Source organism: Notothenia rossii (assembly GCF_949606895.1).
Source record: "Notothenia rossii genome assembly, chromosome: 2".
In the NCBI taxonomy this organism is placed as follows: Eukaryota; Metazoa; Chordata; class Actinopteri; order Perciformes; family Nototheniidae; genus Notothenia; species Notothenia rossii.
In genome coordinates this window covers 14,154,866-14,298,164 of record NC_136904.1, presented here as the reverse complement: position 1 = coordinate 14,298,164, position 143,299 = coordinate 14,154,866, and the positions used below count along the sequence as shown (strand labels likewise).

The 143,299-nt window shown below is 38.9% G+C and overlaps 8 protein-coding genes across 12 annotated transcripts in view; 7 read left to right on the top strand and 1 right to left on the bottom strand.

Annotated features, from left to right (window-relative positions):
* The window catches only part of vps26a (VPS26, retromer complex component A), a 7,627-nt gene extending 1,544 nt beyond the window's left edge, over positions 1-6,083 (top strand). Inside the window, exons 2-9 of the mRNA XM_079664627.1 lie at positions 1-123; positions 1,137-1,212; positions 1,479-1,635; positions 2,032-2,196; positions 2,313-2,419; positions 2,881-2,982; positions 3,589-3,698; positions 3,896-6,083. The exon at positions 1-123 is cut by the window's left edge and continues 27 nt beyond it. Of these exons, the coding sequence (XP_079520753.1) occupies positions 1-123; positions 1,137-1,212; positions 1,479-1,635; positions 2,032-2,196; positions 2,313-2,419; positions 2,881-2,982; positions 3,589-3,698; positions 3,896-4,009 (954 nt within the window). The 3' untranslated portion in view covers positions 4,010-6,083. The remainder of the gene's footprint in view (positions 124-1,136; positions 1,213-1,478; positions 1,636-2,031; positions 2,197-2,312; positions 2,420-2,880; positions 2,983-3,588; positions 3,699-3,895) is intronic.
* A 2,057-nt stretch (positions 6,084-8,140) lies between these two features.
* supv3l1 (SUV3-like helicase) lies at positions 8,141-16,431 on the top strand. Its single transcript, XM_079663243.1, has 16 exons — positions 8,141-8,610; positions 9,306-9,383; positions 9,892-9,999; positions 10,099-10,213; positions 10,877-11,045; positions 11,288-11,399; positions 11,614-11,691; positions 12,031-12,122; positions 12,237-12,417; positions 12,744-12,837; positions 12,968-13,087; positions 13,216-13,315; positions 13,425-13,505; positions 13,665-13,841; positions 14,843-14,991; positions 15,235-16,431. Exons 1-16 carry the CDS (start codon positions 8,346-8,348, stop codon positions 15,638-15,640), a joined length of 2,325 nt encoding a protein of 774 aa, XP_079519369.1. The 5' UTR covers positions 8,141-8,345; the 3' UTR covers positions 15,641-16,431.
* Positions 16,432-17,165: 734 nt separating this feature from the next.
* LOC307028989 (hexokinase HKDC1-like) lies at positions 17,166-29,762 on the top strand. The gene is made up of 21 exons (XM_079664457.1): positions 17,166-17,413; positions 18,615-18,777; positions 18,894-19,051; positions 19,260-19,382; positions 19,460-19,555; positions 19,689-19,788; positions 19,960-20,143; positions 20,235-20,390; positions 20,474-20,707; positions 20,850-20,991; positions 21,471-21,627; positions 21,802-21,950; positions 22,166-22,285; positions 22,811-22,906; positions 23,365-23,464; positions 24,058-24,152; positions 25,403-25,569; positions 25,988-26,143; positions 26,551-26,638; positions 28,584-28,729; positions 29,052-29,762. Exons 1-21 carry the CDS (start codon positions 17,351-17,353, stop codon positions 29,185-29,187), a joined length of 2,829 nt encoding a protein of 942 aa, XP_079520583.1. The 5' UTR covers positions 17,166-17,350; the 3' UTR covers positions 29,188-29,762.
* Positions 29,763-34,385: 4,623 nt separating this feature from the next.
* On the top strand, positions 34,386-62,134 carry hk1 (hexokinase 1). 2 transcript variants are annotated; one of them, XM_079664458.1, is made up of 21 exons: positions 34,386-34,642; positions 47,153-47,315; positions 50,098-50,246; positions 50,330-50,449; positions 50,666-50,761; positions 51,154-51,253; positions 52,002-52,185; positions 53,029-53,184; positions 53,293-53,380; positions 53,875-54,020; positions 54,179-54,371; positions 54,465-54,576; positions 55,130-55,278; positions 56,833-56,952; positions 57,187-57,282; positions 57,377-57,476; positions 57,875-58,058; positions 58,176-58,331; positions 58,552-58,639; positions 59,027-59,172; positions 60,721-62,134. In XM_079664458.1, the coding sequence occupies exons 1-21, from the start codon at positions 34,553-34,555 to the stop codon at positions 60,866-60,868; spliced, it is 2,784 nt and encodes a 927-aa protein (XP_079520584.1). In that variant the 5' UTR covers positions 34,386-34,552; the 3' UTR covers positions 60,869-62,134. The 2 variants fall into 2 exon arrangements, with proteins under 2 accessions (XP_079520584.1, XP_079520585.1); XM_079664459.1 differs by lacking the exon at positions 34,386-34,642 and adding an exon at positions 37,085-37,480.
* An 867-nt stretch (positions 62,135-63,001) lies between these two features.
* Positions 63,002-71,785, bottom strand: tacr2 (tachykinin receptor 2). Of its 4 annotated transcripts, none has more exons than XM_079664461.1 (8): positions 71,485-71,785; positions 70,695-70,856; positions 69,620-69,915; positions 66,877-67,071; positions 65,885-66,035; positions 65,559-65,678; positions 64,920-64,996; positions 63,002-64,844 (listed from the first exon to the last, which is right to left on the bottom strand). In XM_079664461.1, exons 2-8 carry the CDS (start codon positions 70,824-70,826, stop codon positions 64,523-64,525), a joined length of 1,293 nt encoding a protein of 430 aa, XP_079520587.1. In that variant the 5' UTR covers positions 70,827-70,856; positions 71,485-71,785; the 3' UTR covers positions 63,002-64,522. The 4 variants fall into 4 exon arrangements, with proteins under 4 accessions (XP_079520587.1, XP_079520586.1, XP_079520588.1 ...); XM_079664460.1 differs by having other exon boundaries at positions 70,695-70,836; XM_079664462.1 differs by having other exon boundaries at positions 70,695-70,844; positions 71,486-71,785.
* Positions 71,786-75,440: 3,655 nt separating this feature from the next.
* Positions 75,441-112,847, top strand: tspan15 (tetraspanin 15). Its single transcript, XM_079663995.1, has 8 exons — positions 75,441-75,809; positions 89,385-89,570; positions 91,014-91,088; positions 94,200-94,295; positions 104,639-104,755; positions 107,378-107,428; positions 108,402-108,518; positions 110,379-112,847. Exons 1-8 carry the CDS (start codon positions 75,720-75,722, stop codon positions 110,541-110,543), a joined length of 897 nt encoding a protein of 298 aa, XP_079520121.1. The 5' UTR covers positions 75,441-75,719; the 3' UTR covers positions 110,544-112,847.
* A 12,160-nt stretch (positions 112,848-125,007) lies between these two features.
* On the top strand, positions 125,008-128,745 carry LOC307027976 (uncharacterized protein). The gene is made up of 3 exons (XM_079662669.1): positions 125,008-125,207; positions 127,528-127,867; positions 127,912-128,745. The coding sequence occupies exons 1-3, from the start codon at positions 125,042-125,044 to the stop codon at positions 128,471-128,473; spliced, it is 1,068 nt and encodes a 355-aa protein (XP_079518795.1). The 5' UTR covers positions 125,008-125,041; the 3' UTR covers positions 128,474-128,745.
* Positions 128,746-130,019: 1,274 nt separating this feature from the next.
* The window catches only part of dna2 (DNA replication helicase/nuclease 2), a 14,273-nt gene continuing 993 nt past the window's right edge, over positions 130,020-143,299 (top strand). The window contains exons 1-25 of the mRNA XM_079664102.1: positions 130,020-130,380; positions 131,076-131,129; positions 131,552-132,365; positions 132,476-132,596; positions 132,872-133,021; positions 133,556-133,739; positions 133,844-133,992; positions 134,186-134,308; positions 134,995-135,241; positions 135,918-136,032; positions 136,412-136,568; positions 136,715-136,906; positions 137,010-137,252; positions 138,407-138,520; positions 138,630-138,739; positions 138,984-139,093; positions 139,197-139,325; positions 139,768-139,860; positions 140,026-140,219; positions 140,785-140,874; positions 141,087-141,300; positions 141,711-141,800; positions 141,883-142,068; positions 142,211-142,357; positions 142,750-143,299. The exon at positions 142,750-143,299 is cut by the window's right edge and continues 993 nt beyond it. Of these exons, the coding sequence (XP_079520228.1) occupies positions 130,351-130,380; positions 131,076-131,129; positions 131,552-132,365; positions 132,476-132,596; positions 132,872-133,021; positions 133,556-133,739; positions 133,844-133,992; positions 134,186-134,308; positions 134,995-135,241; positions 135,918-136,032; positions 136,412-136,568; positions 136,715-136,906; positions 137,010-137,252; positions 138,407-138,520; positions 138,630-138,739; positions 138,984-139,093; positions 139,197-139,325; positions 139,768-139,860; positions 140,026-140,219; positions 140,785-140,874; positions 141,087-141,300; positions 141,711-141,800; positions 141,883-142,068; positions 142,211-142,357; positions 142,750-142,803 (4,110 nt within the window). The 5' untranslated portion in view covers positions 130,020-130,350 and the 3' untranslated portion in view covers positions 142,804-143,299. The remainder of the gene's footprint in view (positions 130,381-131,075; positions 131,130-131,551; positions 132,366-132,475; positions 132,597-132,871; positions 133,022-133,555; positions 133,740-133,843; positions 133,993-134,185; positions 134,309-134,994; positions 135,242-135,917; positions 136,033-136,411; positions 136,569-136,714; positions 136,907-137,009; positions 137,253-138,406; positions 138,521-138,629; positions 138,740-138,983; positions 139,094-139,196; positions 139,326-139,767; positions 139,861-140,025; positions 140,220-140,784; positions 140,875-141,086; positions 141,301-141,710; positions 141,801-141,882; positions 142,069-142,210; positions 142,358-142,749) is intronic.

The window sequence follows — 143,299 nt, the reverse complement described above, 5'->3', positions numbered from 1 at the left end:
GTATGTGAGATCGACGTCCTGCTGAACGATGCAGAGAACAGAAAAACAGCCGAGTTGAAGACAGAAGAAGGGAAAGTGGAGAAACACTACCTGTTCTACGACGGAGAGTCTGTGTCTGGCAAGGTAAACTCAGTTTATATTTGTTATACACAGAGATACCAGCTTTCACAAGGTTCATTAGGCATTAATACACATGGGGAAGTATGATTTAACTCTGCTGTCAATGTATTTATTAGTTTACAGTGCTCAGTCACCACCAAATGGACTTCTGGGCTAACGCAGTTTATTCTGAGATCCTCTCTTTAAATGAGCCAAGTGGGAAATTAAAGATCATTTTATGTTTGTGCAAGATTTGATCAGACTTGGGAGACAATGAAACATGTATGTCTAAGATACACAAATGTATCAGCTGATATAACAACTGAATTGAGTAAAGGTGAATTCAGTATATAGTAGGGCTGCACGATATTGGAAAAAAACTGACATTGCGATTTTCTTTTCCCCCCTGCGATATATATTGCGATATGAAAACATACAGAAATTGAAGAAAAATACAGTTTTTTCCTCTGCAAACCATCGTCTCTTGATCTTTAATGCTAGTATTTTTTTTTTTACTATATTTAACCGGATGAAGGATTTTAGTCAAGGACGTCTGGATCTTAAGTTATCAGAGCAACAAGCTGAGCTAGCTCGGTTAGCAGCGCCGAACTGCCCTGGAGAAACACATGAAACGACTTTATTCAGTGTTTTTACCTTTAATCACCGTCCGTTTGCTTTGGAGATGTGATGGTGATTGTGGTTTGCTGTGCATGCAGAGCCTGCATGATGTAACTCACTCAAGTACCCCTGACATGAGAGCTGCGCAAGTTTTCCTTTTGTAGCAAGCAGCAAAATAAATTTAACATGACGTGTTTGAGTTAATTTTACTACTTAATATCGCAAGCACTAAAAAAAATAAAACATTGAAAAAAATCGCACGTCCTGTGATGTGCATATCGCGATTATCGTCACGACACGATATATCGTGCACCCCTATATAGTAAGTAATAACATTGGTTGGCTCCTGTCAGAGAGATGTTGCCCTTACTGGATATTCTTAAGATGACTCTCTTTCAACTCATATGATACCTCTCCAGGTGAATCTAAATGTGAAGCAGGGAGGAAAACGTCTGGAGCACCAAGGCATCCGCATCGAGTTTGTTGGACAGATAGGTGAGTGTGTCTGAAGTGCTGCATGATGTGTTCATTGAATGGAGATTTGTAATGTTTAATGTCTAAAGTTAGTGATGACATATAACCTCGAACTTATCTTATGCAATTAGTTCTAAGAAGTATTTGAAATGCGAAATGAGTAATGAAAGCAGTGTTTTTAAAGAGCATGGGTTTTAAACTAAACTACTGTATTAAACGTTATGCAGTGTGTTTGAACTGTCTTGAATTACACACCATCCCTACACATCCTCTGTGCTGTATTACAGAGCTGTTCTCTGATAAGAGCAACACCCATGAGTTTGTGGACTTGGTGAAAGAGTTGGCTCTACCTGGAGAGCTCGCCCAGAACAGGAGCTACGACTTTGAGTTCATGCAGGTGGAGAAGCCGTATGAGACCTATACTGGAGCCAATGTCAGGCTAAGGTATATTTATTACACAGTTTGAGTTAACACATGGTTTTATCATCATATGTTCGTCCCAAATTGTTTAAGGCTTCATTCCTAAAGCTGACATTTCAATAAAGAAAAATCAACATAGGCGGCTGCACAGCTTTTTTTTCAATCCAAACCTTTTCTAAACCTACAGAGCCTATATTATTGATAATGTACAGAAACAGCCGCATTCTGACCCATTTGTAATCATCAGTACATGTCAAAATAATATACAAACACATTGTGGCTTGTTTGAGTCCACACATTAAGGAGAAGGAAAAGACTCACACATCGGCTTTTTCCCCCCTCCAAAATATAAATGATTGATATCTTTGGATGTTCATTCTAACTCTTAATGCTCGCTTTGTCTTTGTCCTCTTCTCACAGGTATTTCCTCAGGGTGACAATAGTCCGTCGTCTGTCTGACTTAGTGAAGGAGTACGAGCTGATTGTCCACCAGTTGGCTACATACCCAGACGTCAACAACTCGATCAAGATGGAGGTCGGCATAGAAGACTGTCTGCACATTGAGTTCGAATACAATAAATCCAAGTAAGACTAATTTCGCTTTAACTCTCCTGGAGAAGTCTTTATTGTTTCCGCAGTCAATCCAAATAAGGCCGAGTCAGTCAGTTAAAGCAGCTTCTCTTGCTGTGTACCTTTGTCAGATACCACCTTAAGGACGTGATTGTTGGGAAGATCTACTTCCTGCTGGTCAGGATCAAGATCCAACACATGGAGCTACAGCTCATCAAGAAGGAGATAACAGGCATAGGTAAGAAGCAGGGCTGCTCGATTATGGCAAAAATCATAATCTCGATTATTTGGGTCAATAATTCATATCACGATTATTAAAAACGATTATCCATTTACTTTGAAAACATCCATTTATTGGAGAGAAAAAATGTGAACAGTGTGTTTTTAAGAGTTGATTACCCTGAACTTTAAGTATAACTCAACTGAAAAACCAATTAAATTTTTTTTTTCTTTTTATTTCGATTACGTTGTTTTCATAATCGTTGCAAGCCATAATCGTAATTGCGAATTTAAAATACGATTAATTGAGCAGCCCTAGTAAGAAGCCAGTGACGCCACGTGTCAAATGAAACTAACTCAGGTCAGACATATGGCTGGTATGCACTAATATATAATATTATTAATAGTAGCATAAATCTGAACAATGTAGTCCATCTTCTCTGCTCTACTGTCTATAAACTCTTATTTTCTGCCCCAAAGGTCCCAGTACTACCACAGAGACAGAGACGGTCGCAAAGTATGAAATCATGGATGGGGCTCCAGTTAAAGGAGAATCAATTCCCATTAGACTGTTTCTGGCAGGTGAGATCTCTTGTCTTGTCTTCCCCTATGTCCTGCCTTTTAATCTCCTCTTCTCTTTAGTGAAACCGAATTTCAGGCATATCGTACTTAGGCTTATCGTAGTGTTCATTTCGATCTTATTAAACATTGAACACCAGCGTATCACATTCACGTTCCTTAAGTATCCTTAACTAGTCATGAAACATATTAAAACTGTTCGAAGGGAGGCACTTAATTCGGGTCAGAGTAGGGCCGTTATTTATTTATTTTTTGTGCATGTTTGTCCTGAAGGAGCGCTAGCAGCCATTGTTGCTCGGGCTTCTAACCGCCTGTCCGTGTTCCTCCTTGGAGAGCGGCCTCCAGGCATGTTGGCATCGAACAGTTGTTGCTGCGGGGACAACGCTTCAACCAACCAACCAATAGCTTGAGCCTGCTCTTGACCCCCTTTTTGCGCTCTGAACTGATGTCCCATAACAGCACTCTTGTATCAGTAACATTAAATACACTCTAGGCTTGGATTTTCACCTATATCCTCATGTTTAAATCATCTCCAGATTTAGAAGCCGATATTTAATGAATTCATTTGTTCAGAGTAATCATTGATTACGTCTTCTGTTTCCTCCAAAGGATACGACTTGACACCTACCATGAGGGATGTCAATAAGAAGTTCTCTGTACGCTACTTCCTCAATCTGGTGCTAGTGGATGAAGAGGACAGAAGATACTTCAAACAACAGGTAACACACTTGCACTTGACCGATAGCTTTATTCATATTCTTTACAAACTTCATATAGATCAAACGGTTATATGTTTGTCAATAATAATTGTTGTCACAATATTGTGATATCGTGACAGGCAGCCCTTCGTTCATTTAAACTCTCTGTAGTCTCTGATTTTTCATTCCTCCATTTGTTCTTCTGCTTCTGTGCTTAGGAGATTGTTTTGTGGAGAAAAGCTCCAGAGAAGATTAGGAAAAAGAACTTCCAGCGCTACGAGTCTCCTGAGCCCCGCACCCAGCCAGTGAGCGCTGAGCAGCCGGAGATGTGAGGTGGCGCTATGAACTGAAAACCCACACAGACACACACCAACTCTTCACTGCTGAACAGCCAGAGGTGTGAGAGCTACCACACTATCTCCCTGGACTGAGAATGGTATACATGAATACACACAACATACCTTGAGACATCCACATCACCACTCTAAAGCTTCAGATGTGGGCTGTCTGCCCGCCCCCCCCCCACCCCACTCTCCCCCGGACTGTAACACTTGCATACCGACGCACAAGCATAGAATCCAAGAAGGCTGAAAGCTAAATGTCAAGGCGAGAGTGCAGACGAGGAAGGAATAGTGAGACAGCCGATTTGATCCTGGTGTCTCAGACGAGCGAAGCCATAAAGCCTCCGTTTGTTGATTGCGAAATAAAACATGAGCAAAGATGGGATGGCTACAGATGACTACAACATCGTTTATCCCTTTCTACTGCAACGGGAGCTTTTTTGTTTGCATATTTGGACCGCACATGTCATGTCTGAACGAAGGACATGAGGCTAAGCTACAAGTTGAAAACAAGATTTCCCCAGTTGTTGTTAAATGTGTTGCAACAGTCAACAGGCGGTTTCTTCCATGCAAATGTCTGTGTATTGCAACAAATGTCCACGTAGACATATATTTAATCTTCCAGCTATTTAGTGAAAATTAAAATATCTGTATCATTTCAATGTCCTTTACTTCCAAAAATCATAAAGTTAAATGGAAATCATTCAGAGCTGCAACTAATGATTTGGTTCCGCACATTCTTGATAAATCTCATTAACATGTCATTAAAAGTGAAAAACAGAGGTGACATCGACAAATATTGTTTTTGTTTGACCAGGAGTCCAAAAACATTCATTTTACAGTCACATACTGGAGAGGAACACGTTGAAGGCTCAGTTTTTAATAGATAACACAAGAGATCTGCCATCGAAACAGTCGATTTACAAATCAATTCACTAACAGCTGCATAGATTTAAATCCACTGCTTGACAAAGACTCTTAACTTCAATACATTTTAGTCTCATGTTATTATCAATATTTAATGCTGTTTTCACTGATAATCGTTCTCTGGCACAAGCCTTAGTTTGATATTACACGTGCTGTTTAGTTTGTCTTTCCTAAGTTATTTTGAGTTGGTTCACTCACTTACAAAAAGAAGATTCATTTTTTTCCCAAGATGTCAGAGCTATCTATAAGTACAAATGAAATGCCAGTACCTCCAAATGATTGGGGTGGAAGAAGAAATATAAAGGGATATATCAACTTAGACACACCTAAAAGCTGTATTGCAAAATATTAAAAAAATGTAATGAAATATGGTTATAGGTCATCTGAAAGTGTACGCCTTTTTTACAAGTTCCTGTGTCAGGGCTGGTGACAGCTGACTCACATCAGTCAATGCAGGACTTCTCTTTTCTTTAGCATCTTAAATTCAAAGCTTAAAATGCTGGAGGAAGTGGTCTGGCTACTTGTATCTGAAAAAAATGTTCATGTTATCACCGCATGGGCTTAAATTATTCAAAAATGAAATGATGCTAGATTTACTGTCAATTTGTGATTGCTGGTTTGGTATAAGTAGAATACTAATGTTACAAAAATGTCGTCTGATAAGCACTGGAAGGGATGCTGCATCGCTTTACTGTAAAATTCAACATTATTCCACTGTGACGCTCAGACTGGGAGTTTAGGTCTTGCTTTAAAGACACACAAACTGTGGTGTTACCGGTTTGTGTGTAGGTTAAATTGGCTCTTAAGCTCTGAACTGTGGCCAGGTTTGCACTTTCCCCTTTGATACTTCACTTTGTTAAAAAGGGGCATGGAAGCTGAAGCTAAACATTACTCAAGGGCAACTCCACCTCAGAGGTCCCCTGTGTCTATAATGGACATTATGCTGTCATTTATATATCACTACTTGATTGAATAAGTACAATATGTTGTTGCTTTTTGTGTCTTACATGTGCAAGTCATGCTGTCACATTATGTTGCATTTCATAAAACTCTGAACACTAACATCTTCTGTTCAGATGTATTTGTTATTTTCTTTTGTGTGGAAACAGTGTGATTTATTTGCAGGTTACACTTTTATTCAGCCTTTCAGACATATTTGTAGTCTTTCTAAAAACACTGTACAGGCAGGGTTTGTTTAAATGCCTTCAAAGGTAATGAAGAAACACTTCAATGCCAAAACTATCTGCCCGTGTCTTCTACTGCATGTTAATCTTTACACAATGTCTAATCATGTCATTGATGTGTGTGTGTGTGTGTGTGTGTGTGTGTGTGTGTGTGTGTGTGTGTGTGTGTGTGTGTGTGTGTGTGTGTGTGTGTGTGTGTGTGTGTGTGTGTGTGTGTGTGTGTGTGTGTGTGTGTGTGTGTGTGTGTGTGTGTGTGTGTGTGTGTGTGTGTGTGTGTGTGTGTGTGTGTGTGTGTTGTTTATATACACCAAACCCAAATATATAGCCAAAATAAATCGTGAATAAAGCAAATTTATACAGAATAGCTTTAGAACAACACTCTTTCTTTATTAAAAAACATGGACAAGAGTTCAGTTCTTTGTTTACAGAAACGTCTCAATATGTTTCGTACAAATAATTCCTACAGATTGGCAACTGTGTGTAAAATACTCGCAGCCTACTTATCCTGCTGTCACACATTCAGTTAGATTATTATTATTATTATTGTTCCAAATCTACCTTTTTTATTTATTTCGGATGACCACCCTGGGAAAGTGCAATACGAGGTTTCAGAGAGACTGTAATTGTTTGCTGATTTGCAATAACTACCTTATTGTGAATATTGTTTTTTATAGACAGCTGATGGAAATGTGCACCAAGTAGTCACACAACTGAAACTTTGACAGGAAGAGTTCAGTGGTGGGTGGTGTGGTCAATCATTAAAGTCAGCATTTCTATAGATTTGGCTTTATGGCTGCGGAAATATAAATAAGTGCATTCACTCCAGTTCTCTACTGAAAGGTAGGTAAGAATGGAGAAACCAGCTCGAGTGCGCTAGAATTTGAAAGTACGCAGCCGAAAAAAATCTGCTCCTTTCTTTCGTTCTGTACTACCTACACATTTCAAATACTTAGTATTCTTCTTGAGTATTTCCGTTCTTGGTAGGCTACTTTATACTCCACTACAACCAAGAGGCTAATATTGTTCTGTTAACTCCATTACAATTACCTGACGTTCTATCAGTTTTATGTGTTTTCTGTTCAGTTCGAAAAAAAACATTTACATTTTTTTGATTAACAACATAAACAACATTTACCTAAATAGACATAATAAACCATTCTAAACCCTCATGAGTCTGTGTACCTTCGTATCAATTTGTTGTCTTTCGTAAACCAGTAAACAGCAAAGCGACTGCAATACTTCTTGTTTTAATGTAGGGATGGTTTATTTGATTTGAATTATTTGTTCTAATGTATGGATTGTTTATTTTGATTTGTTATACTTTTTTTAATGTATGGGTTGTTTATTTTATTTGTAATGCATGGATTGTTTATTATTTTTACATTTGTATAAAAGCAAAGAATCCATACGTTAAAAATAAAATAAACAATTAACCTGGCCATTTAATAAGCTAAAAAACTAAGACAAAAAAATATTGCTGTTACTTGTGAAAAAAAAAAAGGAACAATGATTTTGTCACTTTTCCGTTTACAAGGACACTCAAGGTCACATTAATACAGCAGCAATACTTATCCAAATCATCACCATTATGTTCTTTATTACAACACTGACAGTCAACATTTTACTGCTTTTTCCTCTTTTACTTTCATACTTTAAATCCTTTTTCTGATACCTACTAAAATACTTTTACTAAGTATTTGAGTGGTGGATTTGAACGTGGGTTGAGTATTTGTACAGTTTGGTTTGGTATCAGCCTTTTACTCAAAGTAAAAAGAAAGCGGGTCATTTAGCGGAGGAATAATATCTGATGCATTTTAGGTCTTAGGTTTACACTATATATAAGTCATATAAATGGCCTGTTTAAAAATGCGTCATTTTCTTCACAATGTCAATCGGAAAAATCATGACAAGTTATTTCATCAATTTTAAACAGTATTGGCTCATTTAAGCAAGTAGTTTTTATTGTGTTTTGAACACAAATCATTGTATGGTCAAAACGCAAAACAGGCACATTTGTGGGCAGCTAAATCTCGACGGGGTCCATTCCCACGTGTAAGCAGGAAGAGTGTTGACCGTCCTCTGGTGCAGCTTGAAGTTTCTGGTGTGATATAATCCACATATTTAAACCTGATAAACACCATGAAGCGACAGTAGCACACATTTTGCACATAGCCCGCAGAAGGTGCTAACAACCGGGGTAAAAGCGGCTCGCAGCGATGTCAGCTAACCGGTGTTTGCACTTGTTTTCTCGGCTTCAGCGTCACATTATCCCCCGGGCTGCCCGTTGTCCTGTGTCTTCTGGCTCTGCTTTGTTGCACAGAAAACACCAGGATGGCTCTCAGGTTTCCAGCAGAACAGTTTCATCAGACAGCTTTTCTTCAAAACCCCCTGACACCTCTCTGTTTGTCCCGGTGTCTCTGAAGGCTGACGCCTCGGAAGATGGGGATGTGGGGGTGGAGCTGACACAGCCCCTCGATAGAAGTGAGTACATTTACCAGAGCTGTTACAAAACGTGCACAACTACTAACACAGTGAAGCGATCGTAGGCTGTGAAGATCTTGTATCTCAGGCTGACTCCAACAATGCCCATTAAATATGTTTGAGAAAATGAAAAGTAAAATGAGACATACATCCAATATCAGGCCTAAAATATGTTAATACACAGTATTGCAAATGCCAACTGCATGAATATAGTTTAGGGAAGTGCCAAATGAGCATACGTTTCAAGTGAAATTATAGAGAACAATAACTAAAATGCTCATTAAAAATGTTCAAGAAAGTGGAAAGTAAAATGAGAAATACATAAAAGAATAGGCCTAAAATATATATAATGAACACAAAGCCCAATGTAAGGTTGTGGTACACAGTATTGCACACCTTAATCCCAGCTAATGTAATACAAATTGTATTAGGAGACGTTAAATTAGAGAATATTGCCAATTATATTATTAAAGTGATGTAAACATGAATGTTGTAAATATATGCATAATGAATAATATAATAACTACATCAGTGAGCACTAAGTAAAGTATGTCAAAGTTAAGTGGTTGTTTTTGTGTGCTTTTGCTATCTTTAGATGCCTCAGATGTGTATTTTGAACACTGTATTTTTTTTATTAGCTTTCTTGTAATAATAGACATCAAACTAATTGTCTTAATTGTGTTTCTCTAATTCAGCTGAACTGCTGAAAGTTCTGAACCGGTTTTATAAGAAGAAGGAGATGCAGAAGCTGGCAGCAGACCATGGCCTTGATGGTAAGAAATTATAAGTTGTTCATACTTTGTTTTCAAAAAACGTCTGATGTAACACATTGCTTGAAAGGGCAATGCTGTACATATGAATGATGGCTTGTTGTCTTATGTGTGCATGGTTTGAAGGCAAATTGCTGGTCACACATTTGAGTCAATCATCATCTCTGAGATCCAGCTGTTGCTGAACAGCAGCTGTAGCAGCTGCCCTCGTTAACTGCAGCTGCCTTGGTCCTACCATACAATACGCTATACTGTATAGTCCCTGTTAGGAAAGTAACTCCTCCACAGATACAGATCTTACATACAGTAGTGAAGGAAAATAAATGTACCCATGGCTTTAGTACACATGCAGATAGTACATATAAACATACACAATACACACCTACGGACAATGGCGACCACACAAAAGATTTTGTGAAGTTTTAAAATGCTATAGTCGGAGTGATATGGACAGAAATCTAACAGCATGCTATGTGTGGTGATCATTTTGTGTGTGTGTTTGTCTCTACAGCTCGTCTGTTCCACCAGGCCTTCATTAGCTTCAGGAAGAATATTCTGGAATCGCCGTTCCTTCCTGCCGATCTGCACATCACCCTCAGTGACATCTGCTACGGATCAGGTGTGTTCACGTTTAATAAAACCTCAAAATAGAGTTTGTCAATAGATCATTTTGATAAATGACATTGAAACTTTAAATAACTTAATTTCTGTTCTCCAGGTCATGTTGATGACATCTATCCGTACTTTATGCGTCATGCCAAGCAAATCTTTCCTATGCTGGACTGTATGGACGACCTGAGGAAGATCTCAGACCTCAGAGTTCCTGCCAACTGGTGCGTAGTACAGAGACGACTGTTCTTTATACATCTGATATCTGCAGGTATACATCTTCACTGGCCTCACAATCGGACTTGATTAAAGTTCACCTGTCAATGATTCTCAGTGCGTCTCAATGAAGGGCATCCCAAATGTTCTCATTTACTCAGTCAGACAAATCTGAAATCCCTTTTCAATGCCAGACAAAACTATGGTTGTCACATAGCAGCTCTAACATAGGACACTTCCTGAAGGCTTAAGGCATTCGACGAGCTTTCATTACACTGCATATATTAGCATCACGGCTAGTGGACATTTAGCTCTTCTACAATGTCTTACACCTTCTTTATATTTCTATTTTTTCCGCCTAACATTGTGAAAACAGATTAGCTTATTTTGAGAGTAAGAGCAAATAGTTGACAGACTGCCGAGAGTTGAGAGTCTTCCCCTTTGATCAGTTGAGATATACAAGCGCAACACTAAATTCTATTTATGTCCTCATTTTTTTAATTGTCCTCTGCCTCGAAATGCATCTTGGAGTTAAGACATACGTCTACTTAACGTCTAAGCTCCTCCACTCTTCTGGCTGTAGGTTTTATTTACCATCTGAATGTGTGTGTCTTAACTTGCACTGTGTGACTTTGTGATTACAGTCCTTTTGTGTACGTCTGTTTAATCAGGTACCCTGATGCTCGTGCTATCCAGAGGAAAGTGATTTTCCATGCTGGTCCCACTAACAGCGGTAAAACCTACCAGGCCATCCAGCGCTACCTGGCCGCCAAGTCTGGAGTTTACTGCGGCCCCCTGAAACTACTGGCCCACGAGATCTTTGAAAAGAGCAACAATGCAGTATGTATTTGTCTTCTTCTGTCATCTCTTTGGTTTAAAGCAAAACACCATTGTTTTTACACATCAATCTTTTTAGGTCTTAGTTGTACTTATTCGTATTAAAGCAAGTTTGTATCTAACGGTCGATCCTGTCTTTTCCATTTTCCATCTCTGTGAAGAAGTCATCTTTAATCTCTTTCTCACCACACCATATTGTTGACTATTGCCCCATGTGTTTATTTTTTGTGTGTGTGTATTTGCAGGGTGTGCCTTGTGACCTGGTCACTGGAGAGGAGAGGAGCTTCATGGACCCCGATGGTCGAGCATCTGCTCACGTGGCCTGTACCATTGAGATGTGCAGTGTCATCACACCTTGTAAGTGAACACTATACATACAAACCTTTTAGTTTAATAGCATACAAGAAAACTCTACATTTCTCTATTGGACATTGAATTGTAACTTATCAGATTGTATCAGCTATTTAAAAATGAATGGTGAAGAGCTGTCTCTTTTCAAATTCATCCCCATCCTTTGTATTTAAAAATGTAGTTCACATTTAATTCATGTTTTGTGTATCTCTATTTATAGATGAAGTTGCTGTAATTGATGAAATTCAAATGATCAGAGATCCTTCCAGAGGCTGGGCCTGGACCAGAGCACTACTGGGTTTGTAACACACACACACACACACACACACACACACACACACACACACACACACACACACACACACACACACACACACACACACACACACACACACACACACACACACACACTCTTACACTTTCTTGTACCATTCAGTTTATTTACAAATGTAACATCATAATGAATCAATGAAAGAATAAATATCTTGTTTTGTCACCTGAGGACACACGCCTACAAATGCAAGATTCTAGGCAAAATAGATACATCTCTAACGTCTTGTAAACTCAATTTGCAGGATTTGCTTTGAATTGGATGTTTCAGAGTTTGGCAGCTGACATGTTCTTTGTATTTGTGCAGGTCTCTGTGCAGAGGAGATCCATGTGTGTGGGGAACCTGCAGCCATTAACTTTATCAGAGAGCTGATGTTCACCACTGGAGAGGAGGTGGAGGTACGGCTGTAACATTTAGAACGACAGGAAGTGAGGAGGTCACTGATGTTATTCACTGTTTTCTTTTTTTAATCATTTTCTTTTTGTAACCTCTTTCTTCCTCTTGCTCTTCAGGTCAACACCTACAAGCGTTTAACTCCATTTGAAATCTTGGATCATGCGGTGGAGTCATTAAACAACTTGAGACCAGGAGACTGCATTGTCTGCTTCAGTAAAAATGACATCTACTCCATAAGCAGACAGATTGAGGCCAGAGGACTGGAATGTGCTGTCATTTATGGGAGCTTACCTCCAGGTGGGTTCTGCTTCTCGTCCGGTGTGAATAAGGGTGTATTTTAGAAGGACTTATAGGTAGATGTATGTTTGTGTGTAAGGACAAAACACCTTTTGATGGCAAAGGGTTAGCTGTAAACGTAACGAAAAACCTTTTTATGAATGTGCTCTTCCATCCATGGAGCATCTGCCTGAAAGCGGTGTACCGTTTCTGTTATTTGGCTGCAGCTTGAACCCAAAATGGGTCCAGAAACAACCTGAAAATCAAAGAAATGCAACATTTATGTCATGCATGCACTCTACCAACCAGTATTTTAGCTTTTTGTGTGACTTTTCTGTGATTTACAGGCACCAAGCTGTCACAAGCCAAGAAGTTCAATGACCCTGATGACCCCTGCAAGATACTGGTTGCTACAGATGCTATTGGCATGGGCCTTAACCTGTAAGTACTATTATTTTATTCATCTTTATTTAACCAGAAAAGAACAACAACAATGAATTTGACTATCAAGTAAATGACAATAGCTATACTGATTATCCTTTGTTCCACCTTTCTTCTCTTCTTTCTCCAGGAGCATAAGACGTATCATCTTCAACAGTCTAATAAAGCCTAATGTAAACGAGAAAGGGGAGAAACAGATGGACACCATCAGCCCGTCACAAGCTCTGCAGATAGCTGGACGTGCAGGGAGGTCAGTCTCAATTCCACTTGTAGTGTTCAAATGTAGGACAGGGAAAGGGGTTGGAAACGTTTCAAGATTATTAAACAAGTTTCTATCAAGGGCTTTTTTAAACTCATGTCCTCTGTCACATTTCTTAGATTCGCCTCCATATATCAAGAGGGACAAGTTACCACCATGCACAGAGACGACCTGCCTGTTCTGAAAGAGATCCTCAGCCGCACTGTAGAGCCCATACAGGTGATGAGTCACACACAAACACACACTTGTTTTCTTTCAGTAAACCCATCAAATAAAAAATGTAAAAGTATGGATTTTGATGGATGAAATCATTTCTCCTCTGTCTCAGACTGCAGGTCTGCATCCTACAGCAGAGCAGATAGAAATGTTTGCGTATCATCTGCCTGATGCTACCCTGTCCAACCTTGTCGTAAGAATTTCCATCTTTTCATATATTTATTCTCTGACATTTTGTGACAAATAAAAATTGCTATCTAGAATTGGTTGGGTTTTGTTTTTGTTGTTTTGTTTATTACTTGCACACCGTAGCATTTTTCTCACAAACTGATACTTCTGCTTTGCCTTGCAGGACATTTTTGTCAGCCTGTCTCAGGTGGACGGCATGTATTTTGTCTGCAACATTGACGACTTCAAGTTCCTGGCTGATATGATTCAGCACATCCCACTCAACCTGAGGTCACGCTACGTCTTCTGCACTGCTCCCATCAACAAGAAACAACCTTTTGTATGCACCTCCTTCCTAAAGGTAAGAGTAGAGTGAGTAGACGGAAACATGGGAAAGAGACAGGAGATTAAAGGAGGTCAATTGAGGGGGACAAGCCATTTTACGATTAGGGCTGGGCGATAAATCTATATGGTAATATATCCTCTTAGAATAACATCTTATCACAATTACCGTATTTTTCGGACTATAAGGCGCACCTGAATAGAAGCCGCAGCAGCTAAATTGAATGATGTGTACATATATAAGCCGCACTGGACTATAAGCCGCAGGTGTTTTAATGTTTAATTACCATATGTAAGGGTTCGTGCACAGAGGGGATTGTCGGGAAAGAGAGGGCTGTTTGAGGAAGCTCCCATTTATTAACATTTCAACAAACAAGTTCCATATTTGCATAACGTATTCAAGTGTTACTATTTAGTGCAATAGTAGCTACAGAACATGTACTGTGCTGTGTAAACTGTACTGTATCACATAGCGTTTCAGACACACAAACTTTTCAACTTTCAAACTTAAACGGTCCGCTCCCAGCGCACGTACAAACTGTCTCGCTCTCGTAATGTCTGTCTGTCTTGCTCTCGTTCTGTCTCTCGTACCACTCTCGGTTCCACTTTTACTTTTGCGCGCTGCCTGTCTCACTCTTTTCCGGCCTCCAGCTTTTCCTGCTGGAGCCCGCCGCTTAAAGGTGGGGGGCGCGGACCGGCCATAGAGCCCATAGAGTTAAAGGTGGTGGACTGTAACCTCCTAAATCCATAGATTTAGGAGTTCCCCTAGTGGCCGTTAGCTGTAAAACTCCATAGATTAGCCGCAGCGTCGAAAAATGGGAAAAAAGGCGCGGCTTATAGTCCGAAAACTACGGTAGTTCATATATCGAGATATCGTGATACACAATTAAATCACCTAAATTGATAGACATTAAAACTAGTGTCTTAGTTTCAACATATTTCCTTCCATTTGCTTGTCTTAAGCTTTTCATAGAATCCTACACCGTCGTCCCTCTGACCTGGTTCTTGTTTCTCTTTCAGTTTGCCCGTCAGTTCAGTCGGGACGAGCCGCTGACGTATAACTGGGTCTCTCGCCACGTCAAATGGCCTCTTTCTGCACCCAAAAACATAAAAGACCTCATTCACCTGGAAGCTGTTCACGATGTGTTCGATCTGTACCTCTGGTTAAGGTAACGCAGTGTTTTAAAGTATTTCCACCTCTTGTGAACCATGAAACACATTTGATTATATTTAAAGTCTCTGCTGTGATAACTTGTTATAGTTGTGTATGTAATGTTTTTAGTGTTTGTTTTTGTGTAACTGCCCAGAGGCTGCAGATGGATATTAGCTAATAGCTAAATCTGGCATAAAGCCTCTTTGATTTTTTTCATGCCTGGTCCTTCCTTAATAAAGATTTCTGTCTGTCTCTGTAGCTACCGTTTCATGGACATGTTCCCAGACACGGCAATGGTTCGGGAATCCCAGCAGGAGCTTGATGATATCATAAAACAGGGCGTCCGAAACATCACCCTTCTCATCCGAGCCACCACCTCCATCACCGCCCCCCCGGGCAGCAAGCGGGGACAAAAGGGTGCTATTAGTGGAAGTGCCAGCACTGCTAATGTGAACAATAACAGAGCTGAAAGAAGCCCTGTGGAAGAACTGATCAACAGCTCTCTGGCTGGTCGTCTGGTGAGAGACGGGCTGTTGACTCCTGATTTAATCCGGCAGCTGCAGAGGGAGTGGTCAAAAAATCAAAAGCAGGAAGTCCTCGATCAGAGCGCTCTCGATAAAGATCACAGAGATAAAAACAGGGTGAAAAATAAAAGGAAGAAGTAGTGAAGAAAACAGACGGGATCCTTGCTGCTCCTATGGAAAGGGATAATTGATACGAGCCTTTAATAATATCTGGAGGTTTGATTCAAATAAATCATGTTTTTCTGCCCTGGAGGTATCTTTCAAGCTATTAAACATAAACATGTAGCTTGACAAGACCAGTGTTCATTCATAGTAATTTGGTCTGGACACCAGATTAATGGGTAATTACATGTTTTGCTTACATTTACCCATATAAAAGCTGTCATTGTATTCTCCCTTTTCACTGGGAGATTAAAATACATCACAGTGGAAGATCATTCAAAAGTGTCAAATTACCCAACAACAAATTTTACTGACATTTTACATTTCAATATTTGGATTTAGCGAAGAAACGTACTTGTTGTCACGCATTAATGTGGGAGATGTGATGTCCTGCCTGAGCTATCGGCCCACAACTAGAAGCTGACAACATTGTTTTACCACAATGTTTTAATGGAGAGTCACTTGGTGTCGTAATGCTCTTTGAGAAGCATTGGGACCAAGAAACATTTTAACATGCACTGTGTGTATGAGTGTGTGTTGTGCAGGTCTGCAAAACGTTACTTTTGATTTCGATCTGTAAACTCAAATGTGAACCCTCGGAACGGCGTGATTATGTATGCAACCTAATTGAGCGGTGAAACTAATCTGAAATAAATGTATATTGAGTGCAGCCCTGTAAGTGTCCATATACAGATAAAATGCAATATTTTTTTCTTGTTTGTATTTAAAATGAAAATATTAGTCAATTAAAAATGTGCTGTTTTAACGGTCTTGATTTCATGTGTATGTTTTATTGAGCAGCTCAAACCTTGAGTAAATAATGCTAATGCATGATAAAAGAAAAGCAATTGGCATAATTCAATCAAGACTTTCACATGAGAACTTTCTAAAGGTCATGATGAGGACACAAGGGCTCTAAAGAGATTCAATCAAATGTACCAATCAATTTGCAAAAGACAAAAGATGAGTTTATCAACAATGGGGACCATCTGAATTCATGACCTTATACCAAATAAGTTGGAATAACAAAACATGGATGTTCCTCTACAGAACATAGGTACAAATCCCTTTAGATACTGCTTTACCCTTCTTTACCAATTTAAGTGGTCTTTTTAAAGCTTGTTCTAAATGTTTATTCTAGTTATGTTCAAGTGTCTAAACAATGTCTTGTGCACCCTTTCCCACAGTTACACAAAATGCAGCCTTGATATAATTCAAATGTATTGTTTTTGGTGTAAGATAGAGGTATAACGTTATTTTTCAAATTATTATATTTTTTTATGTCAAAGTTATGGAGCCAAGCTTAGATTACACTTCCTCATTTTCATGACCTTTGCTGAGTTAAGTCATTGCTTATTTTTTGGTGTTGCAAGATTCCTTAGAACTTGGGTAGAGGTCTAATGTTGGACTGAAGATACAAGGAGACAGGGTTGGGCGGACAGACGGAGAGATAGAAGGGGTTTGGCCCGCTGTTAATGATTAAGTTAGAGTGGAGGCTCTGCTCAGTGGACTCAGTCAGTCACATCAAAACAAGTCTGCCAGGAGAGAAAAACAACAGACTGTAGTTCAACTTGTGCACAAACCGAACTGTGTTTTACTGTTTTTATTCAAGTGTGTGCAGTTGTTTTGCCCACTGACAGAGGAACAAAGACTCATTAACAAACCAAGTGGTGTGTGTTGCACGTCAAGATGTTTGCAGTTCACCTTGTTTTGTCCTTCTTCTCCAAACTCCAGGAGGACCCGACCAAGAAGGTAAGAGCTAGCTCACAACTAAACTTGTTTTTTTAGTTGCAGCACTAAAAAGACTACTTTCCAAATATAATCCCCTACAAAGAAAAATGTATGAAATTGAGAAAGATTGCTGATGTGTATTTAAAAAGAATCCTCTCTTAAAAACAATCCCTCAATTTATAATATACACAGTTCTCTAAATTCATATCCAAATGTATTTTTGCTATATCTGACATCTGACATGCATGTGCAACTCGGAGCAAGTCCACAAATACATTTCTTCTAAAATGTTAAATACTTCTCATGTATGGCTCTAATGTAGTGCTGCGTTATTCAAAGTGGAGCCTTCTGGCAGTATCATTATTATAAAGGGATCAAACTACTCCTGATATTGTATTAGATACTTGACCTATTGAGTGTTTGCAGACGTTCCTACATCTATCTTTATCAAATCCAAAAGATAAAAAGCTAGCTGTTGTTAAAGATGATCAAGTTCCATAATCATTATTAGTTACTGTGTCACCATGTGTCCCTCCTGAGCAATGATTAACATCGTTCCCTGGCGGGCAGTGTCACTGCTCCTCTTAGTGCAGATGTGAACAAACAAACTCTCATGGACAAAGTGTTGAAAAAAACTCTGCACACATTCACACTTGTGATTACCAGAGTAACCTTGTGTTTTAAACATGGCACCACAGTGAGTCTAGCTGCTGACTGTACACATATGTCTATGAGTATACAGGGTGGGACTTCTTGACTCATGCCCTTTTTTTGTAATTTCTTGAGCAATTTAATTTGAACACCCTTTGTTTCCTAGTCCCTAGTGGTAAATAGTCTCCTGCTTCTCCTTTAACATGTTCTTTCAAGCAGCAGGTCCCGGTATACGTTACTGTAAACAACAAAATGACCTTTGAACTTTTGATACAAGAATAAAACCTGAGTCTAGCACATGCTGCAACAGACCTTGTGACCTTCGCCACATGCAAACCTTGAAGATAAAAGAAACATTTTGCTGATGATGGATCAATCCAGACCAAATCCTCACAATTATGAAGAAGATAAACCTTAAGTTTGAGGGTTGAAGAAAGAAGACTAAGTGAATGTCCAAAGTGTTTGTTTTTCTATCTTGTCAACAAAATAAAGTAAGAAGACATTAGTATGCCTCATTGCCTTTTGCTTTTGTTTGCTAACCACTCTGTTTCTGTCCTTACATGTTTTCTAGGTGGACAGGTTTATGTACGCCATGCATCTCCATGACGACCAGCTAAGCGACATCTCCGCTCGTTTCCAGGCTGAAATGAAGAGGGGCCTTTCAGCGGAAAGCAACGCTGCAGCAGCGGTGAAGATGCTGCCAACACACGTGCACTCCACTCCTGATGGATCAGGTAGCTCGAATTAAGAGTTTTCACACTTGTTTAGGTCAATTTGTTGTGAAGAAACATATTAACACACATACGGTACACTGATCATATATTTGTGCCTCTCTTCTCCACTCCTGCAGAGAAAGGACAGTTTCTGGCGTTGGATCTTGGAGGCTCCAAGTTTAAGGTGCTCCAAGTTAAAGTGAGAGAGGGCACGGGGGTCAGGGGAGGAGGAGTGGAGATGGAGGAGAAGACCTACCCCATACCTGAGGAGCTACTCACTGGGAGTGGAAAAGAGGTACGGAGGAGAGGAAACATGGAGGGTGAAGTGTCGAGAAATAAAAGAAAGGTTTCAATTGAGGGAACAGAACATGCTGAATAGGGGCTCCATGAATGTGAGGAGTGTTGGACCAGAATTACAAAAGGGTTTAAGAAGGGGGAAACAACAGAGGGGTCGTCTAAAATGTTACACATGCAAACCTTCTTCTGTGTGACTCTGTCTGCAGCTTTTTGACCACGTGTCAGAGTCTCTGAAGGACTTCCTGCATGAGAAGAAGATCAGTGTGGAGAAGAAACATCCTCTGGCCCTCACCTTCTCTTTCCCCTGTGAACAATCCGCCTTAAATCAGGTACTTGCATCGGTTTGTCATGACCTGTACCTGTTCCCTTATCGCTATTTTCTTATAATGTTTGTTCTTCTCTGTAGGGATTATTGTTGAACTGGAGTAAAAACTTCCGGGCTCGAGGTGTTCAGGGTAAAGATGTGGTCCAGGCCCTCAGAGGGGCTGTAAACAGGACTGGGGTAAGATGGCTGTTTGAACTTTTTACCAAATGAATTGAGTCACATGTCTGCTTAGTGCTGACTGCTCATCCTTCAGCATACAAGATACTGCAGCTCATAGACGTTCATTCATACTCTGAAACTCCCTCTGCAGGGTATGGATGTAGAGGTGTTAGCCATGGTTAACGACACTGTAGCGACCATGATGACATGCGGCTTTGATGACCGGTACTGTGAAGTAGGACTCATCGTTGGTGAGTTGATTCATTTTTAGAGTAAAGGTTGAGGCTTGCAACTCCTCTGGGTGCTGCTTCAGAGCTCATTTGTGTTTTTCAAATGTGCAAAGGTATTCCTATTTCCAAGTACTGCTCCACAAAGTCACATGTTTAGTTAAAGTAATGAATATGAGTATCCTGTGTGTTTAGGTAGTGGCACCAATGCATGCTATATGGAGGAACTGCATCACATTGACCTGGTGGAGGGGGACGAGGGCAGGATGTGTGTGAACACGGAGTGGGGGGCCTTCGGAGACGATGGCGCTCTGAATGATTACATCACAGAGTTTGACAGGGAAGTGGACGCAGCCTCCAACAACCCTGGGAAACAAATGTGAGGACATAAGCTGACTTTTTGTTTTTCATCATATGAAATGTGATGGGAGAACCTTATAATCATTATGTTCCTTTTTTCCTAACTGCAGTCTGGAGAAGATGGTCAGTGGGATGTATCTGGGGGAGTTAGTGAGGCTGGTTGTGTTAAAGATGGCAAAACTTGGACTGCTGTTTGAAGGACAAGTGTCTGATGCTCTGAGGACCAAAGGAAAGATAACCACTGCACATGTAGCAGCCATGGAGGAGTAAGTTATCTGCATTTGTGTATTTGTGTGTGTTTTACGATTGTGTAAAAGCAGTTGACACCAAATATTTCTGTATATTTCAGATACAAAAACGGTTTGAAGAACACCAGAAATATTCTTGTGGATCTTGATTTGAGTCCAACACCTGACGACTGCATTGCTATCCAACATGTCAGCACCATAGTGACCTTCAGGTCCTCAAACCTGGTGGCTGCAGGACTGGCAGCTATCCTGACTCAAATTAGGCAAAACCGGCATTTGAGGACATTAAGAATCACTGTTGGCGTGGATGGGACTGTCTACAAGACGCATCCACGGTAAGTGTTATTGGATTTATTCACCAAAATCCTCATCATATGTTGCCTTATTTCATCGGAGAAACATAACCTGGAATTGTTTTTACTTGCAGCTGCTACAGATTATCCATAGATCTTAAACATTAGACTCCTTTACTTTCAGGTATGCTAATCGTCTCCATAAAGTGGTGCAGCGGCTGATTCCTGAGTGCCATGTCAGGTTCGTGCTCTCAGACGGCGGCAGCAGCAAAGGAGCTGCTCTGGTCACAGCCGTCGCACAAAGACTGGCATCACAAAGGCGACAGGTTAGGAGAATATGTGTGTATATAAATGGAGTCTTTTCAAGTGTAGACATTTATATCATCATTAATGCTACCAACTCGATAAAATGCTTCGAACTATTTTGTAAAATATATAAAATTGATATTTTTATGGCAAAATAATAACATAAGAAAATCCCATGCCAGCCAAACTGGCACTGAACTGATTTTATGTCATAAAATGCCCACTTTTTCACCGATTATAAATAAACCAAGAAGAAGAAGAAGAAGAACATGCTATAAAATGTTTTAACTTGCACATATTTTTTACATTTCACTGAAAAAACAGCTTATCTTCTTACACGTCAGTTTTGTGACATGACATCAACAACTACAAACGTTTTTAGACAGTATGAACACACTGTATCACCTGATGATCATTGAGAATAACACATATTGAGCATGAGGACAAAGATCAGTAAATCACATTATAATATGGCATGAAAAAAATGTAAATATCCCAGGTGGATGAGACGCTGTCGCCCCTCAGACTGAGCGGAGAGCAGCTGCTGTTGGTGAAGAAGAGGATGAGGGGGGCTCTGGAGGCAGGGCTGAAGAGTAAAAGCCCCTCTGCTGTCAAAATGCTGCCTTCTTATGTGTACCAAACACCTGATGGCACAGGTTAGAAACTAACATTACACAATCAACACTTTAAGGTGGTTGTACAGTTGTTGTTGTTGTTGTTGTTGTTGTTGTTGTTGTTGTTGTTGTTGTTGTTGTTACATAATTGCCCATGAATACATATAGTGATATAAAACCAGGTAATCAGTAAGCTAATAGTTTGTGTTTTGGCAGAGCATGGAACGTACCTTGCCTTGGGTCTGGGAGGAACAAACTTCAGAGCGTTGCTGGTGGACCTTAAGAAAGGTCTGCTACAGAACTCAAGACTCAACCACAAGTTCTACCCCACACCAGTGGAGATAATGCAGGGAAGTGGAGAAGAGGTAGGACATTTTGCTGCAGTGTTTGAGCTAAATAATCCAGGCAGATAACATGAACATTTGGCTTGGTTTGTGAAATACTGTCAATACAGCAAATACACTTATTTCAAGGAAAGTCATTTGACCTTTTATTTCTGCTTCTTAACACAACATTGCATTAAAAGTACATAATTGTTATCTTGTTCTCATTAAAAAGCCTTCCTTCTCTTGGTCTTCAGTTGTTTGATCATATAGCGCAGTGTGTAGGTGACTTCCTGGACTACATGGGGATGAAGAGCGCTCGTCTTCCTGCAGGCTTCAGCTTCAGCTTCCCCTGCGAGCAGGCAGGGATTGACACAGTAAGTGTGGAGTGTAGTTTCCTGGGCCAAACCTCAAAAACAGTAAGAATCTAAAATACTTTATTAATCCGCAGATTGTATTTGGATTTCGTTAATGTTGCTCCATCTTTAAATGAAATAAAGAAATATGCTTATATAAAAATTGAGAAGGTAAAGTGAAAACGTGCAGCAATTAATATGTAAAGGTATTTAAAGAAAAATGTATACAGTAATAAAAGTAGTTCATTATTATTAGTAATGATCCTTATGCTGAATAACTGGTTATTGCTGGAAATGCACAGTGTAATACAACAACTATGCCAAAGTGATGTGAGTATTGCACAGTTAATAATGGCCTAGTTTATGTAGCACATATAATCAGTGATGTTAGTTTAATTTGTGACATCCAAAAAAAATAAAAAATAAATACATAGAATATAAAACACAAGTAAACAGATACATTATCTCATTGTTGAAATGTGCCTTGTCTCATCCAAAGGAGAAACATCAGCTTTTTAACCTTGTTCCACTTTGTATGTTCCTCAGGGCACACTGGTGAGCTGGACCAAAGGCTTCAAAGCCACAGACTGTGAAGGACACGATGTTGTTGGCATGCTGAGGGAAGCCATCAAGAGACGCAACGTGAGTCAAATCTTATCCAAAATATAAGAACAAGTAACCAGAAAGGAAATAGTAAAAAGCCTTTCTTGTAGGGACTGAATAATAAATTTAAAAAAAACAATGTTTTGAACACTGTAGCTCTTCAACAGGGCCAGTGTTTCATAATGATAATCTGAATCAGATGAGGTGTGCTTTAATATCTGGGCAGAAGCAAGATACGTTACATCTGCCACAAACTAATGTAAATAATGATGACAAATGAAGTCCACACTCACTATATTCTTATACACCTTAGAGTAAATAACACAACAGAACAAAAAAGAGAGCCCAGCCCATGAGTAGTGGCACAAACTGCCTTCCCCACCAAAGACCACCTTCATTACACTTCTTTGTGTTTTATTGGATGTTGAGTCATGTATAAATCCCTTTCTTTTATGTAATGAATGTGTGTGTTTGTGCACACACACAAATGTTTATAGCAGTTTGACTTGGACATAGTGTCAGTGGTCAACGACGCAGTGGGGACCATGATGAGCTGCGCCTATGAAGACCCTCAGTGTGAAATTGGACTGATTGCTGGTATGTGACATTCAGGGTGTTTACATGTTTTTGTGTGACAGCATTTTGGATAATTGTCAGTAGCTGTTAATAAAATAGCATTTTTGTAAATGTTGCTTAGCACAATGCAAATTAGGTTTCAAAGCTACTGAGTTTGACAAGCTGTACATATTTTAGTAAGTACTAATGTTTTCACCTAAAGTCAAAATAGTAATACTGCAGTGCAGAAATTCCCTAGTAAGTAAATGAACATTTAAAATGTACTCAAAGTACAAAAAGTAAAAGTACTCATTCTGCCCATTTCAGAATAATATTTGTCATAAAATGTAATTATGATTATTGATGCATCAATGTGTTCATTACTTCAATTTAGTTACATTTAACCAAGGTCCAAATCCTTTCATCTCAATCTATAACAATACCTGATATTTGTTGCTTATATATTTATTATTAATCTGAATGTTTAAAGTCACTATAGTTAACCAATAATTGTAGTGAAGTAGAACAGTATGCAATATTACTATTTACCTCTTAGTAAATAACTTGAGTAAATGTATTCAGTTGCTGTCCACCACTGTGTTTTACTAGACAGACTATGCGGTTTCGTTTCACAGGAACTGGCACTAATGTGTGCTACATGGAGGAGCTGAAGAACATTGAGAAGATTGAACAAGAGAAAGGACAATTGGAAAGAGAAGGAGAGGAAAAGGTAGAACAAGTCTTTTAGTTTTGTACAGTAAGCAGGGCCGTGGGAAGTAGGGGTGCTGAGGGTGCTGCAGCACCCCCTGGTGGAGGAAAGGGGATCTGCACTTATACAAGATATAATACAAATATAATACAAAAAAAAAGAATTTCCAGCCTTGATGTAACAACATTTATAATTAAGTAAAGATAACACCCTTTTCACCGCGGTTACATTTTCCATTTGCCCTGTACGATGGGCGCTGTAGTGATGAAAGTGGGGGATGTTGGCTTATCAGGCGCCCGCAGCTCACAGCAAAAGTGAGAGAGATAGATAGAGGGGGTGCACCGGTACCGGGGGGGATTGTTGTTAGCTTCTGCTGCGCAAACGTATATAAGAAACTGTTTCTACAATAATGTGGAGGGAGAGTTCTGTCCTGTCAGACTGTGACTGCTCAGTGAGGTAAAGGACTCTGAGGGTTTAGATAGTTCACTTTAGTCTAAATTATCTCAGTGAATCTCAAACGTATTGATCACAATTTATGTAAACAAATCTTTCCAAGGCACACCTTTATAATTATTAGGATAAATAAAAGCAGGTTTGAAATCATTCCAATGTATACTATAGGACAGTAAACCAAAAATATCGTTTAAAACTGGAGAGATTTAAAAATATGCATAAATAAATAAATGTTAACTGGTAAAATAAGATATGAATGACCAACAAAAATAAAATAAGTTACATTTATTTGTTATTGGCTATGGTAGGTTACTGGTTATGTTCACATACTTATTTGATTAATAAAATGCAAACCGATCTTTCTCATATGGGTGTTTAGAGTTGTACCCCCTAGATCAGTCTCTAGTAATTGGGCGCTCAAAGTGCACCAGATTGAAGCATTTTACTTTAAAATGTTAAAAACATCTTCCCGGAGGGGCACCCCCGGACCCCCCTAGAGTATGTGAAGTCCACCCCCCAATTAAAACATGTTATAATACTAAATACATTTGAAGCCTTTTTATATAAGCTGTCCACCATGTCAATATGTTTCTCTTTTTGTAGTGTATTGGTCTTTTGTAGAGGTTTTTCATTGCCAGCTAAAATATTGCCTATAGGGCAGCACATTGGTCAGAACCAGCCCTGGTGTCATCCCCACAGCACCCCCCATTTGAAACATGTTCCCACGGCTATGAAAGTAAGTGAGCTGTGGCGATGTTGAAATCATGTTTGGATGATAAACCAGACATCTAACCCCCTGATTTGTTTCTTGCTCCCAGCAGGATGATGGAGCGGAAAGAGAGAAGAAGGAAGAGCATGCTGGGATACCGAAGATGTGTATAAACACAGAGTGGGGGGGTCTGGGTGACGATGGCTCTCTGGATGACATTATCACACATTATGACAGTGAGGTCGACCAAAACTCACTGAACCCTGGAAAACAAAGGTGAGAAAACATCACTACAAAAGTATTACCATTAATACATACTAAAAGTACCAAAAGTAAAATGTTCTTTGATGCAGAATGGCCCATTTCAGAATCCTATTATAATAATGTATCTTTAATGTTGCAGCTGGTAACTTAATCTATACGAATACATTATAGTGTATTAGTTGTTTTATGATTTGTATTAATAATCAAAATATTCTAATATGTTTTGGAGAAGAGGTATAAAGTAGCAGAACTTATTCAAGTGAATAACAAGTACTGCTTACATGTAAAGTATGCTGTAGTACTTTGATTAACCACCGCTCCAGTGAGTCTTTGAGTATACAGACCTTTTCAACAGTTTGATAGCTTGATCCGGTGTTCATCATGGTCTCTGTGGATCTAACACATGATATTTGTCTTTGTGTGTGTGTAGGTTTGAAAAGCTGATCAGTGGGATGTATTTAGGTGAAGTTGTTCGTCAGGTGTTATTGAATTTAACCAGAGGAGGTTTGCTGTTCAGAGGACAAGTCACAGAAGCTTTAAAAACACCAGGAATATTCCACACCAAATACCTGTCACAAATAGAGAGGTAGGAGAAGCTGTGTGTGTGTGTGTGTGTGTGTGTGTGTGTGTGTGTGTGTGTGTGTGTGTGTGTGTGTGTGTGTGTGTGTGTGTGTGTGTGTGTGTGTGTGTGTGTGTGTGTGTGTGTGTGTGTGTGTGTGTGTGTGTGTGTGTGTGTGTAATGCAATGGTGTATGTTGGTGTGTATGTTTATGAAACTACAACTGCAAATGTATGCATATTTCTTTCAGACAATTTCTAATTTCACAAAATAAATGTCTCTCTTTTTCCCCTGAAGTAATTCATTTTAAATCTGCAAATTATATCACTATTCTTATTTCTATCAGATGCCCCAGTGGAGATTATGAGTGTGTGTGATTGTAAATGTGTGGCTGCATCATACTGTAATGGTGTAACTGTGTTGTTGTCCCCCTAGTGACCGCTTGGCTCTACTGCAGGTCAGATCTGTTCTCCGGCAGCTGGGGCTCGACAGCACCTGTGACGACAGCATCATTGTCAAAGAGGTAAGAGACAGAAAATAATCAGAAACCTTATAGCTATCCCTTTAGTAATTCTCCATGAAGTTTGGATATTAAAGCCTCCCTCACAGTATTTCTGGCTGATAGATCTCTGCCAATGGGGAAGCTGGGCTCAAGCTTGGATGGAAAGATATTAAGCCACACATTTTCATTTACCAATTAATAACAAAGGTGTTATTTGTCCCGCCCAATGGGTGCAAAACAATCTAGCAGGAGGGACAGGGAGATGTCAATCAATTAGTCTATACATGCCTGCACAGTCAAATCAACCAGAAATCGTTAAAATATTAGTGTAAAGGACCTTAAATAATAATCGATTTTACTCATTTAGTAACCTCCCACAGTCAGACTACATCTTGTTGGAGATCGGAGGATGTTTAAAACCAACCTCGTCTCCGCGTGTCGTTTCGTAAGCTGGGTAAATTCGTAAAAAAGGAAGGGATTAAGAAACACCAGAATGCAAGTTAAACAATAATCTTGTTTTAATGATAAAAAGTAACAATACAAATACAAAGGAAGTACTTCCTGCTTTTCCTCCAATCTTACGGATCTGGTCAGTTTGAAGAAAAGAAGAGACTGGTCTAAAGAAAACATAGGCTTATATCCAAAAAACCCAGGAGGAGCTATGCGGCTGCCCCCCCCCCCCCCCCCCCCTCCTTGCAAGTTTCACATACTTTTGGCATTTTATAAAGATAGGTTTAAGATATAGTTTTTTATAGTTGGATTATACAAATAACACATGTGAGTTATCTTAACCTCAAACAATAATAACAAGAGGAAAACATCAGCTCTGATCTCAAGCAGTTAAAAAGTACCGCACACTCATTTAGCCTGCAGCTCTTCCAGACACTTGAGCTATTGTTCTTTAAGAATATTCCCTGCAGAATCTTTATTTAAAATAAAAGGTTTCACATTGTATATTTCCAGCTTCCTTTACACATACTGTTATTATTAATACAAAGTAATCAACCACACACATCTATTTAAAACAAGTAGATTTCCCTGATCATTGACGTGCTGAAAATCTCAAGAAGAATGTCCCCTCCCCCAGCTCTCTCGTCCCTGTCATAAAAGCTGCTTCCATTTCATATAGAGTAATAAAACATGTTTAAGCTAATTTCTCCACAATGTTTGTAGCCATCTAGTACCCACACATGAAAGAATAAAAACAGAGGAATCAAATAAAACACCAATACAGGAATAGTTGATAAATGATTATACAGGACATCTGATCACAGTAAGGAATACACACACATATTCTCTATGAAGTGACCCTTGTTATAGGTCTGAATGTCCTGTCCCCTGACAGTCATGAGTTTTGGTTGATTAACAGAAGTTTAATTGTTCTTATCGCTTAATGGCTTCCCTGAAATTCCCTTCACCCCAAAGTCAGCTTACTAGGAATGAATACATTTTATTGATAAGCTCTTAACTGCTTTATATCTGAAAATGTATCCGGGAATTCCCCTGTTGATTGCAAGGACTATTGATAATTAACAGAGAGACCCTAGGGGCCTCTTCTTGGTATCTAGGCAGAAGTCACTCAATGCAGAAATCACAAGTTTAACACACATTCTATATATGAGGTGACATTAAAATGAATATACCAGATTGAACTTTCCTGCCATAACACGTTACTTTAATCCTTCAAATAATTCAAATAATACTTCAATCTCACAAGACTAAAGCCTCCATCACAGTAGATTCACATACAACTTCTGGCCTATTTCTTGTCTCGAAATTGTCTCAAATGCCAGACAAATTTTAAGAGATGTTGACACTTTTTCCAGAAAATCATGTTCTCTGTTGCAACCTCCCTTTGGGATGATCTGCTGCTTGAGAAGTGATATGGTATTGTTTGGCTGAGCAAACGGTGGCAGCAACAGTCAGTAAGTGTTGCAGGGATATCATGTTTTTCATTGCTGTACAGGTTTGTGGGGCAGTCTCCCATCGAGCAGCTCAGCTTTGTGGGGCAGGGCTGGCCGCCGTGGTCGACAAGATCAGAGAGAACCGAGGACTGGACCATCTGGACATCACTGTGGGGGTGGACGGGTCACTCTACAAACTACATCCACAGTGAGTTAGTTTCATGTGTTGTAGTCGTGGTATGCTTCAGGCACAAAACTATTTATATTTGACCCCTAACCCATCACAGTCCCCCTGCTTCCACTCCTACTGCTATTTATTTAACTGTTTTACTTTATTATTTGCCCCTTTTGTTAGTTAGTTTGTTTGTTCACCATGTAAAGCGGCCTTGGGTCCCTTGAAAGGCGCTATACTGATTAAATCTATTGTTATTATTATATTTAGTTTTTGATTTCTCTTTATATTGCTTTTCCAAATTACTTAAATTGATAAAGAATTAACAGTTTTTTCTTCTGCTGCTGCTGTTTTTTAGTTTTTCTGGAGTCCTCCAGCAGACTGTCAACATGTTGGCTCCTCAATGTACCGTGAGCTTCCTGCCATCAGAGGGAGGCAGCGGGACGGGGGCCGCCCTCACTGCAGCGGTGGCCAGGAAGAAACTGGAGAAGTAAAAAATATTTCTTAGTGTGTTTATTCTTTTCCCCAAAATGTGGAATTCCAAATTCCCTCAGTCCTGCGGTTTTTGTAGCTGAAATTGTTGTTGAGTGGTCAGTAAGCATCATGCGTGGTTTCTCCTCACCTGGCAGAAAGCAGTCTCACCTGAAGGGACTCACAACAATGAACACAGCCATTTGTGCTGCTCATTGTTTTATTTATTTAATGTCTTTGTTTGATTTATGCTGTCCACTTTTTTATTGTTTGTTTTTGGTCACTTTTGTTATTTGGATAAGTTTTGTATTTGTTTATAATGCTTGTTAAGGTGAGTTTCCTTTTTAAAGCCACCATGATTTGTTGTATTTGTATCTCAATTGCACTACTAATGGTATTGTGTTTGTTGTGTTATTGTACTGCTGCAATAAAGGAATTAATACCCTCTTCCGATAATATAAAAAAAACATCCAATTAATAGATTTTTGCTAAATGACAACAAAGAAACAGTAGAAGTTTCTAATTTGTCTGTAAGGAAAGCCATCCTTATTGTTGGCTTTGTATTAGTTTCAAATAAATGTGACTGGCTCAGCAAAAATATTTGGTTCTTGACCCATACTTGGATTATCACGGCTTTAGACCTATACTCTCCTTTCATATCATTACCAAGTAATCTGTGGGATAAGTGTTACACCACAGCTGAACGGTCACATACCAGCGTTAGCACTGCACTGATTAGCCTTTGATAGCAGAGCTGAGTGTACGCTCATATCAAAGTCACACGCTGCAAAGGTCAGCACCTCCTGTGACACCAAAACAAAAAGGATGTAGAGTTTACAGCTGTAATAACATTCAACAGTATCTTCACTTTTACACAAAAACACACACGTTGTTTAAATCATGGACTTAAATGATGTTTTCAAATATCTTGATTTATGATAACATCACAATAAGTCTCCACTGAGACTATATCATATTTAACTAGAGAATGCAATTCCTGAAGAAATTGCTAGTGGGAATGCTTTATGCTGAAATTGTGATGCTAAACTGCTATGCTGAAATGTAATGTGTAAGAAAAAGTGAAGAATTTAGATTAAAATGATACATGAACAGCTGGGGCTTGAATGTGTGATGAGAGAAGAAAAGAAAGTAAAAAGGCTTGGAAAAGCCGCAGAATATTTGAACTGCAAACTTGGGAACTAACTTGATGGCGAATGATCTGTCGCTATGGCAACGGCATTTGACGACACCCCTTAATACGCTTAGATGCATTGATGGCTGCATCGTTACCAAACCTGTGAAGTTTTGGGCTGTTTGGAGTATTTTCACTGAATTTTTTTGAAAACCGTTTTTCAAGGCGAGCATTGTGTTGCCATGGCAACGGCATTGGAAGAAATCTCAAAACTGTCCCGTAGATGTCTTCATGGCTGGACTGTTAGTACACATTTGAAGTTTGAGCGCTTTTTAAAGATTTTCATAGGAGTTATAGCGACATCATGTTTTATGGCGAGGGATGTGTTTCCATGGAAACTGATTATGGTGAGATCTCAGATTTGGCGTAGAGCTGTTGAGGCATGGACCGGTGATATAGAAGTGAAGATTGGGGGACGATTGGACCGTGTCGTTTGGATTTACAGCCACATCGTGTTTCATGGCGAGTGGTCCGTCGCCATGGCAACGGCATTTGATGACACCCCATACTACGCTTAGATGCGTTGATGGCTGCATCGTTACCAAACCTGTGTAGTTCTAGGCTGTTATGAGTATTTTCACTGAAGTTATGAGAAAACCGTGTTTCAAGGCGAGCATTGTGTTGCCATGGCAACGGCATTTGAAGAAATCTCAAAACTGTCCTGTAGATGTCTTCACGGCTGGACTGTTAGCACACTGCTATCTGAAGTCTGCTGCTCTGAGGATGTCAGTTGGAGTGATGACATCATCGTGTTTCATTACACAGGTGTTTATAGTTGAGCTAACGAGCTCTGTAGAGATCAAAGGCTTCATTGTTCTGAATGAGAGATAAACCTCTTACATGTGAACGTTTTGTGGAAGAACCATAACAGATATCTGTGAAATTTCAAAACATGAAGTATGTCAAGGAAGTTGAATATCTGAAGTGTGCTTTTTGTGTAGTTTCGGGTTAATAATGTGGCCCTTTTGGCAGTTTGACTGCTGCCGTGAGGAAATATCTGCCTGAAATTACAATGGGGTTTAATGGAGGAATGTTGTTTTGTCACTTCATGCCCTCAAAAAGCATTTTGTTTAATTATTTTTTGCTTAATTTTTTGTTATTTTTCAAGCTACGAGATGTGTTCCTACGTTTGTCATGATAAATTATGTCTCAGGAATGTAGGGTTTGGGAATTATGGCAGTTTTAAAAAATATATATGAATGCAAATTTCAAGCTGTCCTCCACTCTAGCTGTGACATCAAACACTCTTAAAATGTGAAGAAAACCTCTAAAACAAGGTCTGAACAATGTTTAATATCTCTAAAATTAAAGTTGGAATGAGGTTTCTGAGTGAAAGTTTGAATGAACAGTTAGCAGTTGAAGTCGCATGAAGATTTGTTGAAGTCTGACGATTTCCTCCATTGACTTCAATGTTAAAAATGTGATGTATTATGGGATGTATCTCTGGAATTATGAAAGTTATGAATGAGAAAAGTAATAGCAATCGATTCCCGACCGAGCTGAACGTTTTGATCGAAAGGAGTTTCTGCGATGTTCAATGCGGGAGGAGAAGAGGGCCAAAATAACCCGGCGGAATAATAATAAAAATGTTGTCCGTAGAAGAACAGTTCAGCCATATTTTGAAGTGTTTCGATTTCAGGTAAACACCAGTGTTTCCTTCGCGTGGAAAGGAGCCAGTTGAGGTGGTTCGGGTACCTAGTAAGGATGCCACCTGGGCGCCTCCCTAGGGAGGTGTTCCAGGCACGTCCAGCTGGGAGGAGGCCAAGGGGTAGACCTAGGATCAGGTGGAGGGATTATATCTCTTCGCTGGCCTGGAAGCGCCTTGGGATCCCCCAGTCAGAGCTGGTTGATGTGGCCAGGGAAAGGAATGTTTGGGGCTCTCTGCTGGAACTGCTACCCCGGAACCCGACCACGGATAAACGGGAGAAGATGGATGGATGGACTGCAGTATTCAAGTCAATTTTATCAGTCAATTTAATCATTATTATATCGTTTATAAAAATGTGGTGCCTGTTGCATAAAGAAAAGACAATGAGGTGTGTGTGTGTGTGTGTGTGTGTGTGTGTGTGTGTGTGTGTGTGTGTGTGTGTGTGTGTGTGTGTGTGTGTGTGTGTGTCAGCGGTATCTCAGTATTGATGAAGGGCAGAAGGAGGATTGGTATGCCGCTGACCACATTTTCCAACAATAACAACAACCAGCGCTCTGTTCACGGACTTTGGACTGACTCTCTGTCCTTGTGATCACCTGTCTGTCTGTCTGTCCGTCCGTCTGTCTGTCCATCTGTCTGTCTGTCTGCCCGTCTGTCTGTATGTCTGTCTGTCTGTCTGTCCGTCTGTCCGTCTGTCTGTCTGTCCGTCCGTCTGTCTGTCCGTCCGTCTGTCTGTCTGTCTGTCTGCCCGTCTGTCTGTCAGTCTGTCTGCCTGTCTGTCTGTCTTTCTGTCTGTCTGTCTGTCTGTCTGTCTGTCCATCTGTCTGTCTGTCTGTCTGTCTGTCCGTCTGTCTGTCTGTCCGTCTGTCTGTCCGTCTGTCTGTCTGTCTGCCCGTCTGTCTGTCTGTCTGTCCGTCTGTCTGTCCATCTGTCTATCTGTCCATCTGTCTGTCTGTCTGTCTTTCTGCCCGTCTGTCTGTCTGTCTGTCTGTCTGTCTGTCTGTCTGTCTGTCTGTCTGCCCGTCTGTCTGTCTGTCCGTCCGTCTGTCTGTCTGTCTGTTTGTCTGTCCGTCCGTTTGTCTGTCTGTCTGTCCGTCCGTCCGTCTGTCTGTCTGTCTGTCCGTCCGTCTGTCTGTCCGTCCGTCTGTCTGTCTGTCTGTCCGTCTGTCCGTCCGTCTGTCCGTCCGTCCGTCCGTCTGTCTGTCTGTCTGTCTGTCTTTATTTGGTCTGTCTGCATGGTACATCCTGTTTTAACAGTACAGACAGAAACAATAAATCCACGGAATGACCTCAACGTTTTGGAAATGTTATGTAATAAGTGAACTAAAGACATTTCAGTCCAATGACCTTTATTATCAAGTCATGTGTACAGAATGTTAAATACAAATACGAAAAGTGCATGTTTCCCTTCCATTTGAATCTCAAACTACTGATTTGAAAATACTTATCAATCCAATGAGCGGTGTAATGATTAGCGTATTATGCTAATCCATAATTACCAGATTAGATGATTTGTTGAAAACGAAGACAAGAACAAAGCCACAGAGTTCCTTGAATGCAGAAAGTAATGAAAAGCAAAACAGACATCAAGAATGAAAGTTACACAATTAGAAAGGATGAAAGAAAAGGAGGAAGAACCTATATTGAGAAACTCTTACAGGAGTGAAACTGTTGCTAATCTGTCAGGGATTAACATGTTACAACGCTACCAATTGAGGGCTGTGACACACACACACACACACACACACACACACACACACACACACACACACACACACACACACACACACACACACACACACACACACACACACACACACACACACACACACACACACACACACACACACACACACACACACACACACACACACACACACACACACACACACATACACACTGCACCGTAATCCCTCACTGTCCTAGTAGTGACCTAATAGCTTCACAGTTAAACTGCACATAGGCCTACTCTGACGCTACAGCTTTAATGCAGCAAACACAGCTGGATCTGCAGCTCTGCAGCACGCCACTGTAAGAGAGTGATACAGAAACGGGCATGTTCTTTTCTCCTTGTCCTCTATCCATCTATTTTCACCCTACCTCTTTGTTGTACAAAAACAAATAACTGTGCCTCCCTTTAAAATGTAAGTTTTTATTCTAGTTTGAAAATCCTCAGAAAGCCCTCACGTCTTTCAGACTCTTCCTGAAGGAGTGAAGTGTGTGAGTCTTATTATACACTCATCTCCTTTGTGTGAGTGTAAGGCTCTGTGTAGGGCTTTGTCTTGCCTGTAAACCAACAATAAGAGCATTGACACACACACTTGCACACACAAACACTGAAATGGTCAGGAGTGGACGAGTTGAGATGCTTGTCCTTCTGGAACTACAAAGGGACAGGCTGTGAACAGTTTTGGGAACAATATGTTTTACATTTGTTATTTTCTTAGGGACAAGAGGCTTTAATCTGTATTTCATGATTATTGATTTGTCTTCAAAAGATACAACAAATCATAAATTCTAATCTCTATGTGGAGTGGACTGGGGAGAAATGCGACACCACATTGCATCAAAACATCGCAGTGGTGAAGACTGTTTAATGCCGTCTTCGGTTGATTATGGGAAAACTTTGTCAATGAAGGTAATTTCCCTTTCCATATACTATAATAATAATCTGAAGTCGCTGTAGATCTGTAGAACATGGCTATAATATTCTAGGAATGGATTAGGAAGAGCAGAAGGAGGCAAAGCACAAATGTGTAACTATAGAGCCTGAAAGTACTTGTGTGCGTCATATAACATAAAGTCCTATACCATATAGCAGCAAGGTTCCTGTGTTTTACTCGAGGTTAATATATCTCATCAGCATGAATAACGACAGCTTGTGTATCGATCTAAATTATAAATTGGCTAGTCTTCTGTAATCTTTACAATGTGACACATGCTAACAGGTGGCTTATATAGCCCTATAATTAAGACAAAGTTTAAAACGAGAAAGAGCTGCAGATGGAACTCCTTCTTTGTTTTTCGCCATAACATGTCCCTGAGTTCAACGTGAGCCCATTAGAGTAAACAAACAAGATGTTTGTCAGTGGTTTGCCAATGGGGCATGTGGGAGCTTGATGTGGCATGTTGCTTAATTTAAAGTTCCTATCTTGATGTGTTTTTAAAGCAATATGCAAATACTTTATATGAAAACACAAGGACTTCTATCATTCATCCTTTAACTGAGAGAAATTATCAGACTGTCACTGGATAAAGAGCAGATTTCATGGACTAATAATTACTTTGAATTGTTAGAACAAAAGAAGATATTTGAAATGAAAAACAGCACTGGGGGATTTACCATAGAAGCTATGTTTTTGTAATTACTGATAAGTGCTTAAATGTAAACTTTATCATACGTCAATTTGTTTTCGTTTAAGTAAGATAAACCATGTTCCTGTTCTTTATCATTGGCTTCAATAGACCTACTTTCTGTGCAGCCAGGGCAATTTGTGGTTTGTGTAACCAGCACAACTCTCACTGCTGACACATGACTACAACAAGTCCAGGCAGGTTGGCAGATGATGTCAACTGGCACGCTCGGGATGGAAGAAATCACACGCAGAAGAGGCGGATTGGTACAATGAAAAAGATCACACCATAACGATATTTAAGCACAGTGAAATATCTGGGATGCATACAAAAATCGTCCTTAATGTCTTCAGAAGTCATTTGATTTCTTTAAAGACACTTTAGTAGGGTTTGAACTGTCCTGACTTATTTTGTAACCCACTGCTACCTTTAAGATATAACGTGGTAAGGCTAAATTAAATCCACTCCGACAAGTGTATAAAGGATTACAGTTCTCTAGAGAGGCCAGACAACAGACAGCTGTTGTTGTGATAATGACGTCATGTTTGACAGTGGTGAAAGTGACCGCTGATGGGTACACTCACATCGGTGGAGTGAGTGACTGAGTGAGTGAGTGCAGCATAGTTTTGATTTTCTGCCCTAACCTGAGGGCCAGGATTGGACTTAAATCGGGTCAGGTTTTTTCCAATTTCGCTGAGTGACATTGACATTCTGGACCTACTGTATTAGGCACTGTGATAACAACTTTAGAAAATTCCTCACATTTAATGTATGATGTTTAATTATTTATTTACAACATGTTTACATGGATATTTATCCCCAGACTACTTTTTTTTCTGCTCATGTTGCTGTTCATTTCTTGTTGTATATTTCCTTTTTTGATTTTGTCCTTTAGTTGAGGTGAGGTCCATTGAATAACTGTGGCCTTTTGACCTCTCCTGTCACATTTGGCATTTTTGTAATTATTCACGGATTACAGTATATACAGTTTTATGTGTGAGCAAATAAATACAATATACCCACATCCAACAAACATAGGAACTCAGAACAACAGAGAATCCGAAGACTATTTTCTAGCTTAGTAATTATTTCAATAAAATAGGAATAAATACACTTTATGATTATGAATATGTAGACAGTCTTAAACCCAGCACACTTTTGTTATCACAGTATGTACAAAGATGTAACCTTGATCTGGTCCTCATACAGAAAGCATCCCCTCCCCTGCAAAGGCATTAACAACTTCCTCCACTGAGGGTCCTCTGAACTCCTGCCACTCTTTACCATAGAGATACCACTGAAACTGCCTGACCATCCTACTGTAATGTTCCTGACATCTGCTTTAAAATCTTGAAGCTAAATGATAATAAAAAAAACTATAAAGTGCTTTGACTGTTATGATGACTGCATGAGTAATTTGTTCACAATTACAACCTGAAAGGAATGTGACTCAATAACTTCCTTTAAGCAGTAAAACCAAAATTCTCTCACTTCCCCCTTTCTATCTCAATCCCTCCTCCCTATTCCACTCCCTAATAAGGCATACCCTTTTTTTCTCTCTTTTCCTCCATCACAAAATGTGCCTCCAATGCGTCCCTCAGGTCAGCCAATCACAGAAGAGAGGATGTGGCACCGACGCCACTCTCTTGCTGGCTGACCAATGAGCGCAGAGTCAGTGGGCAGGGCTCATGTTTGGGCCCTCCCAACTTCTCCGTTTCTCTGCCTCCTGGAGGCTGCGGCTAAACTTGCTGTCTCACTCATGCTTCCTGGATTTACTCACATGCTCAGAGAGGAAGAGCTGTAGAGTCTTAGCAGCACATGAAGAAGCTCTGGCTATTTTAAACCACACAGGATTTGACTCAGGATATTTCAATATCTCTTTTGGCGCTTGACAGACTTCTATGTACTAGCCAGAGAGCAGACTTTAGAGTTTCTTTTTTTAAACTTTTTATATTCAAGGTTTTTTCCCCATCTTACTGTAGGTGTTCTCGTGTGTGGCAGAGAAAGAGAGTGTGTGTGTTAGTCTGCATGTGTGTGTGAGAGAGAAAAGAGGACCAGGATGATTGCAGCCCAGCTACTAGCCTATTACTTCACTGAACTCAAGGATGATCAGGTTAAAAAGGTGAGTGTTTTCTGTTAATTCTGTCACCGCTTTTGATATTGTGTTTGTACTAGTGAGAGCTGAGCATGTGTTTGTAGAGGTCATTGAGTTTCTCATATACTGCCATCACCATAACTTTGCTGTAAGACTCGAGTTTCCAGGAAGCTAGCTTACTCTATGTTATGCATATCTACAAGGAAGTGAATACAACACAAAGCATGTTGGGAGAGAAGTGGAGTCATTTTACAATGACCCAGATTTGTTTTTATTGTCAGACAAGTGAGACGTGACAACTGCTCAGACGTGTTTGTGTTAACATTTGAAAGGAGACGTGACAGATTGGTGTTTGTGTGTTTCCTGGATGTAAGTTTTGAGAGGTGTTGCAAGGGAGGAGAGAGGAAGTGAGAGGCAATGATGAAAGGACATACGAGCAGAGGGAAGAGAAGGTTGTAATTGAGAAGAGAAAGCAATGTTATGTTATGGGTCACAGAGTCTCTATTATCATCTTGTTAAAATGATACCTGCACTTTCATTCATCTCAGCTCAGAAGAGTAGAAAGAGTGAGGAAAGGTTTTTAAATAAGATTAAATATGCAGTTGTTTAGTACATTTACGGCAATTCATATTTTTGCTGCAGTCTGTTAACAACTGCCATGATCAGTAACACCATACAAATCAGAAGAATATTGTGTTTTCTTCCCATACCCAATGTCCACATGGTTTCTATCCTGTTAAAGTCGTCCTAATAATTGAAGTGTGTTTGACCTTAAAGAATGAGGAAAGCATTTAAATGGATGCACATATATATCAAAGAGTTCCTGAAGCTGATCATTCTAGCTTCTTTATGTATTGTAGATTGAAATGCCTGACTGAGTATGAAAAAGTTCAAGGCTGATGAGGAGAAGAGTGACTGAGCACCATGAATGTGTCTTTCATAACCTCTCAGCTGAGCAGCCCCCACTGTAACACTTTCACTGGCTGGACCAGTTTTAGTTATGAAAGACACAGAGTGCATTTAGTGGAGGAAATGAGCTTTTCCCAATAATTCTTCATTGAATGTGCCAAGCAATAATGTTGCAAACATACAAATACACACACAGCTCCATCCTGTAGACTATGGTTGACCCATAAAGTAAAATAGAGTCTGAATAACTGCCTTAGAATAAATAAAAATGCCTTAGAATAAAAAATGCCTTAGAATAAATAATGGGTATTTATTCTAAGGCAATGTCTCAACATGTACTTGAACATATGGTGCAGGGTTCCTTTAAGGTCGCTTCCTGATGATGTTAGGCTACCAACTGGATATTTAAATGCTGCTCTTTTCCTGTATACATTGAAATAAGTTCCTAGCTATTGCGTTGATTTCCTCCATTTCCCTCTCTGTCTGAAGGCACATTGGAAAAGTCAGCATTCAGGGCTTTCTGCCAGAAAGGGTCTATTTCAGGAAGACTCAACCCTTTTTTCATAGTAGCCCCTTTTGAAAAATGACAGGAGGCCAGGGTCAAGCTATCAAGCTCAAACCTCTGCTTTGGGAAAAGGATCTTGAACTTTCTTTTTATATAAAGAAAAAGCTAAATTAGTCAATTTTCAATGTGACTACCTATTGACTAGTCTATTGTCAAATAAATGTTGCCCTGCACCCTAAATTGAGTATTACTAGTCTATTTGAACACAAACCATGATCTTTACCTAAACCTAACTAAGTGGCTGTGTTGCCTAAACTTCAGGAGAATTATTGCAGAAAGAAAGCCATGAGGGGTAACTTCTTCAATGTGCTATCTGAAGCCACTTTAGTTACATTTAACAATCTTTCTTCACATAATGTGTCACAGAAATGGATGTACCTGCTGTGCCAATTTCAATCCGAGTTTGTAAAGGTAAAATAAATGTATTAACAGCCGCAATGTGATGTAATACAACACGTCTCCCTCCCTCTTTACTCCTGCTCTCATCCTATCCATGCCTCCCTAAAATAGGCCAGCTTTGAACCATGTGACCACAGGTGACAGGAGAAGAGGGCTTACACTGAATACACTGACACACACCCACACACTGTGCCAGGTGTGTAGCTATTGTGTAGCTGTTGAAAGAGCAGGGCTTTTCTCAACACCGACTTCAAATGTGGCTCAAACGTACAGCTCAGGATTTAAGCATTCACTAGGGAAAGTATACAGATAATCCCATCAGTCATGTTTTTTTGGACAAACTGTGTGTAGCTGCTGATGTCAAAGAACCGCAATCAGCTGAGTGCATCCTCTCTTCACTCAATCCACTGCAGTGTCCTTGACTGTACTCTTTGATACACTTTTAGAGAGCATCCAAAGTCGGGTTTGAGTGTGTGTGGCAAACAGGAAGCTGCAATAGAGGGCATTGTAGAGGACAGTATTTTTCCACATGGTGAGGCCTTGGGTGCACACACACATACTCAATGGAATCAGGTTTCAATGCTTTCTTGAACCACCTTGTGGCCACAAAGAGGACAAAGCATTGATGAGGAGAGGAATGCAAACAGAAAGGAGGAGAAGGAGAAAGGGCCAGAAAAGAGGAGGGAAGAAGAAACAGGGAGAGAGAGAGAGAGAGAGAGAGAGAGAGAGCGAGCGAGCGAGCGTGCGTGATCTTTTTCTGTAACTTAGCTTCAAGCTGTGTGTGTCAGAGGAGACTTGTGTGTTGAGGGGAAAACATGGCCTTTTAGAGATTCATGTGTACAGACTCAAACATCATAGAGGCCTCATGTCACCTTATCGGGAAATGTCCCTTTGCTCAACACTAGTGGAAAAACTGGAAACTCCTCTTTTGGTTAACAAAAAGCCTCATGATGATGGATCATGGATCATGCACAGTATTTTCTGTGCCTGTTAGTCGTGGGAATCCATTGCCGGAGATCCGAGCTGTGAGATCAGCTGACGCTCTGCTACAATAAAGTGCTTATGCATGGTTTCTCCTGCTGAGTGCTGAGTCATAGATATTAATTGATATCCTGCAGGAGGAGTTCAGTGGATTTCTCCTGGTTTGTAGTTGAGCATTGTTCACAATAGCTGCTTCCACCCCTTTGTTACATACCAGCTAGTATCATTGTCATTTAAATAGACTAGTAGCTACAGATGCATTTTTGTTCAAAAGGCTGATAGGAACACGTTGAGAATTCACACAGTTTTCATCTTATGTTCAAACTAGAACAGAAATTGGCAATGTGATGATTGGAGGACTAGTTATTAGGACCAATGAGTAGCAGCACAGGAAGGCAGCAGCAGCAGTGTACCTGTTGGCATGAGAAGATACAAATCTGAATGGATCTGTTTACATCAGCTGACCATGCAAGAGTTGCTAATGCACTATAGAAAACGAATGCGTATAATTTCTTCATTTACCAAGATACCAAACTTTGTGAAGATCTATAATTATATTTATCAACTTTTATGACCACAAAAAGCTGACTCAAACCTTGAAATACTAGATTAACTTATCAAACTTCACATTAACATGTTAGCAAACATTAGTCAACTTGACTTAAAACAGTATTGATTTTCACTTGCATACCATATTGTAATTTGACAAAATTATGATTTTGTTTTGTTTGTGTCTTTATTTGATCAAAATATGTCACCTAAAACACACACAACACAACTCCACTGCCAACTGCTTGGTTGCTAGTAGCGGCTAATGTAGCCTACGCCTTAAGCCTCAAGCATAGATGAGGAGCAGGCTATTGAAGAATGCTAAGCTGACTTCCTACTCCACACCTTTTTTTATTATTATCTGCAAATTAGGAGCTTTAAGCACTGAAATACTGACTGTAATTACACAGATGTCCTGAAGTAGCATTTGGTTAGCTGATGACTAGAGGCTTCAGTGTTTGTCTGTTTCTCAGAGACTTCCATCATTTAGACTTGATGAACTCAACCACATGGACTAGTGAATCAAAACAATGAGCTATAGACCAGTGTTTTTCAAAGTGGGGGCCCCGACCCCCCGGGGGGCCTGCAGGGGGGTCACGCAAAGTTTGAGGGAAAGGGGAACTTTTTTTAAAGTTACATTTTTTTCTTTTTTAGATGTTATTAATAACTGCATATCTATCAATCTATGTGTCCTTTGATGCCGATCTTTTAATATATTTTATTTATTAATATATATATATATATTTTTTAAATCACACGACCGCCCTTCAATCCAATCAGAATCGAGCTGCCGCTACTGAGAGTGAAACTGAGTATCTGCTCAGCTTTTGGAGCAAGTGAGAGCTAGTGAATATTTCGCTCTGCAGCTGGATGAGAGCACGGATGTAGCAAATATTGTTGTTTATATGAATATAAATGTGTTTATTGTTAATATTACTGTTGAATAGTATATATAATATTATTAAGGCATAAGTAGCTTTCAAAAACGCTAAAAAATATATGTTAATTGTTCATATTACTGTTCAAAATTATATAATATTATAAAGACAGAAATCACTTTAAAAATGCTTTAAAAATATGTTTACTGTTGATATCACTGTTTAATATTGTGTTAAGAATGTTTATAACAGAAGACACAATGAATGTAATGAATGACAAACAAAACATAAATACAAACATTTTTTAGAAGAATAACTGATTATTAATACAAATATATATTAAGAAAATGTATTAAGCTGTATGATTAATTTGTCATATTTTCCATCATAATGTACTCATCATTTAAAAACGCAAATTGCAACAGGGGGGTCCCCGCCAGAGGATAATGCTATGCCATGGCAAAGGTTAGGAACCCCTGCTATAGACTACAGAGCTGCAGACTAACATATTGATTTCAGTAATCACCATTGCTGGCAGCTGTTTTAACATTTGGCAAAAACCAAGGGCTTTCTCTGCCAGAAGTTATATTACATTTAAGTGTGTTTGTCAACAGGATTATGGAAAAACGTTCAGATTTTCATGAAACTTGGTGGAAAGGTGTAGCACATTTACTCCCTGCATGGGGTGTATCAGGAAGACACTGTAGATATTTGTGATGCAGTAGCTCTCATCCAACTCTGCTTTCATTTCATTATATTAGACAGCTGACCTGCTTCAAAAAGACCACATGCACAAATGCATAAACACATGCAAAAGCATTAAGCTACTTTTGCATTTGAACCTGTCAAACACACAATGAAAAAATAGTTTACCATTTTGACTTTCAAATACTCTGCTTTAAACAATGGTGTCACCTCTATAACGAGTTGTAAGAACACTAAAACAATTGTATATAAGCCTAATTATTACAAGCCCCTTTGTTTGGTGTATATACCTTTTTATATTATTTAGTCTTGTCAGAATACCTTTTCTAAAAGTGACCAGTAGAAAGGTATAGCATATGTGTGGTGAAGCTAATGTAAGTGAAGCTAATGCAGTAGCACTTAATCTGGTTTGGTTTACAGATGGGAAATGTACCTGCAGGATTTGTTTTGTTTGTTTCTTCATGGTTGAATGTACTTATTGTAAGTCACTTTGATTTAAAGGTGGGGTAGGTAAGTTTGAGAAACCGGCTCGAGATACAATTTTTGTTATATTCCATGGAATGCTCTTAACATCCCGATAGCAATGAATACATTAAGTGCTTTGACAAAAAACCCATAAAACAATTTAATCAGTGGAAACCGTGTAAGGAAGTGGGAGATTTTTTCCGGCTGTGTATTTTCAAATTCTAGCGCACTCAAGCTGGTTTCTCCAAAATTACCTACCCCACCTTTAAGCTAAACCAAATGTAATGTAAAATGTAATGAAAGAAAGAGAGAACAGAGACACGGCTGTTTGAATGTTTATGGTGTGATTGAAATAACAGATGCTGTGGGCAATCTCCTGTAGTGTCATGTTGAGAGGGCGTTGTCAAGCACCAACTTGTCGACTAAAACTCAGAGAAAATACTGCTCAGGTTGGGCTGAGGAACTGTTAGTGGTGCAGTGCAGCAGGTTAACAGTATGAATGTGTTTCACTGAGTTGATGAAGGTTAGAAATTGCATTCACTCAGCTTGTGGCTCAAGTGTGATGAGACATGAGACGTGATAATGAGAATTCATCCCAGAGGCAGACTCCACATTTAGGCAGACTATAGGGAATGTAACGCCTGCGAGTAGTTGTACAGGGCTGTTGTCATGTAACTATCCATGTTGACTCACAATGTTTTATACTATTCAAAGATGACTGCATGATTAAACAGCAGATTATTAATCTTTGTGTCAAATGTACGCCACAGGTCTTACTTAACCATGTGCCTTACGAGGGACATTATTGGCTTCATTCCTTTATAGTTTAATTCATTGTGGCTGTGTTTGTTAATGCATACATTCTGGCAAGGGTGTTTTTTAGTAGTTTGACCTTGGCTCCTCCAAAAACAAGTTTGTATTCAAAATAAATATCCCAAAACATTTTTAAACATACTGGCATATACATATTTGGTTGTATGGCTGTTTATGGCATCAGAGCAACCTTTCTAAAGTGATGTACAAGGGTATGATAAAGGCCAAATCGACCGCTTACTGCAGTGGTTCTCAAAGTGGGGGACGCGCCACCCCCCCCCCCCCCCCCCCCCCCCCCCCAGGGGGGCGCAGAGGCATGACAGGGGGGGCGGGAGAGAGAAAAAAAAAATCATATTTTGAAAAATAATTGATTCAAAATAATATGATACAGTACTATTACGTCTGGGTCTCTGTGTTTCATTAAAGCTCGGCTCTGTGTGTGTGTGTGTGTGGAACGAGCCATTTTGTGTGCGTGCGCGAGAGAGAGAGCGAGAGCGCCAGTACCAGAGATTGTTGTTGTTAGCTTCTGGTGCTAGCGAGCTACGCTAACGGATATAAGGAGTTTTTTCAACAACAAAGTGGAGGAGAGTCCTCTCCTGTCGGACTGAGAGGCTCAGTGAGCTAAAGGACTCTCTCAGTGGGTCTCAGTGGGTCTCAAACGTTTTGGTCACCATTAATGTTAACAATTATTTCCGAGGCACACGTTTATATGATCATTATAGTTATAAAAAAATAAGAGAATAAATTAAAAACAGATATGAAATACTATATGACAGTAAAATATGAATAAAGTTTAAAAGGGGAGTGATTTGTAAAATATCCATAAAGAAATAGTAAATCTGTTTACAGTTCTGTGTTGAGAGATGTATCCATAGATCTCTTCATTTTGCTCTCAAAGTGCACCAAATTAATGCTTTTAACTTCAATATTTAAAAATCTTCCCGGGGGAGCTTGCCCCCGGACCCCCCTATGTGAGGTCCATACACCACCTATAAAAATAGCACTTTAACCCTGCTTACACCTATATGCCGTGAGCTGATTATCGAGCCTTCATTGTAACAGTTGCGGGTATACTGTGTATTTGCGTGGGGATTGTTGCAGTAGAACATTCCACTGTAGCGCCCGGTACATTAATGGGAAACCCTAAATGTTTGAGCACCCTCTATGAAACGTCAAGCTACCCCACAGCACCCCCAAAATAGATCTCTGGCGCCGCCACTGAGCCTGACTATTTGTGTTGGGGGGGGCCCGACATTTTTTTTTCTCCAAAGGGGGGGCCTGACAGGAAAAGTTTGAGAACCACTGGCTTACTGTGACAGAAAAGTCACACACTCTAGCACATATGGTGAAATCAAAACCTGTTAATATTTTATTGATTGGCTTTTTCAATTTATTTTGCTGTCATCTTTTACTATTTCAAAGTGTGCTTAATACCTGAACAACCAAATTAAAATTATGAATCTATGTTGCAAGCAGCATGTCATATGGACCAGAGACCAGAGCTGTGAATGAAATACAGTTAATGTGTGACTGACTCCTAAAACAGGAAGTCAAAACATTCCTATCTGATGTCCGTTACAATGTACGTCAGGATACGTAAAAGTATTATTTCTTTGTAAATATTGAATCAAGGGAGCGTGATTGTATGAACTCCTATTTCTTATCAATTATCTCAAATGGTTATTTGTTATCAAACTGGCCATAGCTATGTGTTAAGCTAGCAAGTCATACTGAACTTGACATTTAAGCAGAGTAACGTGTCTGTCCCATTGTGCTCTGTTGTGTAACACTCCAGTATAAAGTAGGTGTTTGATTCATTATAGAGTGTGATGCAACAATGGATTTCAACAGTCTGTTAAACATCCTGTTACTCAAAGGCCCGACAGCTCAGGCTTGTGTGTGGAGTATCTGACACAGTTTACACAGTGGGCAGTTTCAGCATGCAATCTGTCTGGTAAAGAAATAAAGAGTTTACAAGAAGTGCTGATCATTTCATGAAGGCACACCTATATGTGGATGTGCTACAACTATTACACTTTTGGTGAATAATATAGACAGTCAGTTTAGACTATAGACTCTTCCCTTATCCTCACCACTGTCAAACCCAAATCCACTCACCATGCATGAGTGTGAATTATTGCCTTGATAACAGCATGAAGGGTGTGTACTGTACTTCCTGTCCTTGCAGTGTGTCACTCATGATACTGTGCTTTATATTAGATATTGTGCCCTATGACCACAGTATGATAGCCCTGTCCAAAGGGTCATTCAAGTTGCAATGAAGCAATAAAAAGTCTTGTTTGTTTTTATGACTCTTGATTTAGGTTAAAGGTTAAGCAAAGCTGGGATCAATTAGTTCAGGACGTGGATTCTCTGATGACTCAGACATTATGGGATAGGGAGTTATATATTTACTGAATCATCATGATTAAATACAGACTGCAATCATCAAATCGAGTACATCTCAGTTAACTCATGATGATCATCACTAATGAAGTGAAAGTGAAATAACTAGGGATGTAACGATATAGAAAACTCACAGTACGATAATATCGCGATAGCAAGTCCACGGTACGACATTTATCATGATATTGAAAACTAAAGGGAAAAAAACATTTCAAAATTAATTTTTTCAAAAAACTATTTTTAATTATTTATTTTGTTTACTTGAAAAACAAATTCTTTATTAAATAATACATCTGATTTGTACAGCATTTTAGTTGGATAGTAGTATTTTAAAGTGTCAAAAATATAATAATCAGATCCTGCAATAGAATAAATCAAGTTTCACTTTAGTTTTTCAAGTAACTCAACTCAAACTCACTCACTCAGCATCATCAAGGTTATTTTTTAGGAATATGAGCATGTCCACATTTCCAGGTAGAAGCTGGGATGTTTGGGCGTTTACAATATCCCCTGCTGTGGAAAAAACTCTCTTTCTTGGTACTGATGTTGCTGGGATAGAGAAATATGCTTAGGCCATGGGTAACAGCAGTGGGTAAAACTGTGCATTGTCTCTCCACCTCTTCAAAAACAATACCGTTTTTGCCAAGAAGGTGAGGCTTATTGACAGGGTGAGATATAAATATACTGTTGGTACTTGTCAATGTCTCTAGGTATGTACATGTAGCCCTGTAAATACGATGTCCTTTTGTGTTATCTGTTGTTTTATGTTTATGTTGTAACCTACTTGCTGCCATGTTGGACAGGTCTCCCTTGAAAAAGAGATCGATGATCTCAATGGGACCACCTGGTTAAATAAAGGTTTAAAAAATATATATATATATATCGTTACATCCCTTGAAATAACCAGTGTCAGAGGTTTGTGTGTTTCAATGTTGATATATGGCTTAATGGATACTCATAGTATTGTGGTTACAGATCGATGAGGAATTGTTAAGATTTATACAATTTATCGTTCTTTGTTCTTTTCAGATCGATAAGTACCTGTACTCCATGCGTTTCTCTGACGAGACGTTGAAGGAGATCACGCAGCGCTTCAAGAGGGAGCTGGTGAAAGGCCTGGGGCGGGACACCAACCCCACCGCCGTGCTGAAGATGCTGCCAACGTTCGTGCGGTCGATCCCTGATGGCTCAGGTCAGTAACTCAAACCCACATTTTAACCATTGATGGATTATCTGAATCCCATCATGTTGATTTCTTTCTCTCATGAAACCACTATCAAAGCCAGTTCATTGCAGAGGTAAGCCCGCACAGTCCATTACTAAAACAGTAATCATTTATGGAATAACTTGTAATTAAAATGTGGTCTCCTCTTTCTTGGCCTACAGGGCATTATAGTCTACTTTATATCCAAATAGAAACCAAATTAACAGAACAGTGTATTACTATTTTTAAAAAACAAAACAAAGTCAAACATTTTTTTCATAGTTTTTGTGACCCTTCCCAGTTTTCAGAAGTCAGTAACATTTATGAAAAGTGTCCAATTGACCTGATCTCTCATATCTTTCGCCATATATATGACATTTAGAAGGAAACTAGATTCAACTGCAAGACACAGGGCAAGCATGAAGCTTTAAGGATGACGAAGCTTACCTTAATGCACCTTTCACTTCACGAGATCTCATACATTCATCCAACCTAATCTCAAAAGCCAAAACAATTGCTCCCTATTGGTTTAGTGACGTAAAAACGCGCTTAAACCTTCTCCCTGTCATTATGTCATTGTCTGCAGCATGTGTCTAATCCTAATGTACTGCAGTGGTTCTGTCCTTGTAGCTCAATTTTCGTCCTCCATCCATCTCAACTGAGTGTTATTTTAGTACCTTCATCAGCTGAATATTAATGGAGGCAAAACTACAAACACAGGTTGGCACGAAATAAATCTTCAATCTATTTTAGTCTGCACTGTGAACGTTGTGCTGTCAGACAAACAGAGAGATTAGCAGTAATCCTGCTGCCTTTGTCAGAGAAGACAGGGACAATGAAAGTCCTTACAGATAGTTGAATGGAATACCTTTAGTCATAATAGTCTTAAAAAATACATTCAAATCGTGTTTTTGTATTATTCTTTTTCACAAAACACTAATTATAATGGGGAAAACTGAATAGCAAGTAACAGAAGGACATGTTATTCTTAAACTTCTTTATCTTTCTAATCAATGTTACCATGAATCATTTGCTGCTATTCACCGGCCTGAAGAACTAATTTATGCTTTGTCATTATTTTAAAAACCAGGATAGCAACAATCCTATTTTACTGCTTGTCTCTGATGCATTTACATGTCTTGCAGATAAAAAAAAAAAACAGTCAGTCTGCACGTCTAATCTGACCTTGTATTGTGATCTGAGAATAATGTGTGGCACGAGATTATAGTAGAGTGAAATTATACTTCTGGGTCAGTCAGTAAGAATGTTGCTAATTTTATCAGAAATATTACTAAGAAATTAAGCACTATATAAACTGATAAACAATTAAACATGAGCTCTCCAATCTGACCTGTATGCTTTCAGTTCTAATCAAAGGTCAATAATCTCTGATACACAATAAATTAGGAAAAAGCAGTGACATTTTTGCAGTTTATCTAATCAGAATACTTTATGGCAATTATGTCTTCCCAATTCAGACAGAAAGACTAAACTACAGTCCCTAAGTGAACATTCACTAATAATTAACCACTATGTCCTTTTACTAATCACAGGTCACATAAAGCAACACCTTCCTAGTTTAGGTTGATTTCTGCCACCATACCATTTCCTTACACTAGTATCCATTGATGCAAGTCAGAATGTTGAAGAAATATTATTATTATTTTGGAAATGTACATTGCTTAAGTTTGAATTAAAAGGAAATGTGTTACCAAGTTAAAAGAAGGGAGACATCTGATAATTAGGGTTGCAAAGGGGCGGAAAGTTTCCGGTACATTTCCGGAAAGTTTCCATGGGAAGTTAAGCTGAGGAATTTTGGAAATATTCGATGCAAAATTAAACAAAAAAAGTAAAACATGACATTTCAACAGATTATTTTTTTTAAACATTTTTTTTTAAAGTAGAACAGAACAAGTTTTAATTATTTTATTGAACAATTATTTATTTTATTGAAGAACGAAAACAGGAATGTTGAGTTTTTTTCATTTTTTTTTCATTTTACTCATCCCCCCCAACCCCACTCATTAAAAAATGAACAAAAATGCACCCCCCATCCAAAAGTCCCCACAAAGTCCCATTCAAAATGTTAAATGAAAAGAGCCCTTCTCCCTCCAAACAGTTCCATTAAACATGCAAATCTTCCTTCAAGCGATCCTCTGCATTTTTGCTAAAGCCTTTCAGTCAATGGGCTCTTCCTGGGCCTCATCAACATCACACTCTGAGTCTTCCTCTTCAGTGTCACTGTCCAGCCTTATTGAGGATGGCTCTGTGTCCGGCTCAAAGAGCCTTAGGTTTGTCCGAATGCCAACCAGTTTTTCCACTCTCACATTTGTGAGCCTGTTGCAAACCTTTGTGTGGTGTCAATAGCAGTAAGCAGTGTGCTATGGCATGGATATTCAAGTGTACTTGAATGGCATCTGTTTGTTTTAGTCAAAATTATGCTAAAATGTACTTTCCCCAACTATGTTTAAGTTCCCTATGAAGAGCAAACCTTCAATTTAGAAAATTCCCAGTTTATTCCCATAAATTCCCGTTTATTCCCATAAATTCCCGTTAATTCCCGTGGAAAATGTCCATCTTTGAAAATTCCCCGAATTTTGCAACCCTACTGATAATGCATGTTTTTCCTTTCCCTGTCATAACTGTGCTAATAGGAAGTGTACTCTTAGGTAATGTTAACAACACTCTCCTTAGACTTCACCCTCTCTTTCTTTCTTCTTCTTGTATCTTCCACTTCTCCCTCATCTTCTCACACTTCCCGTCTCCACAGAAAAGGGAGACTTTATTGCATTGGACTTGGGAGGCAGTAACTTCAGGATCCTCCGGGTCAGAGTGAGCCATGAGAAGAAACAGACGGTTCAGATGGAGAGTGAAATCTACGACACCCCGGAGGACATCATTCACGGCACTGGAACAAAAGTAGGTTTATACTGAGATGCACTCACTGACACACTCTGCAGCTCAGCCTGAAACATCCTCTCCCTCTCTCCACCTCTGCCCAGCTGTTCGACCATGTGGCAGAGTGTCTCTGTGACTTCATGGAAAAACACAGCATCAAAGACAAGAAACTCCCAGTTGGATTTACTTTCTCCTTCCCCTGCCAGCAGACCAAACTAGACGAGGTAAAACACAATTCATAATTGATTAGCAGATGCCGATGTTGTCTACTTCTATGTGACACACGACACTTTGCATCTGTTATCTTTCATTCAAATATCTGACGATTATACTGCAGTACATTTACATTATGAGTTAACCCAAGCCAAGTCTCCATTTAGCATCAAATCTATCTCTTTCCCAATCTCACTTTCCTGTGGCTCTCTCTCTGTTGTCTCCAGGGCTTTCTGGTAACGTGGACAAAGCGTTTCAAGGCCAGTGGAGTGGAGGGAATGGACGTTGTCCAGCTGCTCAACAAATCTATAAAGAAGCGAGGAGTGAGTCCTATCTTTGGTTTCATTTTCTGACCATATGACGCCTCACTTCCTCATTCTGTAGTTACGTATTTATCTTTATTTATTGAAAATGTTCTGGTAAAGGACATACATCTTGAACACCAGACTTTCTAAATACAACAAACAAACGATACAAAAATAACACCACAGTTTACAAGTTTAAAATGACAATAATTTCACAAGCTTTATAATTATACCAAATATCCTTTGTGCTTTTTCTGTCACTAGGTATAAATATGTTTTTTTCTCTTTTCATAGAAACAATTATGGGATTAATTTTGAAATCATTTATTCTGAATCAAACTGGGATGCAGAAGGGCATATAACCATAAACCATACTTACTTTTGTGTGTGTGCGTTTTCATTTCTCTCAGGACTATGAAGCTGACATCATGGCAGTAGTGAATGACACCGTGGGAACGATGATGACCTGTGGTTTTGATGACCGGCGCTGTGAAGTCGGCATCATCATAGGTACTTTGACAAAGATTCAAAAGTGTATTTGGCATTGTGGCACAACAGTTTGAAGAAACAGAATAGAGCTTGATTACACTTTAAAGGTCACCTATTATGCAAAATCCACTTGTTCCTGTCTTTTCTACATCAACATGTGTCCCCTCTTCTTCATGTCTCTTCTACATCAACATGTGTCCCCTCTTCTTCATGTCTCTTCTACATCAACATGTGTCCCCTCTTCTTCATGTCTCTTCTACATCAACATGTGTCCCCTCTTCTTCATGTCTCTTCTACATCAACATGTGTCCCCTCTGTGTAAAGAGTTTCTGAAAGTTTCAGGAAAAAAGATTTGCTCACTTTTTGTCCTGATCCATTTCTATAAAAACCTGTCTGAAAATGAGCTGATCAGATTTTGGCCACTTTATGATGTCATAACGATGTTTTGGCTTGTGTAACCATTAGCCAATATGCAACCAAGGTAACCCCCCCCCCACCTTATCACCTGAATCTCCTCCTAGAGCACCATTGAGTTCTTTTTAACCAGATATCTCTCAGAGGGGCGTGGGGAGGGGCTCCTTATTTTCATCTAAAGTAACAGACAGAGAATCAGCACTTTTGGAACAGGGCTGAAACAGAGGGGATTATGGGATGCTGCAATGGGTGATCTGTTTGGTATTTGGAGCTAAACACTTCAGAGACATGTTTTGTATATATCTGAGACCTACAATATATTGACCTTTTAAGGATATGTGTTTCTCTGTGTAAGGTACGGGCACCAATGCGTGCTACATGGAGGAGCTGCGCCACATCGACCAGGTGGAGGGGGACGAGGGCCGGATGTGTGTGAACACGGAGTGGGGGGCCTTCGGAGACGACGGCAGGCTGGAGGACATCAGGACAGAGTTCGACAGAGAGATAGACAGAGGCTCCATCAACCCCGGGAAACAGCTGTATGTCAAACCAAAACTGCTACACTCTTATTTTTGTTCTTCATCTATTGAATGAACTCCAGAATCAGCTGATGATCAGCTGTCAGTCTGTCAATTAGCTTTTGCTTATTGTTCTGGGTATGGAGAAAGTATAACAGGATTTTATTTATTTTTGTTGTTTTGTCTGTCTGACTGTTTGTCTGACTGTTTTATTTTGTTTTGGTTTTGTTTTTTTTACTCCTGTTTTTCCTGTAAAGCGACCTTGGGTCCCCTGAAAGGCGCTATATAAATCTAAGTTATTATTATTATTATTATTATTATTATTATGATTTTCCATATGGTTATTCATTTATATTTAAAAAAAAACAAAATAATAACAAATATTTTGTAACCAGGAACTTTAAGGACACCAGGGATGTAAGTCCAACTTTACCTTGTAGCTGATGTATGGTGTTATGGAAATCTTAGACCTAGTCAATACTGTGCGCTGTGCTTCAAGATTCCAGTTATACTGCATGTTTAAACAAGTGCTCACAGAATTCCAGCACTGTGTTAATATAACATGCAGAGATAACGGCATTGCTCGTTGTTGGCTGGATGCCTTAGTTGCTTTCCTACATGGGAGCCAAAACTTTTCCTTCTTTTTAAGTAAGATGCTTAAAGCTTCAACGCAAAAACAGCAGCATTCAAAATCGTGCCATCGACTACAGTATTGAAAACCGGTAGAAGATGCTGCTAAAAACTCAACTAGTGTCACAATTTTAAATTACTACCAATGTCTATCTGTTTGTCATTAAGTAATATTTAACAAAATATTTGTATATGTTTTACCAACCTTTCATTTTCCCTTTCCCTGTGTGTTAGATTTGAGAAGATGGTCAGCGGGATGTATTTGGGGGAGCTGGTCCGTCTGATCCTGGTGAAGATGGCCAGAGAAGGCCTGCTGTTCGAGGGGAGGATCACTCCTGAGCTGCTCACTAAGGAGAAGATCGAAACCAAACACATCTCAGCCATAGAGAAGTAAGTCACAATTAGTACAATTCTATGCAGTTAGATGTGAAACTAAATCATAAAACTGTAAATGATATATTTCTAGTCCATAATGGCTTCTCTGTCTTTCCTGTTTAGGAGTAAGGAGGGGTTGATGAGAACCAAAGAGATTTTACAAAGACTTGGCGTGGAGCCCTCGCATGACGACTGCATCGCTGTGCAGCATGTGAGTATTGTTGCTGAAAAGCTTGTGAATCCGTTATTTTTTTTTTTAGAAATGCCGCTTGAATAACCTTAAACTATAGTTATTTATATTGCCGCTTTTGCGAAAAGTTTCACTACAAGGTGCTAAACAATCATCTGAAAATGCAGCAAGGGTTAGCAATGATCATAGCACATTAAATACGGGTTGATAATGGATTAAAAAATATTGTAGTTCATTAAGATTAAAAGAAAGCTGAGGTTAATAACTAATGATCGAATTACTGTAGTTACTATTAAAAGCAAATAGGATGCACAATGTTACATCATATAAGCACTATGGTTGTATTTAGGTATGTCTATTTTATATTATGTTATCCTTTTAAGCGCAAACAGGATTATAATGTACATGGATACTGCCATAATATGTGCCATCTGACAAAGAGTTTAATACAATCAAAGGAGCTTAGTTTACCTTATTCTTCAGCTGCTTGATGATTTTCTCTCCTCGTCCTTCAGGTCTGTGCCATTGTGTCTTTCCGTTCGGCCAACCTGATCGCTGCGGCGCTGGCCGGCATCCTGCTCAGGCTGAAGGAGAACAAAGGCGTGGCCCGACTCCGAACCACTGTAGGCATCGATGGATCTCTGTACAAGATGCACCCACAGTGAGTGGATCCAGTATTTGTTTATACAACACGCTCTGTTGGCACATCTGTTGAAGTACATTCTTGATATGTCAATGACCTTATTCACGATGCGTGGTGTCTTATGACTAAAGAAGTCTACATTTCTCAGCGTTTAAAGTCTCTTATGTGTATTTCAGATATGCCCGTCGTCTCCATAAGACGGTCCGTCGTTTGGTGCCGGACACTGATATTCGGTTCCTCCTCTCAGAGAGCGGCAGTGGGAAAGGAGCTGCCATGGTAACGGCTGTGGCCTATCGCCTCGCCGAACACTCACGAGAGATCACCCAAACACTGTCTGAGTTCCTCCTGTCGACCGAACAACTGCTGGAGGTAAAGACAGATACATACTGTAGTGTGTGTAGTATGTGTGTGCGTGTCTTTCACTGTGTTACTACTGCTGAATATTCTCCTAAATGTTTCCAGGTTAAGAAGAGAATGAGGACAGAGATCCAAAATGGCCTTTCAAAGAGCACTCAGGACTCTGCTACTGTCAAAATGCTGCCAACCTTTGTGAACAGCACTCCTGATGGCTCAGGTGACACACACACACACACACACACACACACACACACACACACACACACACACACACACACACACACACACACACGTACACACACACACGTACACACACACACACACACACACACACACACACACACACACACACACAAAAATGACACACCATGTTGAACCTCGCTCTGAGTGAGAGTCCTTATCCAATAGTGATCTTTTATGACTGAAATGTCATACACATTTAGCTTATGTCACTTTTGCAAACGTCAGAAAGTCATCATCAAAAAAACTAATTTATTTGAATAAATACAAAAATTGCCAACATTAACAGCAAAAGTAACATTTAAGAGGGAGAACCTTCATGTTACAAAGCAGTAGAAAATGATTAATACCAAAGTGCCCACGAATAACATGGAAAATCTCCAAAAGCAGAAGAATTTATATTTTTACATTGACGTCTTCAGCAATTCCTTTTCCAGAATTTCACAAGGCATATCCCTCAGGTGTTAGTATGTTTGCCATGGTTACTGGTTTATTAATGTATTTGTTTGTCTGCTTGTCTTGTTGTCCAGAGCATGGAGACTTCCTGGCGTTGGATTTAGGAGGAACCAACTTCAGAGTTCTGTTGGTAAAGATTCGTTCAGGCAAGCGGAGAACCGTGGAGATGCACAACAAGATCTACGCTATTCCTCTGGAAGTGATGCAGGGCACAGGGGAGGAGGTGAGATCCAGCATGCCTCACTTGACCCTGTAATATGTGTTAAACTGGGGGGGAGGTAAACATTGAACTTGACCTCTGGAGATTAGGGCAGTTAGGGAGGACGTGGGGTATGAAGCTTGGTGACTTGGAGGTAAGTGGATAGGATGGAAACAGCAGGCTTAGAATTTCGTTGACCGTGTGTAAACCGTACATTTGAACTTAACTCTTGTGCACCGGCCGAGGCTAATCCCTTTTTGACCTTTTAATCCTCACTATTACCCCTCCATGTGTTTCCTTCCTCCTGAGATACTCCGGACAAGAAGCCAGAAGGGAAAAGGCACTATTTTTGTGAAATGTTTTCACTTATTTTGTTTAATAAGATTATTCTTCGGCTCACCCAAAACAAGCATTTAGTAAAACAAACGCTCGGACCATGTCATATTAAATATGAAAACAGTTCATATAAATGTAATGGCTTAAATCCTCTCAACGCCTCTCCTCTGAGTTAAGAATATGGATGGCACTCGGGAGGAAGGACTTATTGAAAACATTTGCAGTTGCATATGCCAGCATGCTCACTTTCTTTCATCAGTTTTGTAAAGGTTAAAGCTGTTCTATTGTATTTGTATAGTATATAATATAGCATTCTAGTATGTATTGTGTCCTTTAAGTGGTATTGTTGTTTATAGGGTCAACTATACTTTATGAAGCGGACAATTGTTTTCACAAAGCATCAAAGTCAAGCATATTTTTCTCTAGCCACACCTCAATGTGTCATCTTATAACGTGTTTTCTATAATCTATCCAAGATAAGATGTCCTGTATGGTGTTAAATAACTGATAAAGGGTTGATCAGAGTACAATATGCTTGTAACTACTCTTCAGACTATTGCTGTAAATAAGAAAGAACTTGCCTTGTTATGTTAGTGACACAAACAACATATTTAACAGAGGTCCACCAAATTCCACCTTTCCCTTTGACAGAGCGGCACAGCCTGCAGGCAAATTATATAACCGTTCTGTAAGTTCAAACCTCTGAAAAATGTAAATTACAAGGCTGCATCCACAGTCATATTACACTCATTAAAGGAATACACAAAGGGATGATTTTTATATCCACTACTCATCCCATGTCACCTTGAATTCTTTAAGAAGACTTTTTTGCATGTTGGTGAAGAATCTTAAATATAAACTTCTTGAAAACAATAAACACGTTTTGAGTATTAAGTTTGTATCACATAAAAAAGGATACTGTTTCTTTTGGAAAATGTTTGAATAGTAAAGTAAAGTCAAACTAATGTGTTGGGAGCTGTTTAAACATGCAAAACAAATCTATTAGGGTGATAAGCGGTATACAAATGGTCATTAAGTCTGTCATTGTATTGCTTTAATTTGTTCTATAAAGTCCTACTTATGGTTAATTATTGCCGCACATCAAATTAGTCCATCCAGTCATAAATATTTAAGTTTTATGTCGAAAACGAATGACTTGAGGCCAGGATTTGAGCAATTCTTGAAAATGTTTTTATTATAAATACTGTCGTTTCACATATTGTCATATCTTTCCTCCTCCAGTTGTTTGATCACATTGTGCAGTGTATCAGTGACTTCCTGGACTACATGGGGATGAAGAACACTCGTCTTCCTCTGGGCTTCACCTTCTCCTTCCCCTGCAGACAGACCAGCCTGGACGCTGTGAGTGATTAAAACATCCTTCACTTTTAAGTGGCACAACTGTCTCTTACTTTCTTTTCAAATCCGCTGGGTTACAGTCCAGTGATAGCACACTTATTACCAGCTGCATCAAGAGAAAGGTCCTACATCAGAATATCAGAGTATAATATATGAGTCCTGGGCAGACCATGAGATCCTTGGATCCTACGCAAAATATGACTTACCTGTTACTTGTTTGTGTGTGTGTGTGTTTAGGGAATCCTTGTGACATGGACGAAGGGCTTCAAGGCGACAGACTGTGAAGGAGAAAATGTGGTTGGTCTGTTGAGAGATGCCATTAAGAGGAGAGAGGTATGATATGAGGAGCAGCAACATGTAGTTATACATGCTCTGAAGGATTACAAGTGGACTGTATTGTTGCATCATTACATGTTTTCTTCTGTAGGAATTTGAGCTGGATGTGGTGGCCATAGTGAACGATACAGTGGGAACCTTGATGACCTGTGCCTACGAAGAACCCACCTGTGAGATTGGACTTATCGCTGGTTAGTCTTCCTTATATTTACGCATTCATTCGAAAGGTAAGCAGCCAAAACGATGAAGGAGCTAATAAAACAATGAACAATAGTTGGGGAGAAACACTGAATTTGTCGAAAAAAGAAACTTATAAAGTATGTGGCTTACAGTATGTTAAATAAAAACGTACTTACTTAACCGTACTAATAATAACAGGCAGATCCTAGCTGATTCAATATTCACTAGAGACAAATCTATTTTCTTCATTGTTATTGTCATGCAGTTAACATGCTATGAAATATCCATTACATATGTCACTACACATTAGTCGGGGTTGTCAGTTTACTCTATAATAGAAAAGGGGTCCCTTGAGGGAAATGGTTGGGACCCTTTGCAGTAAAAATCTAACATGTCCTTCTGTTTCTAGGCACTGGCAGTAATGCATGTTACATGGAGGAGATGAGGAACATTGAGATGATCGATGGAGACGAGGGCCGCATGTGTGTCAACATGGAGTGGGGGGCTTTCGGAGACAATGGATGCCTTGATGACATGAGGACAGAGTACGACCGCGCTGTGGATGACCTCTCCCTGAATCCAGGCAAACAAAGGTTCAAATCCACACACACACATCTTTATCTCCTGCACTCATATCCGTAGAGATTACTTCCAATATGTGTGGATGCATCTATATGTTTATTCATATGCACGCTATATGTGTTTTACAGATATGAGAAAATGTGCAGCGGCATGTATCTCGGGGAAATTGTGCGAAACATCCTGATAGATATGACCAAGAGAGGATTCTTGTTCAGAGGACAGATCTCTGAAACACTGAAGACCAGAGGCATCTTCGAGACAAAGTTCCTCTCACAGATAGAGAGGTAAGAAAAATAGCTCTTTCTCAGTGTTTACGGTTTGTGTCTTTGAACTGCCTGTGAAAAACACCAGATCATTTATAGTAGATTTCACTGTAACTAATTATTGCTTGTTTATTTACCTTTAAGCGGATATATTTGTACTTTAAATTGCTGTTTTGGTACTGAACTACTTAAGTTAATTTCCCCTTTGCTCATCATCTATGTCTCTGTTTTTTTCTTACAGTGATAGATTAGCTCTGCTGCAAGTGAGATCCATCCTGCAACACTTAGGGCTGGACAGCTCCTGTGATGACAGTATCATAGTCAAGAGGGTAAGCTATATCCAAATACAAATGTGGGCAAATAACAAACTAAAGCACACAATCATGTTTAACAGCCAATCCATTGTCATGCTCAACCATTGATACTCATCATTCAATCAGTGGAAGTTATCAACACAAATCAAGTGTCCTTACTGACGGAGATGGAGTTTGAAGAGAATATACACACTAGCTCTGAACCGGCCATGCAGTAGATTTAACGCCTCCCTATTAGACTGCATTAGATTTAGCGAGGTGTACTGTTAAAGAAAGCATGTGTATTGGACTATACATGGAATACACATGTTAAGTGACATATCTTTTCTAAACGAACACACTGTGACAGGTTTGATCCGTTCAGTGTTGCCATAATAATAATGTTTTCATTATAATTTCCAGGTTTGTGGGGCAGTGTCCCATCGTGCAGCTCAGCTTTGTGGGGCAGGGATGGCGGCTGTGGTCGATAAGATCAGAGAGAACCGAGGACTGGACCATCTGGACATCACTGTGGGCGTGGACGGGACCCTCTACAAACTACATCCACAGTGAGTTGAATTCATCAACAACAGACTAATTACTCAACTGCCAAAGAAACCATGATAGGAAAGGCCTTTCTATCATGTCCTAAATCGCCTTGTTTTATGTTCTAGTAGTAAGGAATAATTTTTATGAAAGATTTACTAGATGGCACAGGTAATTTAATTTCATATCAGTGTTTTTGCTGTATGTATGGTCAGATATGTGATTTCCCATTTTTAACCAGCTGCTTTCAGCTATTCCAACTAACTGGAAACGTACATTTAAAAAAGATGGAAACTGACAACAGTTCTGTAAACCTCACACAAGAAGAATAATTTATAATCGCTGTTTACAGATACAAAACAACAGCTGATTCATATCCAACTGAAGACTTTTTACAAGATTACCGCTACAAAAAAAACACTCAAAACTTTTAATATTGAACCGTCAGCATTTTGTAGATTCTGTGAGGAGGAAGAGGAAGATCAGATGCACTTATTTTGTTATTGTCCATACATTGCAAGACTGTGGACTGAGATTCAATATTGGCTTAACACACTTTATATTGATTTTGCATTTACTCCCTTTGGTGTTTCGTTTAGGCTTTTGGATGAGGACAGAACACAGTTAATGAATACAATTATTCTTCTGGCTAAAATACTTAGTTTTAAAACTCAATCAAGGAAAAATCTGAATTTAAGGTGTTTGAAGAGTAGATTAAAAACACAATTTATTTTGGAATGGATGATTGCCACAAAGAATCAAAGGGTGGCTCAACACGCCATGAAATGGGAAACAATCAGCTCTAGCGAAGAGTGGGATAAAAAGGAACTATAACTATAAATATGCTTGCCATGTTATGACATGTGCTTTTGATGGTATTGGACTGTCAACCTATTTTTCTTGTTTATGAAATGTTGAAGTGACCTACTGACTGTATTTTATTTGTTCTGTTATTGTAGTGGCAATTTCTTATATTACTTTATATGGTAAAACCAAATTATGATATTATGCTGAGAAATGTTTGGTCAACCTGAAGATTGAAGAATTCGGCTCTCCCTATGAGAGCATTGTAAGACAACAGTCAGGAGAAAGGGTTATCTCTTTCTCTTCTCTGCACAGCAACAGTCCTCTAGAAAACACACACACACATTTGCCCCTGTGTCCACTCCTGCAAACGACTCTGTACTTTGCATGACCGTACCTACAAGCTGGTATAAAGAACTACTAAGACAACTCTGTTTGCTTTCACCAGTTTATTATTGATTACTCTCATTGTACACCTTTACAGTATTGACGAGGTTAAAATATCCATGACATTATGTCCATGTTTTGTGTCTGTAGCCTGTACAATTAAAAGAAACAAAGATAGGAAAGGCCTTTCTATCATGTCGTAAACTGCCTTGTTTTATGTTTTAGTACAGTGAACAAAAATTGCTATTCAGAACAACAAGCAAATGTGAACAAAGACCGGCTCAACCAGTTGTAGAAAACAGATATGAGAAGTGCCCCAGGCCATTTTAGCTTAACAAATGAACACTTAACATGACGTCAAATCTTTTGTCTCTGTCTAGTTTCTCGGGGGTCATGCACCAGACGGTAAAGGAACTGGCTCCTAAGTGTAACGTCAACTTCCTGCTGTCAGAGGACGGCAGTGGGAAAGGTGCCGCACTCATCACAGCCGTGGGGTGCCGCTTAAGACAGGAGCTGAGCAATAAATAGAAACTACCTCTTCTGTCTTCCTGTTATCTCCACACTTTACCGTGTCTCCCTTTTCTCCTCCCTCCTCTTCTTTCCCCTCGTCTTCAGCCCTTGTTCAGTCGAAGTATCACACATTAGTGTAGCTGCTTTAGTCTGTCTAAATGACAGAGAGGGAGATAGTTTTCTCTGTGGTGTTAGATAGCAGAGGGTCATGCACTAACATATCTAACAATACTCAGACTCTTATGTGTTTGTGTCGTTTGAGGTTAAACCTGTAGAGATCAAATGCGAACATTCAGCTCCTGTGAAAAAATGTGGCTAGTAGAAAAATTCACACGCTCCTGTAATGATGAGCTGTTTATCATCGCCATCTGGAGGATTCCTCTGATGATTGTAGTCTGTTACAATATACCAAGTACAACAGGTTCCAGACTATTTCCAAAAAGCATTGCGGAGAAACATTTATCCTTGCAACATGTGTAGTGGATGCAGCGTCATAAAAACCAAAAGCTTCCAAAGGGTTTCCACTGTCTCAAGACGGATACGGGATATGAGATGATATATTAATGTGTAATAAGATTAAAGGGAATATTTTTGCTTTGAGATGTCTAATATCTTACCCAGAAATGCTACAATATGTTATATATACATTGTTGCTATTTATTTTATTTTTGTATTGCGCAATGTTAAAATATATTGAGGCACACAGTCCAAGTCCACTCAGCCGGTACTGGTCCTGTAGCGGAGGATTCAACAATCGACTCAAGGGCAGAAAGGAGAATCAGAGGGACTTTAACAATGCTTAATCTGCAGGGAATGTAACGTGCTTACTAAATGTGCAGATGTGTTCTACTTGATTTACTTTGTGCTGTACTGTAACATATGTCCAAAGAGCACTTGTATTTCACTAAGTAGAAATCCTGTTATTGTCTCTCGTCACAGCTACTGTATGTACGTCCTGGTTGTCTTAAGAAGTGCTGGTTACCCTCTTCATCACTATAAAACTCACCAGCTACTTAGTCAAAAGCCATGAAACAGGAATGTGATGCGAACACAGATGCCACTGGAACAACTTTGGCCAAACTGCATAAAAAGAATAAGGTAGCTGAAACTTGAAGGGGTATTTAAACATTTGGAAATGTTGCTTCTCACTCACTGTACTCCGTATCATCCTAAAGACTCAGAAGGGTGTTAAAGTGAACTACTCTATGGCTCATTCAAGTAACACAATTATTGCAATGTAATTTGTTTTTATCTGTGATAATGTATAAATGATACTTATTGAAAGACTGGCGACTTTATTCACTGGCATTTATGTGAGATATTTTCATAGTAGGGGCTAGCAGGTTCTCTGCTGTATAGCTGTATAGCTCACAGGTAACTGTTAATGGTGGTGCACAGGATGTGAGATACTACAGTACATAAATGGCTACATTTGTTAGGTTAAAATGGCGACCTTGAAAGAAGCCTATATAAATAAAATGCATTATTAATTGCTGCTCTGTTACATTAAGCACCCATTTAAAACTGCTACAGAAAAAATGAATCCTAGCAAATTACATTTTCATTCCTTCGTACTACGCTGCTCTACTGTTGCCAGGGTAAAGATGGCCAGCCACTCCAGCAGCTATACCACCTTGCCTTTAGATGTTCTCAAAATTAGAAAAGTCTGAAACTTTAATCTTGTTTTCTGTGTTCACAAAACCCAGACTGTCTGTCAAACACTGTCAGTCAATAAATAAAGACAAACTTGTGTAAATACAACTAAAGAGTTTTAATCTATTTAGCCAAACATGACTGGATTCTGCTTACAGTACTGCAGCTCTAAAGAACAGGTCAAATATTCAATGACATATGCATACCTTGTCTTAATTAAAATGATAAGGGATGCATATGTCATTGAATATTTGACCTTTTGTTCAGATCTGTTGTGGTTTTACTTGAAGCCAACAAATAAATATGTCTTTCTAAAGTTGTGTTTTCAGTTAGTTGGCCTAGGTACATTACAGCAAGGCGTAATGGGTTGTTGGTGTGTTCAGAGGTTCATTAAACAATGAAGTAGCCATGAGAGAATGTAAGTAAAAGTGATTTAAAAACCAAGTAGCACCGCCCCTTCGACCCCTGTGTTACATTTGAACAAGAGTAGAACTGAGGGACCATTACACGCACACTCACATTTATTAAACATATTATCAACTTTTATTTCGGCCACAAACTTCTACCCTGCTGATTTCTGTAGACAACAATACATGTTTCACTTTGTGGCTTTACTTTAAAAAGTAAAAGTTGTCACAAGAAATGAAAAGGTTTTCTCTCCATTCTGAAATGTTGACAATTACAAGCTACATTATTTACAACATTATCATCATACTAAATGTGCACAAACATATCACCTTATTTACATTTCCACTTCATCAAAATATGTTCCATAATACACTCAATAGATTACATTTACATCACATTCGTCTAATTAGCAGCACTTTTAATTTGTAATGTGTACTCTACTCCACCATGAACATAAAAATATTAAAATATTACAGTTGTAGGAACGTGTGAAGTCACAATACACGAGCAACGTACTGTTTGAATGCACACTATGTGAAAGACATGTTTAAAGACTGTTACAATAAAAGATACATGCTCACCATATAACTGAGAGTAAGAAACATCCAGCAAAGTCTATAAAATAATCAAGGCTAATTTTGCTTCTAAAATATTTTTTAATCAGTTTTGTGTTTGTTTTGTCAACTGAAACTGTAAAGATAGGTGATTAGAAAATCAGTTCATATTATAAATAGCTAATTCTGTGTCTTTCAATGTAATAAATTGAGCAAGTTGTAATTAAACTTTTGTTCGACTATTTCAAGTGACAGGAGAGTAACATCTTTAAAAGCTGCATTGATACAGCAGAGCTCCACAGACTCATATTCTAAACTGCAAAGATATTCCCTTAATGAAGGTGTTATTATAAACTCAAGGCAATCCCACACTAACAACAAGAGCTAATCAGCACATTGGTGCTAACTTTGAACACCAGAAAGCTGAACAAACGTTTCTTTAACTATGTTACCAATAACTTTACAGTTACAAGCACTTTGTGTCTTAAGATTGGTGAAAAATAGGAAATGTCCCATGTCGAAGAAAAAACACATTATTAAGGCTTGCTGCTGATGCCAGAGGACTTCTCATCCATTGTAAGTAGTTGTTGAAAAGAAACATCACAAAGACTACAGTTTCACATTCTGTAGATATCCACGATTTACAGTTTCTCGAAGGAGAAGCGTAGTTAGTGAATGTGAATGATAGAGGGAGGACAAAGGAAAAAGGCTTCAGTAAGAGAAATGAATCATGGATGGATTTATCTACAGACGTTTTTAAAAACAGCAAACACTAACAATGCGAGAATAAAACTCTTGTTTTCATTAATGCAGATGTAGTTTCTTCACATATAACTCTATTTCCATGACCACTTTGGTATAAACAGCAAAACATCCACCTGTCACATTCATTTATATTTCTCTTTAAACGAAAAAAAGGGTTATTGGTCCAAAGCCACATCAAACAACTCCCACATGAAGTCACCACCCTGTTGGATCTCCCCTTTTGGATGAAATCTAATTATCAGCTCAAAAACCCAATTATTTTTCTATGGTGATGTCCTCATCATGTTTGGTTTCAGTTGTTGTGCTGTAGAAGTGTGTCAGCTGGAGATCTTGTATCTGCACATGTGCTGCTTGAGCTGTATGTGTTTAATGATGTTTGTTTTTTAAGCTGCATGCAAGCATCTCTTTCTGAGTTGATATCACTGTTGTTAGCTGCGTTTGCGTCAAAGGCGTTGGGTGTTTTGATGGAGGTATGTATGTATGTACTGTCTTTGCGGTGGCTGCGGCTCATGGTAGCTCTGAAGGTGTGTGTGTGCTGCAGCTCCATCCTGTCCTCCTCCGACACTTTGATGAAAGGACACCAAACAAACGCATGACGGAAACCAGCACGAAACCTGCAGAGAGAGGATCATTCGTTTTCTAGCCCAAGTTTTGGGATACTGGAACTTTAGTGTGAATATGTCTTTTACCTTTGGTTTAGACAGCAGTATATGATAGGATTGTACATTGTTGAACTCATCGCCAACCAGAATATAGCCAGGTACACCTGACAAAGAAAGGAAACATGATGCCCAGTTCATAAATCAGAAAGATAGAGAGCAACCTTGGTAGGCTCAATATCTCTGTCTGTTATAGGAACTCGACAGCAGTAAATATAAACTGGTGGGTAAGATTGTTAACTCTAAGAAGCATAATAGACCGCCAACAAAAGCAATTCCATGATTAAATGATGATGAACAGCTGTAAACAGCAAAGCCTGGCCAATTATCTTTGATTAAAACATCCCCTCTACTCTAGTTAGAGTTTGTCCCCTTAGGCTGTATAATATAATAAACCTGGCAAAATTAAATTTGAAAATGTTCTTTCATTCAAAATGTACAGTCTAATGTACACGTTTAGACAGGTCAGGTGTTAAGGAAAACATTATAGCACACTTAAACATGAGAGGCAAGGCTTTGCACCAAGGACATGCATTCAATGACTGTTACATTTCTTTTATTTTATGTCATGTTTTCTCCTCAGTGAGTTGAGACCAAAGATACTTTCCTGTCTTGGCTTCACAATAAAGGTTGTTACATTTTCAAACAGGCAGAAAGGCAGCTGCTCACCTGTTGGATGTAATGCTGTTTATAAATGTCTCTGTTAAAGGATCCCAGTATGAAGTAGATGTGGTAGGGCAACCAGCAGAGGGCAAAGGTCAAGACCACGACAACCATCATCTTCACCACCTGTCGGAAATCACAGAGAGAATAATAGCCAATACATATATAAAGCCAATAATGCCATATTTTAAATTCACGCTCATGTAATTGTGTTCGATTCACCGTTAGCTTTACTTAGCCACGGTTATCTGAGCATTTTGAAAATAGTGATAATGCGACATCAGAAGACTAGAACTGTACTTTATGACAGTATACAAATATAAGTGTGTGACCTTTCTCTTGGCAGTGATCTGGCTGTGGTAATGGTCCCTCGCCTCTCCAGGGATGTGCCCACCCCATAATGACTGACCCACTAAACTGTAGGTCACCAGCATCACCAGCAGAGGGAGTAGGTAGATCAGCAAAATGACTGCAAACTGATAACTGCAGAGGGAGAAAGAGACAACAAGCTTCATTTTTTTAATGGTTTCAGAGATTGTTAGGGGTTGTGAGCCCAGATTGTTTGTAGTGTCCCTTTGGTTGTGATATTGTCTTCCAACAAAGCTTTCTAAACCAACTCCATTAACGGCCTCAGCAACATTTAAAAGCGACTGAACAATCTTAACCCTTTAATTCAAGTCAATCAAGCCTGCATTGGTTAGTATCAGTGAGTAGTTGACAGATTGGTTTAGATGTATTATAGCAACTGAAGGTGTCCAACCATGGGATTGAAAAACAGAAACCAGAGCTGTTCGTTTAGCATGAAACACTTGAAATAACTTACGGATAAGTTAAAAAAGAAAGCAGAAAGAAAGTGAGGTCAAAGAAAACTATTTCTGCTAAAAAGTTAGCAATGATTGAGAGTCAGACCTAAACATTTCAGATGTGTGTATCTCACACTGCACTGTAACTTGTATTCATGTACCTTTGTTATTCATGTTTTTTTATCTTTGCTTTATTTTTAAATGCCCTTTTATAATATGTTTCTTAATGCTCTTAATGTCTTTCATTTTTGTAAAACACTTTGAATTTCCTTGTGTTGAAAGGTGCTATATAAATAAACTTGCGTTGCCTTACATAAATGTTGGCTTCAACTCACAGATGTTCAGAAATATGTGAATTTTAATAACTTTTGTACTGATTTGCATGACTGTCCCCTTAAATGTGAGTGTGCCTGTCATGCAGACAATATCTTTGTGCTGATAACTTGTTAATTTCTGTTAGCCTATACATCAGTCGACCATGCACACAGTTCTGGGGTTGTAAATGTCTGCGGTTTCTTCACCTTAGTTGATGTGTCCCTCCATAATCGTCCGGCCAGTCGACCATGCACACAGTTCTGGGGTAGTAAAATATTGTCACGCTGTAGTAGCACTGAGGGAAAGCCAGTAAGATGGCTACGATCCAAATGAGGGCGATCACAACCTTCGTAGAGGTGGAGGAGAGGCGGGGCTTCAGAGGGTGGATGATGGCCATGTACCTGACACAAGATAAAAAGGTTCATTTATGGAGTGTTTCATTTAGAGTATGTTGTTATAGGAACAGACCAGAGTGGTTCCTAAAAAACATCTTCTGTGTGCGAGCATCTCTGCCATATGTTTAAAAGTAATTCTTCTCTTTTCATTACTTGAGGTTGTTAATCATAATCGCTGAGTTTTTCTTCTTTGAGAGGCTTTATCAAAGTCCGTTTTTAATACATATCATTTATATTTAATTGCATTCTACTGTAGATGATAAAGTGGTGGTTTCGTCTGTGTTGCCTTTCTCTTTAATCCATTATTCTGAACACATTATTCTCGGCCTTAAAAGCTTTATGGGCTTTAATTCTAACTGAAAATGTTGAATAAAATATCCATCCCCTTTTTCATTTATAAATCATATCCCTAACTCTGAGTCATATGTTAGTAAAATAACTAAACCGTTGATCTGCTTTAGAAAAGAGAGATCGCCTTTACAAAGAAATGAACAGCTCTATATTTCGTGTGGTATTATTTCAAGGTTGTGGGCATTTTTAGAGCTATAACAAAGAGGCTTTTTCATGACCAAACCTGCATTTTATACATTTTCTGTCTCTGTCATTATGTTCGTTTCTGTCTTTCTGTCTGTGGTTATGTCCTGACCAACTGCCAAAGTTATAATATGATATTTTATTTCTCCCTCCATGTCTGTGTGACAGAAACTGACAATGTCATAATCATGTGAAAAAAGACATCTTGTGTAAATGTCTCATAATGACTTTATGAAATCAACTGAATACACTTTTATAGTGAACTACAGGAACGTGTTAAATCACAGAAAAGACCCGCTCCTCCTTCGATGCCTTAAAACTGATCGTGGATAAAAGCTACTGTGTGTTATTTTTGTCGAATTGGACAAGAGGACAAGAGCCTTAACGCATGAAGACGTAAATGTGCTTTATTTAAAATAAGTAGTGCCCTCTGCTGCATCACTCAAGGCGATCTATCACTCATCTTATACAATCTAGTTATATTATTTTACTTAACAGCCTTTCTCAGTATTATCACCATAACAGTCAAATGATTAAACTATAACTATAAACCATTCCTTTGAATTATTCACGACTGACATCATGAATGTATTGATGGCTTCTGCAACTATTCTTAGCTCAATGGATTAAGACTGTGTGACTTGCATTTGATTAGGTTCATTGAAGATGTTTCATTGTCTTCTGTTTTTGTTATTTTGTAAGGTCAGCCGAGCACAAATTCAAAGATAACTACGTTTAATTTGTCATCTAAATACAAATAATAAAATATACTTTATTATTTAGATTAAAAGGTTTCTGTGTAAAACAACCAATTTTCAGCTCTTTTACATACTTTAAAAAGTTGACTCTCACTTCCCTTTTTCATTCGCAGTTTACTCTTAAACCAGTATTTTTGGCACTATTCAAATCTATATATAAAGTCTATGTTCTTATCACACACACATTTGAAGATAGGTGGAACCTGAGGGTTGTTGAAACAATATGGAGGTGGCAGAGTATTACCTCAGATTTTCGCTCACGTTTTTCCATGATTGATTGTTTTCTGCCTGCTGCTGCTCCTGAATAATTTCTCATAAACTGATGACTTCACACATTTGGGAACGATTATGGAGGAGTTATTTAGGCATGAGCAGATATAACATCCTTCCCTCTTAGCCTTTGGGTCATTCATCACTACATCTGTCCTGAGCCAGAGGGCCTTATATCATGTAAATGTCGATGCACTCATGAAACTCAATGTTACTCTCTCCTCTAAAAAACGGTATTAGTACGTAAGTGCATTCATGCTATAAAATGCTGCCTAATACAAAAGCACTGACATAAATGATGACTTTGTGAAGTTTATAATGTTCATTTTGTGTTGACACTGTTTCAGAAAGGTGTGTATTTAACACTACAGCCTTTATCTGTAATGGTATATGGACTGTGCTTATATAGGGCTTTATCGGGTATTTTTCACCCATGCACACCTCATTCATACAGAGGAGTACCACTTGCTCTAGGGAAGCTAACATTCATACACACCGTTGGCCATGCCATCGGCAGCAACTCAGGGCTAAGTATCTTGCCCGAGGATACATAGACATGTACAAAATATTGTATTTGCCCTTATTCCAAAGACCATAGTAGTTTTCAACACAGTTTGTACTTATCAGCCTGTAGAGTTAACACATGTATACACTATAAGTACTGTAAAACACATCATAGAGTAGTAATGGACCAGTTGAGTGGGTTATTTACAAAAACAACTTGGTTCTTGCACTGCGGAGTTGACTGTTTCACTAATTGGTCATGTCCTTTTTTACACTTTGCATAATGTAGTTCCTAAATGAGGCTTCGCAAGAGAAGAGGATGAGTTCTTGCTTTAGAGCCTATACTTTTAGGTACAACATAGTGTCTTAAGTACTTTGGTTCATTGTAATGGCAGTTTGGATTAGAGCAACCACTTAAATATCATGTAACTCACAAATGAAATGTTAAATCAGACCTTATCTGAGGTTTTCTTAGAGCTCTCTCTTACCTGTCCACTGCGATGGCAGCCATCGAGTAAATAGACGAGAACATGGCCGTGATGGGGAAGAAGTTCTGAAACCGGCAGTAGCCGAGGCCAAAGTACCAGTCGTTGTGAAGTGCGTACACAAAGTTAAAGAGAGTGTTGAAGGTTGCCATGGAAACGTCAGAGAAAGCCAGGTTGACGATTAAGTAATTGGTCACAGTCCTCATACGTCTGTGAGCAAGAATAATCCAGATCACTGTCACATTGCCAGTGATGGACACCAGGATGATGAGGGAGTACGCCATAGCCCACAAAGCCACCTGAGAAAGGAAGAGCGGATGATAGAGGAAAATAAATGTTAGGAAAGTAGAGAAAGAGAGGAGAGGAGAAAGGAAAAGAGGCGATAGGAGAGGAAAAAAGAGAGAGAAGAGGAAAGAAGACGAAAAGGAAAAGAGGAGAACGGAGAGAGTTCAGAAGGAAGAGGTGGAGACGTGGGAGAGACAAGTGGAATTGGATACTTATAGAGGACAGGCAAAGAAAGAAGAAAAAGGCCAGAAGTAATTAGATGAGAAGGGAGAAGAAGATAGGAGAGAGGATGGAGGAAAGGAGATGCAGAGAGGAAAAAAGTTTTGTACATATTAATAGATCATTTTCTGCCCTTTCATTCTGTCCATAAGGCTTAATGTGTGGTCTTGGTTAAGTTTGTGTTTGCATAATATTTATGTAACAGGAACAATGTACTCAAATTATAAAAATTATGATTTTGTTATTAGTATTACAATCAAATGTATGTTTTGTTTTAGCTATGAGTCATTTCCATCTGCAGTACCTGGATAGGTACACACAAACTATCACAAAAGGATCACTATAGACATGATTTATAAATTATTCACACATCCTTAAGGACCGACTTTATCACCTTTGACATATTTACAAAACATTTTTTTTGCATTAATTATTTCATAAAACCTCTTTTAATATTGTACTCTTTTTTCAATTAATTCTGTCTCGTTTTATTTGATCCTCTAAACGGTTTCGGGCTCTGCAGGATGCACTAAAATAGGAGTTCAAGTTGTATCACTGATCTTTATCCTCCCACCTGCCAGTCGGGCTGCTGGAACTGATTCCCCGTCGTCTCGTTTCCGTCCTCCTGCCAGTCGGTGGTCACGGAAAAAGGCCATGAAGTGGCCTCCATGTCTCTGTCGGCGTGTTGGATTCCCTCAGCATCCATATTCTACTCCCTGTCACCAGGTAATATAAACTTTACGCATAACGGTATGACACCCAATGAGAGTTACAGGTAAAATGACCTTGATCTTTTTCTTCGCATGTATAGAAATGTCAGATTTTACTTGAATTAGAAAAATATCATGTTAATATATTCTGTAGCACATATTTTCACTTTTGGTTTGTAGATATGATGAATTATGTTATACTTTTTAAACCTGAAGTATCAATGCATTTTCGATATGAGGTAGTCACATCAAGTGTTAAATTACAGTAAGAGAATGTGGCTTGCTGCACAGCAGTCACCTTAGTTAATAATCATACATCATATCACTATTATGGCAAGTTCCAGTCCACTGATAGCCTATCTTACAGTAGCACATGTAAGTTAAAAAGCGTTTTCTTGTTTAATAAATCAGGCTTCACTTTGTCACAGCCCACATTTGATTGAAAATAGGTTTTAATATTTATTATTAGTAAACATATATTTATCTGCCATGAAGCACTAGCTTTTGGCAGACACCTTCACTATTTTGTTTGCCACAGTATGCGCAACAGCCTGCAGCACAAGTGATGAATTCACAGATCGGACGGCACAGTGAAATATGTGATATACACAAATGAGATAGCCTCAATCAGATGTTTACTTTTATTGCTCTTACCTTTCTTATAAACGCGGTTTATGCCTCGTTGTTAGTCTTTTTTACATCAGTATCCATCGTTTTTAATGTCCAGGAATTAGAGTCCTTCTGCGTAATGGACAACCAGGTCCATCAGGTAATCCATCTCAAGACATCTCTATACTCTCAACTCTCTCTCTCACACACACATATACACTTTCGCTCTCCCTCCTGGCGTGTGCAACAGCTGATTACGGTACAAGCTGCTGAGAGTGACTGCAGACGCACTGACCAGCAGGCACGCGACTTTGCGCGTGAAGCAGCGCCAACTGCATCTAGAGAGAGAGAGAGAGAGAGAGAGAGAGAGAGAGAGAGAGAGAGAGAGAGATAACCTATTGAAATTAGGTAATTAATTAAGCATACTTGGAGACGTGCGTTGATTGTGCACGATTCGATCTAAAACAAGAGGAGTTAAATAATAACTAAAACAGCAGAAGGCTGGCAGCTTGGTTGTAAACGACAGAGCCACATGAAGCCTGGTTTAAAAATAAATAAAAGGAAAGGAAAGAGAGAGGTATACTTCATCCCAAGTCCCCTGCTGTTTTCTGCAGCCATCCATTTCCATCTCCCCTGAAATGCTCAAGCGCTTGTCTATACTAATAGTAATAATTTGTCTATTCTCCTCTTTTTTTGATGAAGCATAGAGTGAGAAAGACATACAGAGTGGGGTAGAAATGTAACATACTCAGTGTTTATTTCCTGTTCCTCAGAGAGAAGGGGAGCTCTCTAAAAGCCTTGTTATGACATTTTCATTATGAGTTTGTGGAAATAAATGCTTTTCTCATATTACAGGCTAACCTCAAATCTCCAGTGTCTCTGTATAAATCTTAATAAATGGAGTTAACAGAATGTTTCATGAATACTAAAAGTCTGATGGATTTTAACATCTAATAGACCTCAGCTCTAAGAATGTTATAGGCCGATCGCACCCTGTAGTACACATTGCACTAGATCTGTGAATTTTGCATACAGTACACACAAAATATACTTAATTTGAAACAATATCTGCAAAATGTGTGGAAACTGTATATATTCCTTCTTTTATTATTCTATTTCCTACTGTCCCTTGTCTTATTCTGTTCTAATTAAAAATAGTTGCATATATTTTTGTATATTTTCTATGTGTGTGCGGAGGTGGTTACAACTGCATTTCATGTTGCTGTATTATACATTGACATTGAAGCTGATCCTTGAACATTGCTCTCTTAGGAGCCATTCAAAAAGGATCCTTTCTATGTGTGAATTTATTAAATTCACACCTCTGGTGTACCATAGGGTCTGTGACCCACAGTCATCATCATCATCATCATCATCATCATCATCATCATCATCATCATCATCATCATCATCATCATCATCATCATCATCATCATCATCATCATCATCATCATCATCATCATCATCATCATCATTTGTTTTTACTTGGTATCGAGTTAGATTGCCCTCCTAAGAGGCACATATTATGGGTTTTGACATGGTCAAAGAGGTCAAACATTATTGCAGTTTGGATATGGGTTCTTTGCTGCAGCTACGACAAAATCTGTTTTCAAAGTTCTTGTGATCGGTGCTCTTAGTGCAAAAGCAAAGAAAAATCTTTTGATATATGAAATAACTGTGCTCCCCCAGGTTAAATCTATTTGAGATTAAAAAAGGGTTACAGAGATGAAAACTGGGTTGATAACCAATGATGGAGTAATCGCAAAGAACAGTCCTCTGATTACAGTTATTGACAGTTATTTTAAAAAATAGCTTGTTTTTACTCTGTGGCGTCAGAAACATGACCAAACACTCAAGACAAATTCACTGATTTGATTATATGAAAAATAAATAAAGTACCTCAATTTGAGTGCACGTAAAAAGAAGTACACACAGTTGTGCAAGGTCTAAGTCTTGGTACTCCTGAAGCACATGAACTGCAGCCATGCATGTGTGTTTACTAAGAGATAAACAGTATGCATATTTACGTTTTAACTCAGCCACTTATCACCATAAGGTGCCACTAAGGACACTCATGTATAAACTTGCTGTACTTTAACAATGTCTTAATTTCTGCAGTTACATACTTTTTATGTCTCCACACAACAAGTATACTGTGATAACATGTTTGTGCTTTCAATTTATCGCTGTCTTACTGGCATACATTCTCTTTTGCTTTCTATTGCTTTAATTCTCAGCGACACTAACTACTCCCATGTTGACTTTTATTCTTCACACATCATTCTCTTTTTTTGCCTTTCCTCCCTTGCTCTTAAGGGAAATCTCCTCTATGTGTTTGCACAGAAAAGAACAGATAGAGGTAGCACTGCTGACTTCAGCTAAGCTCGTTCTGTCTTCCCTCTGTTGAGTGTGTACACTACGCACTGCATGTGTGTACTTTCACATGCTCACAGACCTTTATTGGCCAGCAGGACCTGGTGAAGGGCGTGTTGAAGGGTACAAGCAAGGGAATGAAACGTTTCTAACAAGCTGGTGTAAGTGTGTATTTGTTGTCTCAGGTCTCTCAAAGGTCACCTATTGTGCAAAATCAAAATGTTCATGTGTTTTACTCACAAAATGTGCCCCCTCAAGTTTCAGGAAAAAAGATTCTCTCTCTTTTTGTCCTGATCCAGCTATACAAAAACGAAAATTATCTGATTAGATTTTGGCCAATTTGTGATGTCACAATCTTTTTCTGGGTTGTGTAACCATTAGCCAATAACCAACCAAGGTAACACCCGCCCACCTTATCACCTGAATAGCAGAATTCTGTGTCTGAAGTCCCAAAACACCTCACTGAGGCAACAAAAACAACAATCCCTATGACACTTTTTTTATTTTTTTTATATACCTTTTACGCACCTTGGAAGGAGGAGAGGTTGTGCTCACACTCAGTTTCTAGAATAAGTACAGAAGTACAAATTAACAACAGGTCTGGTAAAAAAGCTTTCTTTTTTCTTTTACTATGCTTTGCACTGTTGTCAGCTATTGCTATTTTGCTTGTGAAAGCAAAGAAGACAAAGGTGGTGGTGATAATTAAGGATTAACCAATCCAAACGGGGGAAAGTAGTGATTTATTTGAGTGAGAAGCCACTCAGACAGCTCCCTCTTATCGACTCAACACACGTTAACAGCTGCTGATAAGGTTCGAACAGAGGAAACAGAGCCGGACAAACTGCAAACAATAAGGGCGATGCTGGCGTGATGTTCTGGTGTATGATGGCACAACATGTTCTGTTGTGGTCCACAGCTGTATATTATTAAATGGTTCAAACTTAGTCTTATTTAAAATATTCTTAAAACCAACATTTTCAAGGTGATGTGTAGATGACAATGTCTGCATGTTTTTAAGGTTTTGGGTTGGTTTATTTAGCAGTCAAAGAAAATCAACTCTATATTGATAATGTGTACATTTTGGTCTGTGTATGAGTCTTAAACAGAGGCAGAGCAGTCAAAAAACAGCAGTATTTGGTAGTACTAATGTTAAAGTCTTCAAAGTAAGTAAGTAAGTCCTCTGAAGGATTCACAGATTGTCAATTATTTGTGTTTTATCTGTTGTGTTTCACCACTATGGGTCAAAGTTAGATTTTTTGAGATCCATATTGTGCTGCATGTGTGCTAATTAGCTGTTATGTGAGACTGATAGAGCTTAATTGAACAGCCTTTTGTGTTGTGTATATACTTGTATTTTTCATTAACTGTTAAATGATTGTCTTTTTTAAATTGTTGTCATTCACTTTGTTATTTGTATAAAAGTGTCTAACAAATTACATGTAATGTAATATTCATTGGCATCCCAATTCAGTTGGAAGGCAAATACATCTTCATATCATTAAATAATATAAAAATATATAGCTTTATATATATATATAGCTATGTTCGTTAAAAAAAACATATTTCTGATCCTAATATCAATGAGATTTTGTTTTTTAAAAGGAAAAGAGGAGGAAGTGTAATGAGCCCATTATTCCTGCACACGCCCCTGCTTCAGGCTTCAGATCAATGTTGTGGTGTGGTTCTGCTGTCGAAAACCAATGTAGGCTATTTCATGCTATTAGTCACAACATAATAATACAACTGTCCATTCGCTGCCATTTTCCGCTTTGTTTATTTCATCTCATAAATCTCCTATCAATCTGTCCATCAATCACTCCAACACGCGCTCCCAGGTGTGGTGACGAGCACAACGCGGAAGTGAGTGTCAACAGCAGACAGTCTGGAGTCAACTGTCCACAGACACGATGTCCAACAACCAAGAGATACGATACTGTCACCGATTCTCCTACATTTTGCTCAAGTTCACCTTGTTTGCGTATGGCATCGTCTGGTGGGTGAGTAACGTCATGTTTATTGTTTGTTAAAGAGGAGCGCGCGCTGTGTTTGCGCCGATATCCCGGCTCGAGGATCAGACAGACTGGGTGTGTGTGTTTCAGTTATGATTCAGCTGTGTGCTGTTCAAACATGATGTTTAAGTGAATAAATTATGAGATAGAGGAGTGTATCGCCTTTTTAATGGCTGCGTTGTGTTTTGTGATGTACAGTTTTGAAACGACAGGTGTTGTACCTCTGGGAACATTTTATTCTGAAGGATCGCTCACATTGATAACCGTCTGCCTGTGGTAATGTGGCGACACCTTCCACCTTTACCCTGCTCTTACCTGAGTAAGTACAGGGTAAACACAACCAGAGGTGAAGTACTCTGATCTTGTACTTAAAGGTCCCATGTCATGCTTTTCTGGTTATTACAAGTCCCCTTGTGTGTTATGTAGCTTTTTCTGCATGTAAACGGTCTGCAGAGTCACAAACCCTCAAAGTACACCCTGTAGCGAGTAAAACTCTAACACAGAAAAAACCTGTCTATGCTGCCCCAAAACGCCTCGTTGGAGATTTCTCTTTTTCAATTGTTTTCTTTCTGAGTATATAATCTGTTTGTCATTTTCTGGTTGCTAACGCCATTGTAACACATAAACACTGATGTTCAGCTGTAACGGCTGTGGCATAATCAGAACGGAGTAGGCGAGCTGACCAATCAGAGCACAGTGGACTCATAGGAGGGGGGGGTGCAGGAGCTCCAACAAGCCGTTTAGGACAGAGTGAATACACATAGGCTACACATACACATAAGACTGATATTTATTACTTTTACTGAATGAAAATGTCAATGCAGACATTTGGTAAAAGATTATAAGACATGCCAACATACCTGAATTCACTATCAAATAATATTTAAAACAGATGTAAAAACAACATATAAACAAATATTAAGGTTGATACTTTCCCTTAAACCTCCAATAAGTTAATACAAAACATTTGTTAGATTTGATTTTAGATGCGCCTGTCGCATTATATTGTAAAAAAAGGAATAAGGACCAAAACATTGGAAAACCTTTACATCCATTGAGCTTTAAGCTTTATTTCTCCCTTCTTTCTTTGTCAGTGGCATATTTCCTTTTCAGTAATTACTTCTTAAAGTCACCAGGGTACATTTTATTAACTAAAAGAATGATTTTGAGCCTCGAGATCCTTGAACAAATCGAATCCTGCCTCCTCTGAATTTAACTGGTGCGGAGAGGATATACAGGCAGTTTTTATTTCATATTTTTAAAGCAATTTGGGAAGATTAAACACAGCTGCACATTAACACATTAAGCTGCTCAAATTGAGTCTCTGCAGCTCGTCCTTAAATGTTAAATATGCAGCTAATTTGGACGTGATGTTTTGGACATTGCCTCAGATTGTCAGTTATAGGTTTCTTATCATTTTTCCATGATTGCTTATTTGCACAGGCCTTTTAGAATCCTGAATTTTCATAATGCCCTTAATTTTCCATTGAACTATTATGTCTCTTTTAGAATGTTTTACTTTGACATTACTGTCAATGTAATTCACCTCCAACATAGTGCACTTGTACTACACTTTGTACACCGGTATACTAGTAGAACGTACAGTATATACTAGTATATATATGACAATTATCATTGGTTCAACTTAAAACATGGCAGCTGAATAAAACCTTGGAGAACTCTCTCATAAAATGGGTAAAGATCAAATCACTCTTCCAGTGATTCAATTGGAAAAAATTCACATGTTATTACTTTACTATACAGAGATGCTGTATGAGAAACCAATGTGATTTTGGAACAATGTAAATCTATTCTAGTAGACCTCAACAATGGAAATATGATCAGTAGAAATGGCCATGTCATGGGACCTTTTTAAGTAGAAGCACCAGAGTGTAGGAATACTCCGTTACAAGTCAAAGTACTGCAATCAAAATGTTACTAAAGAACAAAAGTATAAGCATCTGAATATACCTAAACTACTCATTATGCAGATTGGTACATTTCAGAATAATATATATATATATATATATATATGATATATTTTGATTATAATTATTGATGCATCAATGTGTTTATCAAAGCTGGTACAGGTTCAGGTTGTTTTAATTACCTTGTATTCAGCTGGGAAGCTTGTGAATTTACTTCAGGTGTAATTAAAGTCTAATTTAGGTGTTTATATTTCACATCATTTTTCAAGATCTGCAAAGTAACTAAGGGTATTACATAAATGTAGTGGAGTAAAAGTACACATTTTACCTCTGAATTGTAGTGAAGTAGAAGTAAAAAGTAGCAAACAATAGAAAAAGAAGTAAGGTACAAGTACCTCAAACTTGTAATAAAGTCCATTACTTGAGCAGATAAAGACAAAATGAAACAGGAACAGTATATTCATTTTTATTTTTATTTATGGGAGATTCCAGAAGCTGCTGTGGCCGGACATAAGTCATGTGTGGGCCGTCATATGACACATCAGCAACAAAGTTTTCAGTACATAAGGAAGTTAAATAACAGAGGGATTTTGCTCCAAATAACAGAGTTGGTCCAGTAATTGTATTTGTTCAACATAATCTGCATGTTAGCATTGCTAGAGTAAATTCAGGGAGGTTATCATATATTTCTTCTGCACCTTCTTGAACTTCTTGTAACTAATAGTAGGCCTATCAACCTTTCAGACTTGAATAGTGTGGCTTTTTGTGATTAAACTAAACTGTGGTTACAGTCGCAGGGTGTGTGTGAGTTAAGATGAGGCTTATTTGTGTTTCACAAGTAACTTCTAATCTTATAAGAAAATGAATACATATGTTAAAAATATAACATGAAACAACTGCTGTCTGTAAGGGACCCATCAAATGATTTTGGGCTTAATGTAGCCTTTTAATCTTTGACTTTTAGTCTGCTACTCAAGTGAAATGAAAAAAAACGATGACATAGAGTAGCCAACAGTAAAGGTGAGATTAGTTGTGCTTAAATGAAAGTTGAAAGACATAAAGAATGGCTTTATCTTTATTTGCATATGATTAAGTGTCCAACAAACTCCTATCTCCATATTTGATTCTTGCCTTTCAGCATTGTGTCACAAGTCTTTTTTTAAATACTTTGATAAACGTCAAATTTCTCAACTTTTGTTGTACTTTGTTGTACTTTTGATAAGGCAATTTCAGTATTTTAAGTACAAAGACAAAAATCAAAGCTGTTCTTTCTGTAAGTTTAATTTAAACCTCCGAGGGTCAACTCGCAAGCTCAGTAAAAATAATGAACTTAGCAAAAGAGCTCAGAACAGAGGATTTGTTCGGTTTTTAAACACAATGATCCTCCATCTAGACACTGAAGTTTGCAATGTCATGAAACGGAAGTACATTAAACATTATTTCTAAAAAATCACAGGACAGCATCTTCCAAATCCAGCTGAGCAATTCAAAACAATTTATAATTGTCTCTGGACATTCAACATTACTATAGTTTTCATATTCACAAATTATTGAAACCAGAGGATTTCTTGCAGATCTTTTCCATTATGTTGTCAACAATGTATATAAACAATCTGAGCCTGTCGGTGTCAAATAAAACACTTTTAGTGGAAGAGATTGGTGATCCAGAATGGCCCAATTTGATTACATTGCAGCTCATTTAACAGCTGCTGTCTAAAGAGATCTCCCTCTGAACTGGACTACTTCCAAAAAGTGTTGTCCCCGTCATCATAAAAACATGGATATACGCCCTTAAAAAATACAGAAGTTTACTTTGTGTCCAAAAGAGCGGAAGTCTTTGTCCAACCTCTGGATGAATTAATCAGTAAAGAAATGCTCAACCAAAAAGCACAACTCTACATTAATACCTTATTGCACACAACGCCTGCATGCCAAATCAGGCCTTTTGATCCGACCCTCCTATACAACTTGGTTCTTAATGCGTTCTTAGCTTGCCTAGTTGTAGCTGAAGAAGACTTGGTTAACTTGCATCAAGGAGCAGATGAGGGGCTGGAAAAAGGTCTTTATGTGAATCGCATGCCAACATTGATGCAGGACCCTAAACGGCGTGTACAGAGATGAGGACTTGTTTTTTTTAATGCCTTTTTTGATGCATCTTATTTAGGTCTAGGCTCCATGTGAGTCATGCTGGACTGCAAATGTATATCTTATATCAAAGTTTTGAGTGCATGGGATTGAATGCTAGAAGACTAAGCTAGGGGACATGTTTTTATTATACTTCAATGTCCCACAAAACCATTGACTTGTCATATTCAGGCTGTGAAAAATGCCTTTGTGAGTTGGCTATTGGCTTACTTAAATGACACAGAATAAATGCTAAAAGCGACTATTTCAGGCTTTCTGTGGAGGACGTTTTACATTTCTATTAGCAGCAAACTATGTGCGTCTGCCTCTTGATGTGATTCTTATGTCCCAGTGTGGCCATCGGTAAAATTGAGTTTGACACACCTGCCTTGTAGGGTAACAATTTGATTGTTTACAGAGAGCGTTGGCAGCCTAACGTTACACACCTTAAACTGCAAAGGATTGTTGTCTAACTGACTCACGAAAGGCAGTAACTTAAAAATATTTCTTGTTATAATACTAATGTTTTGAAATATCTTTGTTGTAACTGAAACAAGCTACTATGATGGCTTATTATTTCATTTGTTTTAAGAATAAAGCTTTTTTTCGTGCAACATAACTGCAGCTCCCTCTCATGGACAACATGACTGATTGTATATTTGTGCAGACAGGTGGCTGATTGACACAACTCCTAGCGTATAAAGAAAATCACTTGTTTGTTCTGAGACATTTCTGAAGCGGTTATTCATGGTGAGAGCGGGAGAGAGTGATGGAGAGGCATCAATGGGTTTATTATGGAGAATGAATGCTGCCTTGACAGGAGAGGTGACACAGATTAACGAGTTATATTTACTCTGCTCCTACAGCTTGTTGATTCAGTCATGTTAATTAGACACTTCACACCACGCTGTCCCTTTTAGGAATGCGCTTTATCTCTGCGTGATACAGTCGAGAATAAAAAGCAGCTTTGTTCATAAAGCCTCATCCTTCAGGAAATGTTTAAAGAGGCAAATGTTAACATACGCAAATTTCAAATAGGGCTCTTTTATTAAAAGCATTGACTTTTATCTGCAGTAAGGTCTCATAAAGCATCTGTTAGTATTTAAAATGTATTATTATTGACTGCACGTTGTTCCTGCTATTTTGACGGAAACGACAAACGCTGATGAAGCCGTCAGCTATATCGACGGCAGGGGCCGAGTTCTCTGTTAGTGATTTATTGGGAAGTTTGTTTCTCCATAATGTGTTTCAGTGTCATTTCTTCTACCTGAGACCTTTGCTTTCTCAAGAACCAACTTTTCTGAAAGGGAAGTTGTAAGAGGCTCTAAATTTATTTCTTTCAGATTGATTTATTCCTCTTATTTATATTTGATAAGTTACCTGTTCTTCAACCTGATTCAGTGTCCCAGGGGCAGGATATCCGTCTGCTGGATATCAACTGCTTAGGCTGTAGACAGCCAATAGAAACAGCATATGTTGGAGAAACAATGCACAGTAGGCCTTTCCTGCTGACTGTGGAAAATATTTGTAGTTATACAAGGATATCAAGCTCTTTCATGAATGATCAAAAGTGAACAGTTGACAAAGAATAACTCCGTAATCCAAGTTCAGTATTAAAATACACTGTGTGGTGATTATTCCAAGGGTTTTGTTGTCTGTGAAAGTCATTCTGAGATGTTGTTCGTTAGGGTGTGTAAGGACATAATGCAAACACTGCTCTGTGTAGGCAGAACTGAGTATTGTGTAATCAGACACATTTATATGTTGAGCTATTATTTTTAATTACTAAGACATGATGGGAGTTGTTTAAAAGCATTCAAAAGCACTGATTATTACCTTCAGGCAGTATAAGAAAACGTTTGTAGAGAGTACTTGTCCATGGACAAGTGAGTTTGGCAATTTACTTGTCCGAATACGTTTTTCACAACTCTTATTAATCCCGGTACCAGACAATTGTTATTTGTTCTTACTCGGAAACAAGTTTTGCTTCCCAACCCTGCCACTGTGCTACACGTCCCGCCCCGCCAGTACAGAAAGCAGGGAGATGTATTTCCTTAGTTTCGGTTCTGCTTGTCGATTCCTAACATTTCTAAACGATACTGATGGAATCGAAATGTTGGAACCGGTACCCAACCCTAATCATACATGACAAAGAAGGAGACGCAAAGCGGTCGCAAACAACAATGGCGGACACGGACAATTTGCGAATGAGTTCTGCCTTTTGTAAGCTGAATTTATAAATAATTTGTCAATAAATGTCACTTGTCCGTCGGACACGTCAATGGAAATATGTACTTGTCCGATATTGTAAATAACACTTCCCGGACGATCGGACGTGTGCTTTTTCGCACACTGTCAGGGATTTATGATATGTATTATTTCAGCCAATGCCGATAATTGGCAGCTTCTCATTCTTGATACAAATGGTTTTTTTTAAAGGAAAAAAAAAGGATAATTTGAAATTCCATAACCATAAAGTCATTTATTATGCACACTGACATTAATATTGCGAACAGCAAATATTGCCAATATGTTAATATTTTATTTGCTATAATATCATTATTGTTAAAATGATGACGTATTTACCCAGAAATAAGCTGCGCATGGGTTCCCTCGACAAAAAAGTAATGGGATTTATCCATAGGATTTTGGAAAATAGCTCGAAATAAGGTCTGTGGAAAACGAACCTGTTTGATGAATGCACGTTTTGTTCAGCCGGATAATATCCACATGTCTACCCTACTTTTATCCTTTTCGAATCATAAATCGAATCGCCAGAAGCTAAATGCTAACGTTATACTATAAACGAACTATAGCAGGGTCGCTGCTTCAACGTCACGCGAAGTTAAGATCGATATTCAAAATTACAGATTCAAAATTGTACAAGTTGAAGCGTTTGTTTTTTACAGTTTGCAAGAATGCAGGTACTTGCTTTCAAGCAGAACAGGACAAACAAACTTAGTGGGAGTGTTTACGTATTCGGTTTAATGACGTACAACGTCCTCGACAACTTCTGTAGTCCTATTCAGCCACTTGTTAACAACCATCATTTTTCAGACACGTAAACTCTTCAAAAATCACCAGTGGGGTCACTGCTGATGTATTTAATGTCGTAGAACAAAACGTGATCCGTCTCTTGAATGTGTGTCAACCACAGACCTTATTTCGAGCTATTTTCCAAAATCCTATGGATTTCCCATTGACTCTGAGACGAGGGAACCGGAAGTGGTAAAATGCTAATTCACTTCCGGGTTTTAGGACTCGTCACTGGACCACTCTATAGAAATATCCCACGTTTGACCCCGATGTATAATGTAGGAAACTGCTGTTTTTGCATTTTGAAGCTATTGTTACTGTGGTCTGAGCTTCTTGTTCCTCAGGCTTGATTTAGCTTCAGTCTGCTGTATGAGGTCTGCTTTTATTAACCTGTATTTACAAAGTGAGTGTTGATTGAGCTAATTTATTTAACGGTGCTCATACTGATTCACACTAAACCTCATGCACACACAGGACTTCAGTTCAACTCAATATTTGCCTTTTTTTCACACGCACAGCAGCTCTATGTGTGCTGTTATTTGGAACTTTGTGCTTTAGTGAGTGAACAACAACTATTGTCATGTGAGGGAATCATTACAGTCTGACTCTACAATCCAACAACCTTTCGTGATTTTAAATGTCAATCAGGTAAACATGTCCCCGTTTGCTTGATGACGATCGCAAAAGTTGAATTATCTTCAAAATGTCACGTACGCAACAAGTATTATTATTTTAGTGTCATTTGATGTTTGATAAACAAGTGTATCATTTAGATGATTACGCTTTAAATCAGAGAGAAATGCCTTCAAGAAACTAATTAAAGAAAGCTGTCATTTACAAAAACAATGCTGAATGATTTGTTCTCTGTCAACTCCAGAGTCTGGTGAAAATACAGACTTTAACTAGAAATGCAGTCGGTTGGGAAACACTTTCAGCAAAGGTTGTTTCCGTAAGAGACAACCTTTTCGCTCTGTTATAGGGATCCACTCCAAAATGCCGTGGCTTGTCCCTTGGTTCACGTATACCAAGTTTCAATACCATCTGGAAAGTAGTTTTAATGTAATCTCGTGCCAAATTATAAAAAGTAATAAATGGACTGCTTTTATTGCTTTTCCAATCTTTGAACCCACTAAAAGTGCTTTTATATCAAAGTCAGCATTCTCACTCTGGTGGCAAATGTTGTCTTACAGAGTGTGCTAATCAGGAGTGATACACTATAGGCACTTTCACACCATACTGTAGTAATTTTCCAGGAATAGTTCCGATAGTTCCTGGGATTTTGTTTTCACACGAAAAACAGAACTTTTTTTTGAAAACCTTTTCACCCCTTTTTAGTCCCTGCTAGAGAGCAGGTTTCCTGGGGAGAAAAAGGTTCCAATTTCTGATTGGCTGGGTGGATTGCAAACCACGCCACGTAAAACTCTGACAACTTTTTTTTAAGCCGCCATTTTATTTGCTTGCTTTAGCATTATTAGCTTTAGCATTAGCCCAGCGCACCAACGGAGAGAGATTAACTTATGGCAGCAAAAAAGAAAACATGGGAGCGGTGGAGTGATGAGGAGGTGTCGGCAGCAGCCTCTACTGAAGCCAGTCCCCAACTCTGAGGACTTCCGGCCGGGAACTTCGGGTGGCAGTATACGCCGTGAAGTTGTTTGCGGCCTGCCAGTAAACCCAAAGCAGAAGAAGAAGAAGTGACGTCAGCGGCTCCCTCAGGGACTTATTCCAGTGTGAACGCGATCTTCCAGGAAATAAAGATTTCCGGGGAACTAAGTTCCGGGAACTATTCCTGGGAAAAGTACTTGTTGTGAAAGCGCCTATTCACATACACTCACACACCATGGGCTCTGCCATAGGGAGCCCATAGATGCTTAAACATGTTGACTTCAGGGGATGACCACTCCTCAACCACAGCCTAAAAACAAACAAACACACAAACTGTACTGAAAAATATGACCACGTCATTTGGTAATTGGGCTCTCATTAGTCTGTATCGTGTCACTAGCAGAGCTTTCATTCTCCGGAGGACAATGCTCAGAGATATCAGTTTAAGTAGTTCAATTTGGTCCTCTGATGATCTGGTTGGCTGTCTGTTTGACTCTCATCCTTAGTATTGCTATGTGTCTTGAATCTAACTTTATTCTTCTTTTAATTAGTTGCATGAAATTGTTAAGCAACAGTGATCAGAATTGAGAAATGTATTATGGCAGTAGAAAACAAAATAAGCCTTTTCTAAAAAACAAATTGAGAATTTAACCATGTAGCGGTGTCATTTTTATTTATTTATTAAAGAAACTATGAATCCTATATTTTCCGTCCTCTTTAATTAGTTGATACTTCATAATCAGTATTATACGAATTATCCTGGTTTACCACCAATTCCCTGAGGACAAAATGACAGACTTGGGGAGAGTTCATGAATGAGTCAATTTTTTTTCCAGCAGCTTGATGCCTTTTTGCTTTCAGAGCTTCAGCTCTGTGCTGTTTGCTCCCACATCAGTTAGTCAGGCAAACTAGCACTGAGACATGTTTTAGCAGAGTGTACCAGGTTATATAATACAACTTAACCTGGCCTAATGCCTGATGTTTTCATTAAGACATCTTCAGCTAAGTGCATGCTGATAAACAGAACTGCCTGTGTTAATATATCATCTCAGATATTTTGGTTAAGATTTGTTCACACAAACCAAGAAGACACTCTGTAAAGATGATCAGAGATGCAGAGATGCTCTGTGTATGGCTCTAAGTGCCCCCCTCTCTTTTGGCTGAAGTCAAGTGCGCACACAGTTTGGCGTGAGGCCAGGCAGCAGCGAGGCACCATAACATGCAGCAAGAGGGACATGTAAGGAAAGTGTGTGTGTGTGTGTGTGTGTGTGTGTGTGTGTGTGTGTGTGTGTGTGTGTGTGTGTGTGTGTGTGTGTGTGTGTGTGTGTGTGTGTGTGTGTGTGTGTGTGTGTGTGTGTGTGTGTGTGTGTGTGTGTGTGTGTGTGTGTGTGTGTGTGTGTGTGTGTGTGTGTGTGTGTGTGTGTGTGTGTGTGTGTGTGTGTGTGTGTGTGTGTGTGTGTGTGTGTGTGTGTCTTTATTTGACTGCTGGTGTGGAGCGATAACTAACACTGCTGAACATTTTAAGACTGTATTTCATTTTCTGTTTTGAAGTGTTTAGGGCTAACTTGCTAATATAAGCATGACAAACCTGTTATACTAAGATAGATGGTAAACATTACCATGATCAACATCCTGCTCAACATTCACTTGTTTGCAGTGCTCTGCGATGTCGGTACTTGTTTTTCTACAATACCCACAATTCTATAGGTTTTTTGGCAAGAACGCAGTAAACTCAATATTAACTTGTTTCCCTGTTAATGCCTCTTTGTAAAAAACAAATCTGTGTTTAAATTGGCACGAGTACAGTTAGTTAGTTATTATTAACTTTCAGCTGTTTTAGTATTGGCTACTGGGTAAGGTACATTCTAGCCTAATGGGTCTACATTATAAATTGTCCGGAAAGGTATAAATGTATTTCTATATGTTCTATGTGGTATGTCTTGGTACACATGATTGCACATGAAAGGCACATATTTCAAACTCTCTTGACCCTCCCTTTATACATAAAGGTTAAAACAAATGTAAGTTACTCTAAATGAGCCATTGGTGTTTGGCCTTGACTGCTTCAGCCACCTGATCATCACATTACAGTCTTACATTTCCTCATGTGCCATTTGGCTATAATTGAATCTGTGTAAGAGGTCCTTTTTAATTTTAGATTTGCCTCAAGCTCATAGCGATAGACTTAGCTGTTGAACTTAGTTGTCATGTATTCAGGGTAAACATGTTCTGCTTTAATTTATAGTATTAATTTAAAGGAAAAGAAAATTACACTTTTTGGCACTCACAACATTTAAGATCAAGAGTATCAATACAAGTTTAGCCATGCATTAGACCACATAACATTTAGCGTAGCATTTAAACGCGTAGCATGAAAACGACAACAGTAACTATGCACAATGAAGAAAACGACTAAGAGATGTATAGAAATGTGACATTTTGTTCTTGCTTTTGTCAGACTATATGTCACTGTGAGCTCCTGTGCTATTGATTGATGGACTGTGTTATGAGTGAACAGTCAGTTATCATCCAATCATCATCCTAATTAGCTATTCTGCGTTTAGTAAAACAAATATTATAATGAGAGCTGTTAACTGCAGGATGTTGAGATTATCCTGAGTTACCTGGGATATTGTTCACAATGCTGTGAGCTAGGGATGTCCCGATCACCTTTTTTTGCTCCCGATCCGATTCCAATAATTTGATTTTGACAATTTGCCGATACCGATTTTTCCCGATCCGATCTTTATGCAATGCATTAAGAGAAAAAAAAGCATTCAAGTGGTCCCTTAAGGTTATTTTTTTATTTAAATTTGATATTCTATCCAACATGGATATAGCTTCTTTTTTTCACAGCAGCATTGGATCAGTTCAGTTGTGCAGCATTGGATCAAACTAAATAAAGCTTATCAGTACTCGTTAGCTTACTGCTACAATTAGACACTGCGCCCTGCCCACTCTGTTGCCGGATTTGAGAGAAATAAGCAACCAGGTCTATGAAAACGAGCCCAATAGAAGCAACACATAAATGATGTTGTGTAATTTGAAACCAAAACTAAGGCCTCAGGATGACTTTAAGACTTGAACATGGTCATTTTTGTTTTGTAACATTGAATAAAACATTTTAAAAAAGAAAAAATTCGATCCCCCATTTTTTTGTCCCGATTCCGATCTTTTGAAAATCACATGATCGGCTCCGATCCCCGATCACGTGATCGGATCGGGACAGCTCTACTGTGAGCACCACAAATACATTTCCACTGGCAGAAAAATATCACAGCCAGATAATTCAGAGACAACCAAAATGGCATGGATAGATAACCTAAGGGCTGAGTGCTAAATGTCTTTGTTTCTACTATAATATAGAGGATTTAGTCAACTGACCCTTTTTACACTTGTATTCACTCTCATAATGTCCAGAGCAGTGACAAAAGTGGTTACTGATTGCATAATTAGCTGCTTCCAAATGCTAATTTAAATTAATGCAGCTTTGATGTATGCTAAAGTGACACTGCAGATGGGGAAAGGAAGGCACAAAACACAGGACTGGACAGTTTTCAGATAATGTTCGACTGAATACATTTCTGTCTCATTCAGTTGTTTCTGTCGTTGTGCAGTGAGCTCAGGTCTAACAAAACCCTTTACTGACGTTTTTTCCAGTAGGAGTTTCTCTCCCACACACCTCCTTTGTTTACTTCTGTAACAAAAGGATATCACTATGTTACACTCGCACTTCTATTGGCTAGTGCACATTGTTTGTGATACGCTAAGAGGCGGGACATCTCTAAGTAGTTGACCAATCACAACAGAGAGAACATAATTCAGTTTCACAAAGTGTATGGAAACAATGAAAACTGAAGACTTGAAATAGAAACAATAAAATAGACAGCGTAACAGAAGAATCTTTTGCTTTGTGTGTTTTTATGTGCACAACCCAACATCTTTCTGCTTCACAGCATCTATTGTTCTAAAATGTTCTTTGGTGAGACTTGAATTGATTATCTAATTAAGTGGAAGGCAAAAGAGCAGTTTGTGTGTGTGTGACTGTCTGAACTCTCACAGACAATACCGATTGCTCCCAGCAGATTTACTTTATTCCAAATTAAAGTGCCTCAAAGAACCTAATGAAAGAAATCTGTCATTTAAAATAACAACTATTAATTATATGTTACTGCATCCCCCTCCAGTCTGGTGAGCATGCAAATTATAATTGGACGTACGGTAATTAGCTTTTATGGTGTCAGTGGCAGAAGTTTCAAACTCTGGAGGCTGCAGAGATTACTACAGACAAGCATTTTTATCGTATCTATTTTCTTAAACTATAAATAATTTAATTAATTATAAAACAACCAAAACTGCCAGTAATGTATACCACATAGTCATTAAAGGCTGCTGGATTGTTAACAATTAACATGAACAATTGCATTCCAGTATACACATTTTGAGTGGATGTTTGATTAGTCTCAATAATCTCTTACTGTATCTCTCACTGTGCCTTTTATATTAGTAACAGAACATGTCCATATAATGAAGGTCTTTACTTAGCTGAATAAAATAGATACCCAGCATAATTTTTGTTTAAGAAAAACCCTTGTGTCTTATTCCTGATTTTAAGTCATCAAAAACTTGTATTAATAAAATGGAAATGTAACAACTATGAAGCCCAACTTCTGATCATATGTGTAGATCCGATATTAAAACCTGTTGACCCTGGGACTTTCCTCTAGCTTCTTTCACACATAACCTGTTGATCGTTTATCCAGCTAAGTGATGGCTATGAAATTGCATGAATATAGTCACCAGCTTGTTTTTTCCTTCATATTCAACCTCGCTTTTTTTTTATTATCCTAACAGCTTCTTATTGTGTTTTCAGTTGATAGGTGGCTTCCTCCTGGCCGTTGGCATCTACGCTGAGGTGGAGAGACAACGCTTCAAGACTCTGGATGGAGTGTTTTTGGCCCCGTCCATAATCCTGATCCTTCTGGGAATCATCATGTTTATTGTTTCACTCATTGGAGTCCTGGGTTCACTGAGGGATAATATAACGCTTCTGAAAGTGGTGAGTTGTGTGCCAAGTGATTTATCTTTTTGAAGGAAAGTGGCTACTACGATGCTTTTGTATCTTGTATTTATTTTTCTTTTAAGAATGACACACTAGAACAATCCATGCTTTCACTTCTTAGTTACAAAGTAGAATTAGTTTTGTTGTGGGATAGGGAAAGCAGATACTGTGCAGATAAAGAACATATTCCTAAAGATGCAAACACAAATATATTAGAGGGTTAATTTCCTGTTGTCTTGTGTGCTATGAGCAATACCTGGCAGAAAAGGACAAATTTGACCTGCAACAAATTGATAATGAAACACAGTACCTCAGAGATTGAAGATAGAGGGTGAGAAAGTCACCAGTCGGGTCGTGACATGTTTCACCTGCAGATCGTGTCAGTGAGTGACACCGCTGCAGCCCCCAGAGGTCGGCCTGGTTTTCCCGGTGATGTCTCTTGAACATGTCGAAGCATGTTTCCTGCAATGTTAGTGAAGTTGTGTGAAGTAGTCTGCCATGGTCCTGTAGTTTCACATGAAGTTTTTACTAGCTGAAATATTGCATAGAAGGGACATTCATCCTTGCATATGTGATGGTTTTAAATTGTGTAAGTACACAGGTAAAGTATGCAAGCCATCATATGAATTTGGGTTTACAGTGTGTGCAGGTATATTATAGTTTTTGCCATCAGGAGTCATTTGAAGTTGAACACATGGTGATGGTCCCATGCCATCACTTCGGGCATGGGACCATATGCTTTCCTTTTTACGCTTAAACTTTTAGGGATTTAAATACAGTGGGGGGGAAGAAATTAAGAATTCAAACAAGTTTTTGCCGTAGAAAACAGGCGGCCTCTCATGACCGCAAAACAAAGCACATCACAGGTTGAGGGTTGTTTATTTATAAAAATAGAAATCAGACTTTGGTGCCCACCTTCGAAGTAATATTTGTAACTCTATGAGGAGACATGGTACCTCAACGGATGTATAGCTTTGGGGCTATGGTAAAAAAAAAACATGATTTAATTGTCTCTAAATGTATTTATAACTTAACTCAAAGAATATACAGTGGCTTTCAAAAGTATTCAATCCCCTTGAAAGTTATCAGATCTGTCTGGAAAACAAATCAATTCAAACACATTTTTCCAGTCAATATGTTTATAGCAAACTCTGAGACTTTATCTTAAAGGCCAAAATGAATTATGTCAGCAGATCTTTTAAAGAAAATAAAAGTATTCAACCTTGCAGCCTAAAGTATTTTGGGCTAAGTATCTAGCAGCTCGGCACACTGTTTAAAGAGATTTCCGACCATTCCTCTCTGCAGATTGGCTCAAAGTTTGTAAAGCTGGTTGGAAGATGCTTCTGGACCACAACATGTTATATTATGAATAGAAATATTACATTTGAAGTGTATAAGCTAAAGGTGTATAATGGCTCTTCCTCTTCTGTTTGCTCACAGTTCATGTACACCCTCTCTGTGTGTCTGATCCTGGAGCTGTTCGGAGGAATAATGGCGCTGGTGTTTCGGAACCAGGTGAGCGTCCACGATGTCGATCAAGTCGAAGTCAACTTTAATGTCAATCTTTCAGTTTGTGTGTACAGACGGAGAGATCGAAATTACGTTTCCAACATTCCCGAATACAAAAATACAATATACAGATATGTATAAAAATATGTGCAAAATATGTATATCCTATATACACATAAACAGACACGCATGCACACATTAAGATCAAAAACACAACAATCAATATATACAAATTAACAGTCCCTTCAATATCAACATATTTGGTGCAAGATTGACCATAGAAGTGCATTTATTGCAAGATTGTCCATAGCAGCGTAAACAACTAAATAAGAATAACCCGAGAGTTAGAAACATACAGCAGATAGACACTTTTACGTTGTATCTCCTGTGTGGGCAGGAGATAATTGACCTTGCATGGCAGCTGTGCAATATAACAAGATCACTTGAAAGTCCATCTTGTCGTAATAATGCAAGGGCTTTCATCTGTGGGCGTGAAGCTCAACGTTCTTGCACTGTTGCCTCATTCAGAGATAGATGGAGACTAAGAAGATATTTATTTATATGGAAATCTTTTAGATTACTTTAACTACACAGGGTGGTACAAAATAATGAACCGCGACCAATCTGATGTAGTCGAATAGAATATATTAAAGTACATTTATATAATTATGATAATCATTCTTCAAACACCTTATCGCATATTTTAGATCAAAGATAAAGCCATGCAAGTTAGTAATTCGATTTCATCTCACTTTTTCTACTTTAATGGATATTTCAGTGACACAGCATTAAACAGGATTATTTCCACATAATTCTGGTAATTTCTCGGAAATGTACAGGGACAGTATCATCATAATTGATCCCTTTTTTAAAGATGATATCATTATCATTAAAATGGTATCATTATGCTGATGAATTGTTTTGCTTCCCTGACCTGTCCGTGTGTTTCTTTTGTATTCACCTCTGTCTTTCTCACATCTAAAATGTCTCTCACATCCTTTCTTTGTCTTACTCTCTGTTTTTGTCTTCAGTTTTGGATCTCATTTCCTTCCTTCAGCAATAACATCCATTAATGTTTCTGTGCATACTAACACAGCCGGATGTGTTGTATTTATGCAGCGGTGACTAATCAAGCAGCATTCTTGAGTTGCATTCACGCTTCGGGGGGGGGTAAAGAAGACATGAAGGGACCAGAAACCGTAAATAATTATCTGACGTGTTAAAACAGGAAGTTATCAATTGATTTGGAATTACTTTTTTATATAAAACAAACAATTCATCACAGTTATCAGGGTTAGTGACGGTCCTGAACAATACAAAACATTTTTCCCAGTCTTTCTGGTAAAGGATCGTTTTTAGATTTTTTAAATAAGAAGGCAAGCCACTGTATCCTTCATCGTTTTGTTTCCTACTAAACTTTTATATTAGATATGTACCTGGCATAAGCATAAGTATCAGTGTTTCCCCTACCATTGTCTTGCAGGGGCGCTGCGCCCCACTAACAAAGCCCCGCACACCCCCTGAAATTCAAGGTGTTTAAAACATTTTTTTATTATAAATTATAAAAAAAATTATATATATTTTTTTTTATATACAGTATATACATATAGCACCAAATTGCAACTAATCTATATCTACTGTCACTTTTCACATTGAAAATGTGCTCTTTTATTAAATAAACTAAACGTTTTTATTTTAAGTTGTGAGTTTAGTCTTTTTGACCCTAAGAAACACTGATGCATTAATCAATAACAATAATCCACAGCTCCTCTCTCTGCTCCCCCCCCCCCCAAAGCAGTAAACCTAGGGGAAACACTGAGTATGTTGTGTGATTAAGAACAACTCGGTGTGAACCTAATCGTTGTTTCCATTATGACATTTCATGAAAGTCATTTGTAGAAGTGAACATAAAAATCTAGATCCAATTTTGGCACATGTAATTTACACGAATATCACGTTAGAACTGACAAATAGGTTCTCGGATTTAAATGTTTTAATTAATAACATCAGTTTTCTTAATAAAAAGATCTGTCATAATGTGGCAGCTTAATATGGCCCAGTGGGGGGAAAAGGGTTGAGTTTCAGTGTCTCATTTCTCCACTTTTTAATGCTTTCAATCGTCTCCTTCAATTGAAAAATGGCCGTCTTGGAACACATCTTTGCAATAATATCTTGTGGTGCATTTGAATGTTTATGCCACGTTGAAAACCAAATGATCAGCATAATGATTTTTACATTTCAGAACTAATGGCAGTTCTATTTAAGATCCCATCAAACCCAGCTTCTAATATGTCAAATCTTAACTTCATTGCCTCATTTGAAAAGATATGGCTCTGCATTCAAATAAGATGTCACTTTCTTTCCCCTCAATTCCATGAACACTGTCTTTGACATCATAATGCCATGTGAGCTCATAGCGAGTTCTTTAATAATGATAAAGTGTCTCAAAGGGAAACGATTCAGTGGACTAAGTCGGAGTCTAGATATCTGCTTATTGTAATGTGGTTTAAATATGATGCAGTAGATTCACTGTGAATATCTGATATGTTCAGGGGAGAAGAAAGAGAAATGTAATGACAAACGAAATGCCTTTACGCTCTGTAACTCTCAGGAGGGGAGCAGTCTCAAGTTTGTTGGTACTTTAAAGAGAAATATGACGGAGAATATGCAGGCCTGAATGGCTCAATGCTTTTTCTATCCTCGTCTCTAATGAAGTATAAATAACACTGATGTATCCATAACAAAGAGTGAAGTGAAATAAGTGGAATAGTTCCCTAAATTAAAAGCTCTCCATGACTGTACCTAATGGACTTTAAAGTTGCAAATATTTATTCTCAGTCTCTGGATAGACCGATGCGATGCATTAACCTAACGTGACCCCGCCGCACCAGATTGTGACTGACAGATGTGAGCTGTCAAACTGTCATCGTTTAATATTCCAGTTCAGTGGATCAGTCACCTTGAGAAATCTGAGCATTTCCTCTGGAGAGCTGCCTGTGTGACACTCTGATTGTATATCAGTTATGTTGTGGATCAAAACACATGTTAACAGACACTTCCTTCATCCAATTGAATCACAATCTGTTTATCTTTCGTTGGTTTTTCTCCCTCTTACAGACGGTGGGGCTACTGAACAAAAATATCCGAAAAGGCATCGTTAATTACTATGACGACCTTGACTTCAAAAACATCATGGACTTTGTGCAGAGGAAGGTAAGGTTGTCATTTAGTGTCTTTTTATAAAGATGTCATAATGCAATGCATGACTCACAATATGAATGCATTACACGGCAAGTCAGGACTTGAAATGAAATGATCGCAGCTAGTTGTTTTCAATATAATCAGATAACTGTGTGGAGCCATCCAACTGCACCTGCCTCACACAGCCTGAAACCAGAAGATCTCATCACCAACTTTTTATTAAGCACAATGGGTTGCAGTGTTTGGGGTCAGCAAACATTTCCCACTTGGAAAGTAAGATGCAGCCTGCGGCAAACTCCACTGATATTAGGAAGAAGAGAAAAGACAAACGATGTCTCAGTCTGCAGGCTAAATGCCACATGCTATTAAGGAATGTGCTAAATGACCAGCACCAGTTCCAGCGGAGCAGGATTGTTTCCTGATTGAATGATATTTAGGCCGCTTGAAGGCCAGAACGTATTGGCTGTTGTTGTGTGGAAGGTGATTTGGTGCTTTAGTGAGCACCTGCCTCAGTTTGAATTACTTTACAATGAAACTGGTCACCTTTAAAATATAAGATTGGATTGTGAAGTTCTAAACTTCCACATATTTTCAGTAGGCATGTCACAGTACAAAGAAGTCACAGTTTGGTTCATATTCTGGTTTAAACTCTCATTTCATCTTTCTTTTAATTTATTCTGAACAGACAGTTGTGGCAAAGTGTCCTTCTCCATCCTCTTGCTCGGGGGTAACAAGTAACATTTTGCCCTCTGGACGTTTGATCAACTTTATTCATTATCAAAGGAATTAAAGTAACATTTTCAATACTTCTGTATTACAATATACAAACGATAAACACACACTTTCTCAAAAAGGCACCGCTCACAGTAGGCTATGGACTGAAAAGCATTCCTTACAATATGAAATTAAACATGGAAACAAATATATACCATTGTAAATTATACAATCGGTGCATTAGTTGAGTTTGAATTAGTTCCATCTTAATGTGATGGCAGTGGTGTAGTTGGCATTTTTCTAAATCATCAGTCAAATCTGACCCTGCAGAGTTTTTTAGCGTTGAACTCTTACAGAAAGATAAGACAAGAAAGGCAATATGAAAACAGTGTGACAATGTGAAAAGGGTCGCTAATATAGGTGAACCTACAGAGCATTGGGTCTCTCAAACGTCTGTCATAGCATTTACCAGACGCACCAGGTGTATGTTTCCAGGGGAAAAGCTTCCACTGCACACTGCCTGCTCAGCACTACACAGCAGACTTTCACAGTTAGAGACTAACTGATGAACATAGTAGAGCGTTGAGCTGCCAAACAGTCATATATTTCCCTCAGGAGATGATGGAGACCAAAACCAGAGCTAAAAGGGAGTGATTATTGAACACACATTTACCAGGCTGGGATAAACACAACTCAAATGAATTTGTTGATGAAAGGACTCTCTGCCATCTGCATCAAAAGTTTTACAAATGCAGGAAATAGTAGTTTGCCATACTATTTTGGTATGTCATCCAGTCGACAATTTCATCAGCGTGTGCTTTGGAGTGTGCTACCTCCAAAGCAATTCCACTTCATTATCCCTTCAAACACAAGAAGGCCAGCTTGCTTTGGTAGCAGATTTTCTTTAATGTTTGTTCTGTAATGGGATTTCTTAACTCACTGGCACTCTGATCTGCTCCTTTATTACGACAAACAGCCTCAGTGATGGTGGAAAGCCATTCGGCAGCAGCGGTTATATCTCACAGTATATTTTTCCTGTGACTGTATCAAGCTGCTGCTCGTGTCCTACTGTATAAGAGACTTAAGGGTTTTCTAGAGGACTGAAAGAAAACTTTAGTGGGAATTGAGACTGATTCCACTCTTAAATGGACTTTGCCGATTGATCTGGGAACATATTAGCACTCAGGATATAAGAATGAACCAATGTTTGTTTACTCAGGTTTTGCAGGAAGGCTAAACGTGAAGTTTTGCTACCGAAGTAGTTTCATCAGACAAGCTAACGTGCGTCAGTTACGTAAACAAAGCGGCACCTCAGTGGCTTAAAGCTTTGGCTTAGTCTTTACAATCTGTATTTGTGAGGACAATATCTGAATGAGGCAGTGTGTTTTGTTGAGTAAATGAGTCAAAGGTGACACATGTTTTCTTGGTTGTAAACAGTGGAAGGAAATCTCTGCGTGGGTTGGTGACTGGAGATTATGGAAAATGTGCAGTTCTTACAGTGTTTTGTTCCATGTTCTTTTAAGTGTGACTTGGTATCATATAGAATTATTTAATTATCTTGAATGTTGTTTAAATGTTTATTGTTATACTGAATCTGAATATGCTATTGGGGAAAAAGAAAAACTGAAACAAAAAAATAAAGCTTAGACTTAGAGCCTGTAGTTCTCATCTTTTAAGAAAACCGGTTGAACTATAGCAAATCAGAGAAGGTACAAACACTTTTACCTTTTTAGAAGTGTTCACACTTTTTGATTATTCCTCACACTAAAATGCAGCCCTAACCAACTCTGATTCTCAGTTGAAAAAGCCCACCTGTTAGCTTTTTGATTAAAGGTCACCTATCATGCTATTTTTAGGCAATAGCATAGGTCTCAGATATATAAAGATATATAAAAAAATTCTATGAAGTGTTTTGCTAAAAATACCAAACAGATCACCCATTCTAGCCATGCCTCATATTGTATCCCTCTATTTCACTTCCTGTTTCAAAAGTGCTAATTTGGGGTATAAAGCTTTAAAAAAAAAAAAAAGATTGATAAAAAAAAGGAGGGGGCTGAGCTCATGCAGGACCCGGCAGCTACTGTCTAAACTAAATACTGCCGTGATGAAACTCCATATCATGGATTATCAAGGATTATTTCTGAAACAGTTTGGAGCTCAAAGGCTTTCTCTCTTGCCGGTTATACCACAAGGTGAGTTCCTTTTATTTCCTGCTTATTCACACACATGCTCTATCCAGTACAGGTTAGCTCTGAGTGTTAGCGATGCTAATGTAAACACAGACCATATTACATCCAAAACAGTCGGGCATTGTTTCTGATAGCAACTTTCTGATAGTGCCGTGGGTCCACATTTCCGATATTATGTCATATCGGACCTAAATCTGGATCAGCTCCGTTGTAGCCCCGTTTTTAGAGATTTGGGTACGGAAGAAAAGAGAGGGTTTCATTTTCTGACACTGCGTGAGTTTCCCGACACACAGGGGACACATATGTATGTATAAAAGACATAAAAGTGCATTTGACGATGTAGCTCTAAATTGTTTCAGGTGTTCATCAACAGGAAATGAAAATAAGATCCCGGAGCCAAAAAACGAAACTATGAATTAGTGACAGGTCATATTATATGCTTTATAAAGTACATTTCAAGCTGACCTTTTACTCTCTAATCTTGGGACAGTGACAGTTATTCCACCAGGAATGGCTGCCTTAGGCTTCAACATTCAGAAAGACAGTGTGCTCACATAGATAATCAGAAAAGTAATCATAAACCACTTCAGGTTCTTATTGCAAGAAGCTCAACAGAGGGAATTGAAGTAACTCTAGACACCCGCCCACGCCATCAATCGGGAATTCATCTTGAAGTTACAGCGTTCAGTGTTGTTACACCCGTTGAATCAGGATGTTGTGTTTTTATATCAAAAGGTCTTGCAGCAGTACAATCAACAAAGCCATTCGGTCTTTTCAACAGACACTGACTTAATTTGCCAAGCGCTGTGTGTTTGTTAGTGTGACAAAAATGTGATCATGCATATTTAGAGGTTCATTTGGGATTCATCACAGGAGGCTTTGGTGGGATTTGGGCAAAGCAGGGCTAAGCAATTGGATTTACAAAGCACATTTTAACATGAGAAACTCAATGTGTTTTACATTAAAATGCATAATAAACAAGTAGTTTGTGTTTATGAATGTAATGATAAAATATCTACAGGAAAAGCAATAACAGAAGACAGTACAAGAACAACTTAATAAATCCTAAACACACACACACACACACACACACACACACACACACACACACACACACACACACACACACACACACACACACACACACCCCCACAATGATCAACCGTCAAAGCTCAGTGAAAGATAGAAGGCTTTTGATTTCATGTTATCAGTAACGCATTTTGGATCTGTGTGATGATCTCAGAGGTCTGAATGCTAATCCCCTTATGCACTAATACAATTCATAAATTAAATCCCATGTGTTACATAAATTGATTATAATGCATTAAAGCCAAGCCAGGCATTTATTTAGTCCCATGTGGAGTAACATGCTGTTTCTTTTGGGAAGAGGCAACGAAGGCATTATAATTTAGTATAACGCCAATGATTAATAAAAAGCTGTTTTTCAGTTATGATAAGCTCTTAAGCCCAAGTCGCATACGCTGTTAATTACCTATTGTATTATTTCTATATAACTGTCAATTAACTTACTAAGAAAAGAAAGGTCAGTAGTCGGAATATAGTAAAGTCTGTCGAATAACAATGAAGCTTTGTAATGTCGTCTGTGCAATCTTGACATACGGCATTATGAGTGAAATGTTTAAAGTGATAATCATATATCTTCTCATTTGACAGTAGCCTAGAACCAGATGAAAAACATACACAATCTATGGAGAAAAACCAAACAAAATATTAGAAATGGGCTGTTAATAAAGTTATTTTAACGGTGAATCTCTCTGGGAAAAAAAACAAAGTTGTTACTCTGTCTGTTATTGACATCTGGATTCATGTAATTAGCGGCCTGGGATTGATCAAAGTGTGCCGATCCATCAGAGGAGGCAGCTTAACGTTGAGAGGAACAGTCTGTCATTCATGTGGTACGATAGCTTTTTTGTCTGGTTGTATTACTGTAGCCCCACTGTTGTTGCCACTCTTATCATCACAGAGATACAATTATACATCATCATCTTCCCTTTCAGCACCGTTGTGAGGAAGGCTCATACTTATTATGTGACATCAGATCAGTTTGTGGCATTACAAGTGCTTTACCTCATTGATAACATGACAATCCCCGCCCTGAAGCATGAGCCTGTAAGGCATCACTACACTTCAAATGTCAAAGTCAAATTACAATGTACGAGCCACTGAAGGTGGACTGGAGGTGAAAATATAAGTGTTTTGAGTTTCTATGTTTATTTGTTATCAGTGTGAGGCTGCCTCAGAAGTTACATCCTTCTTTGGCACTGCAGTTACTGTAATCTCAAACCCTTGCGTACTGGAGGTAGTGTCTGCTGTTTAAGAACATTTACTGACACAATTGTTTTTCTTCATATGCTTATTTTAAGATATCTGCATGACGATACAAAAGTCATGAACCGCATTGCCTTTTTTATTGTTTCAGTCAACAGATTTATGTCAGGACTAAGCAGATAATATGTGGGAAGCAAGTCCTGTCAGAAATACAAAGAAAGTAGGTAGGAAACGGAACGAAGATGAAAATAAGGGCAGGAATGTAATATGATATGATGAAGCTTGAAATAAATAAATGTGTTGCCTACAGTTCAGATTGATGAGAAATAGAAGAGATGTGTATACTTCATGTATTTTCTACTGAGAGAAACATGACTCCAAGTTTATCCGTTGATTAACCGAGTGCCATCTGTGTCACTCATTTCACGACTGCCAGGAATAGTTGTTGTTTCTTTGCCATATTTATTTTGGCATGCCATTTGAACCACGTAACAGCTCTTTTTTTTTACATGCCGGTTTTTGGACTTGCACCCAGACCATTTGAAGCGTTTTAAGTCAATCTTTCTTTTGTTAAATGTTTTGCCGTCTGATGCTAAAAAAAACAAAAACGGAATGCTCTTTAAAGATCTTTGTCGCTAGAATCTGCCATTACCTGCATTGTGTCCGTTTTCAATTGATCAAGTGACGCTGAGCAACGATCTGTCACTATAAATACTATGGGATGGCACATGATAGAGGCATGATATTTGGCCAGATGATGGATAAGGGTTTGTTAGTGCTCACCACTATGTACCGCATCAGGTGATTACAGGTGCACTCTTCACAATGTTGTTTAATGGAGGCCTTTACAAATTGACAGGAACATATGTTTAACCCTCCCGTATCACTGTGGACGATTTTGTCCCAAATGACTAATGTGGGAGTTTTTGGTTTAATCTGATTTTGTGCAAAAAAGTCGATGTTGTTGCTAATATTTCACATATCCAAGACTGTAATAAAAATCCATTCCCCAGATATTTATTATATGGAAAATAAATCATTTTTCTCTGTTTTTATCATGAAAAACCACAGTGATTTGATGTATTCAAAATGGCCTTTAAAGGGTTAAAATCCTGAAAATGATTAAATATTTGGTATTTTTGATTAGGGCGGAAGTTGCTTTAAAGATTGAACCCAAAAAACTTGAGAAACAAAACTTTTAATATAATGTTTTATCAAAGTATTTGACAGTGGACATTTTTGTCCCGAATGACTAATTTGCGTAGTCCAATCAAATGATACCGGAGGGTTAAGAATCATATGAATACATGTTATATTCTCTAAATATGATCCACTGTTAAACCGGCTGTTTTTTCAAAGTCGGCACTGACATTATAAACAGATGGTAGCTTATAGCTCACAAGGTTTCAAATATTCAACATAAACAAATGGGATTGTCAATTTAATGCAAATCCTTCAGTGCTGGGATGATAAAGATCCCTTTTCGTGTTAAAGCAGCTGCAGCAAAGTAAATACAGTTCACAGCAGGTACTTTTGTACAATAAAGAGAACAGCTTGGTGCAGGCTTGATGGGGGTTTATTCCTGATTATAAGTTTTAATCACATAAGTCATCAACATTGAGAAAATAACCTGGGTCATCATTACTGTTAATTTAGAGCAAATAATGTCCCCGTGCCGATGCCCATCACTCTGTGGAAAGCTACAGTGAAGATCATTGTGTTTGCTTCCTGTTGGTGTGAGTTAAATGGAAAAAAAGAAAGCGCCCAATGTAACTGCAGAGAGCATTTGCTTCTTGTTAAATACTTAGTTTGGAAAAGGAAATCCTAGACTTAGACTATGGGAGTCAAGGTGATGGCACGCAAACCTTTAATGTACCTACCAATTTGATCTTAAATGGTATTTTAGCTTTGTTTTCAATGTGGACCTTAGTGCATGAAAGATCTGTCACGCTGTTGCTGCATGGATGGCATGTTATAATGACGACAGGAAGCAAAGGATGGCCTGACTTCTGTCTTGGTGCCACACTTTGACCAGTCAGCTGGTCAATTAGCTGTTCAGTTAGTCAGATAGTGAACAGACCGCCATCAGTCAGTAAAGCAGATAGCAACTAAATCAGTCCATCTGCAAATACTTCTTACTCAGAGACTCGACTGTCTCCCAGTGATGAACCTCTGAAGATGTTGACATAGACGAAATAAGAAAAAAGAGATAAGAGTTAATCAAAATTAATCTGCAGCACTGAGAACCAACAGAAATGGCATTTGATTGAGACAGATGAAGGAAACATAAATACATTTGATTTGTGTTTAATTTGACTGAAACTTCAATTAACACTTTTTGTAATCCAGTCTTAAATATGAAAGTGACAAGGAGTCTTCACGGTTTCTTCTCTCATCTTCCCTTTGTCGCATTGGTACGTCAGGTTATTTGGGAGATGGGTACTTTAAGTGTTTCCTTTGAGGACACAACTTCTCCTGAATTGCCTGTATTAACTTACCCTTGGGACCCTCTCAGGAGTATAGGTTGTCGACAGGGACCTCCAGAGTTCTTGGTCCTTTGATATATTTTCTATCTGATGCTAGGTGTAAAGCTGTGTCCCAAATCTGTACTTTCAGAGGAACTGTCCAAATTACGTTGGTGTTACAGAGTATCGATTCACATTTAATCAGTTGGTTCCAGAGAGCGTATCTGTGGGAGAGGAGAGCAGCTCAGCGGTGAGTGAGTGTGTGGGTTAGGGAGAGTGAAATACAGCATCCCTGCAGCTTGTGAATTGACAGTGAGTTCTGGAGAGTCCAAAGTGTGCTTAAATTTTTCAAGCTGTAGTATTGGTATTGCAAAACTCAAAGCTGGCCAGAGCAACATGTCCCACGAGAGCTTCCTCCGAGATATCCTGGTGTTTGTCTCACGTTTAGCCCTGGTGACAGACTGACAGGCTGGATGTTGGGGGGGAGGGGATTTAATTTGTGTAGTGTTTAAAATGCCTAACCCAATGTTTTAAAAATGTACAATATTGAAAATGAGTTTAAGCTTACTTTTTACAACTGGAATTATATTTTTGCTATTCCAGATTAAGCACAGTAAAAGCTACTGGTAGCAAATTCCATGTACTGTTATCCAGTCAACTGTGAATGGTACCCAACTCTATCCTGGCTGTTGTTATCCCTCTCATCTCTCATGAGGGTTTGTTGTCAAAGCTTGTTTGATGGCCTTCGTGTGTGTGTGCTCAATCATGTGTGCTCAATCAATATCAATCTTCTTCTTTCAATTTCCTCCGCTGGGTGTAATTGTTGTGTCCTTGTCCACAGATTGTTCATCTTGTCTGTCGGTGGATATTAAGAATATTTACTTGGCAGTTGTTGTTGTTAAAGCTTTGCACTTTATAAATGTCGGTCTTTGTCCTGTCTGAACTGGACTCAATTTCAATCATCTGCCCAAAGACAGAATGTACTGCACGATTTTTGAATGACCTTTTGCTCCACAGTCGCGCTGTTAAGCTCTTAACACAGTGTGTGCAGTAATAATAGTTTTGGACTACCCTACACTTGTAGACATTAATTGAATCATAATTGCTTTGCCTTACTGTGAACCTCATTCTGGGTCCTGACCCGGTGCTGGATAAAAAGCGCTCGTATCAAGTGAGGCCAACAAGTAGAGGGAGAAACTTCCTGGCACTCTGGCAAAATGTCAGCATACTGATCACTTTTTATGTATTCATTTATTCATCCTTTCTCCATATCACTTGTCTTGTCCTCTCTTACCGTCTGACCTTTTGTTCTATTTGTTCTCTTTCTGGCTCCCTAATAAAATATTTTACAGTATTGCTGCAAAGTAAAGTTAATAGTGTTGCTGTGATGTAATTTATTAGTGCTATCAATTGGGGGAAAATTATTTTTAAACAATCGTCTCTGATGGTTTTCGTGTGTGTGTGTGTGTGTGTGTGTGTGTGTGTGTGTGTGTGTGTGTGTGTGTGTGTGTGTGTGTGTGTGTGTGTGTGTGTGTGTGTGTGTGTGTGTGTGTGTGTGTGTGTGTGTGTGTGTGTGTGTGTGTGTGTGTGTGTGTGTGTGTGTGTGTGTGTGTGTGTGTGTGTGTGTGTGTGTGTGTGTGTGTGTGTGTGTGTGTGTGTGTGTGTGTGTGTGTGTGTGTGTGTGTGTGTGTGTGTGTGTGTGTGTGTGTGTGTGTGTGTGTGTGTGTGTGTGTGTGTCCGTCCGTGTCCGTCCTGCATAGAGGGGTGTGGGTGTTTTTTAATTGAGGGTTTTTTTTCATGCTGCTGTTGCTCATCCACTGCGCACCTGTGGGTAATCACAGTGATTATCTTATGTAACTTACATGGGGAGTCTCTGGGTAACAGGTGGTGGGAGCTAGAAACTTGGGAGCCACATTGTTTGTCAACCGTGTGTGTGTTTATCGCTATTTGGAGTGGTATTTTTTGTTGTTCAATTTCCAGTACAATGTTCATTAAATGAACATTATGTACGGCTACATTGTCATGGTTTCCTGCAGGGTGGTTTGAACAGCCTTCACACCACGTAACCCTCAGTTAATCTGACAAAGAAGATTTTTAAGCAGAATTTAGGAGAATGTCGACATTATGAATTCCTTTTTAATTACTCATTGAATAACATAATGTTTTCCTTTGTGTTTGACTTTCAATCTTTTGAGGCTTTGAAGACTTGAATTACCTATAGAAGAATGCTGCCTTAATTCAAACTGAAAATGTTGATTATTGTAAACAATGTCAGTCATTCTACATTCTTTGCTATTAACCAAGAAAAGTTGTCGTGTTAAAGTCTTGTTTTATTCATCATTTTAAAAAAAAATGTAATGTCCATTCTTCCCTGTGGTATCTACATTTCCCAGCCGTACCAGCACATACAGACACACACACACACACACACACACACACACACACACACACACACACACACACACACACACCTATAATTACATGCGAATTGTTGTAAAATTGTGGCTCACTTAATCCGTAAATGTTGCTCATCAAATTGTTACATTTATTTGTATCTCTCTTTCATCCCTGCCTCCCTTCTCTCCATCTCATCCTCACATATCCTCTTCTCTCCTCTCTTGATCTTTGGTTATTGTCTTACCTTCTCCTTCCAATTCCTGCACTTGACTCAACTTGCCATCTTTCTTCTCTCTGGCAGTTTAAGTGTTGCGGGGGTCAGGAGTACTCAGACTGGTCGGTCAACATGTATCACAACTGCACTGCACCAGGTCCACTGTCCTGCGGAGTTCCTTACACCTGCTGTATTACTACTAAGGTAGGAATCACTATTCCCATTAATATGAGTATTATCGCTGCTGTAAACCGCTACTCCACCTGCTGTTACTAAAATACAGAGGCAACCAATGGCTTAATGTTGTTAATATTACAATAAGCTCTGCCCCTACTTTCTGCACTACTACTTACGCCAAACAATGACAAACGTTACGTTTTATTGATTCTGATGGTACCTTACTGTAACTGTATTTGCCACAATGTTAATGCAATGAATACATGTTAGTGGCATATTTTATGAACTTGTTGACATTTTAAGTTAAATTAAAAAGCATTTGTTGTGTTTTTTGAAAGAGGACATTATTATTCAGGTGCATGTTTGTATTTTTTCCCTCTACTGTGACATATCTCCGTGCTTTAATGCTCAAAAAGCTGTGCTGCAGCACCTCTTTTCACCCTCTGTCTGGAACCACAGCCCAGTCTGCTCTGATTGGTTAGCTGGCTGGCTCTGTTGTAATTGGTCAACATCTTAGAGATGTCCCGCCCCTTAGCTTATCACGTAGGCCCCCCCAAAAAAAGAATAGAGCCTCTTTAATGTAAAATGTGTTTCTCCATATAACCTACACACCTTCCCAGGGACAAATAAAGTATATTATATTTAAATTATGAAATGGACAACCTAGAACAAGCGCAGTGACCTAGAAAACGACACGTATCAGCTCGAGGCTGAAGCTTCTCACTGTTCTGAGGCCTTGCTTGATGCTACAGTAGCATGGGGTTGATGGTCGTGCATGGAAAATTCACACTATAATTCCACATTCCATTGTCAAGTTGTCCACTGAAATAGCCAGTTTTAGCTACCGGTAATTGCACGATCATTTATGACGCAGCATTGTTATCACCAATTGCAATGTGCGGCTAGTTGCTATGCAACAGGTAGCTTTTTTATAAGGTGTCATTCCAACACAGATGCTAGTTAGTGGTGTGAGTTGCTGAGTTGTGACAATTGAATGTGGAAGTGATTAAATTGTACGTTGTCACGTTCAGGGGGTCCACACAAAATGTCTCTGAGGGCCGCCAATTAGCTAAAATATCACGCTACTGCTACAACTACACACTCTACTGTCGATCTAACTGTTGACATTAGAGTTGCATTATGGGCAATGCACCAGGTTGTGACAAGGAGGAGAAAAGAGGATATCTCTTGTTCTGCTGCACCAAAATTGTTGCTTTTTTAACCCTCCGTAACAAGTCAGAGAATTTAAAGAAGTGCAATGGAAAAAAGGTGCAGCTCTCCATACAATTTTATGTATATTCTATGCTGGAATCATCAGTTTCCTTTCAATCACTGCTAACTTTAGCTGCCAAACCACCCTTATCGGGAAAAGACCTCATGCTTATAAATGCTATTGATGTATTTGTGTTAACTAGCTTTGAAGGTTGGTGTTCAATACTGGAATATGTAACATTATCTAAAGTGCTTGCAAAAAGCAAACATTTCATCATGTACCACTCCATTTGAAAATTGGAGCCATTATAAAATATTGATATTTTTCATGCTACACACAATCCTGCAAATCATTGATTTAGTAATCTTGTCCAAATGTAAAACAAATGTGATTAATATAGCACATAAGATAATGAATTAAAAAGGCAACCTTTTCTTCCTTCCTTTTTCTCCTCGGCCACGAGAGATTGTCAGTTTGTTGTTTCATTTTTGAATACATATATATATATATATATATATATATATAATATTTTAAATATGGAAAACTACAAGCTCAAAATCATAAGGGACATGTGTGCATACAGTACACAGACTTTAGTTATCTCACACACAAACACCTACACATGCACACACACACTCACTCACATAAAGAAGCCATAGAGCGCTGCAGAAATTAATCCTCAAACCCAGAAATGAGTTAGTAATGTTGCACTTCTACTTACTTTGTCTCAATGGAAATGTTTTTCTGTTTTGATGCCTGAAATAAGGTCTCTGATTAAATAAAGTACAAGAAGATTTTACATTTTGTGTTTGCAAAATATATGTCAGTTAATAACCCCACTGAATGTTAAAGGTTATACATGTGTGTGTCAAAAGCAGTTATGAACATTGTCTATATATCTACTATTAGATTATCGGCTAAATGAAATGTTACCACACTATTCCACTTAAGTCATGCAACAGTTTAGTCATTTTTTTATAACCGCACGTTAGCTTTTTGCATCCGCCTCTCTCATTTATGCTTCTACAATCATAAAAGATCATCTTACATATACAAATGTGTAAGTATAATAAGCTGATGTTGGTCACAAAGCCTATTTTCTGTAATAATAGACTCTAGAAAAACTATTGGCATTTTGTTGAGGGGACCAGGGCGATGCCAACTTCTGTGTTGGCAGCACTTTATTAAAGATCAACAATCAACAGTATTGTGGTCAGTGTTGTCTCAATATCACACACAGTTTTCTTTTGATGTCTTCATCAATCTTGTAGCAGGACTGTCATCAGTGTGTGCATGAGAGGGGCAGTTATGATGTGTGTCGGGTTCAATTTCGAGATTGCCTCCTTATTTGTCTGCTGTTGATTCTGCTGTTCTGTCTCCCACATTTCATTTCTACCTCCTAACTTCATCTCTTCTCTTTGCTTCTCTCCCTGCAGCCTAATGAAGTGGCAAACACTTTGTGTGGGTACAAGGTGTTGGAAAAAGAGGTAAGGCGTCAAAGGCTGTTTACTGAGGCCCCTTCCACACGGAGACGATTTCAGTTATATCCGCTAAAGTTCTTTATTGTATATAGACGGTTCGTCCACACGAAGCCGAAACGGAGCCGCTCCGAAAACGATAAACTTTGAAACCCGGCTCCCAAAGTGGGTAAGTCTGGAGACGGCACGCTTGCGGCTCTGTGTGTACGCCCTATATGATCTTTTCCTGAACCGATGACGCCATAGCCCCGCCTCTCCCCACCTCTCCTGCTCACCCCCGCTTCATTGCTGATGCGTCTCTCGCCAACAACAATGGCGGATCACCGGGTTGCATTCGTGCTCCAGACGCTACTGACCATGATACAGATTTTAGTGCAAAATCTACAGCTCCTGTACCACAACCATCAGCAACAAGTGGACATGGAGAACTACATGAACTACCTGTTTGTTGTTTATGCCTTATGCCCATGCTCGGGGGGGGGTCTTATTCGCTGCTTTTGGTGTATTTTGTGGCGGAAGTACATCGCCATTTACAGGCCCGGCATATGTACTACAGCGTCTCCAGCGGTTTTGAGCAGTTTCGTTTGGACGGACACATTTCTTCAGCCGATTCCGTGTGGACGGAAGACTTTTTTGAAATCGACTTTGGTTCAAAATCGGTCGTCTCCCTGTGGACGGGTCCTGAATTAAGAGAAGACTGATGTCTCATTGAAGTGCAGCTCCTCTTTTTCAGTTTCAGTTTTTGTGTTAGTTGTTTCTTTAATTAGGCAAAATATAAAATGTTTGCTGAGTATTGAATTGACTATAGTTATAACTCAATTGACTTGCATCGAGGACTTTGTCATTTCAGTTATTTTATAGAGTGAAACATACATTTTTATTTTGATATGTAAGATTATTAAGTCCCAATATTGATTGATGCACTACGCTGCAGGCCTTAGGTCATTTCCGAAGCCTGTAACAAGCTATTTGTGTCCCGCAGCGTTTGGCTTTGATCGAGACCATCCATATCAGAGGCTGCACGGATGCCTTCTTCATCTGGCTCATGGACAACTATAAGATTATGGCTGGACTGCTATTAGGGATCCTACTGCCTCAGGTACACACACACACACACACACACACACACACACACACACACACACACACACACACACACACACACACACACACACACACACACACGTCACAAACTATCACTCAAGGCAGTTTTATAGTCATGTTGCTCAGCACACTTTTCCATATGTATAAGTAAAAGCGGTCTTTTGATGTTTGATTCAAAGCTAGAAATAAATATTCTGAAGAAAATACGGCTACAGTGTTGAGCCTTTTGCTTATCAGGAGCAAACTAAAACGATCTCTGTGTTCACTTCTACCTTAATGGACACCACCATCAGCTGAAGGAACAGGAACGTTATCTTGTCTGAAGAAAAAGTACACATTTTATGAGATCAAGGAAAATGTCAAGTTTTTATTGTCAAGTGGGCTTATTTGTGATGATCAAAGGACAACGCTTTACAATTAAATATCCTTCAAGTTTTTCTAGATCAATGATTATCAAATAACTTGAATAAAAAATGAATAATTTTATTAGGAAGATTTTATTAGAAATGTGTCTGTTTGTAATGAAATGTAAGGCATTCTGTTATGTTTCACAAAAAACACCAAAACATTTAGTTAACTTGACTGGAGTCATACAAAAGCAAGGCACTTATTCTAATAGTTTTATCATGGCTGATATTATATTCAGGGATAGGGGAAAGTCTTTTTTTATTTATTTATTTATTTGAGCAGTAAATTATGATTATTGAGTAGCTGGCAGAAAATGCCTGTGAGTCAGGTGAAAGTATATATTAATAATAATAATGCATTTGATTTATATAGCGCTTTTCACAACTCAAAGACGCTTTACAATATGAGGGAGGGTAGACAAACAAGGACAGGCAAACAAGTAAGTATAGTAAAATAAAAAGGTAGTCAAGAGGAAGTTGATTGAGAGGGGGGGGGCTTATGGGTAGACAGAGTTGAAAAGATGTGTTTTGAGGCGGGACTGAAAGACCGTGAGGGACTCAGGGTCACGGAGATCTTGGGGAGGGAATTCCAGAGCCCAGGAGCTGCCACTGAGAAGGCTCTGTCCCCAAAGCTGCAGAGTGTGGATGTGGGAATGGATAGGAGTCCGGCTGCGGTGGATCTCAGGGACCGTGGGGGTTGATAAAGAGTGAGACGGTGTGTGAGATAAGGGGGGTTCAAATGGTGGAGTGCTTTGTAGGTGAGGACCATCATTTTGTAGTTGATGCGATGGGAGACAGGAAGCCACTGGAGGTCTTTGAGGACTGAGGTGATGTGATGCCATGATTTGGTATGCGTGAGGAGACGTGCAGCTGCATTTTGAACCCGTTGGAGTCTGTTGAGGGATGTAGTGCTGATGCCGTAAAGAAGTGAGTTGCAGTAGTCAAGGCGGGAGGAAATGAACGCATGGGTTAGTCGTTCGGCTTCGGGGCGGGTGAGAGAGGGTAGGACTTTTGCAATATTGTGGAGGTGGAAAAATGAGGTTTTGATTGTATATAGTTGATATATAAAGTAAATATAAAGTATAAAGTTATATATATTGATGTGAGATATATCAAACTGTCATCTGAAAGACCTGTTAGAGCAATATAAAGAAAGAAAACAGGTTTTTAATGATTGGGCATAATTAACAACCGCAGAGATATTTTCACTTTTGGCATGTTGGGGCACATCACTACACTGATATGCTCCAACATGCCAGCTAACAGGTGATCCAGCTCGGGAAAAGAGGTCTAATTTCTTTCTAAATGATTCCTGTCCTTGCATATAATAATCCACAAAGATAATATAACATGCAAGTGAGACAAGCAATTAAACATTTAAAAGAAATGAAGCGCTCACATGTTGACCTCCTTCTCTAATCATCTTCCGTCTGTCTTTCTGTCTCCAGTTCTTCGGTGTGATCATCAGCTGGCTGTACATGACCCGTGTTGAAGACTCCATCAGTGAGTACGGTCACTACATGGACCTACTGGACTCAAACACACATCAAAGAGCAGCAAAGAGTCAGGGCCGCATGGCTAAGTGGTTCATGTGTATGCCTGAGATCGACTGACGGAGACAAAAAACTCAAAAGCAGCAAATGGACTCCAGCCAACACCCCTAGTTTGTTGAATGACTCCGTGGATCCAGATGCTGCTGCAGCCACAGTGTGAGCTTACGCTGAACTGCACAATTACTACATGTTTTTCTTTTGGTCCAAAGGAAAGGTTCAACAACAAGATTCCTTTTTTTGTTTGAACATATGTATCAAAAACAACAATGTTCAAAGGGCCGAATGTGGTGTGAATTATTCATAACTGTGTTAACATACAGAGTACTAATGCATGTGTGGGACCTAAGAGCTCCTTGAGATCAGGGCTTTTAGCTGCATTGGACCCAGGAGAGTCTCAGGGATAATCGCAGACAAACAATAGATCCACTTTTGCTTCCTCTAATAATGACATGAAATAATATGACATGAAATAAGTCTGTTCATTTCCAACACAAAATCACAATATACATTACTAATATTACTTTTATACCAGTGTTGTTTTTATGTTTTGCTACCAATAAAATCATTGCTAGGCTCCTTTTATAACAACCAAATGTGAAGCGGCTCCTGTCATCTAACCAATACTTTGATTGCCTTCATTGTAAATACAACTGGAAATACTTTGAGCTTGAAAATGAATTATGTTTAAATTTGAGGCTGGAGAATAAGTTTGTATGAAGTACCCTGCAGTATTTCCTGAAACTTTATGATGTGTCCAGCACAACAAGGGTTGTTTATAATGCTGACATTTTCTTCATCAAAGCCAAACATTTTACTCTTCAAACTATATTTCTTTCGGGTGTTATATGAAAATGAAGTAGATTAGTTTTATTTTGATTTAAAAAGTTGATTATTAATGCTTTGCCATAACAAGTGTACATCTCAGGGTTACTTCTTCTACTGTATGAATGTATGTACAACTTTTAACAGCAAATCAATCTGTCATATACTATATCAACACACATTTATTAAGGATTAGGTCGCACTTCAAGTTACAAAACCGTGTGAATAGAAGCAAAATATGTATTTGTCAAGTCCTGTGCCTTTTACGCCCTGTACCCACCCAGACTCTAATTGTTTTTGCCTTATTACCCAAACAATTGTAGGTTTTTCATTGTTTCAACTGAACATAATCCAGGTGGTGATTGTGCTTGAAACAGATTCAGGCAAAAATCCTTAGTAGTTTACTACTAGCCAAGATGTACTATGAGTAAAATGACCTTATAATATCCTACAACATATAATCAAGCGTGGTTTTTAGATTTTCAAATATGCCTTTTTTAAAAGGTTGTTTTTTTAAGTAAATAGATTTTGTTTAAAATGTCCCATTTGTCTTTTTGACGTCACACAACATCCTTAATTTGAGTAGTATCTACTCTTACTTTACATGTACATCAGTGCTAAATCATGTTAATCAAGGTTCCCCTGTCAGCCTTGTATGCACTAGGGGGTATAATACAGATTGCCAGATAAAAAAAGAAACTATTTCAAATTAAGAGTACATTTGATTTTAAAAATGACAAACATTTTGAGTTGAGAAAATTAAGAGTTTCAGTTCACACACTACTTGAATGTAACTTGTGAAGCTATTGGCCTGTGCGTTGAAGGTAACATTTAGCTTCATATGATCAATTAGTTGAGGGTTTATTTAATATGTGCTACATTTACTACCTACATTTTTTCAGGTTTTTTTGAACCAGCTATGATTGAAAATACACTTTTTATGGCTTTTTTTATGATTAACTACTCAACTGTACAATATTTATCTCAACAAAGTCCATGTATTACTCGCTGCCTTTAACATGAACAGCATGGAAGATGTTTTCTTAACACATTGCATGAAAAATAAAATGTCAGTGATTGTATCGACAGCCTTTCTGTAAATGTCTATTGCTTGCTATAGTCTAGTCACTTCCACATGACAGTTAAAGTACCAATGTTATCTCTTTGAAACAATAAGAAGTAGCATAGATGCATGACCTTTTAGTTTCATTGCTGTTAGAACATTAAACGCACCGCCCCTATGTATGCCATGTACTGTGTGCATATCATGTGCTATATTCAAATGCATACACTCGGTTTACGGCTGGCCTCACAGGAAATTGCATCATCTGTTTTTTTTTTGTTTTTTTTAAATACATCCCGAGTTGTTCAAAACTACATTTATTTAAAGAAGAATATGTCAAGTTGTTTGGCCTTGTTGAGGGTACGGTTTGTGATTTCTGTTGTTTATCTTCGAGAGGAATGAAGCACAGATTAACGTCTTCCTGTGAAGGGATATTTGGGGGTTAAGGGACTGTTAAATAAATAATGTCTGATACAGAATCACACTGTTTATTTTCTAGAGCACGCTTCACCCTGAGTCACATTCACTGTATAAATCTTTCTTGCAAAAGTGTGCAAGATTATCAGTGAAAGGCATGAAAGGAAATTTTTTACTTTCTTGTTGTGTTACGTAATTATTTTTGGCAGAACCTGGAAAATTATTTACATCCAACTTGATCCATCTTTTAACATACCTTTACCTTGTCCATTGTATCAATTGTGTAATCTGTTCATCTTATTTAATGTATACACACAACACCTGTTGCACATCTGTCCGTCCTGGGAGAGGGATTCCTCCTCTGTCGCTGTCCCCGAGATTTCTTCATATTCTTGATTGTTTTCCCTTGTACGATGTGAGGGTCTAAGAGCAGAGGGTGTCATCATGTAAAGCCTCCTGACTGAGACATATCTGTAATTAGTTATATTGGGCAAAAAAACTAAACTCTGATTGATCAATTGTGAAGAATGAAATCTGGTGACATTCTTGATACAGAGTGCTTTGGTGTAAGCTGTTGAATTATTTATGTTGTTCCTCCTACTCCTGCTGCTCTGAGGACTTCCTGCTGGATTTAACCTTTTCATATTTTACTACTACTACTTTGATGGAGAAAAACAAATATTCCCTACATTCACACATGAGGGAATAATGTTTTGCGTATTGTCTGCATCAACACAGCTTAAAATACCTTGTTTTGTTTGTTCCCACCTGCTCTCATTCTCTCTGCTCCACAAACAGAGAACACTTATTTGTATTATTTATACCTTAAGTCTCCGGGCTTTAGTTCAAAGTCACAGCTGTGCAAAGTCAGTCCCCCCTCATTTTTTGTTGTGAATTCAATACCATCTGTCTGTTATAAGGACTTCACAGCTGTTTCTATCAGGTATTGATATAACATTGGCATGACACAAACAAGGTGTTATGTGCAGGCAGTGTTAGTACGGATCCCACAAGAAGTGTGATTATGGAGCTGAGCATGTGAGAGCAATGTCTGTATGAGATGTATCAGAAAACATTTGAATCCAATCTGAAGTCTAACAACAAGTATGCAACACTGCCATACCCCAACAACACAAGTTTCTAATATTTCCAGTGTGTTGCGTCTCATAAATCAGCATCCAAAATCCACTTTCACAGCCTTCTCAAGAGACCAGATGGGTTTTGATTTATATTGTCAGTTAAGACCACTTGCTTGTAAGGTTTTGGCCTCAATTTCACTGTTAAAGAAAAAAGCTGGGGTCTTTTTACAAAATGGATTGGATCAATTCTGTCCAACAGTCAATATGTTAGCATGACAATTATAGTAAGGCTACAGCGAAACCACCCACTCCAAACTATAAACAGGTCTTACAAACTAATGCGTTGGCACCAGAAGGGTCTCGCTGCAGATATCCAGACTACTCTCCTTCTCCTGCGTAACTTGACTGCCTATTATTTGACTATAAGCTATTTCTTTCTTGTTAAGCTAACTTTAATGAAGTTTGATAACGACTTAAGCATAAGAGAACAAGTTATTTTCTGCTTAAAGTTTAGTTACTGAACTTTGTAAGTTACAGTTGTGATGATATATTAGCTGTAGCGGCTCCCACACTGTGGAATGATCTGCCCCTGCATATCAGACAGGCCGCCACACTGCCTGCTTTTAAAGCACTTCTTAAAACCCTCTTCTCCTTAGTATGTTGACATCTTTTAGATTATTGCTTTTAAATTGTCTATTGTTTTTACTTGTACTTGTTTTATGGTGTGTGAGCTGTGCTGTGTGATTTTTTGTTTCTTTATTTGACTGTACAGCACCTTGGTCTGGAGGTTTTTGTATTAAGATTGGCTACCTGCACAGAGGTGTGTGTGTGTGTGTGTGTGTGTGTGTGTGTGTGTGTGTGTGTGTGTGTGTGTGTGTGTGTGTGTGTGTGTGTGTGTGTGTGTGTGTGTGTGTGTGTGTGTGTGTGTGTGTGTGTGTGTGTGTGTGTGTGTGTGTGTGTGTGTGTGTGTGTGTGTGTGTGTGTGTGTGTGTGTGTGTGTTTATAACAGACAGTGTGGTTCTGCCTCTACATTGTGGACTGCCTGTCACTGGCCTTGCTGACTGCGTTTGTCTCCTGTGGGAGATTTCAGTTGATCTGTGTGACTCTCGGTCATTTCTGCCCGTCTCACTCTCAATCTGACTATCCTTTGACTTTCACTTCTCCTCCTCAGCTGTTCACACTGAACCACATAAGCAAACAGATGGAAAATCTGTGCTGTGTATTGAAACAGTACAGTAGCAGTCAAGGTATCTTTTTATAATGTGGTCTATTGTGATCATTTTGTATTATACTTTATTTGGATTGGTCAATTGGGCATTCTGCAGTCTGCTATTTCTTAATAGAGATTGTTTATACAACATCAGAGAGACTCTTAATTTTTCCTATTCAATAATATAACATATGTGTTGTGACTGAAAGGCTGTTTCTTCCTACGACCAACAGGTAAAATCCTACGGTGAAATATAAAACAGATCTCTCTCCAAATCTCTGTACAGACATAACACACTGACACAGATACATAAATCCACCTTTAGTGTGTTGGCTTGTCAGTGCAGAATACAAGATTTCCCTCAACTGGTTTATAGTTACTTTTCTTCATGTAAGCTGCAGCAAGAGATTGTATTTCATTTTACAATAGAGTTAAGTAACTGATTTATCTATTCCACTAACCTAATAATTATCTCACAGAAAAGTACTGCAGCAAAAATACTGAACTCATAAACAGACTAATCCCCCAGTAGAGAATGTTTAAAGCTTCCAGCTTTTTTTGTCAGCACAGCAGCACTTTTGCTCTATAGTCTGGCAAGGGGATGAAAGGCTCGTTGGTGCAGTTTTATTTATCATCACTGTCAAACTTTAAAGTTTAAACCAACAAACAGAAACCAGAACTGTCACAAAAGCAGGTTTCCCTTTTCTGGGAACGTTTGGGCCCACCAGGCTGGCAAACACACTCTCAATACGCTGTCTTAGTTCCCCCATTGCATTCACTACTGGACTGCTTGCATAAAGGTAATTATTCTATAGTACAGCACAACTACCAAATTGTTAAAGGGGTCCCATTATACTTTTTGAGGTTTTCCTTCCCTGTAGTGTTATATAGGTTTTTGTGCATGTAAATGGTCTGAAAAGGTTAAAATCCCAACAAATCCTGCCAGAAACGCCTCCATTAGACTCCTTTGTTTACTTTCGTAACAGTGACATCAAAATGTAACACTCGCGCCTCTAGTGGCTAGCGCTCCAACACATTGTACATGATAGGCTACGGGGCAGGACATCTCTTGACGGTTGACCAATCACAACAGAGCCAGCCAGCTAACCAATCAGCAGACTGGGCTCTGGTTTCTGGTGGAACATGCCAAAAAACTCAATTGAAATCCCAGCCAGTGGAGTGGGAGTGAAGCGCTATATGTGACACTTTAAAATGGAGCATACGCTCAGTAGCTGTTGGTTCACACGCCGAAATGGGCCAAAGAGACATAGCTCAGTAAAATCACATCTCAGTAACTGAAATATGATGAGTGAAGCCGCCAAAAATACGACTTTGAAAGCTTTGGTTAATTCTGAGGAACAAGACTTGCTTTATTTTCTTTTAAATGTGATCACTTTTTGGTTAACATATGTTTGGAATAGTTTGATGCAATAATATAACGTCAATTTGTCTACAGTTCATGTTCTTTAGTTACAATTTGCAAAATCTCAATGTATCCATTAAGAGAGGAATAATGCGCAGCGAGGCCGTCATGATTGAAAAGCAAACCCCCGACAGGTTGATCATGCACCACACAATATAAATATATATATACACACACACTCACTCTAACTGACACACACAGACTCTATCTCTTTGTCACCCTGTTCGATAATGCGTGGGAAGGTTCCGGTTATCCATTTGTCTGATAGGTAGTTTGGCGTCTAGTTAGATGCTGACATTTAGCTCTGCTCGACAAAAAAACAGCATCAGCACAGATGGAGGCGTGTGAAGGAATCATCGAGATAGTCACTGCTCATTTTCTACCTGTTATAGTTACTAAAAAAGTTTTTTTGATATACAAAATTGATTAGCATCACAGTTGTCATTTCTGAAGTCTTTCTGAACACTCTTCATATTCACCATTGTGTCCCTGGTGTTCATCCTTGGTTTTTCATCTATGTTTCTTCCTGTGTTGCTGCTATTGGTCTGGGCTCATGCAGTTTTTCTTTATTTTTGTTCTTTGGTTTCGCTTTGCTTAGTCTGATCCGCCATTTGTATCAGCTTTATTTAATGAAAAGCTTGCTTTTTGTTTATGCCTTTATATTTGCCTCTTCTTTCTGCATTTAGGTCCTAATTTTCTTACCTCGTGACAATATAACATACATTATTTTCAACATAACGATTTTACTTGTGACAGCAAACGTCCACACTGTGGTATTACTACTTTTACTTTAGTAAAATATCTGAGTACTTCATCCAACATTGCTCCTTTCTCTGTCTCTGCATAATGCATATAAATGAGATATGTTCTCATTTGGGCAGACCAACAACACTGTTATGAACGGATCAACCAAATGACCACTCTGTGAAAACCAATATCATGAGAGACTCATTTACTAGTCTGGTATAATCAGTATGATCTGTTGCTGGCGTTTAACACTGATGATAACACTCAAAGCACAACAACAGAAATAGATTCTGAAAACAAGCAAGAAGAAACACTAATTATTCAGAGCAGACCACTACAAAGATGTAATCATAAAACCAATATGAAACACATGTTATCTTTGAGATTCCTGCTCAGTAGCCTATAGCTGATTTTACAGCACATCTCTCGTCTAACATCTTTAATATCCGTATATTGTTTATACGTTATGACAGTAATTTAGATGGTTATGTAGTAAGGGAAACTTAAACAATAGTCTATGGATCTGGATTCAGGCGATTACCATGGTAAATCCTCAAATGAAAGTGTTTTTTTCTAAATAAAACTGAGCCCCAGGTGGCAAACTAGATTGACTATGTTTGGGTTTTAAGCTAAAAGAACATGAGCCACTGAACTTGAAAATTAAAAAGTCCGAAACCAAATGATGGGACGAATCTAATGTGTTTAGCTCATTTAGTGGCACTTTATATAATAGCTGTGGAGGCATTTCACTCACAAGCAGAATGGTTGCAGTAGAGGAAATCTCACTGCAGTCTTCTGTCTCTATCCTCCCTGCACCACCAATGCCTGTCCAACATTTCATGGCAGTGCATCCAAGAGTTGTTATGATATCTGGACCAAAGTGATGGGGTGACCAACATGACATCATTGCCATTAAAGCCATGCTGTTGGATAAAGCACATTTCAGAAAACAGAAGGCATACTTAAATTCAAACAAATCACAAAATACAGATATCACTCTAAGCTGAAAGGGTATTTACTGTATATGTACACCATCAGATATTTTTGGCTCACTTTCATCTCGTTTTGTGACATGAAGAGGCCTTTTACATGTTTTCTCTATCTGCCAGCAGAGCTCATTGTTCAAGTACAATATGAGATGTACCAATTTTAATCACAGGAGGATGCTCGTTGTTGTATTTGACTCCAAACAAGCCCATCCATGTTTGTATTATCTTTGCATGTTTGATCTGTAAATAAAATACATGAAATCAGAAAGTGCAGTCAATCCAATGTTTCAATGCAGACAATACTGTTAATTTGTCTTTGTTGCATGACAATAAAAACAGCTGCACACTTGTTATGGATTTTTAATTTGGTTTTGTTCATTTGTTTTGTGAAATGCTTCAGTGCTTTGAGCTTCTGGGCCACCAAAGTAAATGCTCCCTGTATACTCCAGTTCTCTGTGTGACTTTTGCCTTTGCATATTTTCAAGCTTACCTAAAAATCTCTCTAACACCATCTCATTGGTGTTCTATTTACTGGGTAGTATGGTGTTGCAGGAGATTTGTTGGCACTGAGGTCAAAACAAAACAGCATTACCCTAAAATGCTGGGACAACCACTTTTATAAATGTTCCAGTTGAATGAGCCTCTTTCCTGAAGCTATTGAATGCTTCAGAGTTTGTTTCGTGACACACTAAAAATGTTCAAACAAAAAACAGTCATTTGCTTTTCAATATCTTCTACGGATGATATTGCTCCCCCCTTCAATGTTTATCATTTGCCTTCCCATGTCCTTTTGATAGACTTCCATTAAAATATCATCAGAGCACTGTTATCATACAACAGTTTGGTAAATTGGATTTCATTTGTAGTGGCTTGTTGCTCGGTGCAGTGACTGTGAACGGTGATTACTGGGTCAGATGCGTTGCAAAGATCATAAAGATCACGATACACAACATGATTCACTTCATGAACACTGAAGCTGCAAAACTGTAGCCTCAAAGATAATGGTAGGTAAAAAGAAAGCCCTGTGACCTTGCCAGTTTAATCTTGATGATGAGTAGAACCTTGTTTACCTTTATTCACTTCTGTGTAGATATCCTTGTAAAAATGCACTCACCTTCCACCTCGTCTTACACCAACAACTCAGGGTTGCAGTGGTGAATGTGAAGAGGTAAAACTACATTATTTTTAACACAACCAGTAATCATGGCCATATTTCTTCTTTTAGCATTTTGTCTGTAAGCAAAGTGAAAATTGACATGAAACAAAGGTCATAGATGCGTTGACTTTAACACAGGGCTCCAAAGGACATAAAAAAGGTCACTCATTACTCACAGTGACATACATACCATCCAAGGTGGGAAGTAAGCAGCCATGCTTCACATTCAAGGTGTCTTTGCATATAGGTATTGGTGATAACCTTGATGTTTAAAAAAATGTGTCTTTATATCATATTATATACACTCGAAGATTATAATATCAAGTGAAGTTTCCAGAGCCTTTGTACGCTTTTGTACAGTCATAGTAACACAGTAACCTCATCTCCACCGTATTTAAGGGTAGTTCATTTGCCAACAAAGAGAAAAAATGCACAAAGAAAATGTCAAAGATAAATTGAATGATAGATTAAATCAATATAAAGATAATGTTTTAATCATGTATCGCGACAACAGCGCTTCACAGAAGTCATTAGTTTTGGGAAAATGTTACAAAAGTTGGTGAAAACACAATTTACATTTTCCTTTTCCAACTTGTAGGGAAATGCCTGACCATTTCGGATGGAATTCCAGGTGTCAATCTTAACCTAGAAACTAGTAAATGTACACTGATCGCACAAGACACATCTGACCTGGTTTGAACACCTGAGCATACAGAATGCAAATAAAGAAGACTTGTTAGTGAGTGAGCAGTTTTGCTCAATCAAATTGAGCAGTGGTATAAAACCTACAGCTTTTAAACAAATGTTTGCAAAGCTACATGTGACTCAAGTGATAATAAATCTGTAATATTAAAGAAAACGTGAATGTGTAAATCTGACATGCTGTGTTCAGTCCAGCATGACCATGAGATCTATCTGTGAGCATGATTGATGAGGTTTGTGCTGGGCGCCCTTTTTGTAGTTTATGTGATGATATTCTAATCCACCCATTAATTATAATTAATTCCTACCCCCTGCCACAGATCACACACACACACACAGACAGACAGACAGACAGACAGACAGACAGACAGACAGACAGACAGACAGACAGACAGACAGACAGCTGTGCAGGAGGCCCCCCTGGCGCTGCTCCGTTTTGATTTTCTTCGTTCGCTTTCTGGGTGACTAAACTTAAATCTGCATCTATTAGGATCTTTCATCTGTGTCAGATGTTCATTATAATCAGAAGGTCATACCCTTTCCTCATTCACTTTGTATATTGGACATTTTACACACACCTTCTTATACAGCATAGACATTTTTTGACATGCATGGTAGGAAAAACACACGTGAAAAAGCTCACATCACATTCTTGTTATTATATTTCTCAACACTGAGATGTAGTTAACTTATTTTACATACTATTTAAAAACACAGTATTAAACCAATTGAATGTTAATTAGAATGGCTTCACTGGTGAATATGTATAGTTTTGTATGGTATTCATGGGATTTCTTGGAAGTACTCTTTGCAAAATTATAACACGTGTATTGGGCTATGAGATTGTCTTAAACCAATGAAATGCTTGGGTTTCGATGGTCATGCTTTTCCATCAAATGAAACCATTTGGATGGTCCAATGTGTTTCACTGCAGCTGAATTATGTGACCCTTTCCGTTTTTGAATATTTCTACTTTTGCTTTTTAGAATGGAGAACACAATACGTAATATTATGATCATGGCGACTATACTTTGAAATCCATATGGTGATCTTTATGTCACAAAAAAACGAATCATCTGACATACTGTATATTTAGACAACAAGGAGACATTTGCAAAAAGAAATTAGAGGTGGAGAATATAAAAAGGTGGAAATTGAGGAAAGAACAGAATTGATTCCTGAAGAAAGAAAAGGGAAAGGTAACACAAGTCATTTCCAGAATGTGTCGATGGAGAGATTAACCATGAACTGCTCTGACATTTTAAGCCTTTCTCAAAAAGTATTGAAGCTTCCTGGATGACATTTACGTGATGCCATTTTGTTCCTTTGGCTCTATCCAGAGAGCGGACCTGGGATGGTCAGATTTCCTCAGGTCACAGTGTCAACAACAATGCTTTCACACTCCGACATATACTCACACATGGAAAGAATGATCTGCTTCTGCATTCTGGGCTCATCCTTTTTATCTTTATTTTTGTGGATTTCAGAGTTTGTGTCATTAAACAGCCTGTAGAGACAGAACGGAAACCACAGGACAGCCCCCACTGAACACGAGAGTCTTAAAAATGAAAGAGAAGAGATTACTGTCAAAGAGAAGGGAAAGTTTGGGGTTCTCTGCTGAAATTGCTACCCCCGCGACCCGACCACGGATAAGCGGAAGAAGATGCATGGATGAATGGAAAAAATATGTAATCAGCTAAAAGCACGGCCTCACAGTGTCCGTCTCTCCTTTGCACTTTTTTGAATATTTATTTTCATCTGCATTGCTCTCAATTTCTTGATTGATGCTACAAAGGCAAGACGCTACTTTCCTGATTAAAAGGCAGACATGCACTGAAGGATGCTTCAAGAAGTTTAAATTGCATTTTCACTTAGATGTACAGAAAAATGAAATCAGAGGCAATCAGGAATACAAAGCTCTGACGGGCGACAAAACCTCCTTGTCAAATATAATGATTGCCAATATCAAAGCGAGCACTCTTGCTTGATACATGTTGTCTGATGAACCTCTGTACTGTTGGTTTGGACATAAAACATCTTCAGTTCATAAGAAGCTAAGACTACTGTATATCTTTTTTGTAAAACTATTCTTTCCATGGTCAACTATATAAAGTTTTACGCTCAGTTTTCAGGGGTTTGAACTGAACTTAAATTACTTCAACTTCAATAACCTTTTTAACCTTTTTCACTTTGATTCTTAATGTCAAAACAATAAGAACAGCGTCTACTTAAAATTACTTAAATCATCTTCACTTTATATTATTTCAGTAAAAAGTTCAGATGCTTTAAGCCGAATATGTAAAGTTAAATGTTTATGGTTTTGTGAGTTGTGTGTTTGATCAATCAAGTCTCTGATACATCTTCATCGAGTGCTTAATCAGCTACACATGACGTGCGTGTTAAATAGCTTCATCACTTAGAAAAGGATCAAATGTGGAACTCGTCAAGCATTCAGAGTGCTTTGTTAATGTATGACGCTAATGAGTCTACACAAAAACTCTCTCTGTCCTTTTCTCTTTGGCTATCTTTCAGTTTGGATTTGACCTTTGTTAGAGGTGCTTGGGGGAAGGGAAACACTAGGGGCCTGTAATAAAGACATTATGCACCAAAGAATGGAAATGAGTGAATAACATTTTGAGTCAATGCAGTAAATATGCAGGACGTCACAATAGTTGACTGTCTATCATCCTCACAGCCAGCAGCAGAGACCATTCCTTCTGCTTCCCCGAGATAACAGAGTTTCAGTGGCAGTGAAGGAATGACAGCTCTGCAGCTGATTCATATCAACTGATTTTAAACGTACGCCAGAGGTCACCTAAAGTCAAACTCTTTATTATTATTGTAAATTATGCAAGCTGCATGTTAGAATCAAAGTATAGCTTGATTGTTTTTTATCATTACTTTTCAATGTCTTTGTAATACAAAGCTGATTTTCTTTTCTTTTTTGAAAAAGGATTTTAACACCATACAGACAACGTAAGGTACTAAATATGATAAATATCTGTTTAACAACTGTAACAAAGTCACAGTGAAATTCTTCATTTTTGGTTCGTATTTTGCAGGTGTTTACATTATAGTCGTTAACAGTGAAGTGTAAACACGCAGGACACACTGTCAGGATGTGCACCATATTCACAAGAGTCCCAGTTGTGAGCATATCATCTATACACTCTTTTCACTTGTTTTCTATTTGACTACATTACATTTCATATTTTAATGTATAGGCTAACAGCTGAGGATCTAACCAGATGCTAAAACCCTTTATGTCTGTGGGGGAAAAGCATTTAAATATATTCCTATTCAGCTGGACTTTAAGAGATAGTTGGAGGTGTGAGAGCTCTGTGCTGGTGGAAGCATCTGGCATGTCAAGTTTACATGATGGCCGAGCTGGTGTGTGTGTGTGTGTGTGTGTGTGTGTGTGTGTGTGTGTGTGTGTGTGTGTGTGTGTGTGTGTGTGTGTGTGTGTGTGTGTGTGTGTGTGTGTGTGTGTGTGTGTGTGTGTGTGTGTGTGTGTGTGTGTGTGTGTGTGTGTGTGTGTGTGTGTGTGTGTGTGTGTGTGTGTGTGTGTGTGTGTGTGTGTTTTTTGGGGCCCCCATGTTATTGTCTGACACACTGAAACAGAGGACTTTAATCCTCACGTCTAAGCTAACAATACCATGAATGGTATCTCTGGTATTTTTCAAAAGGCTGGCAGGACACAAAGGAAACAGCTAATAGGGAGAAAAAAAACCTTTTTTACATTGCATTGAATTTTTGTAAGAAAACATTCTTAAATGTAAATGACTACAACTTAACATATTCTAGGTTGAAATATAATCCTCAACCCTGCATATATAATGAAGCTAATTGTTACAACCTAGAGTAAGATATGGATACTGTTTGAGAAGAGCATTTGTTTGGATGACATCATTTTTGTGTACTTAATTTGTCTGGGTACAGCTCTGACAGAAGCAATTATAATTCATAATTCTAACTTGGCTGCATTGGCTTTTAAACGTGTCAAATGTAAGTGCAGCAGTCATTTATATCATAAAGGCAAGTGTGTTTTGTGATTTTTATTCACCTTATATCTTGAAAACCTTCATATCTGCTTCCATCTCCTGGTCAGCCACTGAAACTGCAAATCTAGTAAGTGGTTTTATTTTCCTGAAAGAATTCCTGTTTTTTAAATGTTCACATTAAAAACTGTTAAGTGAATATCCATAAAAACATATTTTACCTGTTTAAAACCTCTGTTGAAAAGACTTTGAGACGTTATATCAGATACTTTGTCGAAAATGATCAACCCTTTTCATTGAGTTTCAGTGTTAGGTTTCATGGCCAGTGGGGGGCAGCACAGCTCCATCCTGCAGAGGGTCCATTGTGTGCCTGAGTTTCTGTCTGCAGTCTGTGTTGCCATGTCCGTTTTTATTATTATTTTCAATGGGGTTTCTTGGTATTAATGCCATATTTAGCAAATGTTTCTATTGAAACACAATGTCCGCTTTACTATTCAGCTCTGCAAAAAGCTCATAAAGCCGCCCACACTAATCAATACAAATTAACATATAAATACACAATGTCAATCTTTCAGTGGTTTTACATGTTAAAAATCCATGAATTGAATTATTAGATGTCGCCTTATAGTAGCTTATACTTCAATAATATAGAGTCGATTAAATCAAAACATGTAGTCCAAGTTGCTTTCCATAGGCCTGCCCTAGAGATTTTAGGCTATTAAGTGGAAACCTAATATTCAATGTCATATCTGATTCTCCCTAGCTGAATTATTTTAACAAGATTTATTTAAAAATATAAGACAATGTTTTGAGATCTTTAAACCCATATTATTTTAAAGAGGATGAGTGTCTTGACTGACACAACTTTGATTTAGTAATGAGATTGCTGGTTTATCGCCACACCTGGCAACCCAGCCCGCAGCCCGTCTGGAGGTTTTCTGTAACCGCAGAAATGTTTAAAACAGATCAATTAAAAGCTTTGGTCAATGAGAGACTTAAAGCTGCAGCTGAGGAAATATTCAGCATCTTTGAAACAACTATTAAAGACTATGAGGAGAATGTTTGGTGTTCAAAACAGGAGATCGAGCAACAAAGAAAAAGCCTGGCCGGATGTAAAGGTGAGTGACATTCAGGTGAACTTTGACCTTTAGACAGCTTTAAAACTGAGGGACCTTACTTCTGTTTAAATCAGAGTTACCATTGTTCAAATTTAACAGACCCTGTAATCTTATGGGCCACCCCCTAAATATGGGTCACACAGTAAATAGCGCCATTTTGCATCCCTGAGGGGGAGGGGATGCATAATGGCTGTTACTGGCAACATGTGCCAGTGTGTGTTTGTTGTTGGTACCTTGAAACAAAACGTGGGTCTATTTCACTTTCATTTCAATATCATGTATTATTCTTAATACCATTACAAAATAAATATGTATCAGCAACTTTTCCTCCTTCCTTCTCTTTCTCCCATGATCTCTTATCCTCCTTCTCTTTCTGTATGATTGCTGTTGGGTGAATGGGTGCAATTATTGATCCCAATTTGGGAAGTGTTTGTGTTGCAGCAGCATAAAAAGACATGGCACTGTACAATACAAATAAAATAAATAAATAAATAAAAACAAGAAAGTAGAAAATATACATGTTGAATTTACAAATTAACAATAACAAGATATAAAGGTGTTATATATATATATATATATATATATATATATATATATATATATATATATATATATACATAAGTATGTGACAGATAGAATATTAAACTGGATATATAAATGTAAAATGTACAGAGAGTTCTCTGCCAGCCCGAGGTGATTTGTTGTACAGCGTTATAAACTCCTATTGTAGACACTTTGAAGAGCAGGTTCACAGAGAGCAGATCACAGAGGCTCTAGTCCTGTGCTGGAGGAGACGGGCCATGTCGGCTGCTCATTGCCCATAGAAGCTGGCCAAGAGTGTTCAGGAAGGCTGGGTGAAATGCCTGTGTTTGAGCATTCTCCTCTCTTCTCAAGGCCGCATCCAACTCCCTCGCCCGGGCAGCATCCTCTAAGAACAGCTGCATGTGCCGTTCCTGCTGGGCCAGGTTCAGCTCTTGCTGCTGATCCCGGTTCAGCTCCTGCTGGGCCAGATCTGAGGTGTGCATCTCCCTCAGGACTGTGAGGTGCTCCTCTCCTCGTTTCCTCTTGCCTGGATGACAATAAAATAAGATAATTCAGGTGTTATAGCAGCAACATTAATAAGAATGAAAAACACAGGACAGGTACAGGTCACACAAGGATATAAGAATAACCTTTATAAACAGAACAACAGTAAGGATGAACTAAAGACAGTTCTGGCCCTAGATGATTACAATGATTGTGAAAGTGAATTACATTATGTCCAGCCTGTTGATAATGAATATAAATATATGTATAAATAGGATGTCACACACAATTGTACTAGCTGCAACATTAACAGTGATTCTTGCTACTTTTACTCATACGTTACTTTACTTGTAACAGAGTATTTCCAGTCGTTTTTTTCTTCTTACCTAGAACCACATACGGCGTGCTTTTTTTGCCATTTCTGTAGCTCTCTAAATACTGTTCTGTAAATACTGTAGCTACTCTGTTTCAAAAATGGTGCTTGATATATGCCACGCTTGGGGATTATCTCGCGCAACAATTGTGACGATTCTCTCTGAACAATCAGCAGTCAAGAGTGTTTACGTCACTAGTTTAGCATATTTTAAGCTCGCTTGGATCCTCGACTGAGGAGGGCCAAAATAAAGTAAAACAGTACCCGTGAGCCGGTACTACCCCTAGTAGAAAAGCAAAAAAGACCGACCCGGACCGGACCGAACCGCACCAAAACCTGCAGTGGAAAAGCGCCATTTGACTTGTCACCTGATAATACCATCTCTTACCCCTCTCTTTTCTCAGGCAGTTTAGAAAAGGGATATCTTTATTAAAAGGTAGTGCTGTCCTGAGCAGGCATGGAAGAAGTACTTCCTGCCTTCAAACTCCTACACAGGTAAAAACTAATAGGTGGCCTTTTGATAGTTCAAAACCCTATCATATTCAGTTTTATATACAAAGAAACAGGAAATGAATGAAGGGCTAAAAAAAAGCCAAGCATTTTCTTCCATATTTTTGGGAAAAATCACTTAAATGATTAATTGATTATCTTATTAGTTGGTGATTATGATTCTGTCCATCATCCAGTCAAGTAGTAGAGTAGGTTTTTTTTTTGAAAGGTAAAGCATTATTGCACATGTTGTAGTGTTGTGAAAATAAGGCTGCACTAATATGGTTGCTGTTACCATGTTTTCAGACTTAATAATGACATCAAAAAGCAACATTCTTATAGGCTGCTGAAAATCATGTTCATGTACCTCTCTGTTCAAAACAAAAAACCGAAATATTCAATAATGTACTTATTTTCTGTGTTCCCCTTCAGCCCCCCTGCAGCCCTCTGTCCAGGTAAAATACGCTCCCTCAGAGCAGGATCTCTGTGAGAGAAAGATTGACCAGGGTGAGGATGACCAGGAGCCCCTGGAGATCAAAGAGGAGCAGGAGGAGAACCTGAGGTCTGCTCCGGCAGGTAAAAAGCAGCAAAAGGAAGCTGATGCAAAAGAAACAGCGTTCAATATAGTTCATGTGCAAAGCAATGAGGAAGATAGAATTCAGTTCCCACACCAAAACCAAGAAATGGATAATAAAGAAGACAATTTGCCCGGCAGCAGCTCATGTAAACAGGTCAAGAAACCAAAGCTGAGAAAGAAGACTGTGGTTTATCAGCCAGTGATGTTAACATGAGTGAAACTAGTGAGAATGAATGGAGAGATGGTGGAGGTGTCATCATGAAGGATCCTCAGCACGAGACAGCAGAGAGGCCGTACACCTGCAGCGTTTGCAACAAGACCTTTAGTATTAAATCCATTCTGACTCGCCACATGAAGACACACACAGGAGAGAAACCTTACAGTTGCGGTGTGTGTGGTAAAAGCTTCATCCAGCGCTCTTCCCTTCAGACTCACATGAACTCTCACTCCGGACAGAAGCCGCACACATGCCGTTTCTGTGGCCGAGGGTTCACACAAGTGGGAAACATGAACGCCCACATACGAATCCACACGGGAGAAAAACCTCACAGCTGCACCGACTGTGGTAAAAGTTTTAGAGAGAAGGCAGATCTCATCAAGCACACCATAATTCACACTGGGGAGAAACCTTACACTTGCACTGTTTGTGATATGAAATTCAGTGCTCAGTCTAATCTCACACGACACATGAAGACACATTCAGGGGAAAGGCCGTTTAGCTGCACCGTTTGTGGGAAAAGTTTCATTCGGCGATCCCATTTACTTATTCATATGAAGACACACACAGGAGAGAATATCTAGACGTACTCCATGGTATTTATTTGAGGGAAGGAAATGGATAAGATAAAAACTCACACCATTTTATCCACGTTGTTGCTAATGTGTTGTACTGTAGGATCATGGACTACTAATTACGGAAAAATGAATATAAATGGTCTCATGAAGAAAAATAATTTGTGTTCAGCGCACTTATTTCTCAAACCTCTTTTTGTTAAACTTGTCAAACAAGGTAAAAAGAAGAAGGAAGGAAGTCGGCATTTTAACTGACCTCAAAATGTAGTAATGTTGTCTATAATGCCCTAAAGTTTGTTTGTAAATGTTGTTTATTTTTTTAATTAAAACAAACAATACTTTTCTCAAACAATTTCAGATTGTCCAATCCCTGATCTGAATTATTTCTAGGGTTAGTTGCATTGCGCAGTTCAATAAAATAGTGCAAGTAACGCAATGGTGCAAGTAAAATCTAGGAATAAATAAACGATATACATGGATAAGATAGACTGTAAAATTAAAAAGTGTACAAAAGAATAAAGGGCTCTTTATTGTATGAACATGTAATTAAAAAAGTGTCCAATACACAGATGAGTATTGCAGTGTTATAAATCAATGCACTAAGCAGAGCTCAGGAGTTGAACAGTCTTATGGCCTGCATGATAAAACTGTCCCTGAGTCTAATCATTGTTTTCCAAAGATAAGAGCACAGGAGGGTGGGACTAATGATCAACTGCCTCATAAACTCTGACTGCAGCAGCCTTTTCAAAGTCCATATTAAAGACAAACAATGGAATATCAACCAGAACTGTGGAACCTGATCTGGAAAATAAGTTGACCTACCTAAAGCACATGAGGTAATACTATACTTTATATACTGTACCATATACCACATACTCAAATACCTGCCTGAGGAAATAGATTTTTAAACGCTGCACATTAAAAATAAACAGTACAATACGTATTTTTATGGAGATGCATTATCTTCCAAAAGCCTATTATGCTACAGTAGCATTACTTTGCCAAACTTATGATGCAATACAGGTTGTTAATAGAAAAGGTTTGCAGAAATGAGCATGTTATCATGTTAATTAACTATAATTTATAAAGGCACATTAGCTATTAGTTGAAAGTCCGATATTAAAAAAATATGAAAACTATTTGCCTCAATTAAAGATTTTATGGAATTTCCAGTTTGTTTCCTGGAACAAAGTCTTCACTAATAGGAGTTTTGCTTTGTTTTGCTTATTTGCACAACAATAAGGATACAAAATAGGCAACATATGATGGGGGAAAGTTTAATTATAGAGCCATTGATGACGGAAGCCTCATTCAGAGTCCCCTGCTAGACATCTATGCTTGATTAACATTGTTGTTTGTCATTTAGTAATAATATAATAATAGTTTTACATAGAATATAGGAACTATGAGTGTGGTCGATAATTTTTTGTTTAATTATTTAACTAAATGTATAACGATTAATAATTAATTTTAGAGTTTGGTTAGGTAAACGTTTTTTGTATTCTGTCTCTGATTAAAAATGTAAGCGGAAGTGCTCTGTCGCGTCTTCCGTTGCGCGAAACTAAAACTTTGGCGCGCCAGACGTTGAAGACAGCTTAAAGACCACCAAGAATATGGCTGCAAAACATTGAAACAGTCCGGTGGTTGTCACGGAACAGTACCGTAGTTAGTGAAGTCAATATTAACTCACGAAGTCCCCTGCTGTGGAGATGCAGAGAAGTTTAAAGTGTGGTAAAATAGTCTCTGTGTCGTTAGCAGAAGCCGAGGAGGCTCGCCTTCCGTTGACAACACCGTTGATCCGTTCGTTCAAAACATACCGCTAATAAACAGCTTTAGCGAAGAAACGCAGATAAATGCAGACACATGGCTGTGTTTAACCAGACACCATGAACAGGACCAAACTGAAGAATACCAAGGTGAGAGTAGAGAAGGATTAACGAGCTGTTTATTTCATATGAAAACATGACGAGGAATTCAACAGTAACTCTTAAAAACGCCTCTAATCAGACGGTTAGTTGTAGCAGCTGTCACCGATCATTAGACATTTTTAGCTCAGTTCTGCTCTGGCTGGTTTGATTGCTGTGTATGAATGCAGCTTGTGTTCCCCCTTGCCAACACTGTAGTGTAAGGAAGTGGTTTGTATATAATGTATATAATGTGCATGAGATCCCCCCCAGTGCCCAAAATAATAACAATGAGCTTAAGATGCATTTTTCAAATAATAAGCCTGAATTAAAATGAAACTTATATACAGTAGCCCTTAATACTGAACGTAATAATGAACCTACTATCGACATTTATCACAAAGATAAAACACCTTATTGACACAGTTAAATACAAACAACATATATATGTATCAGGTTCTTAATTGCCTTTGGATATACATGTAACTTGCATGCGTTCTGAGTCTTTTCGTGTTCATTTAGACATAAACTATAAGATTATGACACACCCTTTTTAACTGATGACTTGAACGGAAGCTTATGTGCAGGAAGAGCTTTTCTACAGTCTGAAATGTTGCTTTCATTTCAACCATATGCTCAGTTTGACTAAAAACGAGGGTTAAAAGCACCAGTAAAATATTTCTAAATGTTTGTTTTGTTTCTGTCAGGCGCCAGGAGGGCAGAAGAACATCTTATCTTTCTTCTCCCAAAATCACCAGAAGGTACATTTTATTTTTCGTTAATTGTTTCTTTCTCATCTTTTCAATTTGTTATGATTCCTTTATTTCTATGAGTCAGTACCTTTTCTAAACATTATGTAGACATAAGTGGTTTTAATTGTTGATTATTTGGAAGATGAACAATTTGAGATATCATTAATGTTAATGTGCGCATATTAGTCAAATAAAAAACAATAAACTAAAAACAATAACATAGGTTCAGAGGTTCTGTTGTTTTTGTATTTTTGTTTTCATGGGCAGTAAATTCTTCTTTTCTCTTAAACACCTTTTTGAAGTTGGTTCTGCTTCACTCTTCTTTTTTTAATGTTCTTTTTTATTGTGCTTTAATGCATTTCTCTTTGATTCACATAAACAGAGAATTCATTATATATGACCATTTACTAATTTGACTGTGTTGCTGTTAGAACGTGTTGTCTTCCGCAAAATTACCCGTCACTGGCGCTGCACTTGCCAGGACTGAACCTCAGATCAAAGATGGCCAAACCTCCACGTCAAGACCCCACTCCCCCTTAAAGACGAGCATCCACTGGGATCTGGAAAACCTTCCTCCCCTCTCCCCAGATCTCCTCCTCTCTGTACCCGAGACCCCCGACAGTCAGATCAAGCTCTCGTCCTCTTCATCCAGTGATGGAGGTCGACTGAGCCCCCGGTCCGGCAGAGGTTTGGTGGCGGGTCTGGAGAATCTCGGCCACTTGTCACCCATCTGTCGTAGTCCCCGATCTAAAGGTCAAAGAGCACGGAGAGTCATGGGCGAGGAGGGAGGACACACAAAGAGGGAAGAGGGATGCTCTGTGAAAAGAGTCATCAGCCCTCCTCAAGAGTCTCACAATGCCAAAAGACCAAGAAATGCCAATCCAGCAAAGCCAGTTGGCCCTTTGAGGACACCTCGTTGCCCCGGTGACCAATCAGAGGGCCAGTCTGTCTCTAATGATAAGGGAAAGGTTTTAGAGGAACAGAGAAAACATCAGAAAGAGAGAGATGAAAAGGAGAAAGATACTGGTTTTACTGCGATAACGGGGCAGAAAGCAAATGGAAACCTACACACTCGTCCGGATAAAGATACTCACACTCTTACTGCTCACATGCCTAAACCTAGTGTGCAAAGTATCTCACCTGCGATGCAGAGAAGTGAAGAGCCGGGAGAGTTTGACCTTAAAAGGGCAGCACGGACATCCAATGGAGACGACCCGACATCATCTGATCAGCAGCAGGCTGGAGGTAAGCTGATAGAGTTCTAATAGATCAATAGTTTATCAATACAGTATCGTTGCAAAATTACTATTTAGCTAGTTTCTATGATAAGGTTTTATGATCAATTTTTTGAACAGTGGAAAATCCAGGAATGACGTCAAGCGGTCCTTTGGAAGAGATGGTGGACGACAGCTGGTTTGATGACCTGATGGACAATAAGGAAGGTCTTGTCATAGAGCTGAAATCCCCAAAACCACGGTAAGAAACACACTGGCTGCAGAGGGGGAAGAGCATGTAACACACGTGGACTATATGCAGGTTTAAGAACTTGATTTTGTGACAGATAAGATGGTGAAAAGCTGTGTTCGTAAATCCTTTTAGTAACCTCATAGGAAAGTGAGTTTGTAACTGGAAAGTTTCCAAGGATACAAGAAATTATAGGTTTATTCTTCAGGTGTGTCTTAGTTTTTTTGGGAAATGATGCATGACGATTTCAAAAAAACGTATCTGATACATCCTGTCTGCTCATCCAGTAAGGTGCCAGACCATGTGATTCTTTCTGGAGGACTTAACAACCGCTACTGGGTGTTAGATGTGGAGGAGAAGCCTGGCCAAAAAACCCTGACCATCACATGCTTCAAATCTCAACATCCAACTGAGACGTGTCTGCTGAAAGACGGATGGTAGGGCTCTCTGTTCTTCTGTCTGTTAACACTGTTGTTGCTATGTTCAGACTGCAAGACTGTCCATCAGTTTTATGAAGTGTTCAGTCCTTTATGTGTCACTAACTTCTTCATGAGTTGATGTGAGGCATTGTTCCCTGCTGAAGTCTTTGCAACATTTAAAAGTGCAGCAAAAAGTGTGCGGCCCCACCTCTATGGGCCCCACGTAAAGTAGCCCATTGTGTCTGTTGTTGTAAAAGACACCCTTAGCAATTGTATTTGAATTGCATTTCAAACCTCCTTCAAAGGTGGTTTTGATCTGTAGTGCTAAAATCAATCTTGACCTGTTAGTCTAGAAAAGGCCAAATCCTTTTTTCACCGTATCGTAAATCGCTTCTTCCCTGCCCAGGTGCAGCCCAGATGTTTGGAGCAATCACTGACTTCTCAACTTTATTATAGACAGTATTTCTGTATATTTGCTTCTATGTCTTCATTATGCATATTTGTGTGTCTCTTTATATCTGTATAAAGTAATAACTTGTTGTGTGTTTGCAGGGAGATGACCCCAGTGTGTTGTGGGGATGTGGTGCATCTGGAGGGGGTCTCTGACGGGGGCTCCTGGGTGGTGGGCAGGGAGCAGGGCTTCCTGGTTTTACTGCCTGACAGCCTTATCTCAGGCACCAGCATCTCGAGCTCCATCCGCTGCATGAGGCGAGCAGTACTGGCAGACATGTTCAAGGTAAGAGGATTCACTAACTATATCATCACTACCTGTGCTTTCATGTTTTTTGTACAGTACCACAATACCTCCTGCTCTCTCTGTTTCTCTCTCCCTTGATGTAGACTTTTGAAGGTGGCTCCAAACAGATGCTGAATGGCACCATTGTCCATGAGGTCTTCCAGAGGGCAGCTAGAGCTAAAGACTTTTCATTGGAGACACTGACTAAAATGGCAGACCAAGCCCTATGCAGTCCTCAGTACCTGGTAGATATGTAAGTGGTTCGGTTGTACCCAATAGGCTGCTGCAGACCTTTTTTCTGTGTGAAATTATAACATTTGTTGTTTTATTAAAAAACGTAACCATTAACTAAATAACAGCAAAAAGGTGCTTTCCGTATTTCACTTGTTGAAATTTGTTTCTGTCTTGCTCCGTTATTTTTTTGTCTGTCATCTTTTTGTCTGTAGGTACAGTTTGGGTGTGAGTCAAGAAGAGATGAAGCAGGAACTGCATGAGTATCTGCCCTCACTGGAGCGTTGGGCAAAGCAGTACCTCAGCTCTTCATCGCCAAAAGCCATCAGCATCAAAATGTACACGCACACACACACGCACACGCACATGCACACACACACACACACACACACACACACACGCCTGTTGATTGGATAAACACAAAAACCATCAGAGACAATTGCTTAAAAATTATTTTCCCCCAATTGATAGCACTAATAAATTTCATCACAGCAACACTATTAACTTTACTTTGTAGCAATACTGTAAATTATTTTATTAGGGAGCCAGAAAGAGAACAAATAAGACAAAAGGTCAGACGGTAAGAGAGGACAAGACAAGTGATATGGAGAAAGGATGAATAAATGAATACATAAAAAGTGATCAGTATGCTGACATTTTGCCAGAGTGCCAGGAAGTTTCTCCCTCTACTTGCTGGCCATTCAATATTGTTTAATCTGCCAAATATTTTCTAGATTACTTTTTTTATTCTAGAGAAATGTTGATTCAAGCTGATATCTTTTAAATATCTTGTTTTGTCAGTCCAAGTATTTTAAATATTCAGTTTAATCTGACATAAAACTGAGAAAATCAGGCAATTAACATCATTTAGAGGTTGTAGTGTTTTTCTGCCATTTTTGTATTCAATAATTACTATTAACAAGAAAACGACTATTCAAATATTCTTCATCGAAAGCCTTATTGATTGCTACTAAGGATTCGTCACTTTAAAGAGATGATAATCTGCCTCTTTCAATCACCTCAGCCCTAGCAACAGCAAAGCTCCAGGCAGATGTCAGGACTCGGCGATGGTTGTCACGGTAGCAGAGCTGGCAGATATAGAGGAGAATGTGTGGTCAGCCAGGTTTGGTCTGAAAGGGAAAATCGACGTGACGGCACGGGTACGAATCCAAAAACCAGGAAGTGGTAGTTACAGGAGGCTGGAGGAGAAGACCATCCCCCTGGAGCTGAAAACTGGGAAAGAGTCAAACTCCATAGAGCATCGCAGTCAGGTTGGTGTTATCTCTAGGTTACTTTGAACTTTGTTAGGATCGACTGATATGAAGGAATCTTGATTCTGTAAACATCTTTATATTGAAAGCAGATGTGCAGGACCGTATACAATATGTATGTTTCTAATATAAACATACAGGATATACAAAATAGTTATAATTGCACTGTTTCTATTATATTCTGTTTACTTGCACTATTATCTGTTTTATTGTGTTGCACTGTTGGAGGAGCCTGTGACCTAAGATTGTCATTGTCATAACTACACTGCTATGCACACATGACAATGAAACCTCGAAAACCTTGAATAAGCCGTGTGTGTGTGTGTGTGTGTGTGTGTGTGTGTGTGTGTGTGTGTGTGTGTGTGTGTGTGTGTGTGTGTGTGTGTGTGTGTGTGTGTGTGTGTGTGTGTGTGTGTGTGTGTGTGTGTGTGTGTGTGTGTGTGTGTGTGTGTGTGTGTGTGTGTGTGTGTGTGTGTGTGTGTGTGTGTGTGTGGTTTTAATTTGTTTCCTTTATTTGACTGCTGGTGTGGTGCGATAACTAACACTGCTGAACATTTTAAGACTGTATTTCATTTTCTGTTTTGAAGTGTTTAGGGATAATTTGCAAATATAAGCATGACAAACCTGTTATACTAAGATAGATGGTAAACATTACCATGAGTGTGTGTGTGTGTAGGTGATTCTTTACACTCTGATGAGCTTGGAGAGATACAATTCTGAAGCTGGCTTCCTGCTCTACCTGAAGACTGGCAACCTGCACCCTGTGGTGGCCGGCCACATGGACCGCAGAGGTACGGTCCACACACACGTTTACAACCTGCCCAACACCAGCTGTTTACAATAATATTAAAACATCTTTCTATTTCATTAATTATTGTACAATCCTTTCTTAAATGTATGATTGTATTCTCTCTAGGGTGTCACAATGAATATGTATCATATATTCATCACTTAATCATAATCAAATCATTATTTGTGTGTGGAGCGTTGGAAGAAGCAAACAGGAAATGATTTAAGAGTGCCTTGATATTTTTAAACGATATTATCATACGTGTATTATTTTACCACCACAACCTTAATTTACAATCACATTTTGTTTGCTTGAAATGAAGATTAATCCACAGCAGCATCTCCTTCATCACCTTTTATGCTGAACTCTGTTTGTCTCAGAGCTGCTGAAGCTGAGGAACACTTTGGTTCATCACATTCACAACTGTGTGAAGAAAGAGGCGAAGCGGAGCCGTTTGACTCGACTTCCTGACATCCTGACCGACAGGCAAACCTGCCAGTACTGTCCTCAGCAGAGAAACTGTGCTTTATATGAAAGGTAAGCTTTCTTTCTCATTATTCTCACAACTTCCTGTCTTATTGCCCGTTTCCTCCTTCTCTACTTCTTCCTGCATTGGATTGCATCTATCTTTGTGTATTTTTAATTGTGCGACTGAACTTAAACTGTCCTCTCTCTAACTTCAGGTCTCTTGACGGCAGCTCTGCAGACGACTGTGAGGACCTTGTGCGTGACTTCCTCCAGAAGGAGACGGGTCACCTGAACCAACCTCATCTAAGCTATTTTTCCCACTGGCTGCTGCTCTGCTGCCTTGAGGCTGGCACCATGGAGGCCAAGAACGGCAGAAAGCGTGTGTGGCTTGAGAAGCCTGAGGAGAGGTAAAAAGACATGTAAACACTTCCATTACAATCAACACTTGCCTTAAAACCATACTGTATTCTACTTCATATGCATCCTTTGCTTTTTCCGCTGTTTTTCCAGTGAGAAGAATGGGAGCTGTGTGGGGAATGTGCAGCTGAGCGGCCCGGTGACCGTGCGGTCTGAAGGGGTTTTCCTCCATAGCTTCCAGAGAAGCAGCGCAGTGCCACAGAAGGGTTTGGTCAGCAGCGGGTTGGCCAGCGGAGATCGTATCGTTGTTAGCGACCAGGAAGGTCGTCTGGTTGGTTTAGCAACAGGATACCTGTGTGAGGTCAGCAGCACATCGATCAGCTGCACTCTGGACAGGTGAAAACAAACCCTCATAAAGAGATTAAGTCCCACCCCTTCTGTGGGAGAAAACTATTTAGTTCTCTCCATCTGTGGTTGCGTTAGACTTTTTCGTTGTCGGAAAGGATCGTAAAATTTACGTCATAATCCATTATTACCCTTCATTTTATTTTTCATGTTTTAATGATGAGAGATATTTAATATTTATGTTTGGGTAAAAAAAAAAAGATGAACAGAGACACCGACCGTGCGGTCACTTTTCATGTCAAAACGAATATGAATGATTTATTTTTCCTCGCCACTTGCTTGTCCCTCTGCTGCTGGCTGAAGGTCGTCAGTTTTAGTCTTACTGGCTTGTCCTTCATCCTCCACCGCATCAATCCCTCTTTTCTCACCTCGTTTATCCACACCATCACAATTACTGGGCTTATTAAAAAAGCTTCGGACACTCAGCTGCTGTGACATTTTGCGATTGCTATAGCCGGTTAAAAAAACGAGGTAATCAACGAGGTCAAATACAAGCACTAGACAATATCTACTTATTATGCACACACTCGCCACCAAGTGGACAAGGGTGTGAATGACTAAATAATAGTTACAGTACAGTAGATCGCCCTCAGTCGACCTGGCCACTAAGGATGTAATACAATGTGGGCCGCTGGTGGACATTTTGGCGCTCTTCCGAGTTGTGTTCTAATCTGTCAAAATGACGGACTGCTCAGATTTTTCCGTCATTCTTGGAAAAATTCCGTCATAGACGGAAAATATTCGGTTAACGCGACCTCTGCTCTCCATCGACTCTGGATTGTGTGAAGCTTACTTGTCAAATCTGTAGGCCAGCAAAAAACAGAAAAATGCTTTGATGATGCTGTGTGGTGGGATGCACTAGCAACACAGCAAAGAACCCAGATTTCAGTTTTTATAAGCTCCAAAACACAAAGTTTAAGGGCTTTTCTGCCCTTATTTGCATAATCTGGTGCTAATTGATTTCCCTTGGGCGCAGATTTGAATATTTGGCCATTCTCGCTCTCTCTAAACATGTTTGCTGAAGTATATTTCAACCAAAGATGGACTTGAGGACAGTCAATAGTTGGACTTTTCCTTTACAAGCTGCTCATTTCAAAGTCAATAACCTGATGAACACCTGTTTTGCTGTTCATTGTGTTTTCTAGAGACCTGTCTAAGTTCAGTGGTGTGTTGTTTCGATTGGACGCTGATGAAGGTGTGGTGGGCCTCAGCACTCACCTCACCAATCTCTCCAGACTGATGGTAAACAGTGAGGACAGGTAGGCACAGCCAAATGCAACAATGCAAAGTTATCATGGCATAGTCTGTATGTAGGAAATGAACTTGGTGACATTGAAGATGATGGCGTCCTGCATTTTATATTTGCAGTGATCGTCTGAGGGAGCTTGTCGTTGACCTTCGTCCTCCAGAGTTTATTTCCAACCTCAGCTCTGTTCTGCCAAGAGAGTCCAAGGACACTGTGGCCAACATCCTCAAAGGTGAGACAGATATTCTGTAACCTGCTCTGTCCTTCCACGCTGCCTCTCATTATTTATTACATTTAGCTTTACTTTCAGTTATTGTAGGGTAACTATTTATTCCCCAAAAACTGCACAGTTATAGTTTCATACTTTTTAAGTTGAACCTTTTCTAACATTTAATAAATTATTAATGACTTTCTTACATGAAGACAATAGAGAATGCCTTTCGGTTCAATGGATGCATTTGTGTGATTGTGTGTAGGTCTCAACAAACCCCAGAAGCAGGCCATGAAGAAGGTGTTGTTATCTAAAGACTACACGCTGATCGTCGGCATGCCAGGCACGGGCAAAACCACAACCATCTGCACCCTGGTAAACTCCTAACCACGATCTGTGAACTGAGACGGAAAGGATCTCCTTCCCAGTGAGAACAGAGCTCTTACTCTCTCTTCTCCACCTCTCTGTACTCTTTCAGGTTCGCATCCTTCACGCGTGTGGGTTCAGCGTGTTGCTGACCAGCTACACCCACTCTGCTGTTGACAACATCCTGCTGAAGTTAAAGCGTTTCCGTGTTGGATTTCTGCGTCTTGGGCAAGGGCTGAAGGTGGGCTGTTTGACATCTGTTATTCAGTAAAGTACGAAAAATAGGTCAAAATTGACTTGACCTTATCGTCATGGTGTCAAGGAAAGATGTGAAGGACATTTCATAAGGACTTCAGAATAAGGCAACCAAGGTGCTAAGAGATTCTGACCCGACAAGTCTACGTACATTTGCGGAAAGTGGATTTTAATGACGTAAGTCTGACATGGAGAGTCAACAAGACATTGTGGGATCGCATTATCCCTCTTTTTTTTGTTAAGGATTGGTCAAGTATACTCCATGCTAAATGCCATAGGAAATAATACAAACCGCTCTCATCATGGCTGCCACTAAAGATGCTGCTTGGTCATTTCATCCTAAGCAAAAAACAGTGTTAATCGCTGCCTGCAACTCTTTATTTAGAACCCTCTGGCTTGCTCTGATTGTTCTCTTGTTTCTGCTCCAGGTTCATCCAGACATCCTGCCTTACACAGAGGAAAATGCGAGAAAGAAGGAAGTTAAATCTCTGTCTGATTTGGAGCAGCTTTATAACAAGGAGGTGAGGAGTTTGTTTATGGAATACTTTTACGATTTCTTCTTTGCAACAGCTTTAACTGACTTTATGTAAACATCATAATACAAAAACAAAACTCTTCCATAAAGTGAGTTATTCTTTTTACCATTCATAACAATCCTGTCTCTCTATCTGTGTCTTTCTGTCTAGCTGGTAGTGGCAACCACCTGTATGGGCATCAAGCATCCCATATTCACACGTCGGCGGTTTGATTTCTGCATCATAGACGAGGCTTCACAGATCAGCCAGCCGATCTGTCTGGGACCGCTGCTCTACGCCAAGAGATTCGTCCTGGTTGGAGATCACCAACAGCTGCCACCAATAGTGCAAAATCAGGAGGCCAGGTAAAGTGTTTGCATGTAAAACAATACAAAAACTCTGTGTTAATAACATTTATTTAAGTTAGGAGTGTCAAACTCAATTTCATCGCGGGCCACATTCCCATAAAGGTTGCACTCAAAGGGCCGATTGTAACTATATAAATGGATTATATTACATTATTACCTCTGAATTTGATTATTATCGGATAGGATAATAACTTAGTAATTAACTACGTCTGAAAGCAGAAGTCCAGGGCAAATAATTGCAAGTCTCTTCAGCACACATGTTACAAAATGAGATGCATTGTGGGACATGTCGTTTATGGGCAACGTGCTTCTGTAAAGTGGCGTGTAACCGTATAATAAACGTATTATATTCTTTGCAAGCTCTTGCGGGGCCGCATAAAATGAAGTCACGGGCCGGATTTGGCCCCCGGGCCTTGAGTTTGACACCCCTGATTTAAGTTATTTGTCTTTTATAAAGTTAAAACATGAGAAATGTTTTGACATTAAGTTAAGGTCAAGCTTCAACATGTGAGTTTGGGAGTTAATATAAACAACAGTTTTACTTTTCTTTCTTTTCCTCCAGGTCACTTGGCATGGATGAAAGTCTATTTAAACGACTTGAGCTCCATGATGAAGCAGTGGTCCAACTCAATGTACAGTACCGGATGAATAGGTACAAATGCAATCACAGACAACAATGCTTGCTTCAATAATATGTTCCTGTTTATTTGTTGTGAATATAATGTGATCTTAAGATAAACTGGTAATGCTTGCTTTAGCATTGAAAAGAAAATATTAATCTGACAACTTTAGAAAAACATGGCAAAAGTGACAAACAAACAATCCCACAATAATCAACAGTGTGTGTGCGCTCTGTGTTTCCAGGCAGATCATGTCTCTCAGTAACTCCCTGATGTATGAGGGCCGTCTGGAGTGTGGATCGGAGAGGACGGCCTCGTCCCTGCTCACTCTGCCCTTCCTGCTGTCCGTCCAATCAGAGCTCAGTGCGTACGCTGAGACTCATCCAGAGCTCGACCTGGCTTGGATACAAAACACGTTGCTGCCCAGCCACCCTGTCTGCTTCCTGGATTGCTCCATGGTGCGTGGAATATACAGTGCACGTCAAGCAGATTGATATTTCACTGGAATATTTAAGCTTTTAATAAAGGTGCTAGTTAGTTTTAATTTGTCTAAAGCTTCTGTGAATGTCATGCAGCATACAAATGACTTCTGTTACGATAGTCAAGCATCTTCCATCTAGATAGTTTTGTACTCAAATGTTTGGATGCGCCTTAAAGATATTTTCATAGACGCATTTGGCTATTTTTTGTAAACGCAACAATAAAGCCTTGATTTGTTCTGCTTCTTGGTAAAGGTCAAGCTGCTTTAACTGTAAAATAAAGTAATTTACATGAAACAATATTGCTCTTTTTAATAGGGCTGTTATCGTGAGAAAAAGAACCAAGGTGTGCTAATCAACATCTTGTTTTTCTCCACTGCTTAATGTAGGTGCCAGCACTGGAGTCTGTGGAGCATGGAGGCGTCAGCAACCACACCGAGGCGGCTCTCATTCACAAGCTGCTGTCACTGCTCATAAAGGTACATCAGTTTCCCAAGTGGTGCTCAAGTTTTGATACGGCTAGTTATCTTACTAACCCCTGGATATTTAACTTTTCTCCAGGCGGGTTGTAAGCCCAGTGATATTGGTGTGATCGCCCCCTACAGACAGCAGCTAAAGAGTATCTCTGCTCTGCTGCTGTCCCCTGCGTTCGCCGGTGTGGAGGTGAACACAGTCGACAGATACCAAGGACGAGACAAAAGTCTGATCGTTTTTTCTTTTGTCAGGAGCACTTCAGAGGATGGACATGTAAGTGTTTCTCACTCCATTTCCCTTTTTTTTACTTTTTTTACTCTTCTCTGTCCCACAAAATGTGCATCAGTCGACAAGCATATGAACAGGAGAGAAGTATCTGAATGATAACCTCTATCTGCTGCCTCTCCTTTCCTAGTTAGGAGAGCTGTTGAAGGACTGGCGTCGCCTGAACGTAGCCATCACCAGGGCGAAACACAAGCTGCTGATGGTGGGCTCGATCTCAACGCTGCGACGCTACGCACCTGTGGAGAAACTCCTCAACCATCTCCAGCAAGAGAACATGATATCCTTTATTAACATAATATATGGATATTTAATTACTCTACAATGAAGCTACTGTTAGCATTAGCACTTGTCATGGATTCCAAAAATTGCAACATTTCGTCAGTGCTGTACATTAGAATTAAGCCTAATTGCTGGCCGGCTTATTGAAATGTCCAAAAGTGACACCAATTCAATAAAAAAATGGATCAGGATTTTGTTTAAATGGCCAATCTGTTTCTGAATATTTTAGAATCGGTAGGTTTTAAAAATCTACATATACGTACATTTTTTATGCCAGATGTTTAGTTTTATAATAATACATGTATCAATACATTTGGCCACATTTCCTCTTTGTTGTTTTTGTCGATGTATTTTGTGTCTACACAATGTTTTCCTGAACCTTTACTTCACGTTATCCAGCTCCCTCCAGCAGCCCACATGGCTTTACAAAGCATGTCCCTGTGAAAGAGTCTCTGAAGACATGGTGGTGTTTTCAGAGCGCCAATGTGTCTCAGTGGAGCAGCCTGTCGCTGTGGATCAACTCAACAGAGCAGAGGTTGAATGCCAATCTGCAAATGCACTCAATGATCTGGAGGCTGAGATCTGTTGTCAACAATTCAAAACCTACTTATAGCTATACTGTCAATATTTGAAACAAAAATAACATTCCACTAAAAGCTTAACAATGTATAACCGATACATTAATCAAAACACGAGGACAAGCTGAGGAAACCAGGTTTTTTAATTAGTCTCTACTGCCTAAAGCACTTGGAAACTCTGGTGTCTTTGTTGTATACAATTTTTTAAATATTGAAGCATTTTGTGCTGATAAATGTTCCGTTTTGGCTCTAAACATTCATACTGATACAAGTGGAAGGGAAATAGCAAGACCTCATAGAGACTTTTAGGCTTCAGCTGTAATTCTTTGCCGATTCCTTTAAAAATACAATACACGCTAAGA

What these genes read in the sequence shown, in the direction of transcription:
- hk1 (XM_079664458.1), top strand. Translation starts at nt 34,553, where the DNA reads ATGCGACACCACATTGCATCAAAACATCGCAGTGGTGAAGACTGTTTA. An exon ending in AATCTATAAAGAAGCGAGGA is followed by an intron (nt 50,762 to 51,153) that starts GTGAGTCCTATC and finishes CATTTCTCTCAG; the next exon opens with GACTATGAAGCTGACATCAT. An exon ending in CACATCTCAGCCATAGAGAA is followed by an intron (nt 53,185 to 53,292) that starts GTAAGTCACAAT and finishes TTTCCTGTTTAG; the next exon opens with GAGTAAGGAGGGGTTGATGA.
- supv3l1 (XM_079663243.1), top strand. Translation starts at nt 8,346, where the DNA reads ATGTCAGCTAACCGGTGTTTGCACTTGTTTTCTCGGCTTCAGCGTCAC. An exon ending in TGACATCTGCTACGGATCAG is followed by an intron (nt 10,000 to 10,098) that starts GTGTGTTCACGT and finishes TCTGTTCTCCAG; the next exon opens with GTCATGTTGATGACATCTAT. An exon ending in CTCAGAGTTCCTGCCAACTG is followed by an intron (nt 10,214 to 10,876) that starts GTGCGTAGTACA and finishes CTGTTTAATCAG; the next exon opens with GTACCCTGATGCTCGTGCTA.
- tspan15 (XM_079663995.1), top strand. Translation starts at nt 75,720, where the DNA reads ATGTCCAACAACCAAGAGATACGATACTGTCACCGATTCTCCTACATT. An exon ending in CGCTGGTGTTTCGGAACCAG is followed by an intron (nt 91,089 to 94,199) that starts GTGAGCGTCCAC and finishes TCCCTCTTACAG; the next exon opens with ACGGTGGGGCTACTGAACAA. An exon ending in TAGGGATCCTACTGCCTCAG is followed by an intron (nt 108,519 to 110,378) that starts GTACACACACAC and finishes TTCTGTCTCCAG; the next exon opens with TTCTTCGGTGTGATCATCAG.
- tacr2 (XM_079664461.1), bottom strand. Translation starts at nt 70,826, where the DNA reads ATGGATGCTGAGGGAATCCAACACGCCGACAGAGACATGGAGGCCACT. An exon ending in GCTGCCATCGCAGTGGACAG is followed by an intron (nt 67,072 to 69,619) that starts GTAAGAGAGAGC and finishes ATCTTGTGTCAG; the next exon opens with GTACATGGCCATCATCCACC. An exon ending in AGATCACTGCCAAGAGAAAG is followed by an intron (nt 65,679 to 65,884) that starts GTCACACACTTA and finishes GATTTCCGACAG; the next exon opens with GTGGTGAAGATGATGGTTGT.
- LOC307027976 (XM_079662669.1), top strand. Translation starts at nt 125,042, where the DNA reads ATGTTTAAAACAGATCAATTAAAAGCTTTGGTCAATGAGAGACTTAAA. An exon ending in AAGCCTGGCCGGATGTAAAG is followed by an intron (nt 125,208 to 127,527) that starts GTGAGTGACATT and finishes GTTCCCCTTCAG; the next exon opens with CCCCCCTGCAGCCCTCTGTC. An exon ending in AAGAAGACTGTGGTTTATCA is followed by an intron (nt 127,868 to 127,911) that starts GCCAGTGATGTT and finishes GAATGAATGGAG; the next exon opens with AGATGGTGGAGGTGTCATCA.
- LOC307028989 (XM_079664457.1), top strand. Translation starts at nt 17,351, where the DNA reads ATGTTTGCAGTTCACCTTGTTTTGTCCTTCTTCTCCAAACTCCAGGAG. An exon ending in ACAGCATCATTGTCAAAGAG is followed by an intron (nt 26,639 to 28,583) that starts GTAAGAGACAGA and finishes ATTGCTGTACAG; the next exon opens with GTTTGTGGGGCAGTCTCCCA. An exon ending in CTCTACAAACTACATCCACA is followed by an intron (nt 28,730 to 29,051) that starts GTGAGTTAGTTT and finishes GCTGTTTTTTAG; the next exon opens with TTTTTCTGGAGTCCTCCAGC.